The 112,163-nt window shown below is 42.1% G+C and overlaps 3 protein-coding genes and 2 long non-coding RNA genes across 11 annotated transcripts in view; 4 read left to right on the forward strand and 1 right to left on the reverse strand.

Moving 5' to 3' along the window:
• The window catches only part of LOC308397763 (uncharacterized protein), a 53,951-nt gene extending 19,391 nt beyond the window's left edge, over positions 1-34,560 (forward strand). For 2 of the 4 annotated variants that reach the window (XM_080883855.1, XM_080883856.1), the window contains exon 4: positions 33,425-34,560. In XM_080883855.1, the coding sequence (XP_080739981.1) occupies positions 33,425-34,117 (693 nt within the window). In that variant the 3' untranslated portion in view covers positions 34,118-34,560. Of the gene's footprint in view, positions 1,116-33,424 lie in introns of those variants that run through there. The other 2 variants (XM_080883857.1, XM_080883858.1) reach the window with 1 other exon arrangement.
• Positions 34,561-37,892: 3,332 nt separating this feature from the next.
• On the forward strand, positions 37,893-39,663 carry LOC308399268. Its single transcript, XR_013972098.1, has 3 exons — positions 37,893-38,272; positions 38,362-38,455; positions 38,794-39,663. It is a non-coding gene; the product is annotated as an uncharacterized lncRNA (long non-coding RNA).
• Positions 39,664-44,622: 4,959 nt separating this feature from the next.
• Positions 44,623-46,786, forward strand: LOC308399407. Of its 2 annotated transcripts, XR_013972159.1 has the most exons (5): positions 44,623-44,908; positions 45,872-46,001; positions 46,093-46,153; positions 46,264-46,376; positions 46,637-46,786. It is a non-coding gene; the product is annotated as an uncharacterized lncRNA (long non-coding RNA). The 2 variants fall into 2 exon arrangements; XR_013972158.1 differs by having other exon boundaries at positions 46,264-46,786.
• Positions 46,787-60,962: 14,176 nt separating this feature from the next.
• On the forward strand, positions 60,963-86,174 carry LOC308397279 (protein NLRC3-like). 2 transcript variants are annotated; one of them, XM_080883115.1, is made up of 10 exons: positions 60,963-61,050; positions 65,812-65,937; positions 66,022-66,123; positions 68,477-68,555; positions 76,132-76,327; positions 78,690-80,484; positions 81,402-81,575; positions 81,853-82,026; positions 84,304-84,350; positions 84,499-86,174. In XM_080883115.1, the coding sequence occupies exons 2-10, from the start codon at positions 65,849-65,851 to the stop codon at positions 85,038-85,040; spliced, it is 3,198 nt and encodes a 1,065-aa protein (XP_080739241.1). In that variant the 5' UTR covers positions 60,963-61,050; positions 65,812-65,848; the 3' UTR covers positions 85,041-86,174. The 2 variants fall into 2 exon arrangements, 1 of the variants encoding a protein (XP_080739241.1); XR_013971711.1 differs by lacking the exon at positions 60,963-61,050 and adding an exon at positions 63,706-63,816 and having other exon boundaries at positions 81,853-84,350; positions 84,499-84,606.
• A 3,189-nt stretch (positions 86,175-89,363) lies between these two features.
• On the reverse strand, positions 89,364-104,216 carry LOC308398808 (phospholipase D1-like). 2 transcript variants are annotated; one of them, XM_080885626.1, is made up of 6 exons: positions 103,806-103,838; positions 99,759-99,863; positions 91,628-91,744; positions 91,089-91,337; positions 90,572-90,665; positions 89,364-90,233 (listed from the first exon to the last, which is right to left on the reverse strand). In XM_080885626.1, exons 1-5 carry the CDS (start codon positions 103,821-103,823, stop codon positions 90,612-90,614), a joined length of 543 nt encoding a protein of 180 aa, XP_080741752.1. In that variant the 5' UTR covers positions 103,824-103,838; the 3' UTR covers positions 89,364-90,233; positions 90,572-90,611. The 2 variants fall into 2 exon arrangements, with proteins under 2 accessions (XP_080741752.1, XP_080741753.1); XM_080885627.1 differs by lacking the exon at positions 99,759-99,863 and having other exon boundaries at positions 103,806-104,216.
• Between the last annotated feature and the right edge of the window lie 7,947 nt (positions 104,217-112,163).

Raw genomic sequence — 112,163 nt, forward strand, 5'->3', positions numbered from 1 at the left:
TCAAATAGTTCATTGTTCTCCAGCTTTACGTTTTGGAAACTCATGTTTAACCTTTAAAACTCTGACATGTTTTAGCACACAAGGCTTCATCGGGAGTTCACTCATGATTGGACCATGAGAACAAAGGTTTTTAGTTCTTTCAAAGAGAGTCTTGGAGATGTTTGATGTTTCTGTTTTTCTGAAACCACCTGAAAGAAAAACTATTTTTCTTGCTTTATGTAGTGTGGAAGTTTTTAATGTTTCTTCATCTGTGATGTTCTTGAATGTGTTCACGTGAAGATGGTACAAATAAACTGTCCTTTCAGCTTTAGCTCCTAATTTATTCATTATTTATGGATGTAGCACAGCAGCCGTCTCTTGATTAACACATGGAGGGCTCGGGATCTGATGGTGTCGTCTCCCTAATTTGCCCACTCAGTAAATCTCACTCATGGCCAAGAAATTGAAATAAACCTTGTTTCCCTGCTGGATAGTGATCCACTGTAACTCTGCTCCTCCTTCCTGTTTAGGATTTCTGTGGCTGAAGTAAAATTCCCGCCATCCATCACTTATCCCAGCTAACCCAAAGTGAAATAAAGTTTTGCTGGTCTTAAAAAAGCATTACAATAATGGGCATTACCAATGCAAACTGAATGATACAGAAGATGAAAGAAGAGACTTTGATCAGTTAATAAAGCTCATGATCTGGATTCATTGTGGCTGCTACACAGATACTTCTGGGTCACTTCTCTCAGTTAGGAACCTTCCTCACCAAACTGACTGTTGGACCACACCCCTGGTTTCATGAGAAATTGTTTCAGCCATGATTTCTCTTCCTGTATTTCAGAGTAAAGACTGAAGTGACAAATGGAAGCATGTTTAAAAAACACAATGTGAGAGAGACGTTGAGGTCCTTAGAAGTTACCCTGGGTTTTTCTGTCACCCTGCTAGATGTTACACACCTTGTTATTGTACTGATTTCTACTGCTGGACTACTCCTGCGGAGAGTAACAATACTCTTACTAATTAGCTCCCTTTCACACCTTTGGGGATATTTATTTTTGTGTTTGCAGCGCTGTGAGCCAGAACAGCGAGAGAAAAATCTGCAACAGCGACGAGCCGAATGCTTACGTGAATCGCAGCAGCTGCACATGTGCTACGCTGAATTAGAGGATATCTTTGCTCTGGATTTCTATTTCTACTTTTTCATTTCTATATGATTCTTCTTGCATCTAAACAAAGATGATTCAATTTGCTAAATGTTGATGGCTCTTCGTGCTCAGGTGTAAATGAGACGTAATATTTGCTCTTGGTTTGGTTCTCCTGTACAGAACCTTGCAGTACAACAGAAACCTAAAAACATTATTTGTAGTTGTTATTCTTAGTTGTTCTGCTGCCTAAATACCACAGGGTCTGATTATGAAGTTATTGAGCTGCACATACTTTACGACCTGCTTAAGTTCGAGGTCACAGCGTCTGTAGAGCAGCTGGAACATAATGAAGTCTACAAGGTTAAAGTTTTCTCTTCAGTTATTGTTCTTTCTGCTGCTTGGTTTGATGGATCTGAGAGCTTTTGTTTTTATTATTGTTATTATAATTATCATTAATATTTTACTCTCTAGAAGCTTTAAAATAGTGTTTGTGTTTGAAAACATTGATTTAAGAATTGAACAGAAACATCTGTCCTTCTGAAAATCGCCCAAAGGCACGGAGACAAAGTCAAAGGATGCAACCTGTAACTTTCTCTTCCTTCATGTCAGGACCACCATCCATGATTTCATGTGGGAGTGACCCCCCACAGAGGGACAAAAGGACCCCCTGATGATCCTCTAATCGCCTGAGCCAAGGTGTGAAACTGGGTGTGGGCTCCAATCAGCCAGAGTTTCGGGTGTGTTCATTGTGAAATCTGGCCGCACCTTATCATGCGAATTCCTGAGGTCAGATGGCCCAGGATGTGAGTGGGCGTTAAGGCGTCTGGGAAGGGATCTCAAAACTGGATTATAGATGGCAGAGAGTTGGTGTCGTAAACCCCGCCTCTGTTCAAAGATGGTCGCTCACAGTGGACATAGATGCTTCTTTCACTCCTCTTTCAAACCATCTGTCCTCTCTGTCCAAAATGTGAACATTGGCATTCTCGAAAGAGTGTCCTTTATCCTTAAGATGCAGATGGACTGCTGAGTCTTGTCCTGTGGAGGTGGCTCTTCTATGTTGTGCCATGCGCTTGTGAAGTGGCTGTTTGGTCTCTCCGATGTAGAGGTCTGGGCATTCCTCACTGCACTGTACAGCATACACCACGTTGTTAAGTTTGTGTTTTGGCGTTTTGTCTTTCGGGTGAACCAGTTTGTGTCTGAGTGTGTTGCTGGGTCTGAAATGCACTGGGATGTCATGCTTGGAGAAAACTCTCCTGAGTTTTTCTGATACACCGGCTACATAGGGGATGACAATGTTGTTGCGTCTGTCTTTCTTATCCTCCCTCGCTGGTGTCTGATCTTCTTTTCTGTGCCTCTTTGCTGACTTTAAGTCAGCAAAGAGGCTCCTTTGACTACGATGACCTGGATGACTGAGAACCTTCACAGACACTTGTGGTCAAATAATGTGTCAATCACCTGTGAATCAAACTGTGTGTGGCTCAGTTCATGTCACAGTGTTGTTTAGTATATCTTCACTTGTCTCACTCTCCTTCTGTTCTGTCCATCAGGACGATCCTCAGCGCTTACACAGATCCTCCATCGATGTTGTAACTGTTGGCATGATGACATTGTATATAATTTGGATTATTTCTTTATCTTGTCAAGATCTATGTCATGATTGTAAATTGTTTAAGCTGTACATTACTGTTTGTTTTTTGTAGTCAACGTTTTGGTGCTTTGTGCTTTTATTTTGAAAGTCAAGTTCGCTTACAAGTTGCGCTAGAATAAAGGTTTTTAGTGGTTTTATTATAAAGGTTTTATTATTATATAATAATGATAATAATAATATCAATAACATTGAGGCACATTGTGTGGAGGAGGTTCAGTCATATCCTGATCATCCAGACAGATTTGATGTTTATCCTCAGCTGCTGTGTAGAAATGGTCTGACTGGTCGCTGTTACTGGGAGGTCGAGTGGAGAGGAAGCGTTTATATATCAGTGAGTTACAGAAGCATCAGAAGGAAAAGGAGGCAGTGATGACTGTGTGTTTGGAAACAATGATCAGTCCTGGAGTCTGTTCTGCTCTGATGATGGTCCTGATTCTGTCAGGCACAATAACAGATCAACATCCATCTCCTCCTCCTCCTCCTCCTCCTCCTCTGTCTCTAACAGAGCAGCAGTGTATGTGGACTGTCCTGCTGGCACTCTGTCCTTCTACAGAGTCTCCTCTGACACTCTGATCCACCTCCACACCTTCAACACCACATTCACTCAAACTCTTTATCCTGGGTTTATGTTTCCCTGGTCTCCTGGTTCCTCAGTGTCCCTGTGCTGAGTGGAGTGTAAAGAGTGTCTCCTGTTACAGAAACACTCTGACTGTTGAACAGATAGTTCAGTCTGTACATGTCTGTCTCTTTCACTCACAAACACGTTTTCAGATTCATGGATTCAATCAGTTGATGTTTGAAACTCTTCTAAATGATTCCTTGTAAACTTCTTCAGTCACAAACAAACAGGAAGTGATGTCACATGTGTTCCTGTCCACACAGCAGAATGAGTCTATTGCTGACAGTGATGTACAAACAGAGTGAGCATTTCTGAGGCCCAAAATAAACTAAGTAGTTCACTGAATGAACAATGGACTGTGAGCTCAGTTCCTTCATCATTAGTATGGATTATATATGTATATGTATTATATTAGTATCATATATATCAGGTGCTGCTGCTTTCAGTCATTGTGCAAATGTGCTGTTTGTAAGGTTGTAAAGCTGCAGTCAGCTGAGACTGAAGAAGTCACCTGATCAGTGAGCAAACGTTTCTGAAAAGGTCCAGATGAACAGAATCAACCTTTTGGGATCAGCCAGCAATGCAGCATCATTGTTGTTCAGCTTCAGAGGTTTGCAGGAATGAACTGATGACCAGAAACAGCTGCAAAGTCCAAGAAAATACCAGCTGGAGTTCAGCTGCATTTGAAGAAGTCAAAGAAAAGTAAGGATGGCAAAGGGCGACGTTTTCTTCCAAAGAGCTGCAAACATGGTCGACGCCTCATTAGAAGAATCATCTGGACATTTGTGAGGAACTCTAACCAAGAAAGCAACGTCACACAGATCCAACAGACAGTTTCCATGACTGCAAGTGTTGAGTGAAAAAATGCTACATTGCATTATTGCATCCTCTCACCACAGGAGGCGCTGTTGGCACCACTGATTGCTGATCAGCTGTTCTCTGATGATCTGATTGATACTGTGAATAACGGGACTCACTGAACTCTGTGACACAGTGAAGATTACAGAGTTTAACTTCAACATCTGACTGACGTCACACAGACAGAAGGATGAACCAGTGAGGCACAGAACACAGTTACTGGAGATACTGGATCAGCTCCATGTGAACCTCTGATGGAGAAGCTGCTGAGCCAGAGAAACATCAGGACATGACAGCAGCTGCACTTATCTAACAACATGTATCAGAGCTGATCTATGTTAGAGGATCTATCACAGCAGCTGAAGCCAAAGTCCAACACTGGATACCAGCTGAGCCTGTGCTGAGTGTAGTGTTACAGGAAAAGGGCAGAAACACTGGTAGCTCCCAGTGATGCTGACTGGGGCACAGAGCTGAATGATGCAGCATCAGGACACTGTTTCAGTCTGACTGACAGAGAAACCTGTAGCTGTATCTACATGTGAGGCAGAGGCCACACAAGCAGCTTTCTATGTTTCACAGTGACTGAGATCTTCAGTGGAGGTGGACATTGTGACCAGGAGATATTTTATTTTGTATTCTTATGATCACAGTTAGAATCAGAAGTATCAATCATTAATCATTTACCATTGTTGAATCTGTTGACAGTATAATCTTTTAATTATATCTGTGTTACTCTGAGCAAATATTAATGCACACTGACTGTTTATATAAAGTTGTTGCACTTTAGTGCAGTCACACCAGTCAGACCCACCAGTCCTGTTGGGCCCGGCCCGCCTGCGTGTAGTTCTGCACGTACGCCGGCCTGTAATCACATGCACGCACTTATGTAACACACACGCACGTTCACCTACACACTTAGTAATAATAGGAGGGTCGTCTGAGGACAGTTTTCTGATAGATACACTTTCACAAAATGCACAATGTACTACACACTTGTTTTTCTCTAACAACTGGCAGTTGATGTCCACATTAGGTAAACTCTCTGAACAGGCCCAAACTGTTATCATTTCCAGTAAGGTCTGACTGTGTGACGTCATCATGGCTTATATAAGGAGGGGGAGCTGTCCACTCTTTGGAGATCTGTGGCTGTACGCTTGTCTTCCCATGCTTCTGTCTTAGAAGTGTGTAATAAAATCACTATGTTTGTCACCTACACGGACTCGGCTGTTTTTCCTTCTTACCCAAACTGAACCAGACGCAACAACTTGGTGCCGAAACTCCGGTTGGGGAGGAAGGGAGCTTGCAGCTATCGTGTGGGTGACAAACAGGGGCGGAGGCCAGCAGCCTATCTGAGTGACGCCAGGCGACATAAGAAAAGGTGAGTGCCACCTGTTGATTTTTATCCAAAGGCGCTATATTGGAAGTTAAAACTAAATTTAATTAAATAATATTCACTCGGTCTGGGTTTCTGGCGTTGGTCCATAGTGATCTTGACTAATTAGTTTTAAAATAGGGCATAGTAGTCTGACTAAATTCATTGCTGTTCATTTTGGGGGTGAATTTTGAGTTAAGAAGTTATGTGTTTAAGTTAATACGGTTTAAGGTGTGTGGAAACAAATAAATACGGTTTAAGAGGTTTAAATGTGGGTTGACTGGGAATGCCAGCCAGTCAATCGGTAGTGTAGGGATAATTTGGTTTTAATTGGGTAGCAGAGACGGTCTCGGGCTTCAGATAAATGAAACTGGATGGCAGGGGTCCAACAGTGAGGCGTTTAAAACAAGTAAATTCGTTTAGGACTGAGAAGCTAGGCTCTCTAAGAATGCAGTTGTTCAGCAGGTGGCGCTGACACCTGACCGCGGACGCGTGGTTAGGCTTTTGCCCGGTTTTGGCCTCCCGCTGGGGACTTGGGACTCCCGGTTAATTGGCCAGGTAATCTATGAGTGATTGCCTTCTACTGCATTGATTGATTAAGAAGGTTAGACCTGGCTGCATCCTATCTAAACGTTGGGCACACTGAGCTTTAAGTAAAGCCAAAAGCGTGAACTGTGATGTGTCACGTGGCCGGTGGAGCTCCGTGTTTTCCTGGCGGGGAAGTAGTTTTAAAAGTAATTAGAATTTAGTAATTTGACCGTTCTTCAAGGCGGCGTACTTGAAACGGTAATTGATCAGCAAGAGCCGGGCTCTGGGCTGAAAGATGCTTTTAAATTAGTCAAAGATTTAGGAACACCAGCAGAGAAATAGAGAAGTGAGATAAAGTTGTTCTGGCATATGGTGTTTTCTTAGGAATTCGAGCGCTATCGGGAGGGCGTTCCCGAGGCGTGTATTGACCAGCAAGGCTAGGCCTGGGCTATAGGTGCTTTTAAATTAGTCAAAAAGTTAGGTGTAACCTCTTGTGGCATATGACGTCTATGCGGGCCCGTGTGTATATAGATTATAAATTACCGGTGTGTGTAAATAAGTTGTATAAATCTGTTAGATCTGAAACTCCGGCTAAAGACTTCATCTCTAGTAAAAATCTTTTCTCTTCTCTCCCTCTTTCTCTCAGTTGGGATTCTGTGTGTGTATGTGTGCTGGAGAAAAATAAAAAAGGAAAAGGGTCTCTCTCTGTCTCTGTGAGAGAAAAAAGGTGGGGGCCGAGTGAGCCCGCGGGGCCGAGTGGGTCCGCGGGAGCGAGCGTGTATGCTGTATGAGGAAGAAGGGAGTGAGAGGGAGCGAGTGAAAAGAGTAACCGAGTATTTGGTGATTTTTTATTATTTCAGAGGCACTGGGTAAGAGTTTTGACTATATTGATTTAATTCTGTGGTTTTGGAGTTGGCGACTTTAGCTGTGAGAGTTGTGAAAAGAGCAGGTTTTTCTTTTGTTGTGATGTTAAGTATAAATTCAATAGACTGTGAGTAATTGGTGTTTTTCTGCCTATTGTGCTGCGTGGAAGACACAGAAGTGTAGAAATGTTTGTGGTTTATCTTTGTTTGACGTTTTATATAGAGTTGGTTGATTCAGGGTGATTTCTCCCGTTTAAGGGAGGAGTTGCATTGTGGTTATGTTAAAGCTTTGCTGTAGGGGTATGAGTGTGAATTTGTGCTGCCTTCGCATGTTTAAATGGATGCATAGAAGTTTGTGAGTGAGAAATTGTTATGGTGGGGTTTAAAGTAGTAAAGAGTCAAACAACGCCCACTGTTTTAAAAAGGCCCAAAACATCATGAAAGACACCTCACATCCTGGCCACTCCCTGTTCGAACTGTTGCCCTAAGACAGACGGTACAGGGCAATCAGAGCAAGGACTAATAGACTCAAACACAGCTGTTATCCAACTGCAATAACACATCTGAATACTACAAAATGTCCACCATGCCACTCTTGTGTTAATCTATGCATGGTCTGAAGCATGACTGTGGGAATACTTAGTATGTTAAGTATTCTATCTATTTTATTTATTGAATTTTATTGTTTTGTTTATATTTTGATATTGCTAGGGATGATGCAATGATCGGGGACCATTCTTAATTTCGTTGGTCTCATGACAATGACAATAAAGTTTTTGATTTTGATTCTGATTCTGAAATCAACCCTCCTCAAGAGTTCAATAATTTAGGCAGTTATGTTTATACAAATACTAAATGTATGTTTAGTGTCTTCATACAGGTGTTTTTTCTTAACCTGGAAACCTGAGTACGGCAGCAGAAGACGGGCCAAGCTTTGGCTAAAAATTCACGGCTGGACACCAGAGTTGTCCCCACCCCTCCCGGAAAAAAAAAAAAAAAAAAAAAAAAGAGGGAATGTAGTTTTAGGCAGGTTTTTCTCGCTGAACTGCTCTGGGTGCTGTGTCCCTGAATCTCACCAGTGTTAACCTCTGGCGGAAGACATGGAGAAAAGGAAAAGATGTTCCTGGTAAATGACCGAAACAAATAAAACCACACACAACCAGAGAAAGGTATGAGAAGTGTGAGGAATAGACACATGTGCGTGTTAGAGAAATGCCTCATTTGAGAAAAAGTTAAATTAACCCATACACTGCATTTCGTTGCCCTGTACCTGTGCATGTGCAATGACAATAAAGTGGAATTCTATTCCATTCTATATACAGACGTACCCATACATGCAATGAAGAAACAGCTTACATACATGTGCACGTACATGGAAGATTAAAGTAGCGACACTTAACATACACCTGTTTTTAAATGATATAGTTTATCCACTACTGACAAATAGACTCTCTGGGTTGCAGGACGACAACTTAACGTGAAAAGACAAAGACACTGGTCTGATGATTAAGTGAGGATACGACAAATTTAGTGGTTAAATTGGGATATGTTTTTGTTGATTGTTTGAGACAAATGACTACTGAATGGGAGAAAATTCCTTTTTAGGTTTCTAAACAGGATCTAAGAATTTTAACACGTACCTGTGTTGTCCTGTCAACTTGGGGGGTTATGAGTTGATTATGTGGTGAGAAAAAACAAAAAGGGGGGAAAGGAGACCTCGTTGTTTCTCGCCTCTCTGGATAACACAGCCAACACAACACAGCCAACACAACATCATTTTCCTGTTCGCCTGTTTTGTTTGTTTTTGTTTTTTCTGAAAGCCGAAGCTGACCTGGACTCCTACCCTCCCCTCTACCATCGTTGCCCTCTCCGCGACCATCTTTGACCCTTTGACCCCTGAAGGCCACAGCAGCTGGACTCACAACAACAACTTGAGGATGTCAATAGTGCTGCAAAAAAGCGATCTCATGCAGTAGAGACGGAGAGCACTAAACCTAAAGCCCGTTTCACTACACGGGGGAAATTCCCAGGCTGCGTCAGCTGACAGAGCTGTGACGAGACGCGCATTAAGCCCGGAGGAAAAGGGAGGGTGAGCAAAAGAATGCTGACCTCTGAGAAGAGCCGAACAGCAGAGCTTCAGAAGGCCGTGGAGCAAAGGAAAGACAACATAAATAGACTCTGATCTGACGTGGAAGGAAAAGACTCTGAGGTTTTTGCCCTCAGTAAGAGCTTAAGGCATCAGAGCAGAAACTGAGCATGGCTCCGGAGGAGCTGGCTGCTAATGGAACTCATCAGTCAGATGTGGAGTTTCACGTACAGGACTTGAAATCAGGCGGAAGCTTGCTGGAGCAGGAGGTCGTCAGTAAACCCTGAAAGAGCTACAGAAGCAAAAGGGTCAAGTTACAAGGAGAAGATGCAGGCAGCTGCAACAACGGATGAAAACAGACCCTAAGAGGAGGGGAGGACCCTAGGCCATGCTTCAGGCCGCTGGTTTACCTAAACTACAGAACAGGAAGGTGATGAACACAAACATACACCAACACACGAACACACACTTCGGCATGCGCCGACTTAGAATGAAGAGAAACACACACATGAACACTTATGCACTCGTTGAGGGAGTGAAAACTGATACATACCCATGCACTAAAATCAAAATGTTGATTTAATTTACTAAGAAGTGACACACAATGCTCCAGCTGCTGCAATGAAGAATGCTTTACTGACAAAGGCTCAATGCTGCACACAACAAAGTCAAATATAGAATATGCTATAATAATAAGCCCAGAGGGCATTTGTGTGGTCTGGGGAGCAGAGTCCAGAGCGGTTTGGTTATGAAAACGATGCCTGTGCGAGATATCTGGGGCTTAAGGCCTCGACTTAATTGTTTACTGTACACTAAAAAGAAAAGAAAACACTCTGAGCAGTGGTGCAGAGTGAAAACGAGGAATTAACAGTGTGAGTCTTATTTCAGAGCGCCACGTCATTGTGATGGAGATTTAATAAAGGAGGAACACACGGACAAAGAAGAAGAGAAGGGGGGACAGCCCTTGAGCACGATTGCCTGAGGCATTAAAGTTCTGTACTAAATTCTGGTTTCCAGTGTGAGAAAAGTCACGCAGTGCCAGTAGTAGAGCTAGGTTGAGTGATGATTCTAAATTACTGTAAGTAAATCATCGTACACCGTTCAAGTTTCATGATAACGGGGATCTAGACTGTGTTGAACCCTAGGCAATTTGAACAGGTAAAATTCGAGTGACCAAGTAGCAGTTGAATAAAAGTCATTGAATAAGTGTGGAAATAAACTGGCAGAATTAAGAGAATTAAAACATTTCAAGAGCTCAAATTACTTAATGGTTCAATGTTGTTTCACGAACGCAAAACATATAGGTTTAGGAATATGAAAAGGTTGAGGTGGTGTTGATTTGACTCTGTGTAGGTTTAGGTGGGTATTTTTATTGATGGGAAGAATATTCAGTGACAAGTCTCAAGACCCGGGCGTCTGCATTTTGTTTTTGTTATTTTTCATTTTATTTTGTTTTATATTTTGAACAGTGCACTGATTTTTGTTTGTGAATCTTTTCTTTAAGCAGATCTGCACATCGGAAATTACAAGCATTACACGTCGGCGAGAAAATTGTTGTAAGTGAGTTTCTCCGCATTGAAATGGGTTCTGGAGGAAACACTTGTGGGGACAATTAGAAACGAGAGTCCCTGTTTAAAAAAGGATTCAGCGAGGTAATCCAAATTCAAGTTCTTGTTTTCTTTTTGAGATGACGTCATTTTGCTGAGTGTGGAAACTAAATGCGACGACAGGTTTCACTATCAGCAAAGAATGGATGAATGGATGAAAGACTGGGAATAAAAACAAACGGACTGACTGGTAAAAGATGACAAGACTTGACCATGACTCAAGGTTAACCACCTCCACCTAGATAGGATAAAAGGGTGGATGAATTTATGTGTGTTTCTTTTTACAGGAGTAGAAGGATGACAAAATATTCGAGGATGAGTGAACCTGTAAATGCCATTTTTGTGTCTTGTGTTGCTTACAGAGGTAACTGCGCAGCGTTACCATTTACATTTTCTTCCCTACAGGGTTACAGTTTTTAATGTTTTTCTATTACAGGATTTCTGGGCGGATGTGTGAAGAAACGGTGTTTATGGGTTAGGAGTTGGGGATGCTATTACACTGTATTCTGGTGAGAGTGTTGGGGGAGACACACCCTGTCTTGAAAACTGTGATTCTTTTACAGGAAATGTTTTTATAGCACCTATGGAATGAGGATGGCTGACTACGGTCAATGTGCTGCTAATGTTTGCTTTGCTTTGGTGAGAGGGGTGCAGTAGAAAACAGACAAGTGACATGAAAACAAGTAATAATAACAAATAACAAATTTGGGGACAGTTTGACCTAGAGCCCACTAACTGGCCATTAGGGGCTCTCTCTCTCTTGGAATAACATTGCCCAAAGGGTGAATAAAGCAAATTGTGGCAATAATAGTGATTTAATGATTGGAGAAATCCTGAACATGATACTTGTCTGTTGTGCTGAATCGTTTATTACTCTTATGATTTGCAGGTGGTTGTAAATAAGCTGTTTACTTTAACAGGTTTGCTTTCTAGCTGAATTGCAAAATACAACTAGAACGATTAATTGAGACTAATCGCAACTAACCGGAAACTGAGGAGGTTCTATATAAGGAAGAATTAAAACAGGTATAAAGTGCATTTGATCTTTAATTGCAGGTGGGACCATGAAGATTTTTTGGTACAGATTGCAGGTTGTTGCTCATTATTGAAGTGTGCTCATAAAGGTAAAAGCTATATAGGGGGTCTATCATTTGGTCTGTGTTTTAATAATTTAGGTATGGCAAAATTAAAGGTTTCTAGACAATTTAGGGAACGAGTGAGAAGCATAATTAGATGATCAGAAACTGAGTACTACACTCAAGTTAGAATTAAGAATGCCCAATTTGTTTGAGGTCTGTTGTTCATTTTTATACACACATTGCAAATGTGCTTATAAGGAGCTGGCACTTAGTCTGTGAAGGTCAAAAGCTTCATCCGACAACGGATCGGATTGATATATTGGAGCTATTGACTTCACGTGCAGAGTGTTAAGTGCATGCACGCTTACACACATAAGCATGGCATAGGATTGGAATAAACAAAGTCAACGACCTTAGGTTAGGAGAGCCAGCGCAGGAGAGGTGTTGGCTTTCTGTCTCTTGCAGAGAAGGGAACAGACACCAGACGGGGACACGGAGATATGGGGACCCTTCACAGCAACTGGGGTCAAGTGTCATGGCCTTGGGGCTCCTTGATAAGATGGATCCCATAACCACAGCGATAACCAGGAAGGGGTTGGCGAAACCTAGGAACACCAGAGACCAACGTGGTTCGAGAGGCTTTTGGCAAAAAGGGGGACACGGCGGTGACAACGGACAACAAACACACAGATTTGTGTAGCGACTGAAGGGTGGTCTAACCCCGGAAGTCGAAGAAAGAAGAATCCGAGGGCGTTTCTTCACTCCAAGAGGAGGTGGTAAAGGGGCCTGAAGCGTGTCAGGCTGAAACTCGAGTCCGAAGCTAAAAGAACAGCTGGGTTGTGGGAAAATTGGAAAACAACGGAGGCGTTGGGATTGATAAGTGTCATAACGTGTTTGTTTGGTTTGGAAATACATCCTGGTGTGAGTTGGGCTGGCAAGCCAGCCCAAAGAGGAGGAATGTGACCAGGAGATATTTTATTTTGTATTCTTATGATCACAGTTATAATCAGAAGTATCAATCATTAATCATTTACCATTGTTGAACCAGTTGACAGAATAATCTTTGAACCATATCTATGTTAACATTAATCTACACAGATTATCAGTACTTTAATCAGTCTATTGTTGTTCGGTACTATTCATGTTATTTGCTTAAAGCTGTTTCACAGTTCTGTAATCACTCAGAAGCCTGTGGGTCTTGCTGGACCCTGCCTTGGTTCTATGTTCAGTTCTGCACGTACACAGGCCTTGAAAGTACATGCACGCTCTTATATAACACATGCATGTGTACACACACACTTAGTAAGAATAGGAGGGTTGTCTGAGGACAGTTTTCTGATAGATATACTTTCACAATAGACACGAATAGATATACACACCACACACTGGTTTTCTCTGAGTGCTGGGCTGAGTGGAAACATCTGGAGGCCTTATAAGGAGAACTTGTGGAGTGAGGGGAACTTCCTGAGATCTGAGAACTGACTGATACTTATCATGGGACTTGACGTCATCATTGTAATAAAAGCCTTGTGAGATGCTTGTTCGGGGGAGATCGGCTCTAAAAGGCTTGTGATGCTCATCTTCCCCATATGTACATATGTATAATAAAATCACTATTCTGACATCTACTGAGACCATGCAGTCGTTTGTCTCTTCCTCAAATTCGAACCCTGACACTTCTTATTGATAATTGGAGACCCATCTGTCTGCTCAATGATGACTATGAGATTAAGGCTTTAGTACTTGCTAACAGAATGAAAGAGTTCTTGGACACAATTATCGATGAGACACAATCAGGCTTTATGAGAAACAGACACCTTTCTAAGAACATGAGACTGGTTTTAGATCTACTTGATTACTCTGATTTGGTATCTGACTATAGCTTCATTCTCTTCCTGGATTTTTAAAAGGCTTTTGATACAATTGAACATCAATTTATTTTCCACTCTTTGGAAAAATTTGGCATTTTTCTGTAAAGCTATCAAAACCTTGTACACGAATGGCAATAGCTCAATTAAAATGATTAAGACTCCACCCCGAGATTTGACCTGTTATACAAGGAATCAGCACAGCTGATAAGGAGCTCATCATCAGCCAGCTAGCTGATGACACCACACTCTTCTTGAAGAATGCAAATCAAATCCGTCCAGCCCTTAGTGTTATTAGTGATTTCTCTGAGGCATGTTAATACTTTTAGCTATTTTATATCCATAAATCAATGGCGTGTCCAGCGGGGTGGCCAGTCTGGTTGGGGGGGTGGCCTGGGGGGGCACAGGCCACCCCCCCAACCAGACTGGCCACCCCAGGTGCCACCCCAAAGGTAAAACAATAAAATTCAATCAAATATCAAATGTCCGATTATGTTTTCACGGTGAAGCTCAGATATCCGAGTGTAAGTGAATGCAGCATCGGCTTCTGCGCTATGCGCATCACGTTAGCAAAGGTAGGCGAGCCAAGCACGAAGGACAACACTGCAGGAAACAATTTTTCGGTGAAAGAAAATGAGGACAGAATAAATGTCCCGGTAAGTAATATTAAGTTTGTTGAGTTTAGTAAACTTCGGTGAAATTAGAATCCCAAGGAAAAAATAACACTTAAAGAATTTTTGCAGCCGTCGAATATTTCAGACAGTATGCTACTGAGGGCAGCTAACATAAGAGTTATGAGTTATAAGATGCAGGTCGATGTGTAAAAATAACTCCGTTGTTTGGTGGTGGCTATGGCGGGGCTTCCACAGAGGCCAGCAGGTGGATGAGGGAAGGAGAGGCAGGAGGAGAGACTCGAGGCAGCCGCCAGTCCGAGTGTCAGGTGAACTGAACTTCAGGTAAGAAGTTATGACCTGCAGTCTATCTGGGTCAGATATAAACTAAGTTTAGGTGGAGTTTATTTTCGTTGTGCTGACTTTACCCTCAGTTGCAATAACTCGTACTGCGTTCTAGCCAGCTTGATGGAGTTTTTATACAGCTGGGTGGGTGCTATGATGTTATTGATAGTGAACTTTATTTTATTCATGCCAACGGCTCCTTAAAAAAATGGAATGGTCCCTCATTCAGAGAAAATATTACACGTTTCGTATTGAGCTGAGAAGAGGCGCAGTTTGTCCCGGACTTTAGCTAGAATGGAAAAAGACACAAAGCTGGAGTTATTCTGTCTTTACGCTGCACAGCTGCCTCTTCTTCTCCCATTCTCTCTCCTCTCTCTCCTGCTGCTACTTCAATCATGAAACTGATCAATGATCAGCTGATCGGCTTTTCTCTCTCATTTATTTATCGCCCACTTTGCTGGGTGATGTCGGTTTGTATATGTGGTGAGAGGGAAACATGCAGATGAAACCAGGAGATGTCCTTACTGAATCATCAGAGCTGAACAGGTGATGGAGAAACAGGTTTACCTTTTAGGTCACATGAATGAGTTGAAGGGAAGTTATGAACTGTTTCTGAGAGACAAACAACACCAGGATCCTTTTTTATGTAGCTGACAGCTGGTAACTGTGCAGGGGCGGGTCTAGCAAAGTGTTGCCAGGGGGCCAGGTAGGGCATTAACAGGGAGAGGGGCGCACAAAGAAATACTTTTCTTTCTTATTCTCATTTAAAATATCTAGCTTTTATTAAATAATTATCTAAATCTTACAACCAAAGTTTTTATCTGACGTAAAATGTATAGAAATCATACATATACCAACAAGACTGTACATCACTGTCACCACAGCGTTTGTTTTCATTCAAAGGCTTTATGGCTCTAATACCTGGTGGGCCGGTCTCTAGTCAAAATGCCCGATTTTCTGTACCGGTCCAGTCCTGCAGGTTAATACTGGCAGTGTCACCGTGCCAGCTGACTGTATTTCATCATCAGCCAGTGTTGTTCTTTATCAATATTACCAAAGTTTACCATAAGGCAGCATAGAAAGTATTTACTTGCTTTCAGGTTTCATTCAAATGTTAGTCTTTTCATTTGTTTCCCCACTTTTTCCCTGTTTCAAAATCAAACACCAGTTTGTGAGAAGATTATCTTCTTTTTTTAATAGGCAGATAAAGTTTTGCATTGGCATTGGCTAATTTGTCAATTGTTTGCTACAAATGTTCGTATTTTAATATTAAAAAATGTTTTTGCCCAAAACATATGTGCAGTATATGTCAGTAAAAACACTATGCAACTATTGCTGTCCTTGAATGCTGAGTAAACACTGACAAAGCACTGATTGTATCTCTTGTACTTTATCAACGCACTATCTAAAAACTTTGCACCGGAGTGGTTAAAATCTCATTCTAATAAGAGTTAAAAGCGCATTCGGTTATTAGGTTTATAGGATTATTGAATTATGGTTAATGGTTGGTAGAATTTTTTTTAAACATTATCTGCCAATTACATCTGCCACCCTTCTCCAAATCTGTGCCCCTACCTGGCCCCCCCAACAAAAATTTTCTAGACACGCCACTGCCATAAATGTAAGTTTATTAATAAAACACCATATTTCTGCCGTTTTATAAGGATATGAATTGTACATACAATCAATTTCAGACTCAACCAACAAAAAGCCTCTCAGAACAATATTTATATTGTAACAGTTGCTATTGTAATGCAGTGTATCACCACATGGCGGCGCCTCCTGTCTCACGACTGGTGTCACCCCCTTTTTGTTCTTCTTCGAACTCCTCCTGTAATGGATGCTCCCGTGTGTACGCGGACTAGTGTGCTCTTTAGTAATGTGTGGTAGAGGTAGCACTTTTATTTTTGATATTGTAAATAAATGAGTACTTTTTGGAAAGTCAGAAGCTGTTGCTCATTCGCTATCCACCTGCACACCTCCGCGGCTGGCTTCATCTCCACTGCACGTTACAACTGGCGCCCGAACTTTTTCCCCTTGGACTTCAGACGATTTTTGCATCCCGCCGAGGATTCTTCTCTTCTAGCACGTGAACTGTCTCGGAAATCCCCCCAGTTTTGCGGACACTCGGACGTTTTCTCCAGCCATGGCCGCAGCCTCAGCTCAGGTGGGACCCGACTAATTTCTGGATACCGTGGTGTGCCGCTGCTCCGCTTGGGAGAAAGAGAGAAGCTGACTCCGCGACGCGAATGGACTCCGTGGATTTGTTATTTGTTGTTGGTTTCGTCTTCTAAGGATTAATTCTTCTGTGGAGAGCCTGGACATGAACATTTCTGCTGGCTTTTCATTCCCCTTTCCCTCTGCTGAGACTGACTGTAGCACATGTAAGTGATAGCTTGGCCGACTACAACCGTTGGTGCTGGTCTTCGGCTCAGTATAACGAAACGACTTAAAACTAATCTTGCATTGAGCTCTAGTGTTGCAGACATGCTATTGTAATAACATGGTTCTGATCACTCCAGTCTAATTTCAGTTGTTGGGCGAAATTTTATTTGTGGTTTTTCTAAATTTAATCTTGAACGCATTTTTGCAGTTTTGTCTTTCTAGTCTGACCTAACTGACTCTTTTACTGCTATATCAATAACTGCGCTGTGCCCTGGAGCGGCTTAATTTTTTTGAAATCGCAATGGCACACTGCCCAGACGACTCTGACTCAGACATGGAACTTACCTCGTTACCTATGATAGGTTTGTAGCTTGAACCCATCCGCTGGAACGTTGGAGACAATATAATTACACTGCAAAGCAAGACACAAGTAGGCAAGCTTCTTCATGTTTCTCGTGCACGGGAGAAAACCGGACAAAGCGCCGTCCCTTCGCTTGACCCCAGTTGCTCTCGTCCGTTCTCCCGTACCACTGTTCTTTTATTGAGGTTACATGAATATGCATAAGTTCATTAACATATGACTTCTACATACAAACAAAGAGTACCGTGTGTGTGTGTGTGTGTGTGTGTGTGTGTGTGTGTGTGTGTGTGTGTGTGTGTGTGTGTGTGTGGGGTCAAGATGTGACCCTGTGAAGACTCTGGTGCTAGCTGGTGCCAGGACGTCTGGGTCCATCTAACAAAAGGCTCTTATACTTAAACAGATATACGTGTGCTTGCTATACCATAAATCAAAGATAAACTCTCCTAGGGAGTATGTGATTTATACCAAGGATACTGAATAGAGGAATGTATGCACCCCCCTCTACACAGAGTTAATACAGACCTCTTTTAGGATGAGATATCCTTTCAATCTACCAATGATTATATACTTCTAAGCATATATGAGTAAATGTTTCTAAGCATAAATGACAATCAACAATACAAAATCTAACATTCCCCCCTTATTGACGTTTATGCTTGAAAAGTCCCCAGTTACGAATACCTCATGTCTGACAGTTTCAATGCAAACATTGTTATATTCAGCATATGTCAAATCACCCTAAATTACTGAAAAAATACACAGTTTAACAAATGTATTAGCGGTTATCCCATTCCTCATTGAGCTCATCTCATGGCAAACTGCATCCTACAAACAAACAAAGAAATTGTTAATTTAATAGTGAAAATAAGAAAGTAACATTTTCAAAACCATCTCAGCTTGGTGGTGTTTTCTCCAGGTGTGCAAATCACATGTCTCTCTGCAGAGTGGTTTGAGTTCTGCAGGGCGTCATGAATGTCTCTTCCAGTTGTTTCCATCACTTTCCATAGGACCAGAGTCCAAATGTATGTAGAATAAACATTCAAACATACTAGTTAGTTTTGTTGTTTGTCAACATGGGTCTCAGCTATTTCCAAAGCTGCAGACCTCTCAGCACTCTAGTTTTATGGCCTCTACCAACCCCCATCACCTCATTCAAGCCTTCGTCCTGTGAGGGGGATATTTATGACTCCTTCATTGTCCACGCTCTGCAGAGAAACACCTCTGTGGAAAGGGTGCAGGTGTCCATTATCTTACTGCTGTTGTGATCCCAGCAGTCTTCAGGGTATCATCGTATTCACAGTACAGTGGCACAGCATTAGGTGATGTTCATAGGAAACTGCTGTCATCACCACCATAGCTTCTGGTTCCTGTGCTTTTCACAGAATCATGATGTCATCCTCGAACTCCTTCTGCGCTGTCGATGGAGCCTGGCACGCTCCCGTCATCCCTCGAGTTTTCCTGTCCCTACGCTGCTGAAGATGATCTCTGATCCTCCTGAAGTCTCTCTCCTGGCCTCAGCTCCCATCCTGTGGACGATCCTCTCAGGCACTCCTTCTCGTCATGGATAGTCCTGATTTTGGGCCTGCTGGATCTGTCTCAAAACACTCAGCTTCTCTGCCTTCCTCCTGGTTCAGCTGATTCAGCCATCACGCCTCGCACTTGGTTGCCCTAGAGTTGATCAGAGGCTGGAGGTTGAAGTGCGAGCTTACCCTACGGGGGCTCAATCAGCACTCCCCCCTCACCACCGAAACAACCAAGTGTGAGATTTCTCTATTGTGCTGTCTTGAGGGTGCTGGGGTTTCCTGGGACCTCGACCTCTTTGCAGTGGCTCTGATAAATCCAGGAGGGTCTCTCCGCTATTTTGCAGGCAGTTTCATGGTCCTTGCTGTGGCTCCAAGGTCTGATCTCATGATGGGCCCCAACCAGCTTGACCTTTGACCTCAACCACTGCCTGGGCTATGCCTGGAATGTTTCTCGCTTCTCACTGCTGCACCTGTATTTCAGAAAGACTTCTATTTGGAGAGCATGTCAACAATCATCAAACCACATTCTTTAGTTCAGTGAACTTCACTAATAGGCCATCAAAGCCTCATCTTAACATGGATGCACCACTTGCATAGATTTAATACTTGTAAATAAACAGCTAATCACACAAATCACTGCAACAATAATAGTAAACATTGTTTAATGTTAATTCTGGACCCCACCTCTTGACGCATGGACAACCATGCGTCAACTCACCAAACCAGGATCCCTGTCTTAAAAACTGGCTCCACCAGGAGCCTGCATACAATAAAATCAACTTCACTCTTATAAACAATATATCAGAAGAGTAATAAGCATTCAACATCAGCAAGACAAGTGTCATGTGCAGGTTTTCTCAAATCGGGAAACTACAATTATTTCCCTAATTTGCCTCAGACATGGATCATCCCATGTGCTCAGTTAACATTAATGTAATCGGTGACTTCTCTTAAGCAAATTCACTCCACTCATATATTACTATGGGCTCAAAGTGGCCAGCTAAGAGCCCATATTCAACTTTCCCAGAAACACCGTAACCTCATATTTGTTTTACTCATGTCACTTGTCCGCTTCTGCCGAATCCTCCACAGCATTCTCAAAGAAACAAACATTAGCAATACACATTGACTGTGGTCAGACGGAGGTCAGACACAGGTCAACAGGTTCCAGAGGTGCCATAAAAACACCATAAAGGTAGCCAACCCTAGCTGTGGAAAGAATGACAGTCACATATAAACCCAGAAATCCTGTAGTAGGAAAACATTAACTAATCCTCTTATAAATCACATGATCAAACACATGATTAATCATCTGCTGTAAAAAGAAATGTAAATGTTAGCGCTGCGCAGGTGTGTACACTTTCTCACAGTAATGTCTGTGAGCAACACAAGTTAGTGGATGACACACACATAGTAAATTCACAGACAGAAAAGATGGCATTTAAAAGATTAAATCGTCATGCAACTGCGAATGTTGCTGTCATCTTTCTGCTCCTGTAACAAAAAACACATAAATTCATCCACCCTTTTGTCCTGTCTAGGTGGAGGTTAACCTTGAGTCGTGGTCATGTCCTGTCGGCTTTTACCAGTCAGTCAGTTTGTTCTTTATTTCCATTCATTCATTCATTCTTTGCTGATAGTGGAACCTGTCGTCGCATTTAGTTTCCACTTCCAGCAAAATGACGTCATTTCAAAAAGAAAAAGAACTTCTAGATCGGATTACCTTGCTGAATCCGGTTTAGGCTGGGACATTCATTTAATAATTGTCCCAAATAAGTGGCTTTCTCCTGAGCCCATTTTAATGTGGAGAAAACTCACTTGTAAGGCTTTCTCGACAGGTCGTATAGCACTTTTAATTTCTGACGTGCAGATCTGCTTAAAGAAAAGAAATAGACAAACAAAATCAGTGCCTGTTCAAAAGATAAAAATGAAAAATAACAGAGATTATCAAACAAAACTTTCAGTGCACTGTGAAAGTATCAAAATAAAAAGGCCTTGTTAAGTCATGACACAAACTCCTCATCTCAGGAGGGTAAATCATACCATTAGCATGGTTCATCATACCATCATACTAATCGGCAGGCTCGACTTCACAACAGAAGAAAAATCATCAGCTAGATTCACTCCAAGCCAACCATCAGCTGCACAACACACACATAAGCCTAATGTGTCTTATTAGCTATGAGTTTAATCACCAGGTCTGTGCTCTTCACTCATTTAGGCCACAGATCTATTTTATTCAATTTTCCTTTTCCCTTCATCATAAAACATGTGACATGCTGTCATGCACTTCATAAAAAAAGTTTGTTCTGACGTATTCAGAGTTGTATATCTAGATACAGAATTCACTCGCACATCAAAGCAGGAAACTCAGTGTTTTAGAGTCTCCACTCAACACAACAACTCCAACACATCTCATTCACTCGTGCTAGAATTCAGTCACCTTTCATTAATCTAAGAACCGATCAACTAATTTGCATATCAGCTATTAACCCACTAAGTTGACAGGACAACAGGAAAGCATGTTCAAAATAGTATCACAAAAGACAATTCCCCTCATACAGTAAATCACTTATGCTGCATTAATCAAGCAGGAAGCTTCTCCCAATTTACCATTTTAACACTAAATTTATTGTCTGATCACTGGTTAGTCAAACCAGGATCTTTTTCCCCCCACAAAGGTTAAATTGTTGTCCTGCAACCTAGAGAGTCAATTTTTTTTTCTTTAGGATAAATTCAGTATTTGATAACAAGTGTCTGCTAAATTGACACTATTTTAACACTGATGAAAGATAACAAGCTAATTTTCATTGGATGGGTGTTTGTGTTATTAGGCAGGTCTAATGCATGTCTGTGGAGCTGCATCTCCAGCAGAGCATGTTCTTAAAGCTGCCTTTCCTACACACTTCTCTGCTATTATTTAATCATTTCTTAATTAATGTGCTATGAGTCTTCATGAGTCATTTTGTGTTTGGAATTGTTAGTAGGGTTAATGCATGTTCTGCTTGTTTGTGTGATTTTGTATGTTTCTATTTGTTTCAGACTCTGTCTCAATTTTCCAACTTAAACAGTCAGTTTTCTTTTCCCCAGGTTTGCTAACCCAAATTTTGATTTCCCACATTTAATAACAGCATTCCTCTGTGTTTCCACTTACTCTCACTCTGTTGTCATCTCACTCTTTCAACAGTCCACAGCCGGCAGTTCTCCTTCAGCTTTGTCCTGTGTTCCACTGTCTCTTCTTGCCATTTTACTCCACAGGTGGCAAATGTCAAACTCCAACAGTCTCCTCAGTTCTCCTCAAAAGTTTTCTTCACATGCATAGTGAAGTTGCAGCTTGTTGGAAACACAGTGCCATTCATCCGATCAGTCAGGATGATGGGTTTGCTCTTCTTCTCTGGTGCTGTTTGTCCACATTGCTGCTGCTCGCTGGGACTTTTTGTTCAGGACTTTGCTGCTGTCTCTTTATCTGCCATGTTATTGCTTTGGAGCTGCATTCCTTGTCTTCAGGGAGGTGTGAGCTTGCTTGTGAGGTTGAGAAACACATGGTGCTGTAAATAAGTCAGCCAGAAACTTGGCCTGAACGTTTCCAATGATGTTAAACTATAACTTTCTTCCGACCGCTGCATGTGGAAAATTGATTCAGGTCTGCTTTTCACCTGAAAGTGACAAACTAAGACATTTTCATTATCATCATCACTGCTTAATCAACACATCTCTCTCTCTCTCTCTGTGTTTGTGTGAACAATCCTTTCTTAAAAGCAGAAAATGACATTGTAGTTGTTTTTCGGCTGATCAACACAAAACCTTTTTCCTATGATTATTTTTCTTCGTCTACAATGTAATTTGTCTCTTTTTCACTCTTTTTTTCCCCTTTACAATAGCTTGTGATCCGCAAAATCACTGTTCTCACTCACAATCAGAGGCAATTACTTTTGCACAGTGCACAAAAACACTGTGATGTCAGACACATTCACACTCACTTTGTCATCTGCATAAATAAATCATATGGCTGGAGATATGTGCCATGGTGATCCATAGGCATGATCACACGTTTATTTAATTATTTTCAACCCAACAAAACAAATAAACAAAAACATGATGCTGATGCTATGAACACTCCACACACATGAGTCAAGATGCAGGAAAACTGCTCATGGAAACGCTGCACACTCCAGTTATCATATGTCTGTGAAGGTTCTCAGTCATCCAGGTCATCGTAGTCAAAGGAGCTTGCAAAGAAAAGCGTCTGGACTTCTTTAAGTTGCTTGAAGACGTTTCACCTCTCATCCGAGAAGCTTCTTCAGTTCTAAGGTCAAATGGTGGAGAGTCCCAGATATAAACCTAGTGGGAGTGACCCCGTGACCCCCACAGAGGGACAAAAGGACCCCCTGATGATCCTCTAATCACCTGAGCCAAGGTGTGAAATTGGGTGTGGGACCCAATCAGCCAGAGTTTCGTGTGTGTTAACACACACCCAGGAGTTGTTTGCTCAAACACTCTAAGAAATATCTGTGCTGTTAACACAGTTTCATGGTTCAAGAGACACTCTTTAAAGCCTCGTGCTTTGGCACAAACAGCTGGCTTTTCTTTCTCCCTCTTTTCAATGGCTTCCATCGTCAGCACTACATCAACGAAGAGGCCATCATCTGGTTTTCCAAAATGTCCAAAGATTTTCTGGAGGGCATCATGCTTGGCCCACCACCGTGTCTCACCTATTGGACTAAGGCGTCTGTGTCTTGTGTTTTTGGTTTGTTTCTCCCACAGATTAACCCTGTGATAGGACTCCTTGATGAACACAGCTATGTCATTAAGTAAATTAAAGAGTGATCCACTTTCAATGACACTTTGTGTTGTGTCAGCAATCACAAGATTAAGTATGTGTGCATAGCACCACACATGCACATGAGTTGGAGACTGGGCAGTCATAAGTGCTGAAAAGCCTTTGTACTGGCCCTGCATATTTGAAGCACCATCTGTTGCATTCCCAGTGCACATGGCCTTGTCTAGATTCAGATGCTCTAAAACTCCAGAAAGCAAGTTTACAAAGTACTGCCCCGTGGATGCTTCGCACCTCACTATGGAGACAAGCCTCTCCTGCACAGACTCAGTAACATACCTGATGATTACTGAACACTGATCATAACCTGTGATGTCTTGGGTTGTGTCTAGCTGAACAGAAAACATCCCAGCTTTCTGGACATCACTGGCGATGCTCTCTTGAAGGAGATGGCCAAGTGCATCAATCACTGAGTTGACAGTTGTTTTGGAGAGTAGGGTGATGAGAGATCCTCTACCTCTTGATCCACTGGTCTGATGCAACTTCTTGCTTTTTTTCAATGCAGTCATTCAAATGTTCTCCAAGGCACATATCATACTTGCCTAATAACACAATTAGTTCCAGAAAGTTACCATGATCGATGGTGTTATCACCTAAGGTGTATGCAGCCTCATTCTCCACATGCCTATAGCTGAGTCCCCTCTTCCCAAGTACTTTGATCACATCCACTATACGCTCTAAAACTTGCCGTCTCTTTTTCACTTGTGCTCTGTGAGCTGACAACTGACTGCCAGCAAACGAGCTCCTGATGTTGCCTTTTGAGCACCTTAAGAAAAAAGCTTCAGCACAGGTCTGGTGTGTATTTCTCTTTTCATGCTCCTCTGTGCGCAGATGTATATGTCGCCAGTCACTCATGCCTGTTATAAATGTGCTGGTGTCAGTCAGCCTTGCAAATGCCAGACACACAAAGCAGAACAATAAATGGCGTTCTTTGCAATAAGTAAGCCACTTCCTGTTGGTGCCATCTTTACAGCTGAACACCCTCATCACAACTGCACTGCTACTGTTCTGCTGTGGGTGGTAATCTAAGAAGGCCTGTAATATGGCAGGTTCAGGGCGAGCAAAGTCATCGATGCCCTGGCTCTCTCTCTCTTGCTCTTCCATCTCTCTCTCCTGCTCTTTTATTTCTCTCTCTTGCTTGCTCTCTCTCTCTTCCTTTTCCTAAATCCCTCGTTTTGCACAGTCCCTGACGTGCTCTCCGTTGTTGTTTCCCTGCTAATTTTAGCATCACACGGCACAGCTTCTGTATCACGTGGTATAAGGCTCCGCCCTTGTCATTTGTTGAGCAGGAAGAGTGAGCACTTGTTTTCATGCAGAGTACGTCCCGGATCAAAATGTGAAGTTTTACAAATCACCACTTCTTTAGTGAATATCATTTCAGTCTCAGACAATCTCGTTTCTCTTACAGAGGTTGAATGCACCTTCTGCGGATGGCGGTACCACACAGTGTGCGTGGACTTCCCCTGCACAGAAGGCAACTACAAATGCTGTGAATGCTAAATAAACAGAAACAAATGATCCCTGTTGTCTTTGCTTGATGATTGGTTTGAGTCTTGACAATCCACATTGCTGGCGTTGCATCTTTCAATGCCAGCAATGGCAGGTATCAGTGCTCAAACCTTTTGTGTTTGTTTCCAACAAGTTGCCCACCTCGGGAAACAAAAATGTGTTCTTTTACTTGTCAGATGAACATATGAGACACTTTGACTCTTCAGTGCAGTGTGGAGCCTAACAAAGATCTGTTTTGTGTCCCAGCTGATCAGCAGGAGGAGGAGAGTCTGACGGAGCAGCAGAGGAACATTTTCAGCTACTTGGACTCAGCTCAGCCACTACAGAGGAAACAATGAGCTCAACACAGAAGGTGACAGACAGAGCAGGACCATATGACCAAAGATATTTATCACCATATACATTTGAACATTTGCCATAACGATGTAGCTGACGATAGAATTGACAGCAGACAAAATACTTTCCAGCTGCACAACTTTATTAAAAAGCCATCAATGTATTTTCACTGAAACAAGCAGCTGTTGTTTATGTGGATTAAAGTTATATAAAAATGTAACAGTGCAAATGCAAATTCCTCGCTGACAGTTTAACCAAAAGGCGTTTCCAGTGGAAACTGGCCGACACATCCTGAGCATAACCATGTATAATATCCACTAAACTTCAGAAGAGGTTATACAGTCGTGGCCAAAAGGTTTGAGAATTGCATAAATATTGGAACCTGGAGAAGTTGCTGCTTAAGTTTTTATAATAGCATTTTGCCTGCACTCCAGAATGTTATGAGGAGTGATCAGATGAACTGCATCGTCCTTCTTTGCCATGAAAACGAACTTAATCCCCAAAAAGCCTTACCACTGCATTTCATTGCTGTCATCAAAGGACCTGCTGAGACCATTTCAGTGATCGTCTTCTTAACTCAGGTGAGAATGTTGGCGAGCACGAGGCTGGAGATCATCATGGCTGTATCCCGATTCAGGTTCTGCAGCTTTAAAGTCCTCAAGGGCCGCGGACTCAAAGACCGCTAAGGCCGAAGTGCGAGGCTCGTAGGCTCGTGAAATGGGACGTCTAGCCTCCGTCGCGCTGCCCAGGTTGCCTAGCAACCATGATACTAACAGCTGGAAACGTTTCATACAGCTTTGTTTGACAGAAATGAAGGAGAACATATTTAGTTCATTTGTTTCTACATGAGCTCTGTGTGATTTGATGAGTATCTGAGGCTGAGACCACAGGACTGTGAAACATGATTGTTGGGCTTCATTTCTGTGCTGAACAGTCGTTTAAGATTAGCTGTAAATAACAATTAGCTGATGTTGTTCATGAGACTAAAGTCATCTCACTGTGGTAATGTAAATATAATATGGCCAATATTATAGTTATTATATTAATCACTTCACTCACAGACAAGTATCTGTGACAGTGTGTATACAGATGTATCATATATAAGAGACAAATATTGTTCATTTAATATGTTGGTACTAAATGTGGCTCAGTGCTTACATATATGTGTAAAAAGCAAGTGTACGAGCTGTGATAACTGTGTCTGATAGAATGAAGAGTAGACTGATATATGAAATATTCCTTTATTGGGTGAGAAAATCAGACCATGTCATAACTGCTTTAAGTCACACAGAATAGATAAATTCAAATTCAAATTTTATTTGTCACATACACAGTCATACACAGTATGATATGTAGTGAAATGCTTGGACAACTGCTCGTGACCTAAAGAAAACAAAAAAGGAAAAGGCTATGAATAAGATAGGAAATAAATATGAAAAATTAAAAAGGGTAAATTTAACTAGGAAGGAATAAAATATAAATTAAGGTTAAAAATGAAATAACTGTACAACACACTGGGAAAGAATAAGATAAAATATATAAATTAAATTGAAAATAAAATAACTGTACAACAAAATACACAATATAGAACTATATAAGAATGTATGAACAAAATACACAAGAAGTATAAATAAATATATACACAATAACAGCAGCAGTGATTTAAGTGATGAAGTGAAAACAAAGTCCAGTGTGTGTGTAAGAACCATATGTGTGGGTCAGTACTGTGTGGTGGTGTGATTGAGAGACCGTATCGCCTGCGGGAAGAAGCTCCTCCTCAGTCTCTCTGTGTTGGTCTTCAGGGAGCGGAATCGCTTTCCTGACCTCAGCAGAGAGAACAGTCTGTTGTTGGGATGGTTGAGGTCCTTCACGATCTTCCTGGCCTTGGTCCAGCACCGCCTGCTGTAGATTGAGTGCAGGTCAGGGAGCTCGGAGCAGATGGTGCGCTCAGCTGACCGCACAACCCTCTGTAGAGCTCGTCTGTCCTGCATGGTGCTGTTCCCGAACCAGGTTAAGATGTTTCCCGTCAGGATGCTCTCTATGGTGCACGAGTAAAAGTTCCTGAGCACCTTGGAGGGCAGTTGGAAGTCTCTCAAGCGTCTGAGGTGGTAGAGACGCTGACGGGCCTTTTTCACCACGGTGTTGATGTGACAGGACCATGACAGGTCCTGCGTGATGTGAACTCCGAGGTATTTGAAGCTGTCCACTCTCTCCACTGGGCACTCGTTGATGACGGGGGTCTGGTAGTTCCTCTCCTGCTTAGTGCTGAAGTCCACTATCAGCTCCTTTGTCTTACTGACGTTTAGAAGGAGGTTGTTCCTCTGGCACCAGTTCTCCAGATTCCTAATCTCCTTCAGGTAGGCCGTCTCGTTGTTATCAGAGATCAGGCCCACCACGACGGTGTCGTCAGCAAACTTGATGATGGTGGTGGAGCTGGTAGTGGCCACGCAGTCATATGTGTACAAAGAGTACAGCAGGGGGCTCAGAACACACCCCTGGGGGGCTCCAGTGCTGAGAGTGGTGGAGGCTGAGACATGTCTGCCCATCCTTACTGCCTGTGGTCTGCCAGTTAGGAAGTTGGAGATCCACTGACACATAGATGAGCTGAGTCCCAGATGCTCCAGCTTGGTGGTGAGTGTGGAGGGAATTATGGTGTTAAATGCAGAGCTGTAGTCTATGAAGAGCATTTGAACATAATTCCCCCTTCTAGTGTCCAAGTGAGTGAGTGATGTGTGGAGGAGATGAGAGATGGCATCGTCTGTGGAACGATTTGGACGGTAAGCGAACTGTAGTGGGTCCAGTGTGTCTGGCAGTGAAGAAATGATGAAGTCTCTGACCAGGCGTTCAAAGCACTTCATCACTACTGAGGTGAGGGCTACAGGGCGATAGTCATTGAGAGAAGCAGGGTGGGGTTTCTTCGGGACAGGAACAATGATGGACTCCTTGAAGCATGTGGGGATCACCGACTGAGATAAAGAGATATTATAGTTATTATATTAATCACTTCACTCACAGACAAGTATCTGTAACAGTGTGTATATAGATGTGTCATATATAAGAGACAAATATTGTTCATTTAATATGTTGGTACTAAATGTGGCTCAATGCTTACATATATGTGTAAAAAGCAAATGTAGGAGCTGTGATAACTGTGTCTGATAGAATGAAGAGCAGACTGATATATGAAATATTCCTTTATTGGGTGAGAAAATCAGACCATGTCATAACTGCTTTAAGTCACACAGAATAGATATCAGAGCCTTAAACAGGCTGACTTCTGCTAAATGGGTCAAACTGGGCAGAAAGTCTACAAACACATAACATCCTTATAGAATATGATGTAACACTTGTTAAGGTTCAAAATTGAGGAAGGAGAGTACAAACCACCCATGGTCCAGAAGCTCTTGGTCAAACAATGATTTTTAATGAATACACACGTGTGGGAAGACAACTCTGTACGCAGACAGCAATTAGTCTTCAACTTAATCAAAGCATGAACAGATATTTTATAGCATCAGGGTTTGATTTACTGACGCCCCTTCATGCGTCACAGATACATTTTATACATAGATCAGATCAACACCACAATGACTTTTAACCCAGAAGATCATCTTCTATTTTCATGGATGGTACTTTCCGTTCTTGTCTTAAAGTGAATTGTTCCTCTTTCTTGCCGAGACATGACTAATCTCTCCTCTAAATAAATCTAACTCATGTGTGTGTGTGTGTTGACCTCACATGCTCTTTGTGTCACCTCTTCACCTACTAACTGTCTGTGTCTCGTCCTCAAATGCTCTTTCTCAATTCACCTGTTGCACTTCTGACCTTTCACGAGACCAGAGGCTCACTGAGACTATATGTATGTCTTCTACTAAATAAATGTTTTAACCAAGAACCTCTACTTAAAACCTTAATATGAAATGACCTGATATATAAGTGTTTTGTAAGCATGTATTGCAATTCCTTCTATGTTCTAGTTTTCCCTCAGCATGTATCACCTGAACAGTCACGTCAGTGAAGCTTAAGACCTTTAAAGAACCTGAACATCAACTCAAATAAGCACAGATATGCATTGTGTACACAATAGTTATAACGGCATCTGAAATACAAAATTAACATCATCATAAACATCTTAAGGCCATCTTAAAGCTATCTGTTACATTGTCAAAGCAATGATCATACTGCAGATTATATTATTAATGCAATGGTAATAATGATGATTATTTAACAATAGCAGTAAAATAATTTCCCTGCTCCACACACTATAGATCAACTTAGCTCAGAATATATAAAGCATATAAACAGTTACAGCAATATGATGCAACAAACACAGCAGATACTGATCCAAAATACTCAAAGCTTCATAGAACTGAAACCAACATTTATTTTTAGCTCCATTCTGCTGCTGATACAGACTTTAGGTTTCTGAACATTAAACTTGTTGCTGCCTTTCATAGTGTGTAACTTGAAGGCCCTGAGTACTTTCTCCCACACTGAAAACACTGGGAGGATCACATTATGTGAACATTACCTAATAAGACTGATTCAGCACAGACAGTTATGTTAAACTTTCCTAGCAGTCCTTCACAAACAGGGAACAGTCTGTCTATTCTCTCCATCTGTCAGCTGCTGCTGGCTCTTCCTCCTCCTCTTCCTCACACACTGCTGAGTTTGTCCTGGTGGATCATCAGGGCTGCAAAGCCTCACAGATGATGTGCAGCAGTGGCTCCCTCAGTCTGTCCTCACTCTGGACACTTGCAGTCGTCACACATGGAAATCAAATGTGTGATAAGCTGCAGGATTCAAACACAAGTGTAACTTATAAACACATGTTCATACTTTTATTCCACAATCAGAGAGAAAGAAACAGAGAGAGAGTGCAGGACAGACAGACAGGTGACAGTCTCAGGTGTACACACTGCTACACAACAGCACCAGAGAAGCAGGATTTAGTGTTTGTGTTATTACGAGTGTAAACAAGAAGAGTTCCAGATGGTGCAGTGGACACATGTGTGACTGCTGTGATTAAAGCATCTTTCTTTCAGCTTAACGAGTGAACCGTCAGCTCGTTCAAACACACGTTAAAGTGCGTTTGGCTCGACACCAGCGAACAGAGGCAGCAATATAACACAGCTAACATTAACAGTGCAGTGAATCCTGCTTGTGCCGTGATGTTCAGGACTGCAAACCGAGCAGCATCACTGACTTTCAGCTTGTTGTGTTTGTGGATATATGACTGACTTTAATTATCCACAAAATCATCACATTCTCTGTCAGATTAAGGTCGACTATTGAACGGCGTATATTTTAAAGGCTTTAAAACCAAGTTAACGCTGAAAGTACAAACATCACTAATGTCACATAACTCTGCCGACAAGGCATAGCTATGGCTATGAAATGCTCTTTGTGTATCACTTCTTCATTATGAAAGATGTCATTAATGCACTAGTAATGTCTCATCTGGAGTATTGTTCAATCATTTGGTCAGCAGCTAATGAGACAGATCTTAACAGACTTCAGTTAGTCCAGAATAAGGCGTCCAGATTAGTGTGAAGATGTTCATACTATACTAATATTGATCAAATGCATAATAACCTTTCTTGGCTTCCTGTACAGGCTAAAATATTCTATGGCTTACTTGTAGTTCTAAAGAAAGCAATTCTGTTAAACACACCACATTTATTCTGCTCAGCTGCAGTATCCAGATGAAATACATCATCATATTACACAGTTTTCAACAAACTGCAATTTAGTAAATGCTCGAGTTAAAAGTAACGTTTTGTAAAACTGTTACATTTAGAGCAACTTTTAAGTGGAATAAGTTGCCTTAAAAAATTAGAGCATTATTCAAAACTTCAATGAAGACTTAAAAGCCGATTTACAGAGCTTTTAGTTGTTGTAAATATTGTAAGACATGATTTGTTTTTGAAATTTGTGTAATGTGCCTCAATGTTATTGATATTATTATTATTATTATTGATTGCTTATATTTGAACAATTGTGAAACCTCACTGTGGATGTAAGAGTGAAATTATGTGGATATCTTGAATCCACTTTATTGTGTAATATTTTATGTGAGTATTTGACGGAAGACGAGCAACATCTGTTGTGGAAGCTAACGGGGTTCCTTTAGAATAAACAAACATAGGATTTATTATCACTGAATAATTCTGTATAAATCTATACAAATTATAGAAATATGTAATAGGAAACAACAAAATAATCTAAATTATAAAATAATGTGTGTGTGTGTGTGTGTGTGTGTGTGTGTGTGTGTGTGTGTGTGTGTGTGTGTGTGTGTGTGTGTGCATGATTTTAGTGTTTGAACAGTCATGAATTATCTTTAACAGCAGGTTGGATGTAATGTGTTAGAACTACCAGCAGGTGGGGATAAGAGACCTTTAAGGTGTTTGGTGCCACGCTCCACCTTCAGGTTTAAAACTAGTGTTAATGGAGTTTGAAGGTTGAGTTTGTTCCACGACTGCATTTCACTCACTGCCTCTGTTTGTATCTCTGTCACTGCAGGACCAACATGGAGCCAGAAGTCAGCGCTCTCAGGAGGCCGACAAACCTCACAGAAGAAAGGGAGAGAAAAAACACAGCTGTGACGAGTGTGGGAAGGGTTTTACTCTGAGGGCTAAACTAAAACAGCATCAGGTCATCCACACTGGAGAGAGACCGTTCAGCTGTGACTTGTGTGGAAAGTCTTTTTCCTTCAAGGTTTCCCTAAAACAACACCAACTCATCCACAGTGGAGTTAAAGCGTACAGCTGTGATCAGTGTGGCAGAGCTTTTACTCAAAGTAGCCACTTACAGAGGCATCTAGTTACCCACTCTGGAATTAAGGCATACAGCTGTGATCAGTGTGGCAGAGCTTTTACTCAAAGTAGCCACTTACAGAGGCATCTAGTTACCCACTCTGGAATTAAGCCATACAGCTGTGATCAGTGTGGCAGAGCTTTTACTCAAAGTAGCCACTTACAGAGGCATCTAGTTACCCACTCTGGAATTAAGCCATACAGCTGTGACGAGTGTGGGATGGAGTTTACTGTGAAGGCTTCACTAAAACAGCATCAGGTCATCCACACTGGAGAGAGACCGTTCAGCTGTGACTTGTGTGGAAAGTCTTTTTCCTGGATGCGTTCCCTAAAACAACACCAACTCATCCACAGTGGAGTTAAAGCGTACAGCTGTGATCAGTGTGGCAGAGCTTTTACTCACAGTAGCCACTTACAGAGGCATCTAGTTACCCACTCTGGAATTAAGGCATACAGCTGTGACGAGTGTGGAAAAACTTTCGGCCAGAGAGGGAGCCGAAATACACACCTACGCATTCACACCAGACATGATGTGTACTGCTGTGAACAGTGTGGCAAACAGTTTACAACAGACGCACAGTTACAACAACACATGTTTACCCACACTGAGGAGAGACCTTATCGATGTGACCTGTGTGAGAAGACTTTTAAATCTCCACATCACCTGAGACGACACCAACAGATCCACACCAGAAAGAGACTCTACAAGTGCAGCTACTGTGAGGTATGTATTTATATTGTTATCTTGTCATTTTAGCCTGACTGTTTGGAACAACTCTGCTCATTAAACTGTGTTAGCATGTTAGCAATTCTACTGCATGGAAAAGCAGCTCTGAGTGATTATTCAGATTTTCCTTTCAGTTATGATTTTAGTATCACTGTAGTATTATGGTGGTAGTATTGTAGTTATTGCAGCCCAGTAAACTGAGTGTGTTAACTGAAACAGTCAAATGTAGTTGGACGTCTGCAGAGATGCTCTTTATTTCAGGCGACGTTCAGGATACAAGGACTGACTTACACTGTCTTTGTGTCTTTGTTTAGAAGCAGAGCGACACAGATGGATCCAGTTCTCAACCCTGTCATCACTGTGGTGGTGGGAAAGACTTTCATTGTGACCTCTGTGGAAAAACTTTCAGTCGGCAAGCTGCCCTTAAAACACATCAACGTAGACACACTGGAGACAAACTGAAATACTGCAAAGAATGTGGGAGAAGCTTCACCACATCACATCACTTAAAACAACATGAACTGATTCACAGTGGGGTTAAAAAGCACCTCTGTGATCAGTGTGGGTCATCCTTCACCACTGCATGGAAGCTTAAATCACACAAACGAGTCCACACAGGAGAGAAACCACACAAGTGCAGACACTGTGAGAGAAGCTTCTCACGGTCAGGTAGTCGTAACATTCATGAACGTGCACACATGGAAGGAAACTACAGCTGTGACCAGTGTGACAAGAGCTTCAGGAATCTCAGTTCATACTCTGAACACAAACGATCCCACGTTACTAATAAACTGTTTCACTGTTACCAATGTGCCCAAACATTCACCTCATTGTCTGCTCTGTGCAAACATCAGCGCGATCACTCAGGGCTGAAATCACTCTCATCACTGGATAACAGTGAATCTGAAGACACAGAAAGATCCTCTGGTTTCTGTGTCGGACTCAAAAAGCTTGAGATCAGGCTCCACAGAGTTCAGATAGAATCATTTAAACTTGTGTTGAACTGAACTGGTTGCTGGGCTGAACTTCTACATAATACAGATCTACATGGGATCTTCTTTTCTGTTGTTTTACTGAGTCAGTTTTGTCCTTTTTTCTCTGTCCTGGTTTTGCTCGTCTGTAAATGATTGAAACTCAGTCAAATAGTTCATTGTTCTCCAGCAAAACGTTTTGGAAACTCATGTTTAACCTTTAAAACTCTGACATGTTTTAGCACACAAGGCTTCATCGGGGAGTTCACTCATGATTGGACCATGAGAACAAAGGTTTTTAGTTCTTTCAAAGAGAGTCTTGGAGATGTTTGATGTTTCTGTTTTTCTGAAACCACCTGAAAGAAAAACTATTTTTCTTGCTTTATGTAGTGTGGAAGTTTTTAATGTTTCTTCATCTGTGATGTTCTTGAATGTGTTCACGTGAAGATGGTACAAATAAACTGTCCTTTCAGCTTTAGCTCCTAATTTATTCATTATTTATGGTTGTAGCACAGCAGCCGTCTCTTGATTAACACATGGAGGGCTCGGGATCTGATGGTGTCGTCTCCCTAATTTGCCCACTCAGTAAATCTCACTCATGGCCAAGAAATTGAAATAAACCTTGTTTCCCTGCTGGATAGTGATCCACTGTAACTCTGCTCCTCCTTCCTGTTTAGGATTTCTGTGGCTGAAGTAAAATTCCCTCCATCCATCACTTATCCCAGCTAACCCAAAGTGAAATAAAGTTTTGCTGGTCTTAAAAAAGCATTACAATAATGGGCATTACCAATGCAAACTGAATGATACAGAAGATGAAAGAAGAGACTTTGATCAGTTAATAAAGCTCATGATCTGGATTCATTGTGGCTGCTACACAGATACTTCTGGGTCACTTCTCTCAGTTAGGAACCTTCCTCACCAAACTGACTGTTGGACCACACCCCTGGTTTCATGAGAAATTGTTTCAGCCATGATTTCTCTTCCTGTATTTCAGAGTAAAGACTGAAGTGACAAATGGAAGCATGTTTAAAAAACACAATGTGAGAGAGACGTTGAGGTCCTTAGAAGTTACCCTGGGTTTTTCTGTCACCCTGCTAGATGTTACACACCTTGTTATTGGACTGATTTCTACTGCTGGACTACTCCTGCGGAGAGTAACAATACTCTTACTAATTAGCTCCCTTTCACACCTTTGGGGATATTTATTTTTGTGTTTGCAGCGCTGTGAGCCAGAACAGCGAGAGAAAAATCTGCAACAGCGACGAGCCGAATGCTTACGTGAATCGCAGCAGCTGCACATGTGCTACGCTGAATTAGAGGATATCTTTGCTCTGGATTTCTATTTCTACTTTTTCATTTCTATATGATTCTTCTTGCATCTAAACAAAGATGATTCAATTTGCTAAATGTTGATGGCTCTTCGTGCTCAGGTGTAAATGAGACGTAATATTTGCTCTTGGTTTGGTTCTCCTGTACAGAACCTTGCAGTACAACAGAAACCTAAAAACATTATTTGTAGTTGTTATTCTTAGTTGTTCTGCTGCCTAAATACCACAGGGTCTGATTATGAAGTTATTGAGCTGCACATACGTTACGACCTGCTTAAGTTCGAGGTCACAGCGTCTGTAGAGCAGCTGGAACATAATGAAGTCTACAAGGTTAAAGTTTTCTCTTCAGTTATTGTTCTTTCTGCTGCTTGGTTTGATGGATCTGAGAGCTTTTGTTTTTATTATTGTTATTATAATTATCATTAATATTTTACTCTCTAGAAGCTTTAAAATAGTGTTTGTGTTTGAAAACATTGATTTAAGAATTGAACAGAAACATCTGTCCTTCTGAAAATCGCCCAAAGGCACGGAGACAAAGTCAAAGGATGCAACCTGTAACTTTCTCTTCCTTCATGTCAGGACCACCATCCATGATTTATATAAAATGCATATAGCAACAGTAGCACTTTAGTTTGGACTTTATGATTTCTGTAACTGGAAAATATTATTTTGTTTAAAGACAGAAGTGACCGCATAGTTGCAACATCAAAGGGAAATATGAATTAATTAGCATCAAGTATATTTGTTGCTTAAGCGTTTGCACTATAACTTAAGTAGGATTATAACTTTTAAGGAAGGAAAGATTTCAGATATTTAGTTCACTGTTTCAGTTATTTTATATGAAATTAAAACATTTACGTTGGTCAAATATGATGCTCTAAATCAAATAAAAGTTTGAAAATAAATGATGTATTTTTAAATGCTGCAACAAATGTTCACAAAAAGTAACTATAATTAAAACCAGTTAAACAAAATCAAATGTTTGAATCATGCTTAACCAAATGCCAGGCTGGAGAGCTGAACCTAAAGTATACGTAGAAAGATTTCAACATCTGAGCAGTTTTTAATGTTTTTATCACATATAAATGTCACAGCAGTGGGTCCTGGCCCAATGCTTTGTGTTTTTGGTTTTCTTTGACTCTTGTTTTTCTTGGTTTTTGTTCTTCTTATTTATCAGGCTCACAGTAATCTTAGTTCTCCCTCCCTCAGTGTTCATTTCAGCCTGTGTTTAGTTTCTGTTCCCGTGTCCCACGTTTCATCGTTTCATGTCGAGTCAGCCCTGTCTCTCTGTTTCCTGTGTCTCCCCAGTCAGCCCCGCCTCCCTCGGGCACTCATGTGTGATACAGAGTAAGAAACCTGACTACATTTGCTACACTCTCTTTATTACCTGTTACTTTAAAATTCATACACTAATTATGTCTGCCCATCTCTCTAATGTGAAGGTCAAAGGTCAACATCCCAGTGACATAAGAATAATCCCAAAGGGGCAAAGGCAGCGGTTAATTTAGCACATTTAGCATCAAGGGTACAGCAAGGATATACTTTTACTTATTGTGGCAGGGGTGTGGTCTCTGGCCTGCTGCAGTGGAGGCTGGTGGCGGGACGTTGGACGGCACAGGTGAGGGTGATGGAGCTCATGACTCTCCCCTTTATAGTGACGGAGGAGACTGGCGTGGGGGAAGCGTGTAGTGGAGGAAGCCGAGGAGAGAGCTGGTTTCTGGCTACAAAGACGGCGTCAAACCAGAAAAGATTGCTCGTGGTCAAATAATGTGTCAATCACCTGTGAATCAAACTGTGTGTGGCTCAGTTCATGTCACAGTGTTATTTAGTATATCTTCACTTGTCTCACTCTCCTTCTGTTCTGTCCATCAGGACGATCCTCAGCGCTTACACAGATCCTCCATCGATGTTTTGGATCCAATCAGTGATCAGTTCTACGAGGAGGCCTGGATGTTCACCAGCGCTCGCTACACCTCCATCTACCAGAAGGTGAGTGTACTCCTTTGTACTCAGATTAACATTTTACTTCTTAAAATACATTTTCATATATGAGCTTTCTATTATTTCATGGGCCATTTAATCAATATTAAAATTACAAGCATATCAACAAAGGTGAAGCTGGTTTTTTTCCACTTGCTGTCACACAGTCATGGAGGAATACAATAAATACATAATCAGTCATAGATCCTGAACAATGACATTAAAAGAAAGTCTGTGGCTCTAAAAACTAAACAGTATAAAGACATGCTCCAAGCTGCTGTTTCTCTCCTACTCCTCTAGGTTTTCCACTGTCGGCCATCCAGCGATGCTGGAGGGCTACCTGGCCAATGCTGGCCTACACAAAGAGGTCCTGGCTCGGAGGAGCTGAAGAAGATCCTTGCCTTCCTCGTCAGTTTCCTCTTCAGTTCCTATCCCAACAAAACCTTCTTGCACCTATTAGCTCCAAAGAGGCTATGGTGCCCGTGGAGGTCTGGACGTGAGGCCTGTGCTCATCACGTGGATAGAAAACACTCTGACACCATTCTGGAGGTCTGATGGGACTCTGACCAAAACACAGATGAAATAAAACTTGTGGCTGGAGCTTTTAAAATTACTTTTTCACCTCATAGATTAATGCTCATGATTGCATGTTAGCAAGACAGCATCTCCCCAAGGTGAAACTCTCAGGAGACATTTACTCTTAAACTGTAATCTGGTTGAGACTACTTGAGGAGATCTTAGTAGCGAGTATGTGGATTTAGTCTCTTCACCAACAGCAGACAGACCCATGCCAAGAAAGCAGACATGTTCTCAAAGAAAGCCGAGAGCAGAGATTGGAAAAAGCTAAAAAGAAAAAGCTGCAGCTTCAGACGACTATCTGCCTGTAAGGCTGAAAAAGTCCAGTTACGCTCTATTTTGGAAAAGCTCCCAGTTTTGGTAACCTGGACTTTTATTTGCCCTCTTCTGCTACAGATGTTGACTGTGACCTCAGAGGCCAACTGGACCACACAGCTGCAGCAGGAGTGAGGGAGAGGAGTCTTCATCCAGCTTCAAAGAAAACATCCAGGTAAAGTGACGTGGATCAGCGGATAAAGCCGTCTCCACTTTCAAAGGAGATCCTCTGAGAGAGAGACTCTCTGAGCCATTTTAGCCTCAAATTATAGGACTTTATAGTACAGCAACACTTTTAAAGGACAAAAATAACATAAACTGTGACTGTAATACAAACAAAGTATTGCATGTGTTTTTAAAAGTGTTCCTCCGATGGGCAGGATATCACTATTAGACTGTCCCACCAGCCAACTTCAACAAGAGAGCACAGCAGCATTCAGTGATCAGCACAGATGTTCCTCTAACACTCAGCATCTGATCCCTGTTGGTCTGTGTGCTTCTGCTTTTGCTCAGTTAGAAACCCTGCAGCAACCCGACCCAAAACTGTGTCTTCTTGTTGGCCTCAACGTTGAAGTGTCAAACGTCCAACATCTGGAAAGGAAACCACGCCAGTGTACTGTGATGTTTCACCAACATGTGGCAGACGCTGGTCCTGCCTTTCATGCTGACATCAGCAGAGAGCCCCGCCTACCTCAAAGCCTCCCCTGTCATGTATTGATCAGGATGATTATGAAGATGAGCGAGTGCAAATAAGACTGTAAAAGTCCACGAGCAGAATGTTTGGATGCTTTCTAATGATTCATGAATATCATGAGAGTGTTTGTGTGTTTTGTCTTTTCTTTGCTGACGTTTGTTACTAACAAAGACAATTTACGCTCTGTGTGTGTTTTCATCCTTACCAGCCGCACTCTAACTGCAATGAAGGAAACAAACTGTAGAAATGGTCGACTCAGTGACTTCATAAAATATTGAAGTGGTTCAGGTAGAGCCAGTTTTTAAATGACCATGAACACTGAGCGTATTGTATCTGTACAGCATGTTTTTCTATTAGACAGATTTGTAACAGAGGCCTTGCTCTCAGTAAGTTTGAAATCCTTTTCTGATTTCTTTTGTAATCTCTGATCTTTGTGTATCCTGCTCAGTTTGCATGCTGCCTGTAGGAGTTTCTGTCTTTGTATTTGAAGATAATTCATTGAATATACTCAGCTGCTTCCCTTTGGTGCCTCACACATCACTGAAGTTTTTCAGTGTCCAGTTATTTGTTTTTAATAGCTGTTTGAATTCTCTGTATGTTTGACCCTGTAGACTGTTTAATGGACTGCTCGTCTTCCTGTTTGTAACCACTGCCTGTTTAGGACTAAAGATTTGGATTTTTGACTTTAACACAGCCTCTGCGTGTCGTCCCTTTGTGTCCTCGTCCTCTGTGAATGTGTCACAGATGTTTCCATGATAATAACACAGCTTTCCCACAGTGGCTTGCAGCAGCATTTATTCACAGCACATTTGAGAAAGGTTCAGATTAACTCGATGAGTTTATATTCAGAATGATTCTGACAGTGGGCCACTGTGAATTGTGATCTTTCATCAGGTCAATGTTTAAGTTCAGTATTTCAAAGCAGGAGCTATGAACAGTCATCATGTTGGCATTAGAATTATTATTATTAATCATTATTAATAATGTCGTTACTCATGTATAACTTTGATTAGTATACATGAATTTTATCAATAGTAAAAATAATGAATAATTCATGTATAACTTTTATTGTGTTTTGTATATTAATTATATTTAAATAGAGATGTTGACCCTGTCTCTACAGTAGCATCAGTGTAACATACATTATTGGTCCAAGCTGTCATAAATGGGGAGCCTGATCCTTTATTATGAAAACATGACGAGTATTTTTCTTGTCAGTTGGGAAGAAGTTGGTCTTTTTTTCCTTCTTTTTGCTCAGTTTGTCTTTTCTTTGATAATTGAAACTCTGATCAAACCTACTCATGTTCACAGCATGTAAAAGCAGCTGACAGTCCGTGGCATTGTTGTTTGTAGAGGTGCAGTGTAGTGGGAGCATAAATCAAAAGAAAACAGTAAAATTTATGTAATAAAACATCTGAATGAAAATGAACAGGCCCTTTATGAACTTCAAAGGGATCTGAAAACAACACTTTTTAAAAGAGTATCTTGGGGTGTAGGTGGTCAAAATAGAAAACTGAGCTGAGACTCTAAGTTCAATCCATCCATTGGTTTTTACTTAGGAGGAAGAAATGTCAGGCTGGTGCAGGCTGGTTAGGTGCATGTGGTTATCTTTACCTAAATGAGTTCACTTTGTGGCTGCCAGGTTGGGCAGAAGTACCTGTCCCCTGTTAGGCTTAGTTAGGCTGTTCTCTTCTAATCAGACAAATAAGGCGATGACTTTCTGCGAACAGTATTTCTTATAACTCAGCAGTATAATGCATCATAAAACAATATCATTCATTCACAATAAATCAGCAGTCTAATGCAAATCAGTTTAATAAATGCAATAGTTATTACCTTTAGGTTATTACCTTTAAACCTTTAGGAGAGCCGTCTCTGTGCTGTGGTTCACCCTAAAACCAGACTGGAATATCTCCAGGATCTGTCTATCATTGAGAAAATCAGTAATCTGAGTAAAAACAAGTTTTTCTAAGATTTTACTTAAAAATGGTGAGTTGGATACAGGTCTGTAGTTATTAAAATCATTACAATCCAAATTGCTCTTCTTCAGAAGGGGCCTCACCACCGCCGTTTTAAAGGCAGCAGGGAAGACACCCAACTGAAGAGAGCAATTCATCATGTATAAAAGCTCAGCCTCAAAAAATCCATAAAGTGTTTTAAAGAGTGAAGAAGGGATTGGATCTAAAAGACATGTGGTGGGTCTCACTGTGGAGAAAACTTTCTGCAGGTTCTCAGCATTAACCAGGACAAAGCTGTCCAGTGTCTCCTCAGGTACAATCGAGCCCTCAGATGTGTTTAAAATCATATCACGATTAGATAAAATATCAGATCTGATGGCGCTGATTTTTCCCCTGAAGTGGTCTGCAAACTGCTCACAGAGCGAGTCTGTTCTTTGGGAGCTGTTAAAATCAGGGTTAAATAAATGATCTATGGTGGAAAAGAGGACCTTGGGATTATTTTTGTTATTACTGATTATTTTGGCAAAGTATGAATTTCTTGACTTCCTTAATGTATTATTGTACATTTTAAGTTGCTCGCAAAATATTTGATGGTTGATAGTGTTTTTATTTTTCCTCCACCTCCTTTCTGCTGCCCTGCAATTTCTTTTGAGTTTTTTGACTTCTTCGTTTCTCCAGGGTGATGCATGTTTTACGTTAATCTTTTTGGTGGTGAGTGGAGCAACGGAGTCAAGGCTTTTCTTCAGTTTGCTGTTAAAATAACTAAAAATCAAATCGCAGGATGCAGGTAAAATCACAGGGGGGCATTCGTCTAAAACCCTGGTGAAATTTGCAGCCACTTCAGAGGTTAGATAGCGCCTCCTCACAGTTCGCACTGAGGTCTTCCGCTGAATAAAACCGGTGATGTTAAAAAACACACAGTAGTGGTCAGAGACAGCCAAGTCAACAACAGAGGACACGCTGGTGGACAGCCCATGGGTGATGACCAGGTCCAGAGTGTGTCCTCTGTTGTGAGTCGACTGCGTGACGTGCTGGTAAAATCCAAACAGTGAAGAATGTTTAAGAATTCTTTTGCTGCAGGGTCAGAAGGATTATCTATGTGCAGGTTAAAATCACCGGTTAAAATTATCATGTTATATTTTGAGTGTATGTTTGTTAAAAATTCAGAGAATTCCTTGATAAAAGCAGCGCTGTCTTTAGGTGGTCTATAAACTGTGACAGATAAAACTGGAGGGCTGCTGAAAACAATAGCACGGAATTCAAAAGTGGTAAAATGATCAAGTAAAATTTGTTTGGTGGTGAGTGTGTTGTTGGTTAAAGATGCAGTCCCACCACCTCTCTCACCACTTCTAATAGAAAAAGAGAAATTAAAATTTGGTGGGGAGGCCTCAGTGAGAACAACTGGTGCATCCGAACCCAGCCATGTTTCAGTTAAAAATAAACAGTCAAGTTTATTATCTAAAATTAAATCATTAATAATAAAAGACTTGTTCCACAGAGAGCGGACATTTAAAAGTGCCATACTGATTGAGACTGGTGGATTTTTGACAATAGAGTTGAATGGATGTTGATATTTTTGAAGAGGCCGGAGGTTATTAATGTTTTTGGAGTTACTGGATTTATGATAATTCTGTTGCTCTGTTTGTGATTATGACGGGTATTGTGTTGACTGTGGGAGAGAAAGGTCCGAGTCCAGAGTTTTGTGTATTACTGTTAAAAGTGGAACAAATATAGGAGCTGGGACCAAGGGGACATCAGTCAGTAGCAGACGGATCAGCAGGTAATGTCAGTTTGGGGTAGTGACAGGGCGGTGTGCGGCAGTGCTGTACGCCAAATGCCAAATTGGCGGACAGCAAACGGCGTCCCCAGGCGTTGAGGTGGAGCCCGTCTGCCCCAAAAAGATGCCTCCTCTCCCAGAAGGCATCAAAGTTGTTAATAAAACCCAAGCCGTGGGAGACACAGGCGGAGGAAAGCCAGGTGTTAAGGCTGAGCAGCCGGCTGAAACGGCCTATCCCTCTGCCACAGGTGGGGGTGGGCCCAGAGATAAAAGCACTCACCTGCAACTGACCAAGGAGGCTGAAGAGTTGGAGGAAGTCCAACTTCAGCAGCTCAGATTGCTGTTTGGGGATGTCATTGGTGCCGATGTGGATGATGAGCCGGTTAACCTGTGGGTGGGATGCCAGAATGTTGGGAATTCTGTCCACTATGTCAACAACAGTGGCTCCCGGGAACGACAGCGTGAGCGCCCCCCTCATCCGCACGTTCCTGATGATGGAATCCCCGAGGACCAGCGTGGAGAGAGGAGGTGCCACCGGGGGCTGTTGGCCATCTGAGACGCCCGCGCCGCGACACCGGAGGTGTTCAGATGGAGATGCGCCAGCCGGACTGCGTGAGTGACTCCCAGGTTTAGCTCTGACTCTACGCTCTGCTGAATCCTTTGAACCTGCTGATCAGTAAAGCTCTACGTGCTGCAGCAGATTGACCTCATCTGTGTTCACAGGTGTGGACCTCAGCGCTGAGGTGCAGGAGACTTTCATTCAGTTCTCCCTGCAAACAGCATCCAGCCTGGAAATACTGTCATCTTTCCCACAAATGCTGCTCTTATCTCAGAGAAGAAGTCTGATGTAAATAACTGCAATCAACAGTGATGTTCTGCACAGATCACTTTTCCATTTTGCTCTCTAGATGAGTCCCAGCTGCCTGACCTTGTGTCCAGGTGATCGTCTCACTGAGGAGCTTTTGTTCTGAAAATCTCACGTCCATCACCTGTTTCCTTTTTACTATCTCTGCTCTTTCTTTATTCACAATGCTCATAATATCACACAATTATATTCATCACCTGCATGTTTTTATCCAGCTGCTGTTAGAACCAAACAAATAAAAAGGATGAAAAGCCTGAAATCCTTTGATTTATTACATTTGAAACAAATATGAGAGCATCCCTAACAGCACAGCTGAGACCTTTGTTTTAATCAAGCCTTTGTATCGACACACTTGTAAAGATTCATATACAAAACATAATAGAATAAATCAATATAAAATACACATAATCACAAAAATGCAGCCATGTTGTGAGTTTGCATGTAAAACATGCATGTTTCCCTTTGTACAGGCAGATTTACAGCAGACAAAGCAACACGCTGATCGACTTTGACCGCTGCAAAAACAAAATACCCACCAAGTCTGAAGTCGATCAGAGGAACTGTTGACAGACTGACAGACAAACAGATGCTTGATTCATTAGTGCGATTAAATGTTCTTCTTTAGCAGCATCACTTCATGTGTTTGTGTTCCAGGAATAAAGGTCTGTTTAAACTGGACGTCTCCTCAGCATCACTCGTGCTGTCATGGTTTCAAAGCTGTGCAGAAAGAATCTGAGGGATGATACAGAGGTGACCAAAGTTACAAACATCCAGCTGTGCTGCAAATGTTTGCAGAGCTCCAAACTCTTTGGCTTTCTGCAGAGCAAGTATGGAAGAAGCACCTGAGCTAACTTCAGTTTAGACGATATGAGGAAAAATGCTGCTTCCCAAAGTTTCCTACAAGTATCCAGTTTATATTTAGAGAAGCGAAGGCTCTTTATCCTGACAACTACTCCCTGGTGGATCCCTGTCCTGTGACAGCAGCAAAGACTGTGTATCAGTGTCATCAAAGCCACTTCAATAACCAGTGTTTAAAGCTCTCTAGCAGATGGACTTCAGTGGCAGCAGCCTCTGTCTGCTGTGTACAGAAGGTTCTCTGATGAAGCACACAGCAGATGCTGCACTACAACAGCAGCAGCAGCTCAGCTTCAGTTTGCTTCGACGCCCTTTTTGACCTGTGAAACAGCAGAAAATGAAACATTTCAACACCCGTTTGTTAGCGTGAGCTATTCTGCTGTTTTTCATCATTTCACAGGTGAAATAAAATCACATTTACTTCCTGTAGGAGTGATCGTGTCCAGCCTGACTGAGACCATGTGCTCCATCCTGCACAGGTAATAAACCTCTGACATGAAGGGCTGTCAAGTAGTTTTAGACAAATGGGGGTAAAAGAGACGTTAAAAGCTTAAAGAGAAACTACATTTTCTAAGAACTGTCTGACGTTCACCTCTCACACAGTGGATACGATTCTGCCGCTGCAGGAATAATCTTTGTGCTTATGAAACTGTCCATGTGTTTGCAGAAAATGTCACATGTTCAAAGCCATCCCAGCACCTGGAGTTTGTATAAGTGCAGCTGTTGGTGGGGAGATAGTCTCACTCTTCTATATAAAGAGTCAGCAGGCAGCAGATCTTCATCTGTGATCTCCTCCATCATCACGTCTTCACTCTTCAGCAGCTATGGCTTCACTTCGTGCCCTTGTGGGAGTGGTGCTGTGCTCCTCATGGTTTCTGCTTCTGCCTCAGGCCGACTTTGATTTACAGAGTCATCCATAATATTTTTTATTTTTTATTTTACTGCCCATCTATTTTCATACAAATGTCTCCGTCTTATGGAAAAGGGGTGGAGCTTATCCAACGAGGACAGGCAGGGCCCCCCCAGACAGTTTAGCAGTCTATACAGGAGGCTGACCTTTGCAACATGTACTTCTATAATGACTTCACCATTTAGGTTATTTGGTTATGTTTCACCCTGGATTTTGTGTGATAATATTTATTTTGTCCACTGATTTAAAAACAACAAACTATATGAATATAAAACAGAGTGAACAACAAAACATCAGCTTTGGAAACTTTGATGTAAAATTCTGCAGTTGTTTTCTCAGATATAGCATAAATCAAACTAACATACATCAGTGTGTTATTAATGTGCACACACACACACACACACACACACACACACACACACACACACACACACACACACACACACACACACACACACACACACACGTGTTACAATAAACAGCTCTTATGCTTCTGTATGATTCTCAGTGCTTTCCATTTGCGTGTCCACAGGTTGCTGTAAGTGGTGCTTGACTGCAGTTTGCTCTCATTTCAAGTGGTTTGCTGTCACAAAGCCAACAGGAAGTCCGGCCATGGTTGAGCCAACTGAAGATGGGTTGAAGGTGGCGTCCTCGTTTCCTCTGTGAGCGCGAGAGGACAGACAAAGCAAACACCGTTTGGACAGCATTAAAATATTTACACTGATGATTAATGTTGTGTCTTTGCACCTGTAGCGATACATGTTGGAAAATGGAGACTTTAGCCACCAAGACTGACGTGCCTGGAAACTTCCCTGTGAGTACGCCCACAAAGACAGGAAACAGTTTAGCCACCGCGGTTAATCCTCCATCATCATCATCCAGTATTTTTCACATCTTTTCTTCTGCTGTTTCCCTTGTTGTCAGTCACGGGTTTGTGACTGAAATGCGTGTGGTCGACGGGAAGCCTGACGAGTACGGCCTGAATCATTCCATCAACACCGGACGGAGTGAAACCTTTGTTGAAAACAGATTATATGGTAACGTTGCATTTAGCTTCAGTAAACTGTGAAGTTACAGCAGCAGATTTACATCACGTGGCTTCACAGGAAGTAGTCTGGACCTCAGCGCTGAGGTTCAAGCAGCTCTGCTTGCAGACGGCATCCTTCCTGAAAATGTTCTTCATCTTCCTAAAACCAGAACTTTTACATTGGTGCTGAAGTTCTATATAAAAACAGCCTGAAATACAAAGTGATGTTGTGCACTGATTACCTCACACTTTCCATGTTTCCTTCTACAGAGGAGTGTCCGCCTGAGTGTTTTGTCTGATCTGTTGTTGATCGTCTCATTGACACTGCATGCAGATCTGACACCAGGGCTGGACTGGGACAAAAAATGGTCCCGGGCATTTTGACTGGAGACCGGCCCCCCAGGTATTAAAGGAAAAACCATGAAGCCTTTGAATGAAAACAAACGCTGTTGTCACAGTGATGGACGCTGTCTTGTTGGTATATGTTAAGAGATTTTCTACATTATACACTATAACCAAATCTCTATAATACAATATAATCAAGTAGGCCTTATATTCTAACCAAGTGTGCCTTATATTTAGTGTGTTCATATATTTTCACATAACCAAGCCTATTGTTGAAGAATCAGCTAACCAAGTTTATTGTTAAAGGAAAACTGATACATTCCTTACTTAAGTGTTTGAGATGTTTTGACAGCATGATATAATGATGCATTCTTTCCTATAATGTCTGTGATGTCAGATAAAGCATGATATACTTCTGTATTTTTAATCCCAGTGTGTGAAAGATCAGATAAGTTGATTTAATGCTTAACCTCTCGTCAACATCTGTTAAAAGAGGAAGTACTATGTAACCCATTTTTGCCTTATAAATAAAGCAGCGAGCCTGTGCTCGGGGTGGTGTCTTCTCAGAGAGACATTCACCCGTGCGCACGTTTTCTAATTACTCTCTGAGTTGGTCTGCAGTTGTCTCATTTCTCTTACTTGTGTTTTGAACAAATGTCTAAACCCCTGACATTTAATTGGTCCTTCGTAGCCGGAGAACTGACTGTTATTTTTAACGTCTAGTTTTCCACAGCGGTCTTCATCGGATCCTGACGTCGTGACGCCTGCGCTGGAAAAGAGTCTGTGCACAGCAAAAGAAAATCCGGGAACGTGAATTCGATCTCCGGTCAGCGTTCGGCCTTCACGGCTGCAGGAACCGATGAGCACCGGATCCAAAAACGCAGCGCCACAGTAAGGTGAATATGAAACACTGCATTCCATCAAGCGTTAAAATACGTTGATATTGAGATTTTCCTTTAAAATAGTGTAAGCCTGGTGAGCGCCGACAGATCTCATAGTCCAGAGAGGGACTTAAGGAGACAACAGGCAAGAGCGATAATCTAGAAATCGCTATTAAAAGTTCCGGTTGCTCTGGGTAGCAGCTGTAACGGAACGAGTTCCGGTCACTCGAGGAGTGGCTGCAACGGAACAGGTTGAAGGTTACATGAAATAGGCCTATGGAAAATCTCAATAAAAATTACAAAAACGCGCTTTGTTTGTGTTGAAATAGAGGAGTGAGTTGTTTTTACGACCCAATAAGCGGTCGAACCACTTCTCAAACTGTTTTCCTGTGTACACTCACGTATTGGTTAAAGTGGAAAAAGGGTTGTGCGTCATCACGTAAAATCAATAACCGCTCACTCGAATAGCGAGTGAGTAGAAGGCTGTTATTGAAAACCCATTCTCACTTTTGCATGCCAAAGAAGGTGTCACAGTTCTGACGTAATTAGTTCAAAATGGGTAATTCTAAAACTAAAGTAAAATTAACAGCAGATGAAGAAAAGCTTGAAAGAAACTGTCAAAATGCAGGAAAAGTCAGTGCAAATAGGTGGAGAAATCCACATAAAATTTATTGTCCAGCCTGGCAAGGCAAATGCAATCAAGAGTCAATAACTGCTTTAAAAGCTGCTTTGCAAAAAGAACTATTTGAGGAAAAAAGTCAAAAGAAAAAAGCAAAACGTGTAGCAGAATGGCGACTTTTCAAAGCATGGGAGGCAGAAAATGATAAACGCAGTGCTAAACGTGCCCAAAAACAAGAAAATAAAGATAAACAGAGAACTGCAGGAGAGGAAAAAAACCCCCCTCCTTATGCACCCTCCTCTCAGCCCACACACACAGCAGCAGCAGCAGCAGCTGCACCAACTCCTGCGTCACCGCTTCCTGTAATCTCTCCTCACAACCCTTTTGCTCCAGATCCCTATGCTGAGGCAAAACATCAGCTTAATCTTATGACTAAATATAATCACTACAAAAAAGAGGGAACTGTAGGTCAGTTTCCAATGGTTGCCTTATCAAATCCTAGGTATGGGCAACCCAGTGGGCCTGTAGACGCCCAAGGAATCATACCAATAGATGGAGAACCTCTGATATACGCATTCAGACCCTGGTCCCATAAGGACAGAGAGAATGTGCTAAAAGATGTCCCACCCCTTAATGAAGGTTTTCAACAGTGGCGACATGCGGTAGAATTGATTCGTCGTGGGTGGGGTTTGAATGGTCATGAGATGCTCCAAGTTCTTCAAGATTTATTAGGTTTACGTTTTCCTAGAGTCAGAGGAGCCTACACAGGAAACGACCAAAACGGTGATGTCCTAGGACCAGACACTCCTCAGTTAGATCAACAAATGAATGACTTGTACGGCAGAATAGAAATCAATTTAGCCCCAAGGCCAGATTATGGAAAAATAGGAGAGTGCAAACAAAAGGAAGGAGAGACAGCATCAGACTATCTGGATCGCTTACGTCCTGTTTTCGGGCAAAATTCAGGACTGAATTACGATCCAAATCCACAGTCTGCTTTTCAACAACAATTAAAAAATGCCTTCCTGAATGGCCTAATGCCCAAAATAAAAACACACGTAGACAAACACTGGGTGACACAAAACACAGGCACTCTGCCTGACGCCCTGCAATATGCTGAGCATGCAGTTAAAGTGCATAAACAGAAAGAAAAAACAGAAGGAGTTTTCATGATTGACCCAGAGACAGGCTTCATAGCTTTCTCAGGACAACAAAAACACACAGCAGGTTTTAAGCCACGTAAGGGAAAGCAGAAAGTAGGACAAAGAAGAGACAAAAGAGATATACAATGTTATAACTGTGGTAAATACGGGCACTTTGCTCGAGACTGTAGAAGTGTAAGCCAGGAACAAGAAAGTGATGATGACAGGCGCAGACGCCGTGATGAATGACTAGCACGAGAGGAAGGAAGTGAAACAAGTGAAGGGGAAGTTTACAATATTGAACAACTACTGCTAGGATCAGAAGCAAAGCCAACGGTTATAGTACACGTGAATGGTGTCCCAGTAAAATTCCTTTGTGACACAGGAGCGTGTAGATCTGTCTTAACAGTAGAAGTCCCAAATGTAACTTTCTCAAAAGACACTTTAATTGTGAAATCAGCTTCAGGACATGTGACATTGCAACAGCTAACCGTTCCCCTCTTTATGTCACATAGAGAAAGTGGTCGTGGCTGCAAAAACCAGTGCATCTATGACCCATCTTGTCCACTAAATTTGTTAGGAAGAGATGCTTTAACAAAATTAAAAATAGGAGTTATCCCTGAAGAAAGTGGCATGCAAGCCAGACTCCTACTCTCTGAAAGTCAGAGCCAAACTGAAGACATTTTTGTTTGTGAAGGTTCAGGTGAGCCAAATTATTACTGGACCTTAGATTTACCAAAACTTGAACCTCTGGAAGCCAAGGCTAATGTGTACTTACCTGAACACTCACAGAGGCAGGACCCAGCAGCATACCACAACACCCTGTGGTATAAACATGTCCCAGGCCCAGACAAAATTTATGATCAGCAAGTGCACAGACTAGGACCACAAAAACTAGTCCTACAACACCTGTATGTAACACAGAGTGGCAACGCAGTATGCTCAGTGTTACAGACAGATGCAGTGCAACGCATAAATAAAATGTTGAACCCTCATGTATCTGTTGCATGCAACGACCAAACACCTTGGTCTGAGTTAGGCACAGTGCTGAGAAATGTAGAAATGGACAGATATGACAAAACAGAGTGTGAGGGCTGGCAAAAAGGCCGTAGAACAGGGTGCATGAGACTCACGTTGTGTTGGCCGGTGACAGCCACACCGGCTACACATTTAGCCACAACAGAGCAAGACGAATGACAAGTGTTAACAGTTGAAACACATCCTGAACTAGAAAAGCTACCACAAACATTATGGTCTCAAGGACCCACAGATGTAGGCCTAATAAAAGAAGCAGATCCAGTAGTGGTGAAAACTACAACCACATATAGGCCTGTGAAACCACAATATCCTTTGAGTGCAGAGGCGAGAGAAGGAATTGGACCAGTCATAGCAGATATGCAAAAAGCAGGTATTCTCGTGAAAACTAATGAAGCCACGTGTAATACACCAATTTTTCCAGTAAAAAAGGCTAATACAGGAAAATATCGCCTAGTTCATGATCTAAGAGCAATAAACGAGGTAACAGAGCAAATACCTCCGGTGGTTGCAAATCCACACACAATTTTAAATCAGGTAACACCGAAAGAACAGTGGTTCTCTGTAATAGACTTGTCCAATGCTTTCTTCTCTGTGCCTCTACACCCTGACTCACAGAAGCTATTCGGATTCACCTTCAACAATCAAAAGTATACTTATACAAGGTTGCCTCAAGGATTCCAGAATAGCCCCACTCTTTATGCAGAGGCTTTGAGAAAATCAATGTCATCTTGCTCCCTCCCTGCTCCAGGGCAATTCTTGCTGTATGTAGATGATATATTGATTACAGGCCATACACAGGATGAGTGCAAAACAAACACACTGACAGTTTTGCAACATCTCGCAGAGCAAGGCCATAAGGTATCACAGCATAAATTGCAGTTGTGGAGCCAGGAAGTGACATACCTTGGCCACAAACTAACAGGACAAGGCAGACAGCTGTTAGACAGCAGAAAAGTAGCTGTACAAAATGCTCCAAAGCCAATTACTAAACAACAAATGATGAGTTATCTAGGTCTGTGCAATTTCTGTAGATGCTGGATTCCAGAGTATGCACTGCTGGCCCAGCCACTACAGAACCTCATTTATGGTAAAGACCTAGCATTAAAAGACAAAATACAATGGACCCCAGAAGCAGAAAAAGCTTTTGTTGATTTAAAAATAGCATTGCAGACATGTACCGTCTTAGCGTTACCAGATTATGAAAGACAGTTTGTTCTCCATGTTGATGGTGCAGGAGGGTACATGAAAGCAGTGTTAACTCAAGCTTTTGGAGAAAAACAACGCCCATTAGCTTTCTACTCATGCAAACTTGACTCTGTAGCTGCTGGATTACCTACCTGTGTTCAGGCGTGCGCAGCAGCAGCAGAGGCAGTTAAAAAATGTGCAGACATTGTTTTGGGACATAAGTTGATCATTAAAGTCCCACATGCTGTGACCTCTATTTTACTCCAAGCAAATCTCTCTTTCCTCACACATGCCAGACAACTTTCTTATGTGGGGATTTTACTTTCACAATCACATATCACAATAGAGAAGTGTGGCCAGCTAAACCCAAGCACACTTTTGCCGACCCCTCTGGATGGAGAACAACATTGTTGCATTAAAAAATTAGAGGAAGACACAAAGCCTCGCAATGATATACACAGTTCCCCCCAGAGCAGTTTCAGTAATGTTTTTGTGGACGGCTCAGCGTCAAAAGATATTTACGGTAGAAATTGTGTGGGTTACGCGGTCACAACTGTTGATACAGTGGTAGAGGCGAAAGCTCTCAGTTCCTCAAACTCTGCTCAAAGCGCAGAATTGACCGCAGTCATCAGAGCATGTACACTGTACAAAGGTCAAAGTGTCAATATACACACAGACAGCCAATATGTCTATTCAGCAGTTCATCATTTTGCAAAAATATGGCATAACAGAGGAATGACAACATCCTCAGGCAACCCAGTTCAACATGCAAACCTTCTAAAAAAGCTATTAGAAGTAATAACGTTGCCAAAAGAATTAGCACTATGCAAATGTGCAGCTCATCAAAAGGATGACACAGAAATAACAAGAGGAAATAACTTTGCTGACAAAGCAGCCAAAGCAGCTGCAGAAAAACACATTGATGTTTTAACAACAGAAACCATAGATTTAATACCATTAGAAATACTAGCAGATGCACAGAAAACAGCATCGCTGAGTGAACAAAAATCTTGGTTGAAAGATGGAGCAGAATTAAAAGACAATCTCATGATGTGTAATGGCAAACCAGTCCTTCCAAAAAAATTTGCATAAAACTGCTGCATTAGTGACACATGGCAGAACGCATGTGTCAACGGGTGGAATGGTTTCTATACTCAATAAACAGTTCTATACAAAAAATTTTGAAAGTTCAGCAAAAGAGTTTATTAGAACATGCATGATTTGCCAAAAACACAATGCTCAAGGTAATTTACGACCAAAGCGAGGCCGGTTCCCTAAACCGCCACACCCATTCCATACTATCCACATGGATTTTATAGAACTAAATGAATCTCAATCCTCCAAGTATGCACTTGTGATAATAGATGTATTTTCCAAGTGGCCAGAAATATACCCAGTGAAAAAAGCAGATGCAATTTCAGTAGCAAAATGTTTGTGCAACCATTTCATTCCAACATATGGCATTCCGTCTCTGATAAGATCAGACAATGGCACACATTTTGTAAATGAAGTGATAAGTAAAGTTTCTGAAGCTCTAGGCTTCAGCATAAAACATCATTGTTCTTATCATCCACAAAGTGCAGGATTAGTCGAGAGAACTAACGGCACAATTAAACAAAGATTGAGAAAATGTATGGAAGAAACTAAAAAACCATGGCCTGAATGTCTAAGCTTAGTTAAGTTATGGATGAGAATAACTCAAGGAGCAGGTGGTCTAACGCCATTTGAAGTTGTACATGGCAGACACTTCCCTCTTCCCATAACGAGCGAGCCAATTAATAAATCCATTGCAGAAACAACAATGGCAGAATGGATGACAAAACTGTTTGAAAATAAAGAAGTGATTTTAAACAATCAACTGCCGAGTGATCTATCTCCAGTCTCTTGCAGGTTGAACCCCGGTGATTGGATTCTGATTAAAGTCCTCCAGCGGAAAAACTGGAGTGCTCCGAGGTGGGAGGGTCCCCATCAGGTGTTGCTTACTACACCAACAGCTTGTAAAATCGCTGAAAGACCTTCTTGGATCCATCAAAGTCACGTGAAGAAAGTGTTTGCACCACAATAAGACGCCGGTTCCCCCGACTCTCAAGTGATCCCCTGGTGAAGGAAAGGGCTGATTGGGTATACCCCGCCCTTTACCTTCTCGCCAGTGGTCTCCTCACTTGGAGCTCAGGTGTGCCTGGTCGCCCTGAAGAACAAACACATAATAAAGAGTGACCCATCCCACCAAAGAGAGGAACCAATGACAACACCGGGGACGCCTAGAATGCAGAGAGCCAGCATGATGAATCTAGAAGAAGAAGAGCCACCAGCCCCAGCCCCAAAGCTGCTATGCTTAAGTGCTTGTCACTTTCAACGGAAACGGTTCATGTGCCGCCTGATCTGTCTGGTGGCCGGTGTCATCTTAGGGGTGATGCTCCTCTGGCTGATACCTGGAAGAGCCCGCAGAATAATACCAACTATTCCCCGTCTCAAAAGGTGGACCCATGACAACTCCCATCTAACTGAGATGACCCAAGATCACATTCACCCTTGGATGAACAATGCCTGGTACCGATACCTACACAACACCATAGATGAAAAAGAATGTTATGTCTGTTCTCACATGCCTTCAACTTCAGTCTACCCCACCATATATGGTCGCAAAATGGACAGTCACTTGCAAAGTGAATGTGCAGCAAGTTTCGCCAGCATTGGAAGACAATACTTTACAATCGGCATGAAAGCTTCACTCCCAGGTGCAAAAGGCCTGAAGAAGGATGGAATCTGTGACGACAAATTCTGGGTAGATATGACAGTAAAAAACAGAAATGCTTCTGTCCCTTTCCCTGTTTTTATGACCCATACAGAGACGTGGCATCCTCTGTGCTTCTACCAAGCGTCAGTGCAAGGACGCCACCCTCTGGGCCATACCGACAACTGCAACACAACCTATGGAGGAGTAGGGTATGGGACAGTCAACCTAAATCAACAGGTAAATGGCACCTATTGGGTACAAGGTATGGCATGGCTGTGCGGACAGCGTGCGTACTTTATGTTGCCACCCAACTGGTCAGGATGCTGTGCACCTATCTTCATTTCAGATCACACTTTTAAGATATCTGTGTACAACAAGACCAGAGTTAGGCGTCATATAGAAATCAAGCCTCATGATTCAATCCTTGGAACAGATGTGCCAGAGGAATTCAAACTCTGGAGTACCGCCGACAAGGTAATGCACTCTCTGTTTCCCTGGACAGGAGTAGGAAAAAACGCACTACGAATTGAGACTTTAGACTATCGCTTTGGACTGTTTTTGAACGCTTCCACCCGCATTGACAAATCACAGAATGAAGAAATTGATGCAATCCGCATCACTGTCATGCAACACCGAGTAGCTTTGGACCTTATTCTTGCAGAGAAAGGAGGTCTTTGCGTACTGTTCAACAAGACATGTTGTACTTACATACCTGACAACATACACTCATTAAACATGACAAATGCTTTGAATGTTCTGAGACAACTAAGAGACGCTCAGCAACAGGACTACGTAACCGATGAGCATGGCTGATGGGACTGGTTGCTGAGCGGCTCCTGGAAATCTTTGCTGATTAAAGGCCTGTTGGCCCTATGTACTGTGATGTTTCTATTTTGCATTTTTGCTGCTTGTATTATCCCTTGTCTGAGACGCATGGTGATGAGTATGTTTAATCGTACTTTAGGAAATTTTGTTTTGATCCAGAGAGATATGGAGGATCCCTTTCGCCAGTATGATATGCTAACTAGAGAAACCAGAGAAGAGAATGTCTATGATAATCTTAATCTTAACAGAGCTGATGTTTAGATACTTCACTGAATGATATGCAAGTTGAAAATGTGATTTAACAAGTGACTATGCATTGATATTAAACATGTGAAATATATTAACAACAGGAGGGAAACTGTTAAGAGATTTTCTACATTATACACTATAACCAAATCTCTATAATACAATATAATCAAGTAGGCCTTATATTCTAACCAAGTGTGCCTTATATTTAGTGTGTTCATATATTTTCACATAACCAAGCCTATTGTTGAAGAATCAGCTAACCAAGTTTATTGTTAAAGGAAAACTGATACATTCCTTACTTAAGTGTTTGAGATGTTTTGACAGCATGATATAATGATGCATTCTTTCCTATAATGTCTGTGATGTCAGATAAAGCATGATATACTTCTGTATTTTTAATCCCAGTGTGTGAAAGATCAGATAAGTTGATTTAATGCTTAACCTCTCGTCAACATCTGTTAAAAGAGGAAGTACTATGTAACCCATTTTTGCCTTATAAATAAAGCAGCGAGCCTGTGCTCGGGGTGGTGTCTTCTCAGAGAGACATTCACCCGTGCGCACGTTTTCTAATTACTCTCTGAGTTGGTCTGCAGTTGTCTCATTTCTCTTACTTGTGTTTTGAACAAATGTCTAAACCCCTGACAGTATACATGCATCAGTCTAATAAACTTAAACCTGCACCATCCTCCCTGTCCTGGTATTCTAAACAGGAAGTAGACTGTTGGTCGAGTTAACCTCCTGAACATCTACAACACACGGTGGAAACCTGACATTAAGACAGAGACTAGAGGTGAGACATGATCATTGCTGATTACTGATGACAGATTTAGATATATTTTCATAAACCTTTCATTTGCCACATCAATAAACAGCACGGCAGGGCAAAATATGTTTTCTAACATGGCAACCTTTAAAAAGTGAAAGGAGACAGAAAGACAGGTGAGAAAGAATCAAACTGACTTTTTGATGCATTTTACACACAGTACTGGTGCAGAATCTAGAAAATGTGGGAAACACTGGCATCATATGCAGTACTTACTTCTGAAGAAATTATGATGGGACCCTAAAAAATGACTATGTACAATAATGGATTTCTATACATTTTACATCAGATGAAAACGTTTGTTGTAAGATTCAGATAATTATTTATTAAAAGTGAGACATTTTAAATGAGAACAAGAAAGAAAAGTATGTCTTTGTGCCCCCCTCTCCCTGTTAATGCCCTACCTGCCCCCCTGGCAACACTTTGCTAGACCCGCCCCTGCACAGTTACCAGCTGTCAGCTACACAAAAAGGATCCTGGTGTTATTTGTCTCTCAGAAACAGTTCATAACTTCAACTCATTTTTGTTTTGTCAGGTTTTGTTCTTTACATTGTCTTTCTTCTATATAATTGTTAAACATTTAATAAATATGTCTACAAAAAGATTTTAAAAATCAGACATTTCACACAGACACCCAAATGATTTCTGACTGATGAAGGGGGCTGAAGGTGCCCTGCTCTTGCCCAGCTTCTGCTGCTCTCTCCCTGCTCACTGTCAGCAGCTGGCAGCCTCGGTCCTGCCTGAGACTCTTCATCTATCAGTGCCAAAGAATATGGGAAATAGCAACGCACAACATGCACATTACAAAACAAGCACATGAATCAGCATTACATTCATTAGTGAAGTGCTGACGTTCGTTCCTAAACTTTGGGCCTTAATTAACATCACTGTGAACTAATGTTTGCTTTGCTTCTTAACCAGTGAAGCAGCGAGGGGCTTTCTGAGGTTCCTGCTCGTAAATGCCCAAAATGAGTCGAGTATTTCTCTGCAACTACAAACTCTGTTTTCATCAGAGGTGTAAATATTACAGCACTGTGTCAGAGTCACTGAGGCTGGAACACAGAAAAAGGAAGTAGATGTATTTATTTTTAGACTTTATTGCCTGGAACCACTTTAAAAATATGCTTTGGGTCACAATTAACTGCAGAAACCAGGAATCCACATATGAACATTATCTGTGCAGAGATTTATGCTTCTGAAGGTAAACAGTGAAAACTTGCAGCACTAAATGCACAGATAGCCAGGCGTTTCACATTTTGGGACCATCTGCCAGTTTTCATTTCTTAGGTATTGAAGAGCAGAAATGATTGAATTTTATTTACATGCTTCAAAATGTTTGCTTTTGAATATTATTTGAAGAATTACCCACACACTCAGGCACTGTGGGCCTGTTTCCCTTTGCACAACCGAGTGTTGGAAACGGGCCTTTTCTCTTTAAACTCTGAGGGGCTGTAACTTTGGCTTCTATTGGCAGATTTGCATGATTGACCCTCTTTTTAAAATAGTTTTAGCCAAGAGAATCAAGCTAACATCACTGTTTTTACGTCAGCTCACGTCACACGAGCTGTTTCAAGAAAAGTCCTCCTGTCACACAGCAATGCCTACATGAATCACACCACTCTGCTTAAATAATAATAATAATGTTTAGTGAAGCAGGTGAAGCAAAGGGCTGCTTTTAATAGGCTGGGAGACCCAGGTGTGCTGCTTTAGCTGCTGAGCCTCTCATGCTAGCCTCCATCTATAAGCTGGGATCACAGGAGCACTGCAGTCCTGACTAGATCAAGGATTGTTATTCATGCAGGTGACAAAAGTTTACATTCACAGAGTCATAGGATTGAGCCTGGTTTGAAAAGCAGCTGTTTAATGCAGCTGCTTAGAGTTCACACACAGTAGAAGAATCAGACTTGAGTCACATTTCAAACACTGGAAAAATACTCAGCAAGTAACAATGAAAACAGCACAGACTCAGTATATCCTGTTCAGTCCTGTGTTTGATATGAATGTGCTGTTCAGAGAGGATCTCATGTCCTCTTTTACAAAGCCTTTGTTTCATGATGTTTGTGTATAAATGAATGTAGGTGTGTTTCTAAGTGTGAAGGAGCCCTGGGAGAAAAGACTGAAGCTTGTGCCAAAGAACAAACAGGAAAGAAAGATCAGCATTAATGAAGACGAGCACAGAAGGAGCCCAAGCACGTGTTGCTTTTTCAGATTTCTCTAAAAGTGTGTGTTCATTTGTTCCATCCTTCACAACAAACAACAGCTGACAGACACACATGCACTCTGTGTCACTTCACAGGGGCTGATGAAAGTGGACACAGTAAAGACCTGCTCTACACATCCTGCACTCTGTTAACAGACTTTATTCTGCAGCATCAACAGATAAAAATATATGAAGATATAGAAACGTTTAACATTGTGACTGTTCACATTAGTGAAGCTGTTACTTTGCTGCCAGGTGGGAAAAGAAGCCTAAAGCTGAGTCTGATTAAACATCTGCTGCACCAGAGAGTTTCATGGCCCTGCTTTATCCTGTGCTTGCTGACCACCTCGTCCTGAAACCTCTTCATCATCCTCACAGTTGTGTGAAGAAAGAGGGAAGCAGGTGGAAACCATCTGTGCTGCTGTGTTCACTTGTGTGTGTGCGTCTATGGTCATATCTAATGTGTACCTACAGACAAACACAAACACCTGGCATTGCACAAGAGTCTCTATGGAGCAACCTGCAGATGTCAGAGATGTGATTAGAGGGTAAAGTGGACTAGTGAGAGCATCTATGTTGTTGTTGTCTGCTGGGGGACAGCATCAGCTCCAGAGATGCATCAGGATCAGCAAACTAATCTGCAAGGCTGCAAGTGTCACTGAAGGAGTTTGAGTCAGTGAGGGACTCAAACTCACACAGCTGGTCAAGAAGGCTCAGCAGCTGCTGTATTTCCTGAGGAGGCTGAGGAAATTTGGTATGTTGGCCAAGATCCTCAGCAGGTTCTACAGCTGCACTGTGGAGAGCAGCCTGACAGCTGCATCACTGCATGGTACGGCAGCACTACTGCAAACCGCAAACGCCTGCAGAGAGTGATAACAACTGTGGAGAAGATCATCAGGACCCCGCTGCCCTCTCTGCAGAGCAGCTACCATCACAGAGTCCAGAGGAGAGACACACCTCTGCCCTCGAGACGAAGGTTCAGAAGTGTGAAATGTAGAACATCCAGACTCAACAACTCCATCTTCCCCACTGCTATCAGACTCCTGAACAGCTGACCGACCTCAAACTGCAGTTTGCACATCAGGTCACTTTGCACACTAAGTTCATTTTGCACATTAAACTCCATGTACATCCATGTACATCGACATCTGCAGACCACACGTGTCTTCAGTTACTTATTTGTACTTATTTGCAGTTATTTATCTTTTTATTTTATTTTTTTAAGTTATTTTTTATCCTTATTTTATCTTTTTATTTATTCTTATCTTGTTCTTTTAACCATTATCTAACTTGGCATTGTGCACGGTGTGTTTAGATTCAGTTTAAATTCAGGGACACGGAGCCCCTGTTGATCCTCTACCTAATCACACGAGCCACGGTGTGAGAACGGGTGTGGGTCACAATCAGCCAAGGTTTTGGGTGAACCCATTGTGAGATCTAGCCCCACGCTATCATGTGATTTCCTGTGATCAAATGTCCCAGGATGTGAGTGGGTGTTAAGACGTCCATGTCCCTCTTCAAGCAACTTAAAGAAGTCCAGACGCTTTTCTTTCCAAGCTCCTTCAACAACATCATTCATAGAACAGCTTCCAGCTTCTTTTGCTCGGCTACAGTTTGGATGGATTTGCAGATGCAACAAGACTAAAATGGTTAGGGTCAGGAGGTCAAAGGTCAGAGCTCCTGTGGGTCTGAGGGCGGCCTCACGCTGGAGAAGGATGAAGGAGTCTGACCTGAGCCAGTGTTTGACATGAACACATCAGCACTGCTGTCAGTGAGCCTAACGACAGCCGTTAGCATCATTTCAGTGTTTCAGTCATAAAAACACTTCCTGTCACTGTGGTGGTTACAGTGACATCATGCAGTTTGTGCTTTGACCTCCAGAGGGCGACAAATCAGCACAGACAGAGAGCTCCATTCAAACTTTGCTGCCATCAGGAATAATGCTTCAAATATAATCATCAGTGTTTGAGCAGTTATGATATCAGGGACAATCTAGACATGTGTGACAATACTGAACATGTCACATGACACACCTCAAACATCATGTGATCCACTCTCAGTCTGCACTTTCATTCATGACTTCAACAGGTTGAAATGAGCTTTGAAGAAACATTCAGTGAAATAAATCTTTCATGGATTCATGTGAGCAGCAGATGAACTTTGTACCAACAACATCTTCAATAACAGAGTCTGAATGAAGCTCAGGTGTTGATGCTGCTCACTGATTGGACGCTTGCTTTCAGCTCTGCTCTCAGTCTTTACTGCACAGGTGAAGGTAGAAAGTGTGACTGGATCTATAGACTGGAAACAGAGAAACATGCTGAACATTTGAAGCTTTGCAGCAGAAATGTTCATGTTACAAACACAGCAGAGCTGATCTGGGATCAGTGTGTTCACACCTGCAGCTACAACAAGGTTTCATGTCTCCACACGTCAGCATGTGAACTTTACTCTGACTCAGTCTGAGCAGTCAGACGGCATATTTTTAAAGTTAACACATCAGCACACACAGAGCTGAGCCCCTCCCACCTGTGCTGAGTTTCAGGTGGAGTCCCGCCTCCTTCCAGGAAGCAGCTCACCTGTGTGTCCGTGTTTAGTGTCCAGGTGTGGAGTGGAGCTTGTTGTTGGTGTGAAGAAACTGTAAGTTTGCTTTGTTTCCTCCTTTAACAGTTTGTCTTTAGGAACTTTACTGTTTGTTCAGCTCGTGTTTGATTTCTTCACACAACAAACTGTCTGTTTGTATTTCCGGTCTCTCCATTAAAGTCAGTGTGTAATATTTTCCAACAAGGCCGAGTGTCTCCGCCATTTTCTGAGCTTTTGTGATCAGAGTCCGGGAATCAGACTAAACACACTGAATGTGGCCTGAGCTCAACCGGAGAGCCGCTGAGCTCCAGATGTTTTTATTTACACGCACAGCAGGAGACAGAGAGCGCACTTTGTAAATGAATACTTCGTATAGATGTGTGTTAGATACAGGTTCAACATGTCGGTCTTAAAAATACTGCGTCACAAACTGTTGGCTCCTCTCCAACAGGAAGAAGTGTTACAAAACACACAAAACTGAAACTCAACTTAGAACTACAGCTAGATCTGAAAAAAGTTAAAGTAGAAATAAAAACACAAACTAAAACTAAATTATTGAGAATGATCAATGAAATGATTTTGGAAAACTGATTAACATTTTACAGGAAATGGCCTGTTAGTGTTGTTAGTTTGGCTAAAAAAAAAAGACTGAGTCACTGCTTTCAAAAAGTTCCGTTTTTATCATAAAATCTACATTAATCTACGTCAGTCCAGCCTCTGACCCCGTAAATATATAATAAATAAAACATCAAATATAAACTGAAACAAGCAAACTCACCGTGGAAACTAACTGAAACTAAACAGAATTAAAAACACAAAGTGAAAAAGAAATGCAAATAAAAACTAATTAAAAATTACAAAACTACAACAACCTTGCTGTCTGTGGATATGTTTTGGGTGGAGGTTTCAGCCACCACAGATGTCTTCCTTCATTTGTCTGTAAGTCAGTGAGATCATTTAAAGATGGTTACATATCTGCCACAGTGTTAATTTAAAGTTCTCACCCTTTGTGTTCAGAGGCAGCAGGTGGAGGGACAGCAGAGGACTTTGTTTTTTAAAACAAATTTGATTCAGCAGGTCGGCCTCTGTTAAAAACATCACGAACTGTCCGCTCAGACTGTTCACACTGAAACAAAGATGGAGGATAAAACATGTTTTACATTTCTCAGACTGAACAAAAGTTACTGTATTAAGTTTAAAACACTGTTAATAAATCGGAACATTTAAAGATGCTTCAGTCACGGTTTTTATATTAATAGTAAGTCAGATGTTGAGCTTTGACGTGAAAAAAGTTTTTCTTTTTTCCTGGTGAGGAAAAAAGTTTGAAAAAAATCAGTTTAAAGTTTTATATACATATTTGATTTGTACGGGACTCATATTTTAATACTAAAGTAAACCTTTTGTCTTCTGTCTGTACAAAATACCAGATATTAAAGTGCAGATGTTACAGATGTTTATATCTATATTTTATTATGAAACGGAACAAATGAACAGTTTAGCACAAACAAACGTTAACATGTAGATATTGTACAAGACTGCAGTGAATATGAACTCAAACTCTGACTTTTAGAAGATTAAACTTTATAGTGACGTGTAGGAGAGGAACAGATGAACACGAACTTTGACATTTGAATACAAACGAGTGATTCTGAGGATTTTTTTTTCTCACCTCTCATCATCTTATAGTATATTTGCTTATTCTTCATAAACAGTAAAAAAATCAGATCAGTGGATCTATTTTACCGTTTTAATGGCAGAATGGACAGAAGTTTCATATCTCTGTGTTTATTTTTGAGGGGATCACTGTATATCAGTACTGTTATAGTTTAATATTATTTCTGTACAACTGCTTGAGCAAAAAAGCTTAAAGTGTGAAACCAGGAGTTTCCATAGTGAGTTAAAAATATTTGCACAGCAGCTCCGAGAACTTTTATCAATATTTCTTTGAATCCTCTAAATTTCATTCATAGGTGTTGGACTGTTCATAGGTCTCAATAAAGTTTGTTTCAAAAGAAAAAGACTGACACAGACACGTCATCCGTCTGTGTTCATGTCACATGAAACTTAGTGGAAAATTCCTTCTTATGCTGCATTCAGGAGCACCAGTAAAACCTCGGTTCTCCAGAGATTAGAAACACTTTGGGTCACGTGAATGGCGGCCATGAAAACGACATTCTTGTATCAGAACCAAGAAATGTTGATTTCTCAGGGAACATTACTGATAATTAAGAATTTAGAGAAAGACACAAACATATTTATTTTAATAAAAGCTGAACCTGCTCAGTGGAAAAACAGAAATGTGTTACGGCCCTAGCAGGGCCTCCTCCTGAAGGTGCCTGTGTGGGAGTGTCCTTCAATGGCTTCTGCCTGAGGTGCCAGCTCTCCCTTTTACACAGCTGACTCTCGTCAGTAATCAAAAGTATTTAATCCCAGGGAAAGGTGAGCTCTGGGCCAGAGTGCCATGTGAGTGGTTACAGCTAGTGAGCTGCTCGCTTTCTTTTTGGTTTACATTTTACTTTATTGACCAACGCCTGAGTTTTGTTTGTTTTCTTAAATGGTGATAGCGGCTTGTCCGTCTCTTAGTTGAGCTAGTTTAATAAAACTCTTTAATTTAACCCCTTTGCCTTCTTGTCTCCTTTTTCTGACCCGGACACTTTTTGTTACTTCCCCCTCACCGCCTAGACCCCTCAGGGGAACGTAACAAATGAGACCAGATTAAATCTGACATCACCAAGTTAAACAGTCAGAAACTCTTCTGAAAATCTGCCTCCTCCCCCCCTGTGCTAAGCTTCAGGTGGAGTCCTGCCTCCTTCCAGGACGGCTGTAAGTTTGCTTTGTTTCCTCCTATAACAGTTTGTCTTTAGGAACTTTAGGGGCTTTTTCTCTCCTCATGAACATGATGTGAGACAGAGGACAGAGCTGCTTGTGTTCTGCTTTTTTGGGTTTCCCTCAATAAGCTGCTCCCTTTATGTTCTCAGTTCTTCTGTATCTAATGTCAGCATGTGAGTCATCTTCAAACACAAGCTGAGCATGTTTTCATGGTAGCATCGGTAGGATTCATGGAAAAAGCACTGATTCAGGTCACTAACCAGGTTCAGGGGGATGACTGGAGTATTTCCCAAACAGAGACATCCTGCGGGGATCTTTGTTCTCTTGTAGACTCTGATATTGTTTCCAATGTTTCCAATAACAAAAGAGAAAATCTGTTTGATTCACTTTTCTTTCTTTCTTTTGTAGATATAGAGATATACCTCTAGGTTAGATTTATTTCTCTGAACCTCCACAGCTGCAGGTGGAGGAGATGGTGTCTCCATCAGCAGATTCAGTGGAAAGGCCGGACTTAAAGGAGGCTTCAAAAGGCTTCCAGACAGGATGAACTGGGCTAAGTGAAAGAGAGGATAGAAAGGATTGTTTTGAACTTTGAATCATATAAAATCATTCCTGTAGTGTATAAATGTATGTATAAAAACATTGTAACATTTGAATGTCACAGCATATCTGAGTGAAGAATAAGTCAGTGTCTTTAGCTTGTATAAAACAGCCTCAATTCACCAAAGACATCTTGCTTAACTATAGCTGAGAGCCAATAAGCAGATTTTTAGAGCCCAGATCTAAAAATGTCTAAGAACAGTTGGTTCATAGACTCTTGGTCTGAGGAACAGAATATAGCAACACACTACTTAATCTAGTGAGTAACTAAGTAATGTACTGCATTACTTTTAAGAAAAAGCAAGAAGAAGAACCCGAACAGAGCAAATCAGCATGTGAACTTTACCCTGACTCAGTCTGAGCAGTCAGACGGCTTTTTTTTTTTTTTTGGAGTAACACATAAAGGTGTGACACACACACACACTTAAATCCAATCTGAAGTGAGACTCAAAGTTCAGTTTGTACATAAACAGTAAAAGAAACTGCATTTACAGTATTTCACAGAACTGAGTACACTGATTTTCCTGCCTCCATCAGTCTGTGGAGGAGGTGGAGAGGAGCTGCTGCTCTCACTGACACACTGACTGCAGAATGAGCTCAGCTGCTGTTCCACAGTAACTGCTGCGAGGTGGACACATCTGTTTGACCATAACCAGTTACTGTGTCAACAGCTGTTGGAGGTCAGGGGTGTTTATAATTACAGTGCAGGTGGATGCATATCCACCTGCATGAAGCGCCTTGAGGTGACTTTTGTTGTAATTTGGCGCTATATAAATAAAATTGAATTGAATTGAATGTAGTGTAGAACTGAATTAAACATGCTGACGTTATCTGTTTAAAAATCCTTCATTACAAATATTGGATCTGCTTCAACAGGAAGTAATTATGACAACAATACAAAGGTTTTTGGGTTTGATATTTAGACTGACTTAATTAGATAATGGTAAATGGCCTGTATTTGTACAGTGCTTTACTAGTCCCAAAGGACCCCAAAGCACTTTACACATCCAGTCATCCACACATTCACACACTGGTGATGGCAGCTACAGTGTAGCCACAGCTGCCCTGGGGCGCACTGACAGAGGAAACATTCCACAACGGCAACACAACATCAACACAAGTACAGAAACAAACTGTCACTTCTAATTTTTCTTATTAATAGTGAATCAGTGTGTGTCAGTGAATGCATCGTGTGTGCTTCAGGCTCCATCTAGTGGACTGATAGCAGAGCAGCTGATGGCAGCTTCCTCTGCCTCACACTGCTGTCTGACTGCATCCAGCTGACACTGAGATGAAGCAGGAAAGAAGCAGCTGATATTTGGACAGCACACATGATGAAAGGAGGATTTCAGTTGATGTGCACATGAATGATTTGTGTTTCCTCTGCAGGTAGAAAGTGTGTGTGAGCTGATGTGAATTGAGCAGCATGGATCAGTGTGAGGACAGAGAGGAGGGAGTCCCTCCCTCTAAAAGCACTCTGTGTGGGGAACATGAGAGCCAGACCAAAGCTCAGAGGTGAGATGACCATCTCTAACTGTCCATGACTCTTCTCCATGTCACAGCTCAGCACTCACATCACTGCTCCATCATTATTCACAGGAACCAGCCTGGACCTCCACCCAGCTCTGTGTCCTTACAGAGTGACCGGTCTGCTGGTCGCATCATTGATTTTAAAGTCCAGCCTGTGTCTGCTGCAGAGAGGTGAGCTGTTAGCAACATGAACTCTTTGATTAAACTGCTTGATGTTGTTGGATATAAACTACAAACACGTCGTTCCCTCAGTCCCATTTAAACTGTCTTTTAAAACAAGCCTTTGGTTTCTAAACAACTGAAAACCCACTTCAGCAAACAGGAAGTGATCAGAGCGTCCGTCCACTTCCTGTCAGGCCCTGCAAACATTTCATATTGAAGAAAAGTAGCTGATATCTCACATTTTTACTCCACCACATTCAACCATTTTGACATTTTACAGCATGAAACTCTTGTCACATGACTCCTGTTATGTTATAGAGTCATGTGACCACCAGGGAGGGATTTGTATGGATGAAACACATTCAAATCAATCTGATTCATCAATGGAAACATTTTTGGTGTAAATGCAGCAACACTGAAAACGCTGAAGATAAAAACACAACAGATGAAATATGAACAAATCGAGGCTTTGAATACACGTGTGTGTGTGTTTGAGACACAGAGATAAATGGATTGTGTGTCTGTCCTATTGCTGCGTGAGGGTTTTATTGTAGATTTTGTGCGTGTACACTTTTGACCACGAAGGTGTTGAAAGGGCGTAAAACAGTTGGAGGCACCAGAGTGAACACTAGTGCTGTCAGTAGATTAAAACATGACTAATTAATGACACAATCTTCTGTCATTAATCCTGATTAATCACAATTACTTGATCAATAGCTGCAGTTACATTTTTCCAACTTTATATTTAAGCCTGTAACAGACGTTTACACCATATAATGAAGTCAATGCAGAATAAACACAAAGAATGTTAAACGCTTCAATTCAAAGAGACTTTGAATAGTTTTCAGTCTTTAACTCAGCTTCTCTCCTGTAAATACAACTTTGTAACAAACATATATACTAAAAGGTAAGTGTGCACTAATATATAATAATATATAATCTATATTACTGCTGTTAATGAAAATGTTTAATCAGACTCATCACAGGGTTACTGTGGATTAATTTGGATTAATCACCATTAAACATCATTTTTAATGTAAACGAATCAAAGTTCATTTCATGAGCAAACAGACTCGAGAGAAAAGGGCAAATTTACACACTTAACATGTTTATTGAACATGTAAACATTGATTAACCTCCTGAATGAGCCGACCCCCCCAGGGACAGTCCTGCATGCTAATGATGGGCTCTGCTCTGCACCTGCAGGATTCTGTCAGCCACAAACTCCTCAGCTGATCCTGAATCTGAGCCCATCTGTCAAACAATCATTTTCTTCACAGGTCTGTGGAGGTGGCACTGATCCTGCAGCAGTCTAACACTCTCTGTCACTCTTCTTCAAGTCTTTGACACGAGGAACCAAAACTATGTTATTAACAACACTAACAGGTCTGCAGTTTGTCCACTTGGCAGTTGTGTCATCAGTGCTTTGCATCGTTGTGATATTTTAAGCTGGAAGTGCTTCGGTGAAAAGAAAATTCCTTCTGTCACGATGTGCAGAATCCTTCATGTTGGTCGGCTGGTCCGTCTTGTTATTTTTTTAATGCTCAAACTTTCTATCGAGAGGTCAGTGTGTGTTTGTCATCTTCTATATTGAGCTGATTGGTTCAGCTGCCCGTCACTAACAGATGTGCTGCACATCTGCACGTGTGCAAAGGTAACTCTACTCGGACAAACTGCTCGAAGTGCGTTGATAGAAACATTTCAGGGATTTTGAGTCGTTCTGCTCTCCAGATGTGTCGTGTTAAAGGTTTTTATCATGTTAATCATGATTGAATTGAATTGAATTGAATTGAATGAATGCTTTGTTGGCCATATGCAGTTTGCCCCACAGAGGAATAGGACCCCCCGCCCCCCCCGACTTACACATGATGTAACACATGATAACAGATGAACCCCTAACCCTAACCCTACATGTTAATTTTGACAGCACTGGTAAATCCTTTTTAATGTTCTTCTGTCAGATCATTGATTAGACTCGACTCCAAATACGAGACTCAGAAAACTCAAATGAAAACTCAAATCAAAGCCATGAGAAAAGGACTTCTTGTGTTAGAATGAAAACATATGGAAGTGGTCAGGTTTCAAACACTCGATGAATCTGCTGCACAGTTACATTCAGTGACCTTTGGCCTCCTGAGAGCATTAGTTGATGGTTCATCACAGTTTTCTCAAAGTTTCCTCTGAGCTTCTGCAACATCATCACTTCCATCACTGATGAAAGAAAGTTCATAGAAAACAGAAAATATATCTTCACAATCTGAGAGTCTAAAACTTGACAGACTTGATTCAGATGAAGTTATTTGAGCAGAAACTCCTGGAACTTTATCCTGTTTTGATCTGATCCTTCATGGTTCCTCCACAGAGTGGACCAGCAGAACTCAGAGGTTACCAGTGGTCAGTCTGCCCAGCAGCATCAAACACAGCTGGACTCCATATTTATGGTCTGTACATGTACAACAACTACTGTTACATCTGTTCTGTTCACAGTCATCTCCATGCTGCTCTTTGGAGACCAGTGGATTGTCTGTAGGGCTGAGAACAAAGTACAAATACTTCATTTGTTCTGTCCTCACTAAGCGTTGTCCTCGTGAACGTAGACTCAGCTATACAGACAGCTAAACACTCTCCTAATCAAAATCCAGGGAACAGGCCAATGTGTTGAGTTGGATGATTTAATAAGGAAAAAGTGTGAAACTGTTGACAAAACCAGAAATAAACCAATAAAAATGTTGCATCAACATACAGTATAACAAACACATATTCAAAAATATGAACACAATATTTATCTGCTTAGTGAGTGCCCGAATAAAACATCAAATGAAATCACACTCATGATCAAAACGTTAAAGAAACCACATGGCATATGAGCTAGCTTAACCTTACTAGCTTAGGTTATACACGCATTCAAATTAAATTCTAACTACAAACTATATCACGCCTTCACAACAAGAAAGAAAGAAAGTGTGTACATTATTGTACTTTATTGAGCCCCGTGGAGAAATTGCTCTCTGCATTTAACCCATTCACTCAGTGAAGCAGTGGGCAGCCATTGGGCGCCCGGGGAGCAGTGTGTAGGGACGGTACCTTGCTCAGGGGTACCTCAGGGTAGCTGTTAAGGGGAATCGAACCCCCGACCTTCCGATCATGGGGCAACCACTCTACCTACTGAGCTATCCCTGCCCTATAATAATGCACACAAGTTGTCTCAGTGATAACAAACAATATTACTCACAGATGATGCCGTTTATCAACTTGTGAAGGCATGGATGGCAACAGATTAACGGAGGTGAAACTGCCTCTGGCTAGATCTTACAGAGTAAAAAAAAAAAATACACAAAAACAACCACTAGAGGGCAAACTGCTGCAGAACAGAAAATGCCTAATGCCAGCACACTCCCCACCTGACATCCCTAGGATGTCAAACTGCACATCACCTGACAGAGTTTCTCTGCAACAGGAGTATAACCTCAGACACTGGCCTTAAGTAAAGTTTTGGAACACTGTCTCTGAAAACTTTCACCTCGACCTTCCTGACCTTTCCATCGTCACTTGGAAAAGTCCTTGTGATCAGTCCTGTGGGCCAGTCATGTCTCTTCAGTGAATCGTCTTTCATTAGAACAACGTCTCCGTCCATGAGATTAGGTCTCTCCGTTCTCCATTTCTTTCGACCTTGTAGACTACTGAGGTACTCCCTTTTCCACCTCTCCCAGAATGTGTTGGCCATGCTTTGAACCTGATGCCACTGACGTCTGAAGATATTACTATCATCAAAGTTACCAGGAGGAACAGGGAGTACAGCAATCTTCTGAGTTAGCAGCATAGCAGGAGTGAGGATGAGAGATTCGTCTGGATCTGTGGACACTGAAGTAAGTGGTCTGGAAGTGACAATTGCAGTTACCTCTGCCATAAATGTTGTCAGGACCTCATGTGTGAGCTGAACAGACCCAAGCTTGAGGAACATTGCGTCAAGGATCCGACGTGTGACACCGATCATCCTCTCCCAGCTTCCCCCCATGTGTGAAGAGTGGGGAGGGTTAAACAGCCATACACAGCCCTGATCAGACAGGTAGTTGGACACTTCCTTGTTGTTACAGCCTTTGGGAGTGATCCCAAGCTCTCGACAGGCTCCAACAAAATTAGTACCACAGTCTGACCTTAGCTGTTTGACAGGCCCTCTAACTGCAAAGAAGCGTCTTAGAGCGTTAATGAAACTGGATGAATCCATTGATTCGATGACCTCGATGTGTATGGCACGCACGCTCATACATGTGAAGATGATTGCCCAACGCTTACTGTTGGCTAGCCCTCCACGTGTCCTCCTTGAGGTGACACACCATGGTCCGAACACATCCAATCCAACAAAGGTGAACGGAGGATCTGTACTCAAGCGATCAGCAGGCAGGTCTGCCATTATCTCCTCCTCCTCTCTCCCACGCAATCTTCGACATGTCACACAGTTGTAGACCAAACTGCTGACAGACCGTCTTCCTCCAACAATCCAGAAACCAGCACTCCTCAAAGCGCCTTCCGTCAAGTGTCGTCCTTGATGGCTGACTTGCTCATGGCAGTGTCTGATAAGCAAGGAGGTAACATGATGTTTACCAGGCATGATAACTGGCTGACCCTCTTCTGCTGTGAGCTGTGACTTTTTCAGTCGTCCTCCGACGCGGAGAAGACCTTCAGAATCAATGAAAGGACAAAGCTTGCTGAGAGAACACTGTTTAGGGACCTGACCTTCCTTTTGTAAGCAGTGTATATCTTCTGAATAGACCTGCCTTTGGACAGCAAGCAAAATTCTGATCCTTGCATGATGCAGCTGGTCTGGACTGAAAAGCAGCTTGCAGTTGTGCCAACCGTGGCAAGGACCTTCTTTTGCTGCCCTTGTAAAGGAATAAGCAATGTGGCAGAGCCTGGCAATAGCTCTGGTGAGTGACCTCCAACTTGAAAACCGCTCAAAGCGTTTACTGCCCAACTGAAATGACAAATTTGTGGCACAAGTCACTACTTCTGGACGTAGTTCCACATCTGTTGCGGGTTCAACTAGGCTGAAAGCTTCCTGTTTTAAGTGACAATGTTGCTTGTCTACAAGAAAGGCTGGTCCAGACAACCAGGAGGAAGCTGCAAGCTGGTTAGCTGGAATCGCTCTAGTTGCATGGTCAGCTGGGTTGACATCAGAAGGAACATAGTTCCATTGGCTTTTGTTGGTTGAACGTCTTATCCTTTGTACCCTGTTATGAACATAGACGTAGAACCGTCTAGAGTCATTAAATATATACCCAAGTACTACTTTACTGTCTGAGAAAAGCTTGATGTCGTCTACCTGAATGTCCAACTCTGCAGACATAACCTCTGCTAGTTCCACTGCAAGAACGGCTGCACAGAGCTCAAGCCTTGGGATGGTGATGTCAGGCTTAGGTGCCAACTTTGTTTTCCCAAACAGGAATCCAACTTCGCTATGTCCTGCAGCATCTGTGACTCTCAGATAAGCAACAGCAGCAATAGCTTTGGTAGATGCATCACAAAAGATACAGATCTCCTTGCTCTGAGCTGTGGAGAGTGGGACCGTTGTGTAGGCCCTTGGGATCTTCAACTCTCTTAGGTCTTGAAGAGATGTACACCACCTCTGCCACTGTTCAAGCTTTTCTCGGGGCAGTGGTGCATCCCAGTCACAAGTCTCAGTGGTGAGTTCTCTCAAAATAAGGCGGCCCTGAACACTGAAGGGAGCAGCGAACCCCAACGGGTCAAATAAGCTGTTGATAGTATACAACACACCCCGACGTGTAAAGGGTTTTTCTGCGCTGTCCACATGGAAAGTTAGAGTATCTGTAGCAAGGTCCCAACCAAGACCCAGGCTGCGCTGCATGGGAGGGGAGTCCTGACCCACGTCCAGGTCTTGCAGGTTGCTAGCTAGATCTTCAGCTGGAAATGCCCTCATGACCTCAACACTGTTAGACACAATCTTGTGTAGTCTGAGGTTGGATTGCGCTAGCATGTCTTGTGCACCTTTCAGCACTTTGATGGCATCTTCTGCACTGAGGAAAGATTTCAGGCCATCATCAACATAGAAATGTCTGTGCACAAAGCTCCTCACTTCGGGTCCATAGTCCTCTTCACCCTCCATAGCCGTCCTCTTCAGGCCATAAATGGCCACAGCTGGCGAGGGACAGTTACCAAACACATGAACCCTCATGCGGTACTCCAGCACTTTGTCATCAAGTTGGTGGTTACGAAACCACAAGAATCGGAGGTGGTCCCGATGATCCTCCCTCACTAGGAAACTGTGGAACATCTGTTGAATGTCTGTCATCACAGCAACTGGGTCCGTTCTGAAACGCATGAGAACCCCAATTAGGGTGTTGTTGAGGTCCGGGCCTTGTAAGAGCACATTATTCAATGAGATGCCTTTGAACTGTGCGCTTGAATCAAAGACGATCCTTATTTTTCCCAGTTTCTGGGTGTGATAGACACCAAAGGAAGGTAAATACCAATACTCTCTGTCAGGCTCTAGTGGAGGAGCTGGCTCAGCGTGTCCATTTTTGAAAATATCCTCCATGAAATCTATGAAATGATGTTTCATCTCCGGTTTCCTATTCAAGGTACGGCGAAGTGACATCAGTCGGCTGAGGGCTTGCTCTCGATTATTCGGTAAACGTGGTCTTGGACTACGAAATGGCAGGGGAGCCACCCAGCTGTTGGAGTCATCTTTCTTGAACTCCTTGTTCATGATGTGGAGGAAGATTTCATCTTCGATGGAGGGTGCCAGCTAATCATCCTCTTTTGAATGGCTGAAGACCAGCTCACCTAAGCTTGGCTGACTGGAAGTCAGTGTGTCGGAGGATATTAGCTGTTCCTCTATGAACTTTTCTTTGCAGATGATCCTGTTCTCACAAGGCTTGAAGTAGCTTGGTCGCCCATTCTCAAGGACATTGGTCTTGAATGTGTTGACAGTCGGCCGGTGAGCCCCACCGAGACAGACGTCACCGACTATTACCCAACCCAGGTCCACTTGTTGGGCATAAGGTTCGTTGTGACGGCCGTTACGCTGACTGCGCACTTTGTGAACTCGGATGATGTCCCTCCCAAGTAACAAAAGTATCTCAGCTGACGCATCAAGAGGAGGGATCCTTTCAGCAATAGACTTGAGATGCTTGTGGCTTTGGGCAGCTTCTGGAGTAGGGATTTCGTCCCTATTATTGGGAATCAGGTTGCACTCAATAAGAGTCGGCAATGATAAGTGCAACTGTCCATCAGCTGACTCCACCATAAATCCAGAGGCCCTTCTTCCAGCAGTCTCTGTGATTCCTGAGCATGTTTTGAGGGTATAGGGGGAAGCCTCACCCTGGATGTCAAACATGTCAAAGAATGCTGATCTGGCTAGCGACACATTGCTTTGGTCATCTAGCATCACGTATGCCCTCACCTTTTGGTCTGGGCGACCCTTCGGATACACACTGACCAGACAGATTTTGGAACATGATTTACCTTTAAGACCGTCACCACACACGGCTGTGCATGAAGAGGCTGCTATGTCAGTGACACACCCGATAGCCTCCCCACCATGCTCTGCAGAGGGTGGTCTGGAACTTGGAGCCCAAGGTGCCGGTCCAGGATGGAGTGCTGCGATGTGCCGGTCGCTGTCACACTCAGAGCAGTGGGTGTCAGCTTTACACTCTTTAGCTTGATGAGTTGCTGAAGCACAACATTTAAAACATATGGAGTGCTCCACCAGGAAGCGTCTTCGCTCTGCAAGTGATCTTTCTCGAAAGCCTCGGCATTTCCTGAGGGAGTGAGGTTTCTTGTGGAGAGGACACTCTCTGTCCAGATCAATGGTGAGTCCTTTGGAGGACTGAGAGGTGGGGGGGTTTCCTACCTCAGTTTTACTTACGGATAAAGGAGGTTTGGATTTCCATTGTTTGGAGAAGGATCCGTCACCTTTGAATGCAGCTGAACTAAAGTTAGCAAAAGCAAAGCTAGGATCATTTCTCATCTCTGCATGGTTATACACAAAGTCCACAAAAAATGAGAAAGGGGGATATGGAACTTGGTGCTCCCTCTTATAGCGAGACCCCTGAGTTATCCACTGTTCTTGGACGTTGTGGGGCAGTTTCTCCGCTATAGGGTTTATTCCCCTTGCAGTGTCTAGGAAGCTGAGCCCTGGCAAATATCCCTCTTGCTTAGCAGCTTCGATCTCTAGGAGCAGGTCTCCGAGTTCTTGAAGCTTCTGGTGATCTCTATTTGAAATCTTTGGGAAGTGGTTCAATCTATCGAAGAGAGAAGCTTCAATGGCCTCTGGAGAGCCATAGCACTTGTCCAGCCTTCGCCAAAGCATGTTCAAACCCATGAATGGATTGTTGACATAAACTGCCCTTATTCTCTTGGCGTGGTGTAGCGACTCCCCACCAAGCCACTTAATGAGCAGGTCCAGTTCTTCACTAGGTTTGAGGCTAAGTCCCTCCACAGCGTTAACAAAGCTAGATTTCCATGACAGATAACTAGCAGGCTGGTTATCAAACACTTTTAGTCCAGCGGTGACAAGGTCTCGACGCGCCAGATATACAGCTAACTCAGATACACCTTGAGCCTCCAGTGGTGAGCCGGGTGGAAGTTGGTTTGTTGAGTCTGTGCAGCGATGTGTGTGCATGGAGGGGACATCTCTATCTGTGTTAAAAGACAGAGGGTCAGGGCGATTCTTTCTCTGGTTGCCTGGGTGCAGGCCTTCAGCCGAGCAAGCAGAAGGATACGGCTGTTGTGTGTCACGTCTGACGCGATGAACTTCGGTATCTGGGAGGTGTCTGTGTTGTGGTACAGAAGCAGCAGCCTCTGTTTCTTTCTCATTTTGAGCTAAAGCATAACTCTGCCCTGAAGAGAAATGTGCTTGGATGAACTCACCAGTTCGCTGTAATGACTGCTTCATTGCTTGAGCATGACTGGCTTTACTCCCAAGGTCACGTGTCTAAATCTGCAGCAGCCTCAAACACTTGAGCCTCTGCTGAGGCAGCCTCAGCTTCACACTCTTCTTTTAGTGCATTCAATGTAGCCTCTATGCGTGCTTTCTCCACTTGCATGTCTATTTGACGTTTTGCATAGGCTGCTCGCGTGCGTGCAGCTTCCGCCTTGGCACGAGCTTTAGCAGCAGCGGCACTAGCTGAAGATTTATTTGAACTTTGCTTGGAAAATGCAGCTGAGGCAGCACACTCTGACCTAACCTCCAGGCTCTGAATATCAGCATCAATAGGGTTTGAGCTGGACATCGTCTTCAAATCCCGTAAAAAGATACAGAAGAAGCGAACGTAGCCTCTTTGATGTTTTTCTTCTACTTACTGGTTACTGGTGGCGAAGAAATAGGCTGCCGAGATTCCTTCAAAGCTTGATGTGATGGTGCATCTTTTCACTGTTCTGTCTGTATAGCTGAGTCTACGTTCACGAGGACAACGCTTAGTGAGGACAGAACATCATTACATAACCTAATAACTGTTTTCAGGTATCTGTAGTTTACTTGAGTAGTAACTATTTTTTACTTCGTACATTTTTAAACAAATATCTGAACTTTCTACTTCTTAAAAGTAGAAACGTCCTCCAAAGACCTGCTTTCTTTTTTACTATCACTTTTAAGTTAAATGAGTACTTCAACTTTTACTGGAGTAGTTTTTAATAGTAGTAGTTTTCCTTAAACACAAGTACAGACTTGGTGTACTTTGCTGATTCTTACAATGATTCAGTTCTGATTCACAAATTCAGTTTTGACTCAGTCAGAAATATTATAATCATGATTATTTATCTTGGATTTCACTGTTGAAAGAACCTGTAAACCTTGTAAAGTAAAAACATTTAATTCCAAATGATTTGAGTCTTTCTCTGCAACTACAAATTCCATGTAAACTACTGTGGTATAAAAACAAAGCTGAGACTTCATCAGAGGTGGAAACATCAGGTTAAGGATCCACACTTTGTGTTTACATGTTTTCATGATTACATGATTTCACTCTGATTGGCTCATTCATAATTATTCTGTTCCAGCTGCTGGAGGACAACATCATCACTTTTTTGAACGAGCTGAAGAAGATCCAGAAGGTTCTGAGTCCAGATTACCCAGAATGCTTAGAGAGTCAGAGGGAGGATGAGGAGGAGAGGAGCAGAAAGGCACTTGTGACAATCACAGTGAACTTCCTGAGGAGACTGAAGCAGGAGAAGCTGGCTGAGCGTCTCTATTGCAGTAAGAGCATTTCTGTAAGCGTTTAAGCTGATTGATGACTACAACAGTCATTAAACAACCACTGCTGTCCTACCGAGAGACTTCAAAGCTCATGTGGGCAATGACAGTGAGTCCTGGAGGGGCGTGATTGGGAGGAACGGCCTCCTGGATCTGAATCCGAGTGGTGTTTTGTTTTTGGACTTCTGTGCAAATCACAGTTTGTCCTTAATGAACAGCATGTTTGAACATAAGGGTCCATAAGTGCATGTGGCACCAGGACGCCGCAGGATGCTGGACAGACCTGGCACAACTAAACGTGCGTGTGAACGCCTCACAGAGGCCCTGGTCTGCAAGACCTTGAACATACACCTCTGGCAGAGCTTCAGCTGCAGTCTGAGGCAGACTGGTGCTCTACTTGCACTGTGTATAGTGCGGGTGGAGCACTGCTGACGTCGACAGAGAATATTGTCGGGCGGTGGAAGGAATACTTTGAGGACTTCCTTAATCCCATTGGCTTCCTCCTCCTGTAGAAGAAGCAGAGGCTGTGGATGAGGGGATGACTCGCCTGTCTCCGGGGGCGAGGTCCCTAAGAGAGATAAACGACTCCTTGTTGGGTACACTGGAAACCCGAATAAGTCCAGTGAACTCAACATTTATGAGGAAACTGATTATATAATAGTTTTAAAGTTAACTTACAGTGAACTTGTAGTTTTTAAGTAAGTTAAAAAATATGACCTGAATAAGATCAAGGAATTGAACTACCTCCAACCTGTAACTTAGTATTTAAGTAACTTACAAAGTTTAATTTCACTAAACTTGTATATTTTACTTTATTTGAACTTTATTTCATTACTTTACTAACTTAAATATTATAACTTATATAAACTCTAATTACCTATTAAAGCGCATGCTAAGTCTAACCCTTCATAGACAGGGTCTTTCTGTAAAGAAAGAAAGCTGAGACAGATTTGCAATTGCAAGTTTATTTCTACAAAACTTTACATACTTCTGCATTTGGACATGTTTTTAGTGCTTATTGTACAACGTGTACAGTGAAAATGTTAAACAATATAGTGCTTCAGCCTTTTCTTTGGCTCTCTTTTAAAAATAATTCTGGAAACAACATAAAAAAAAAGTATCAGCCTGATGCTGTTATAATTTAATAAAAAACATTTTTATAAACATTTAAACCAAATAAATAGTCTCAGTCTACTCTTTAGCTTTTCCCTTAAACTTCAACATAAATAGTTTTTTTTATAACAAATAATCTTTTTTCTCCAGTTGTTCCCTTTTAAAACTTTTAAAAATAGAAACATTTAAAACAAAAAATATGTATGAGCATTTTCTTCCACGTTTTCATTATAAGACTAAGTTAAATAGAACACCCACCATATAAAAAAAGCTATCTAGAGGCATGTTTGTCTCAGTCTGTCTCAGGCTGTGGGGAACAGATAGCAGCAGATGTCCTAAACCTACAGATCTTTGTATGAAACTTTACTACAGTTTAGTGCAACTAGTCATGCGAGCCATCAACTTCAGTGGAAGAGTTTGAATTTTGCCAGCAGTATAGTGCCAGCACCTGTACGTGCTACTCTGGCAGTAAAAGATTGTTTTTGAGGCGAAGAAGACATGGTTTCAACTGTTTACCATCCTCAAGGCCCATCATGAATTTCTGGATGAATGTGTTAACCAGGCTTTTTGGATAGTCCAGATGTAAGACATAAAACAATCGGAACAACAAGACAAATGCATCAGCCCACTTGGGAATGTCGCCAACCACAAGCTCATCTTCCACTACAGCTGCTGCACTGACTACAACATTATTAAAACACAATAAAAAAAAAAAAAACTTACCTCGGAGCTTAGCGATAACTGTGTTTAATGCTCAAATCCCACTTCAAGCTGTTCGAACGAAAAGAAAAACCACAACTGAGACAGCTAGCTTAGCCCACATTTACACCGCAGCGGTTATTAGGTTAATATGTAAAACATATTTCGCCAAAACGTAACCATTACCATATCACAACGCTTATGGTGAAAATAAGTAAACCACTGGCAATAATAATTCCCAACAACTGGTACGTGGCTGCCACTGGCATTTTAGGCAGACCCAGGACACAATGGAAACATTATATCTCTTGGCTTGCCTGGGAACACCTTGATGTTCCCCCAGACAAGCTGGAGGAAGTGGTCATGAAGAGGGTTGTCTGGGCTAATCTGCCTAAGCTGCTGCCTCCTTGACCGGCCCTGGATAAGCGGAAAAATATAAATGGATGGATGGATGACTAGAACATTTGTTATTGTCTTAAGAGATTGACCAACATGTAGCCAAATATCCATGCTTTAAAGAAATGAGACGTAATGTTTTGCATTCTTTTTCCAGAACATTTTCCTACGGTATGTCAACGTAACCTTAAATCCACCCTGAAGAAGAAGTTCCAGTGTGTGTTTGAGGGCATCGCTAAAGCAGGAAACCCAACCCTCCTGAATCAGATCTACACAGAGCTCTACATCACAGAGGGAGGGACTGCAGAGGTCAATGATGAACATGAGGTCAGACAGATTGAAACAGCATCCAGGAAACCAGACAGACCAGAAACAACCATCAGACAAGAAGACATCTTTAAAGCCTCACCTGGAAGAGATGAACCAATCAGAACAGTGCTGACAAAGGGAGTGGCTGGCATTGGGAAAACAGTCTTAACACAGAAATACAGCCTGGACTGGGCTGAAGACAAAGCCAACCAGGACATCCAGTTCATATTTCCATTCACTTTCAGAGAGCTGAATGTGCTGAAAGAGGAAAAGTTCAGCTTGGTGGGACTTGTTCATCACTTCTTTACTGAAACCAAAGAAGCAGGAATCTGCAGCTTTGAAGACTTCCAGGTTGTGTTCATCTTTGATGGTCTGGATGAGTGTCGACCTCCTCTGGACTTCCACAAAACTACAATCCTAACTGACCCTAGAAAGTCCACCTCAGTGGATGTGCTGCTGATAAACCTCATCAGGGGGAAACTGCTTCCCTCTGCTCGCCTCTGGATAACCACACGACCTGCAGCAGCCAATCAGATCCCTCCTGACTGTGTCTGCATGGTGACAGAGGTCAGAGGGTTCATTGACCCACAGAAGGAGGAGTACTTCAGGAAGAGATTCAGAGATGAGGAGCAGGCCAGCAGGATCATCTCCCACATCAAGACATCACGAAGCCTCCACATCATGTGTCACATCCCAGTCTTCTGCTGGATCACTGCTACAGTTCTGGAGGATGTGCTGGAAACCAGAGAGGGAGGACAGCTGCCCAAGACCCTGACTGAGATGTACATCCATTTCCTGGTGGTTCAGGCCAAAGTGAAGAAGGTCAAGTATGATGGAGGAGCTGAGACAGATCCACACTGGAGTCCAGAGAGCAGGAAGATGATGGAGTCTCTGGGAAAACTGGCTTTTGATCAGCTGCAGAAAGGAAACCTGATCTTCTATGAATCAGACCTGACAGAGTGTGGCATCGATATCAGAGCAGCCTCAGTGTACTCAGGAGTGTTCACACAGATCTTTAAAGAGGAGAGAGGACTGTACCAGGACAAGGTGTTCTGCTTCATCCATCTGACTGTTCAGGAGTTTCTGGCTGCTCTTCATGTCCATCTGACCTTCAGCAACTCTGGAAAAAATCTGCTTGAACAGAAACAAATAACCTCCAAGAGTTTTAGCTTTTTAAACCAAAAAGAATCTTTTCACCAGAGTGCTGTGAACAAGGCCTTACAGAGTCCAAATGCACACCTGGACTTGTTCCTCCGCTTCCTCCTGGGTCTTTCACTGCAGACCAATCAGACTCTCCTACGAGGTCTGCTGACACAAACAGGAAGTAGCTGGCAGACCAATCAGGAAACAGTTCAGTACATCAAGGAGAAGCTCAGTAAGAATCTGTCTGCAGAGAAAAGCATCAATCTGTTCCACTGTCTGAATGAACTGAATGACCGTTCTCTAGTGGAGGAGATCCAACAGTCCCTGAGATCAGGACGTCTCTCCACAGATAAACTGTCTCCTGCTCAGTGGTCAGCTCTGGTCTTCATCTTACTGTCATCAGAAGAAGATCTGGATGTGTTTGACCTGAAGAAATACTCTGCTTCAGAGGAGGCTCTTCTGAGGCTGCTGCCAGTGCTCAAAGCCTCCAACAAAGCCCTGTGAGTAAATCTGTGATCATGTTTATTTTTAAAATGTTGATTAAAAGTGGTCATAGATTTCTTCCATGACAGATCCATGTCCTAAAACCATGAGCCAGAGTAGTTGTATAGTATAAAAGAAAAAAGGAGAACTTTTGACCACAATATTGTAACTTGAATACTTTTGATACAGCCTTTAAAAATAAAATTTATGAACAGAATCGGTGACAATGGGCAGCCCTGGTGGAGCCCATCACCCACTGGACTTATTGCTATCAAACGTATTGCCGGCTATGCCAACCAAGCTCTTGCAGTGGTTGTAAAAGGATCGAATGGCCCGTAGCAATGGCCATAAAATGTTTCTCAGTTTTATTATTTTCAGTCACATCTGTTTTTGATTATTAACTGAATATTTTAAAATTCAGGCTTTTTATGTTATACAAAATATATTTTCTTATGTCTTGTATTGATTCTGAAGGAATAGTTTTCATCAGTATCGCAGATACCAGCCTGAATTTTACTTTGTATTGGATCAGAAAGGAAATCAGTGGCATCACACATCACTTACAGCAACTTCAGTACCTCTTCATTTTAATAAACTGGGGGAGGTGCACCAAGATTCAGTATGAGATAAAGAATTATTTTTAACTGTAAGGTTGGAGAAATCTGTTGTTGGAAATTGGAAGAACAGGTCATCTTAAAAATCACTGCATTGTAGTTTTATTCAGGCCCCTTCAATCTGTGATCGCTGTTGCTTTGCATTGTAAATGCTACTATTACAAAAGTCACAAATATTAGTGTATGTGTGTGCTATTGGGTAAGAAACCAAAAGAACAGAATCTACCAGCACCTCACTGATTTCTGCTTAAAAACAACAAAAAAGCAATAAAGCTCTGATTTGTTTGGTTGATCTTCTCTCCCTTCCCGCTTGATTTCAGACTGAGTGGTTGTAACCTGTCAGACAGAAGCTGTGAAGCTCTGTCCTCAGTCCTGAGCTCCCAGTCCTCCCATCTGACAGAGCTGGACCTGGGTAACAACAACCTGCAGGATTCAGGACTGAACCTTCTGTCTGCTGGGATAAAGAGTCAATACTGCAAACTGGAAACGCTGAGGTCAGATCAAGCAATATCGATTTTTCTTTTCATCAATTAACATCATTTAATCAATTTCATTTGGAAAAAATTAACATTGAGCCAGTGTATTTTTTTTTTTTAATGAATCCATGCAAGTCACAGTAAACTGCCACATTTGTCTTTTGTAACATGAGGCATAAGGATTCCAGCATGTCCTGAAACAGTGTTGAAATATTGTAAATGTAGTAGCTCCTCATGGCACCATGAATATACTTGAACACAAGTGTTTCATGTCTTCTTGTCATCCTTTCTTCAGACTGAGTGGCTGTAACCTGTCAGACAGAAGCTGTGAAGCTCTGTCCTCAGTCCTGAGCTCCCAGTCCTCCCGTCTGACAGAGCTGGATCTGGGTAACAACAACCTGCAGGATTCAGGACTGAAGCTTCTATTTTCTGCAGTGGAGAGTCCAAAGTGTACGCTTGGGATTCTCAGGTCAGGATTCAGTCTTTTCTGATGATGATTTAAAACCTGAGTCAGGTCGATAAATGGCTTACTCATTTACAACAGACATGATTTGTTAAATCACCTTATATATGTGTGCTTAAGTTTTGTGGTGCTCTGATTTATTGCCCGTGCTGTCTTTCAGTTCAGCTTTGTCGAGTCTCTGGTAGGATTTCTTTTACATGACCTGTGTAAAAACAAAACAGGAAACACATTAAGCTGAAGTAAGATGCACAATTTGACAAATGAGGCACAAATAATGTTGCTGCTTTCTGGAAAGTGCGTCTAAGAAGACCCAATGGAGAAAGTGAAGAGAAAAATCAAAGATTAAGAAGAAGAAAATGGCAGAGGCAGTTTCTCTTGGACTGCCTGCAGATGGGGCGAGACTCTAGAAACAGGGATGATTGGAGAAAATGTAAAGAGGCCATATGATAAACAAGGAGATGAATACTCTGGTGTTCTGGGGATAGTGGGAGTGAGAGGGAGAGATGCCAGTAAATGATTTCAGAGAATCAGAGCTAAGAAACCAAAGCAAGTGGGAAACTACAAACATGTGGACAGACTCATAATTAGGCCAAAGACACATTAAAACAATTATTACAGGTTTAGAAACGGATGGATATGAAGGAGCTTAGCATGAATTTGCATTGAGGAAAGAATAGCAACGAGCATCAGAGGAAACAGTTAGGAAAACTAAAAGGATGTACTGGCAGGAATACTGCAGTACTTTAGGAAGAACTACACCAGTTAAGAACATGAATGCAGACAGGAAACAACAGCAGCTGTTGTAAAGTAAATTCAAACTCCTTCATTAAATGCAGCTGGTTGAGTTGAAAACAATGGAGACTGATTGTGTTACGTTGTTTATTCTCTATAGAAATGGAGCAGAAGGAGTGCATGCAGAGCTGGACGTGGGCTGAATATACATGCGTGTATCTGTGTTGTCTGTGAGCAGAGAAAACAAAGCGCTGGAAATGTCCAGTGTATCATAAGCCAGCCAGTCCTGTTACTGCAATTCACTTCTTCACCAGAAAGTGTCACCATCAGGCTTCAACAGCAGTTTCCAGTATTAATAGTGTTAATGAGCTCCAGGTAGTATGGATGGGAAAATGTAGAGATGCTGGGCAAACAATATGATCAAATCCACAGTGGGAATAATTGAAGTGATGACGGCAGGTGTAGAGAACAAAAATGAATCATATTGAAATGTTAAATCAGGAAAATCCTGGAGAAGAGGATAGTTCTAATGTTCAGTTTGTAATGTTTGAATTCAAAGCAGCTCTTAAGTGCATAAAAATGACTTCACCTGGGAAGGATCAGGTGTGTTACATCATGATGAAGCAGTTAGAGGAGGCTCTGCTGCTCTTCTATAATAGAATATATCAGGAAGCTGGAAAGAACTGTGAAAGCAGGGAAAGACCCCACTAAGACCACAGGTTATAGGCCTACAGCTCTAACATCTCATCCAGGGAAAGTCATGGAAAGACTGTCAGTGGACAGACTGATGTATGTGACTGAAAGAAGGCAGCTGTTTGCACCTTCTCAGCAGGGGGAGGAACACCATGGACCCAGCAGTCAGTTACAGTCAGAGATGAGGAAAGCTCAGTGCATTAGGAGATGAGGTGTGGTTTGTATCAGCCAACTTAAATGATGGAAATGAAGGAGCTGTTCCTGGTTAATATTCTGTGTTTGCTAACAGTACCACAGACCCAGGCCTAATCTGTCATCTGTTAACACGTCCAACATCTCCTCATTTATTGGTGGATAATCCACTAACTTGTTTTAATGCACAAGTTCATGTGATGTGTGTGGCTCGCTGCTGCTGATACAAAGTTGGAGGTAAACAGGTCGGCTAAAAAAGCTGAAGGGAGATGGCTCATAACAAATGACCGCCACTTTATTAGGTCACGGGTGAACTGTACCTGAGACAGTGGGCACTGTGTACCGAATAAAGTGTCAGCCATGGTAAATGTGTTTCCAAGAGGAGAAAACCAGCTGGCAGCAAAGGCAGGGAGGTGTCCTTTCCACCTAAACAGGAGAGGAATATAAAGATAATGAAGGTCACGGTTTGTATTTCATTCAGTACAGTGATGTACTGATCTAGGATCAGTCCAATCATCAGCAGTTTGATCCACGTATGGATTGAAGTGTGTTTGTGAAAATGTTGGACTGTTCCTTTATCAGTGTGTAACAGTGTGTGTGTGAGAGCCATGTAATGTCCATGTGTGCATGCTGACTGTGCTGCTCTGACCCCCCTCCTCCTTTCAGGGTGGAGCCTGCTGGAGTCCGATGGTTGAGACCAGGTCTGAGGAAGTGTAAGTGTGTTTTTAATGGGATTCATGAAAACAAAGCAGCACACATTCAACCATCTTCATCATGTCAGGAGTCATCATCAAAGTGTCAATCAATGAACAGATGATGGATCAATAACTGCAGCTGGATTGTGTTTGTTCTCTCCATCAGATTCCTGTCAACTCACAATCGACACAAACACAGTGAACACAAACCTCCAACTGTCTGACAACAACAGGAAGGTGACACGTGTGAAGGAGGTTCAGTCATATCCTGATCATCCAGACAGATTTGATGGTTTTTATCAGCTGCTGTGTAGAAATGGTCTGACTGGTCGCTGTTACTGGGAGGTCGAGTGGAGAGGAGACGTTTGTATATCAGTGAGTTACAGAAGCATCAGAAGGAAAGGAGGCAGTGACTGTTTGTTTGGACACAATAATCAGTCCTGGAGTCTGTACTGTGATTATAATGGTCCTCGTTATGTCAGGCACAATAACAGAGACACACCCATCTCCTCCTCCTCCTCCTCCTCCTCTGTCTCTAACAGAGCAGCAGTGTATGTGGACTGTCCTGCTGGCACTCTGTCCTTCTACAGAGTCTCCTCTGACACTCTGATCCACCTCCACACCTTCAACACCACATTCACTCAAACTCTTTATCCTGGGTTTAGACTCGGTTCCTTGTCTCGTGGTTCCTCAGTGTCCCTGTGCTGAGTGGAGTGTAAAGAGTGTCTCCTGTTACAGAAACACTCTGACTGTTGAACAGATAGTTCAGTCTGTACATGTCTGTCTCTTTCACTCACAAACACGTTTTCAGATTCATGGATTCAATCAGTTGATGTTTGAAACTCTTCTAAATGATTCCTTGTAAACTTCTTCCTCTTCAGTCACAAACAAACAGGAAGTGATGTCACATGTGTTCCTGTCCACACAGCAGAATAAGTCTATTGCTGACAGTGATGTACAAACAGAGTGAGCATTTCTGAGGCCCAAAATAAACTGAGTAGTTCACTGAATGAACAATGGACTGTGAGCTCAGTTCCTTCATCATTAGTATGGATTATATATGTATATGTATTATATTAGTATCATATATATCAGGTGCTGCTGCTTTCAGTCATTGTGCAAATGTGCTGTTTGTAAGCTTGTAAAGCTGCAGTCAGCTGAGACTGAAGAAGTCACCTGATCAGTGAGCAAACGTTTCTGAAAACGTCCAGATGAACAGAATCAACCTTTTGGGATCAGCCAGCAATGCAGCATCATTGTTGTTCAGCTTCAGAGGTTTGCAGGAATGAACTGATGACCAGAAACAGCTGCAAAGTCCAAGAAAATACCAGCTGGAGTTCAGCTGCATTTGAAGAAGTCAAAGAAAAGTAAGGATGGCAAAGGGCGACGTTTTCTTCCAAAGAGCTGCAAACATGGTCGACGCCTCATTAGAAGAATCATCTGGACATTTGTGAGGAACTCTAACCAAGAAAGCAACGTCACACAGATCCAACAGACAGTTTCCATGACTGCAAGTGTTGAGTGGAAAAATGCTACATTGCATTATTGCATCCTCTCACCACAGGAGGCGCTGTTGGCACCACTGATTGCTGATCAGCTGTTCTCTGATGATCTGATTGATACTGTGAATAACGGGACTCACTGAACTCTGTGACACAGTGAAGATTACAGAGTTGAACTTCACCCTTTAAGACTGACCACAGAACCAAGTCCGCCAGAGCTTTTGTTATATTTTTACATGCTGTGGAGCCATTTGTGGGAGCATTTCAAGTTGCTATACATCAATACAACTGTTATAGCCCTAATTTTAATAATATGTATGCATTAAGTCCATAGTAACTACATAAATTGCAAAAAAAACCTCTGCTCATCCATCTCTGTGAGTATCAGGATACATTTGGTTCATAATACACAGAAAAATCAGAGTTATTACCTGTAATAAATGTGAAAGATTCCTGCAGTGATAACCAGGCAGGACTGAAACACATCCAAGCTGTCACCACGGTAACAGCACCGCCCATCCACAGGTGAGGGGAGGAGCAAAAAGAGGGACTTTGACCATTTTATACTAAAAACACTCAACTAATGTTTCTAATATGAAACAAATAAGCCCACATTAATGTGAGCGTTTATTAAATAATAATAATGATGATTTCCTCCTGATCTCATTTCCACAGCAGAGAAAACTGTGGTGTATATTGAGGTGGAGGGTGTGGTCTGTGGCTCAGGTGTAGAGTGAGGGTGGGGTGCACCACAGCAGCATGCTGGGACTGCTGAGGGTGGAGGAGGGAGTGATGATGACATCAGAGCTGCAGCACAGAGACCAGTGAACACACAGTCTGTTCATCTTTGCATAGATACAATATACAGCACAATATTGAATGACAGACACGCTGTGGGAGCTTCCACAGATACACTGACGTCAGCATCCAGAGTCCTCCTGCTGCTCCCCCCTCAGAGCCCCGTGATCAGCACCAACACATTCAGTTAGATGACAGAGTCCAGCTGCAGCTAGAATCAGCTCCCCTCTGTGAACAACAGCACAGCGTCAGTGTTTCACACTCAGTGAAAGGAGGAAACAGCAGAAGAACACCATGTGTGCTACGTTTCCCAGGACACACTACAAACTGCACAAATACAGAGCAGCACGTGGAAGGACCTGGAGCTGCATTTACAGAGCTGCAGACAGCGTGATGTCCTGTATGGACAGGTGGAAGGAACCAAGTCCTCAGCTGGAACACTCGTGTTTGTCCACAGACAGGAAACACAGCAGGAAACTTCCTCACAGAAGTGCAGCTCATGGATAACACACTTCCTGTCAGTCAGAATGAGGCTGCAGCCAAACACAGAAAGGTGTTTTTGTCCAGATGAGCCCAGAGAAGAAACACGAGTGTTCACAGACATCAGAAGCTCAGAGAGGTGAAACATGAGGTTGGAGTCCTCGTCAGCATCCAGAAGAGCTGCTGTGAAACCCTGAGTACTCATGACAGACTCTGATGGCACAAACACATCATGATTCAAACAGAAAGACAAACATGGAGCTCCTGATCCTCCTGCATGAGAACAAGCTGACATGAGCGCTGTGTCTGAGAGTGTCTCCCTGTCACAGTGACAATAACACAGCTGCTGCTCACAGTCATTAAACTGACCTGAGGTCAGCTGTGCTCCTTACATATGAACCATGTGACCTCACATCAGTGCTGTGGATGACTGTAGTCATAGAAGAGTAGAGCTGTAGCAGGTGGTGTGAGGAGGAGGTGGTGTATTCTAGTTAACGCAGTACTGAAACACTCCAGCAGAGGGCGCTGTTAAGTCCTTATTGTAACACAGTTACTGTGTGCAGTTAGACTTCATACATAATCTGCACTTATTTCCATCAGACATGCTGTCAGTAAATCATTGGTTTCTATACATTTCTAAACACAAAACCTCTTCACACTTCTAACATGCACATTTACACAACTAAATGGCAGTATTGATGAAAAGAAACACATTCAACAAATCCATTTAAACCTTAAAACAAACAAAAGGAAGCATCTCTATGGACAAACAAACCCCTCCACTTGGTTTGACCTGCTGATGTCATGTGTGGCATCAGCAGGACTTTAAAATGAGGAAATGACGGGCGGGCGTTTCCCCACACCTGACCCTCATGAAGACTGAAAAGACAAACAAAGTAAGAACAAATGACTTAATCTGTAACATAATAAAATGTAAAGAAACATGTAACTGAGTATTCAGCTTCATTTGCAGAATGTTTGATTTGCCAGCAACTGAATGCTTCCACACACAAACCCGGCATAGTGAGTGAAGCAATGTTACTTAACAAATAGCAAATCATAGCAAATACATAGAAACAGAATAATGTGTTTAATATGCAAAAGAAGAAGAAGAAGTAAACACATATGGGACAAATGGAGACCATTGCAGCTCATCCACCAGTGGGGTAAAAAGAGCAACCAAGAAAGTGGCAGCCTGCACGGCCACAGATGTGCTGCAGGAGCTAGAAGCTCTACCCATGGAGAAACTCCTGGAGAACCTTGCTAAGCCTAACAGGGGACAGGTACTTCTGCCCAACCTGGCAGCCACAAAGTGAACTCATTTAGGTAAAGATAACCACATGCACCTAACCAGCCTGCACCAGCCTGACATTTCTTCCTCCTAAGTAAAAACCAATGGATGGATTGAACTTAGAGTCTCAGCTCAGTTTTCTATTTTGACCACCTACACCCCAAGATACTCTTTTAAAAAGTGTTGTTTTCAGATCCCTTTGAAGTTCATAAAGGGCCTGTTCATTTTCATTCAGATGTTTTATTACATAAATGTTACTGTTTTCTTTTGATTTATGCTCCCACTACACTGCACCTCTACAAACAACAATGCCACGGACTGTCAGCTGCTTTTACATGCTGTGAACATGAGTAGGTTTGATCAGAGTTTCAATTATCAAAGAAAAGACAAACTGAGCAAAAAGAAGGAAAAAAAGACCAACTTCTTCCCAACTGACAAGAAAAATACTCGTCATGTTTTCATAATAAAGGATCAGGCTCCCCATTTATGACAGCTTGGACCAATAATGTATGTTACACTGATGCTACTGTAGAGACAGGGTCAACATCTCTATTTAAATATAATTAATATACAAAACACAATAAAAGTTATACATGAATTATTCATTATTTTTACTATTGATAAAATTCATGTATACTAATCAAAGTTATACATGAGTAACGACATTATTAATAATGATTAATAATAATAATTCTAATGCCAACATGATGACTGTTCATAGCTCCTGCTTTGAAATACTGAACTTAAACATTGACCTGATGAAAGATCACAATTCACAGTGGCCCACTGTCAGAATCATTCTGAATATAAACTCATCGAGTTAATCTGAACCTTTCTCAAATGTGCTGTGAATAAATGCTGCTGCAAGCCACTGTGGGAAAGCTGTGTTATTATCATGGAAACATCTGTGACACATTCACAGAGGACGAGGACACAAAGGGACGACACGCAGAGGCTGTGTTAAAGTCAAAAATCCAAATCTTTAGTCCTAAACAGGCAGTGGTTACAAACAGGAAGACGAGCAGTCCATTAAACAGTCTACAGGGTCAAACATACAGAGAATTCAAACAGCTATTAAAAACAAATAACTGGACACTGAAAAACTTCAGTGATGTGTGAGGCACCAAAGGGAAGCAGCTGAGTATATTCAATGAATTCTCTTCAAATACAAAGACAGAAACTCCTACAGGCAGCATGCAAACTGAGCAGGATACACAAAGATCAGAGATTACAAAAGAAATCAGAAAAGGATTTCAAACTTACTGAGAGCAAGGCCTCTGTTACAAATCTGTCTAATAGAAAAACATGCTGTACAGATACAATACGCTCAGTGTTCATGGTCATTTAAAAACTGGCTCTACCTGAACCACTTCAATATTTTATGAAGTCACTGAGTCGACCATTTCTACAGTTTGTTTCCTTCATTGCAGTTAGAGTGCGGCTGGTAAGGATGAAAACACACACAGAGCGTAAATTGTCTTTGTTAGTAACAAACGTCAGCAAAGAAAAGACAAAACACACAAACACTCTCATGATATTCATGAATCATTAGAAAGCATCCAAACATTCTGCTCGTGGACTTTTACAGTCTTATTTGCACTCGCTCATCTTCATAATCATCCTGATCAATACATGACAGGGGAGGCTTTGAGGTAGGCGGGGCTCTCTGCTGATGTCAGCATGAAAGGCAGGACCAGCGTCTGCCACATGTTGGTGAAACATCACAGTACACTGGCGTGGTTTCCTTTCCAGATGTTGGACGTTTGACACTTCAACGTTGAGGCCAACAAGAAGACACAGTTTTGGGTCGGGTTGCTGCAGGGTTTCTAACTGAGCAAAAGCAGAAGCACACAGACCAACAGGGATCAGATGCTGAGTGTTAGAGGAACATCTGTGCTGATCACTGAATGCTGCTGTGGTCTCTTGTTGAAGTTGGCTGGTGGGACAGTCTAATAGTGATATCCTGCCCATCGGAGGAACACTTTTAAAAACACATGCAATACTTTGTTTGTGTTACAGTCACAGTTTATCTTATTTTTGTCCTTTAAAAGTGTTGCTGTACTATAAAGTCCTATAATTTGAGGCTAAAATGGCTCAGAGAGTCTCTCTCTCAGAGGATCTCCTTTGAAAGTGGAGACGGCTTTATCCGCTGATCCACGTCACTTTACCTGGATGTTTTCTTTGAAGCTGGATGAAGACTCCTCTCCCTCACTCCTGCTGCAGCTGTGTGGTCCAGTTGGCCTCTGAGGTCACAGTCAACATCTGTAGCAGAAGAGGGGAAATAAAAGTCCAGGTTACCAAAACTGGGAGCTTTTCCAAAATAGAGCGTAACTGGACTTTTTCAGCCTTACAGGCAGATAGTCGTCTGAAGCTGCAGCTTTTTCTTTTTAGCTTTTTCCAATCTCTGCTCTCGGCTTTCTTTGAGAACATGTCTGCTTTCTTGGCATGGGTCTGTCTGCTGTTGGTGAAGAGACTAAATCCACATACTCGCTACTAAGATCTCCTCAAGTAGTCTCAACCAGATTACAGTTTAAGAGTAAATGTCTCCTGAGAGTTTCACCTTGGGGAGATGCTGTCTTGCTAACATGCAATCATGAGCATTAATCTATGAGGTGAAAAAGTAATTTTAAAAGCTCCAGCCACAAGTTTTATTTCATCTGTGTTTTGGTCAGAGTCCCATCAGACCTCCAGAATGGTGTCAGAGTGTTTTCTATCCACGTGATGAGCACAGGCCTCAGGTCCAGACCTCCACGGGCACCATAGCCTCTTTGGAGCTAATAGGTGCAAGAAGGTTTTGTTGGGATAGGAACTGAAGAGGAAACTGACGAGGAAGGCAAGGATCTTCTTCAGCTCCTCCGAGCCGGGACCTCTTTGTGTAGGCCAGCATTGGCCAGGTAGCCCTCCAGCATCGCTGGATGGCCGACAGTGGAAAACCTAGAGGAGTAGGAGAGAAACAGCAGCTTGGAGCATGTCTTTATACTGTTTAGTTTTTAGAGCCACAGACTTTCTTTTAATGTCATTGTTCAGGATCTATGACTGATTATGTATTTATTGTATTCCTCCATGACTGTGTGACAGCAAGTGGAAAAAACCAGCTTCACCTTTGTTGATATGCTTGTAATTTTAATATTGATTAAATGGCCCATGAAATAATAGAAAGCTCATATATGAAAATGTATTTTAAGAAGTAAAATGTTAATCTGAGTACAAAGGAGTACACTCACCTTCTGGTAGATGGAGGTGTAGCGAGCGCTGGTGAACATCCAGGCCTCCTCGTAGAACTGATCACTGATTGGATCCAAAACATCGATGGAGGATCTGTGTAAGCGCTGAGGATCGTCCTGATGGACAGAACAGAAGGAGAGTGAGACAAGTGAAGATATACTAAACAACACTGTGACATGAACTGAGCCACACACAGTTTGATTCACAGGTGATTGACACATTATTTGACCACGAGCAATCTTTTCTGGTTTGACGCCGTCTTTGTAGCCAGAAACCAGCTCTCTCCTCGGCTTCCTCCACTACACGCTTCCCCCACGCCAGTCTCCTCCGTCACTATAAAGGGGAGAGTCATGAGCTCCATCACCCTCACCTGTGCCGTCCAACGTCCCGCCACCAGCCTCCACTGCAGCAGGCCAGAGACCACACCCCTGCCACAATAAGTAAAAGTATATCCTTGCTGTACCCTTAATGCTAAATGTGCTAAATTAACCGCTGCCTTTGCCCCTTTGGGATTATTCTTATGTCACTGGGATGTTGACCTTTGACCTTCACATTAGAGAGATGGGCAGACATAATGAGTAAAATATTAATGATAATTAAAATAACAATAATAAAAACAAAAGCTCTCAGATCCATCAAACCAAGCAGCAGAAAGAACAATAACTGAAGAGAAAACTTTAACCTTGTAGACTTCATTATGTTCCAGCTGCTCTACAGACGCTGTGACCTCGAACTTAAGCAGGTCGTAAAGTATGTGCAGCTCAATAACTTCATAATCAATTCAATTAAATCTTTATTGGCAGACTTCATGTCCATAAAAACAAGACAAGAAACACACACACAACTCCCACACACACACACACACACACACACACACACAACACAAGGTATAAACCATTAAATATATGTATATAAATAAGTATATAAAGCATTTGTAAAAATATAAAACCATAATATACATAAAACACAATTACTTAAAATAAATCAACAAATACACAAACACTTTAACCAGTGCTTTCTGAGACTGGATGAGTAACGGGAACCACTCACTGTCGGATCTGTAAGTGCTAAAATTATACTGTTACTCGAACCATCCAGTCGTTCTCTAAAATTGAACATTAACTTTCTTAAAAGTGCTTTAAAAGTCCAGACACCCACAGCTACAAACACCTGGCTGGCACTACCACTTCTAGGTATCCTGCAAAGGATTCTCATCGCATCATTATATGCAACATGCAGCTTCTGCATGCTACATTGTTTGTAGGATGACCACAAGGGGGCAGTATATAGCGGTGTGCAATACGCTTTAAACAAAGCCACTTTAACTGGAAGTGAACAAAAGCTGAATTTGCGTGCAATAGTATTTGCCTGCACATAGAGCTTACATCGGTGTCTGTATATGTCATCATCATCATTCATTTGCTCAGTAATAAAGTGACCGAGGTATTTCACCTTTTTATGAACTTCAAGAGTTTTTTGTGCCAGTTTAAACAAAGGGAAATTTAGCTGTTTATCCTGCTTGGTTCTACATATCAGAACAGCACTTTTAGCAGCATTGTACTCAGTGTCATATTGCACACCATATTCAGTACAGACATTAAGAAGATCCTGTAACCCAGCACTGCTTGGACTAAAAACAACCAGGTCATCTGCATACATGAGATGATTTATCAGTGCTTTACCTAATATACACCCAGTGTTACAGGCTCTCAGCTGTATGGACAGATCATCAACATATATATTAAATAAAATTGGAGACAAAATCCCACCCTGTCTGACACCATTGCTGACACCAAAGGGGGCAGAAATACTGCTTCCCCATTTAACCTGCATGTTCTGATGAGCGTACCAGTAAGAGAGAATCCTCACCATGTATTGAGGAACTCCCCGTGTCTTCAGTTTATCAAAAAGTTTTCTGTGGTTCACTCGATCAGAAGCCTTAGAGGCATCAATGAAACACATGAGGACAGATGAATTTTTTATACAACCTGACTATTTCCTTGAGTGCATATATGCACATGTCAGTGCCGTGCTTTGGTTTGAAGCCAAACTGATTATCCAGAGAAGAGATGAACACACTAACTCTGTCAAACAAGATTCTTTCTAACACCTTAGATAAAATACTGGCTAGTGCAATCGGCCTGTAATTATCCAAACAGCTCACTTTTGCAGCTTTGTCTTTCATAACTGGTACCAGTAAAATACACAGCATTGAGTCTGGTAATATGCCATGAATCATAAACCCAGTGAAACAGAGTGCTAAAAGAGGAGCTAGCCTTAAACTAGCATGTTTTAAATGTTCTGCAGTGATGTGATCCAAACCAGAGGATTTATTATCAGACAACCTATGAATGGCTTCATATACTTCATGTGTCCTTACACTTATTGTGTCATTACTCATGTCAAGATTGTCCTCATATGGATCACTTTTTATACAGTTAAACAACGCACTGTAATGCTGTCTCCATGACGCTGCAATGCTATCTGCCCCAGAAACACCTTCAACAGTTGATGGTAGAGATGGTTTACAGTTATTAAGAGCTTTCACCTCTTTCCAAAAATCTGCCGTATTATTACACAGCATTTTCCTGGCCAAAGAATCTGCTCTCAGCATTTGCTCATTTTTAGTTATAAAGCAAACAGCGTACTTCTATCTGGCATTCGCACATTTTTTCTGTTCAAATTCTGGGCCTTGTTTAGGTCTTCCAGCCATGGCCCAACATTTATAAGCTATGCGAGCTTCATCATGGTACATGGATACATGTTCTTTCCAGCCAGGTCTGATGTTAGGTTTCTTATGCTTATATTGTTTATCAAGCAGTGTACCACTTTCATGCAGAGCAGTCACTATATCATCATACATGGAGCAGAGTAAATGTTTATGCACAGCATTCTTACAGTTGACATCCTTGCACAAAATAGCTTCTTTGGGCAAAGAAATGTTGTTCAGATGTATATCGGTGTTACTATGATAAGCTAAGAAATCATCTTCACTACAAGCTGACCAGTCTAATTTTACACTGGTAGCAATATTGTTTCCAGTTGTTGCTGGCATTTGTTCCACATTCACAGTAAAACCAAAAGGTATATGATCTGACACAGTTACCTCATACCTGATAGTCATGTTTGCTAAAGCTGCATGTCCATCAGCTGTACAGATACAGTGGTCCAGCCATGATGTACTATGCCAGGCTTCACTTATATATGTATAGCTGTCTGCAGGCAGCAACACTTTGGTAGACAGGATAAGATTATTAACTTGACAGAAGTGAGTTAAGTGGTCAGCAAACTGAGAACTGCTGTCTGTGAGATCAGCATTAAAATCACCCAAAACATATATGCTGTAAGTATCGTTGTCTTGAATAAATGCATTAATAAAAGCCAGCCTACTGAGGTATTCTTGCTCATTTTGACAAGATTCATAGGGAGAATAAATATTAAGAATGATAAAACTACTATTGTTCTGTGTATATTGTATACCAATACACCAGTCTACATCCAGTCTAATGGGCTTTATCACAGGGTCTATTTTTTTGTCCCAAAGCACAGAAACCCCTCCAGGTATTCTGCCTCTGACTATAGCTGTGCTGAGATCAGTTGTTGATTCCCCCACTCCCAAAAAACTTGCATTTAGACAGTTAAGTTTTCCCAGGTCCTGTTTGGACAACCATGTCTCCTGCAAGCATAAATGTCACATTCTGCAAGCAGACTGTCCACAACAATCCGTCGAGCTTTGTCCCCTGCACTCTGTCCCAAACGTAGACCATGACAGTTGTAAGATAATATCCTAATAGACATCTTCATGTTGATACGTTGGTACCAGAAGGCGCAGTTATCTCCCCTGCTGGATCCACTGAGCTTGGCACCACCGTACCGGGCTTACGAGGTTCATAAAAATGCCGGACCAGAGCCCCTTCAGGCCAGAGTTCAGGATTGTACATTTCACCCACATCATTACATTCAGCAGTAACCTTGAAAGAGCTGAACCTGCTACGTTTACTAGCAATTTTTTGACAGGTCACATCTCTTTTAAGTTTCTCTCTCAAATACAGAGCAAGAGTTTCTGCATCTACATCCAGGGCAAATATAGTGGCAAACACGCTCACCAATTTAGACCCTGTGGTATTTAGGCAGCAGAACAACTAAGAATAACAACTACAAATAATGTTTTTAGGTTTCTGTTGTACTGCAAGGTTCTGTACAGGAGAACCAAACCAAGAGCAAATATTACGTCTCATTTACACCTGAGCACGAAGAGCCATCAACATTTAGCAAATTGAATCATCTTTGTTTAGATGCAAGAAGAATCATATAGAAATGAAAAAGTAGAAATAGAAATCCAGAGCAAAGATATCCTCTAATTCAGCGTAGCACATGTGCAGCTGCTGCGATTCACGTAAGCATTCGGCTCGTCGCTGTTGCAGATTTTTCTCTCGCTGTTGCAGATTTTTCTCTCGCTGTTCTGGCTCACAGCGCTGCAAACACAAAAATAAATATCCCCAAAGCTGTGAAAGGGAGCTAATTAGTAAGAGTATTGTTACTCTCCGCAGGAGTAGTCCAGCAGTAGAAATCAGTCCAATAACAAGGTGTGTAATGTAGGAATGTTTAGCTTATTTTAGAGTTTAGAAATATGTTATCATAGAATGTAGAATTATTGTAGGGACACTGTTTGTAAAGTAATAAAGGCCTCACTCTCTTGTGAAGTTAGGAGTAGATTTTAGAAGGCTTCTCCCCCACTGAGTGGAAATTCCCCAGAGGATGCAAGGTAGGGGTTTATGACCTCTAGGGAGTCATCTACCCCCACAGTGTTTTAACTGTTACACACACACATCCACACGCACACTCACTCATGTGCACTCACACATACACACAGGTATGCGCACACACTCACTCACGAGCACTCACATAGACACGTGGGAACGTGCACATGTAGGCATTCACGTGCTCGTGCACATACACACAGACAGAGTTTGCAGCACACCGTAGAGGGGGTTTTATGATGGGGTCACTTCTATAAAGCTGACTGTAACCAACAAAGGAGTGAAGATTTTTGTAGAGGGACACCGGCCTCATCTTCCCTTCTAGAAGTGCATGCTTAAAGATGAATGAAGATGAATGTAGATGAATAAAGATTTTGTGAAAATGACTACTGAGTCCGGTGCCATCTCTGGATGCTCGAGGAATAAGAAGAACCGGGGTAAAACTGATTTCTCAACAGTAACATCTAGCAGGGTGACAGAAAAACCCAGGGTAACTTCTAAGGACCTCAACGTCTCTCTCACATTGTGTTTTTTAAACATGCTTCCATTTGTCACTTCAGTCTTTACTCTGAAATACAGGAAGAGAAATCATGGCTGAAACAATTTCTCATGAAACCAGGGGTGTGGTCCAACAGTCAGTTTGGTGAGGAAGGTTCCTAACTGAGAGAAGTGACCCAGAAGTATCTGTGTAGCAGCCACAATGAATCCAGATCATGAGCTTTATTAACTGATCAAAGTCTCTTCTTTCATCTTCTGTATCATTCAGTTTGCATTGGTAATGCCCATTATTGTAATGCTTTTTTAAGACCAGCAAAACTTTATTTCACTTTGGGTTAGCTGGGATAAGTGATGGATGGAGGGAATTTTACTTCAGCCACAGAAATCCTAAACAGGAAGGAGGAGCAGAGTTACAGTGGATCACTATCCAGCAGGGAAACAAGGTTTATTTCAATTTCTTGGCCATGAGTGAGATTTACTGAGTGGGCAAATTAGGGAGACGACACCATCAGATCCCGAGCCCTCCATGTGTTAATCAAGAGACGGCTGCTGTGCTACATCCATAAATAATGAATAAATTAGGAGCTAAAGCTGAAAGGACAGTTTATTTGTACCATCTTCACGTGAACACATTCAAGAACATCACAGATGAAGAAACATTAAAAACTTCCACACTACATAAAGCAAGAAAAATAGTTTTTCTTTCAGGTGGTTTCAGAAAAACAGAAACATCAAACATCTCCAAGACTCTCTTTGAAAGAACTAAAAACCTTTGTTCTCATGGTCCAATCATGAGTGAACTCCCCGATGAAGCCTTGTGTGCTAAAACATGTCAGAGTTTTAAAGGTTAAACATGAGTTTCCAAAACGTTTTGCTGGAGAACAATGAACTATTTGACTGAGTTTCAATCATTTACAGATGAGCAAAACCAGGACAGAGAAAAAAGGACAAAACTGACTCAGTAAAACAACAGAAAAGAAGATCCCATGTAGATCTGTATTATGTAGAAGTTCAGCCCAGCAACCAGTTCAGTTCAACACAAGTTTAAATGATTCTATCTGAACTCTGTGGAGCCTGATCTCAAGCTTTTTGAGTCTGACACAGAAACCAGAGGATCTTTCTGTGTCTTCAGATTCACTGTGATCCAGTGATGGGAGTGATTTCAGCCCTGAGTGATCGCGCTGATGTTTGCACAGAGCAGACAATGAGGTGAATGTTTGGGCACATTGGTAACAGTGAAACAGTTTATTAGTAACGTGGGATCGTTTGTGTGCAGAGTATGATCTGAGATTCCTGAAGCTCTTGTCACACTGGTCACAGCTGTAGTTTCCTTCCATGTGTGCACGTTCATGCCTGTTACAAGTACTTGAATGTGAGAAGCTTCTGTCACAGTGTCTGCACTTGTGTGGTTTCTCTCCTGTGTGGACTCGTTTGTGTGATTTAAGCTGACCTGCAGTGGTGAAGGATGACCCACACTGATCACAGAGGTGCTTTTTAACCCCACTGTGAATCAGTTCATGTTGTTTTAAATCACTTGGTGTGGTGAAGCTTCTCCCACATTCTTTGCAGTATTTCAGTTTGTCTCCAGTGTGTCTACGTTGATGTACTTTTAGGGTCTTTTGCCGACTGAAAGTTTTTCCACAGAGGTCACAATGAAAGTCTTTCCCACCACCACAGTGATGACAGGGTTGAGAACTGGATCCATCTGTGTCGCTCTGCTTCTAAACAAAGACACAAAGACAGTGTAAGTCAGTCCTTCAACATTTGTATCCTGAACGTCGCCTGAAATAAAGAGCATCTCTGCAGACGTCCAACTACATTTGACTGTTTCAGTTAACACACTCAGTTTACTGGGCTGCAATAACTACAATACTACCACCATAATACTACAGTAATACTAAAATCATAACTGAAAGGAAAATCTGAATAATCACTCAGAGCTGCTTTTCCATGCAGTAGAATTGCTAACATGCTAACAGTTTAATGAGCAGAGTTGTTCCAAACAGTCAGGCTAAAATGACAAGATAACAATATAAATACATACCTCACAGTAGCTGCACTTGTAGAGTCTCTTTCTGGTGTGGATCTGTTTGTGTTCTCTCAGGTGATGTGGAGCTTTAAAAGTCTTCTCACACAGGTCACATTGATAAGGTCTCTCCTCAGTGTGGGTAAACATGTGTCGTTGTAACTGTGCGTCTGTTGTAAAGTATTTGCCACACTGTTCACAGCAGTACACATCATGTCTGGTGTGAATGCGTAGGTGTTCATTTCGGTGCCCTCTTTGGCTGAAAGTTTTTCCACAGATGTCACAGCTGTATGCCTTAATTCCAGAGTGGGTAACTAGATGCTTCTGTAAGTGGCTACTGTGAGTAAAAGCTCTGCCACACTGATCACAGCTGTACGCTTTAACTCCACTGTGGATGAGCTGGTGTTTTATTAGGGAACCCTTCAAGGAAAAAGACTTTCCACACAAGTCACAGCTCAACGGTCTCTCTCCAGTGTGGATGACCTGATGCTGTTTTAGTGAAGCTTTCAGAGTAAAACCCTTCCCACACAAGTCACAGCTGTATGGCTTAATTCCAGAGTGGGTAACTAGATGCCTCTGTAAGTGGCTACTTTGAGTAAAAGCTCTGCCACACTGATCACAGCTGTACGCTTTAACTCCACTGTGGATGAGTTGGTGTTGTTTTAGGTAACCCTTCAAGGAAAAAGACTTTCCACACAAGTCACAGCTGAACGGTCTCTCTCCAGTGTGGATGACCTGATGCTGTTTTAGTGAAGCCCTCACAGTAAAATCCTTCCCACACAAGTCACAGCTGAACGGTCTCTCTCCAGTGTGGATGACCTGATGCCGTTTTAGTGAAGCCCTCACAGTAAAACCCTTCCCACACTCGTCACAGGTGTGTTTTTTCTCTCCCTTTCTTCTGTGAGGTTTGTCGGCCTCCTGAGAGCGCTGACTTCTGGCTCTATGTTGGTCCTGCAGTGACAGAGATACAAACAGAGGCAGTGAGTGAAATGCAGTCGTGGAACAAACTCAACCTTCAAACTCCATTAACACTAGTTTTAAACCTGAAGGTGGAGCGTGGCACCAAACACCTTAAAGGTCTCTTATCCCCACCTGCTGGTAGTTCTAACACATTACATCCAACCTGCTGTTAAAGATAATTCATGACTGTTCAAACACTAAAATCATGCACACACACACACACACACACACACACACACACACACACACACACACACACACACACACATTATTTTATAATTTAGATTATTTTGTTGTTTCCTATTACATATTTCTATAATTTGTATAGATTTATACAGAATTATTCAGTGATAATAAATCCTATGTTTGTTTATTCTAAAGGAACCCCGTTAGCTTCCACAACAGATGTTGCTCGTCTTCCGTCAAATACTCACATAAAATATTACACAATAAAGTGGATTCAAGATATCCACATAATTTCACTCTTACATCCACAGTGAGGTTTCACAATTGTTCAAATATAAGCAATCAATAATAATAATAATAATAATATTTCTCTGTCAGCCTTCTCGGTTACGAATCGTCTTCTGCTCCTCTGTCATGCGGCGTCCCACAGGGCTCAATTTTAGGGCCACTGGGTTCTATCCTTAGAAGGCATGGGATCTCATTTCATTGTTATGCCGATGACTGCCAACTTTATTTGACACTAAAACACATGGATGGCATCTCCATAAAACCTCTCTTGACTTGTCTAGATGACATTAAAGCTTGGTTGGCTCTAAACTTTTTAAATTTTAATGAAAAGAAAACAGAGCTGTTGGTGTTTGGACCCAGTGGTCCCTGTGAGTCCTCCCCTGTTGTTTTAGGATCCCTGGAAGTCTATTTTAAATCTGTGGTTACTGACCTTGGTTTTAAGTTGGACAGTGATTTTAAATTGGACAACCAAATCAGAGCAGTGGTGAAGTCCGGTTTTTATCATTTAAGGCGACTGGCAAGAGTAAAATCTTTTCTTTCGAGGCAGCACCTTGAAACAGTGATCCATGCTTTTATTTCTTCCCGCCTGGACGACTGTAACTCACTTTATGTGGGGGTCAGTGAGTCGTTGCTCTCACGTCTGCAGCTGGTTCAAAATGCGGCTGCACGACTCCTAACAGGGACTCAAAAAAGAGAGCATATAACCCCCGTGCTAGCCTCTCTGCACTGGCTGCCTGTGTCTTTTAGAGTTCATTTTAAAATTCTTATGTTTGTTTTTAAATGCCTTCACAGTCTTGCCCCGCCTTACCTCTCTGAGCTTCTTCATCCCCACACACCCTGTCGGTCTCTCAGGTCAGCTGACCAGCTGCTCCTGGAGGTACCGAGATCCAGAAGGAAGCTCAGAGGGGCGGGGCCTTCTCTATTGTGGCTCCAAAGTTATGGAATGATTTGCCCATGCACGTTAGAGAGGCCCCTTCACTGTCCACTTTTAAATCACGTCTTAAAACCCACTTTTATTCCTTGGCTTTTAACCTCAGTGAGACTTAGTTTCTTTTTTAATTGAAGTAGTTATTTAATTAATGATTTCACTCTTCTTTTATTTGTGTTTTATTTATATCTCATGTAATTTTATTTTACAGTTCCAGTGTACAGCACTTTCTGTCAGCTGTGGTTGTTTTAAAGTGCTTTATAAATAAAGTTCATAATGTTGATGATAAATATCAATAACATTGAGGCACATTACACAAATTTCAAAAACAAATCATGTCTTACAATATTTACAACAACTAAAAGCTCTGTAAATCGGCTTTTAAGTGTTCATTGAAGTTTTGAATAATTCTCTAATTTTTTAAGGCAACTTATTCCACTTAAAAGTTGCTCTAAATGTAACAGTTTTACAAAACGTTACTTTTAACTCGAGCATTTACTAAATTGCAGCTTGTTGAAAACTGTGTAATATGATGATGTATTTCATCTGGATACTGCAGCTGAGCAGAATAAATGTGGTGTGTTTAACAGAATTGCTTTCTGTAGAACTACAAGTAAGCCATAGAATATTTTAGCCTGTACAGGAAGCCAAGAAAGGTTATTATGCATTTTATCAATATTAGTATAGTATGAACATCTTCACACTAATCTGGACGCCTTATTCTGGACTAACTGAAGTCTGTTAAGATCTGTCTTATTAGCTGCTGACCAAATGATTGAACAATACTCCAGATGAGACATTACTAGTGCATTAATGACATCTTTCATAATGAAGAAGTGATACACAAAGAGCATTTCATAGCCATAGCTATGCCTTGTCGGCAGAGTTATGTGACATTAGTGATGTTTGTACTTTCAGCGTTAACTTGGTTTTAAAGCCTTTAAAATATACGCCGTTCAATAGTCGACCTTCATCTGACAGAGAATGTGATGATTTTGTGGATAATTAAAGTCAGTCATATATCCACAAACACAACAAGCTGAAAGTCAGTGATGCTGCTCGGTTTGCAGTCCTGAACATCACGGCACAAGCAGGATTCACTGCACTGTTAATGTTAGCTGTGTTATATTGCTGCCTCTGTTCGGTGGTGTCGAGCCAAACGCACTTTAACGTGTGTTTGAACGAGCTGACGGTTCACTCGTTAAGCTGAAAGAAAGATGCTTTAATCACAGCAGTCACACATGTGTCCACTGCACCATCTGGAACTCTTCTTGTTTACACTCGTAATAACACAAACACTAAATCCTGCTTCTCTGGTGCTGTTGTGTAGCAGTGTGTACACCTGAGACTGTCACCTGTCTGTCTGTCCTGCACTCTCTCTCTGTTTCTTTCTCTCTGATTGTGGAATAAAAGTATGAACATGTGTTTATAAGTTACACTTGTGTTTGAATCCTGCAGCTTATCACACATTTGATTTCCATGTGTGACGACTGCAAGTGTCCAGAGTGAGGACAGACTGAGGGAGCCACTGCTGCACATCATCTGTGACGCTTTGCAGCCCTGATGATCCACCAGGACAAACTCAGTAGTGTGTGAGGAAGAGGAGGAGGAAGAGCCAGCAGCACAGAAATGAAGCCCAACAATCATGTTTCACAGTCCTGTGGTCTCAGCCTCAGATACTCATCAAATCACACAGAGCTCATGTAGAAACAAATGAACTAAATATGTTCTCCTTCATTTCTGTCAAACAAAGCTGTATGAAACGTTTCCAGCTGTTAGTATCATGGTTGCTAGGCAACCTGGGCAGCGCGACGGAGGCTAGACGTCCCATTTCACGAGCCTAAGAGCCTCGCACTTCGGCCTTAGCGGTCTTTGAGTACGCGGCCCTTGAGGACTTTAAAGCTGCAGAACCTGAATCGGGATACAGCCATGATGATCTCCAGCCTCGTGCTCGCCAACATTCTCACCTGAGTTAAGAAGACGATCACTGAAATGGTCTCAGCAGGTCCTTTGATGACAGCAATGAAATGCAGTGGTAAGGCTTTTTGGGGATTAAGTTCGTTTTCATGGCAAAGAAGGACGATGCAGTTCATCTGATCACTCCTCATAACATTCTGGAGTGCAGGCAAAATGCTATTATAAAAACTTAAGCAGCAACTTCTCCAGGTTCCAATATTTATGCAATTCTCAAACCTTTTGGCCACGACTGCATAACCTCTTCTGAAGTTTAGTGGATATTATACATGGTTATGCTCAGGATGTGTCGGCCAGTTTCCACTGGAAACGCCTTTTGGTTAAACTGTCAGCGAGGAATTTGCATTTGCACTGTTACATTTTTATATAACTTTAATGCACATAAACAACAGCTGCTTGTTTCAGTGAAAATACATTGATGGGTTTTTAAAAAGTTGTGCAGCTGTAAAGTATTTTGTCTGGTGTCAATTCTATCGTCAGCTACATCGTTATGGCAAATGTTCAAATGTATATGGTGATAAATATCTTTGGTCATATGGTCCTGCTCTGTCTGTCACCTTCTGTGTTGAGCTCATTGTTTCCTCTGTAGTGGCTGAGCTGAGTCCAAGTAGCTGAAAATGTTCCTCTGCTGCTCCGTCAGACTCTCCTCCTCCTGCTGATCAGCTGGGACACAAAACAGATCTTTGTTAGGCTCCACACTGCACTGAAGAGTCAAAGTGTCTCATATGTTCATCTGACAAGTAAAAGAACACATTTTTGTTTCCCGAGGTGGGCAACTTGTTGGAAACAAACACAAAAGGTTTGAGCACTGATACCTGCCATTGCTGGCATTGAAAGATGCAACGCCAGCAATGTGGATTGTCAAGACTCAAACCAATCATCAAGCAAAGACAACAGGGATCAAATGTACCGCATTTTGATCCGGGACGTACTCTGCATGAAAACAAGCGCTCACTCTTCCTGCTCAACAAATGACAAGGGCGGAGCCTTATACCACGTGATACAGAAGCTGTGCCGTGTGATGCTAAAATTAGCAGGGAAACAACAACGGAGAGCACGTCAGGGATGACGAGAAAGTGACAGGAGAAAATCCGTCCCGGTCAACCACCCAAACATCAATAACGGGAACCTTATACAGCGCTTCCCTATACACGTCGAACTCCCGCAGGCACAAAGACATTACGGAGGCTATCACTTATCACCTGACCAAAGATATGGCTCCATCAGCACTGTGCAAAACGAGGGATTTAGGAAAACGATCAACACCCTAGACAAACGCTACACAGTGCCGTCCCGCAACTATTTTTCTATTGTTGCACTACCTGCTCTGTACACGCAGCGTCGAGCAACGGTGGAGACGGAATTTCAAGCAGGACAACATTTTGCTGCAACAACAAAACGTGAGACATTTGTTGTTTTATGTTTATTTATTGTTATGAGAGAATCATGATCTCAATTCTAAGCCAAAAAATCGTGATTCTCATTTTATGCAAAATCGTGCAGCCCTAACATTAACACAAAACTGTTGTTTCACCAGAGAAACACACATGAAGAGAGAGAGAGACAATAACAGCTACCAAACAGTCGTCATAATTCGTCACACAATGAGAAAAGGACAAATCAACAAGTAACAATGACTAATTAATATTAAAATCTGTAACATAATGTATTGTTTGGAGTTTAGTCTGACTGGTTCAGGATGAGCTGCCATTATCCAATCACACGTCTGCTTACCTGCATCTTTTCTCTTTTTTCTAACCTGAGCACCTGATGGCTTTGAACTTTTGTTGTCCATCTTCCATTGGTTTGAATTTTGCGCTCCAGTACAAACACAAATCCCCCAACCCGAGGATCAGCACAATTAACCTAACAGACCTACACCTTAGTTCACAGATTCACTTTGTCTAAGGTTGATTTCTGGGATTTCACACAACCCAGGATTCAGATCGTGAATCCATGATGGGCTTGGATTTACATCATTATAAATGAAATGTGCTCTACTTGGAAGCAGCCGGCCCCGCCCCTTTTGACGGGTTGTGTGAGACTTTAAATCATCAAACTGTAAATTATAAATTTAAATTGTTATTGATCCTTTACCCCGAGTCCTAAAGTGTAGATTTATTTTCTTACTCTTCTTATATTTATTGTTTGTTTACTTGCACCGCTGTAACTGCAGCCTCGTCATCTCGTCTCTCTATATGCTGGACTGTCTGTAGCGGAGATGACAATAAAGTTTACTTTGACTTCAGCAGCGCGCAGGCGCTTTATAGAATGTAGAAAAAACATGGGTGCAGATTATAAGTCTGTATCATAATATCTGTTTGTTGTTTTTATTTTGTTTTGCGAGTTGGTTATTAGATGCCGCTCCAGCCAGCCAGAGACTCCCCGCCGCCCCGCCCTCTCCTCCCTGTGCCGCCAGCAGCAGGCGCACCTCGCAAACGGAGGGCGCCCTTACTCCCAGCAAATGGCTGATAGAAAACCGATCGGTGCCTACGAATTTCCCAATATGCGCTGGCATGACGTCGGGGAAGCATGGGTACGACCGATTATTTTATTTTTTTCTTGCCCGTGATGCCCCCCCCACCACGATGCATTCTATTGGTTTGCACACTTACACACACCCAGCTGTGGTTTCCTGTTTTGCTGGACTCTGGAGAGCCCCGCCTTTAACGCTCTTCTCTCACAGAGAGCAACAGAAAACTTGGAAAAACTCCAGATTGACTGAACTCAGTTCAAAGTTACCTTGACACCTTTAGATGTGAGACGTAGTGATGGTCCGCTTGAAGCTGACGCTCCGGTGCGTGTGTCAGAAAGATCAACGCGCTGCTTCAGAAGCACCGTGTCGAGGCTTGATTCGTTTGGCCAGAGTCACGTGATCAGTGACGTCTGAAGCTTCGTTTAGAACGTACCTTTTTTAAATCGAACTTTATTGAAACACAATGAGTATACAACATACAAACAGATGAAGTTTACAAAAGAACAGAACATGAACATACAGAACCAGGAGTAAAAAAATGATGATATGAGTAGGCGAAAAAATTCAACATATAAATATTGTTCTGAGAGGCTTTTTGTTGGTTGAGTCTGAAATTGATTGTATGTACAATTCATATCCTTATAAAAAGGCAGAAATATGGTGTTTTATTAATAAACTTACATTTATGGATATAAAATAGCTAAAAGTATTAACAAATATTTTATAAAAAACATTTATCATTCTTCCTGGGGAACTTAAAGAAACAGAATAAAACATTTTCCATCGTAAAGAAAACTCCCTTAAAATATGGACAATAACAAAACTGCTAAATTCTTCCAGAATCTCTGTGTAGAGGAACCAAAAGAGATGTGCCACAGTTTCTGGATGATCCCCACAGAAAGTTCAATTAGTATTTATGTCTCTTTTAAATGTTACCATATAGTGACTGGCTGGGTCACATTTATGAAGAATTTTATATGAGATTTCCTTCACCTTGTTCACAATTAGATATTTATGGGATCATCCAGACTGTCTTCCAGGTGATATCTGGAACATGTCGGTTCCAGTAAGATATTCTATATATGGGAGAGACATGATATCTTCTTGGAATAAACTACGTATTCTCTTATTGCTGTTACTAAGTTCCTGTGAAAAGCAGATTTTTCCCACTGCTGACTCAGCTGGATCAGGGAGAGTGACTGAGGCAGATATTGAGCTGTCAGTGTTTTTATATAACATTAAAGTCCCTGAGGGTATGGCACCAAGCACCATTGAGAATTCCCCAACACTGACGGGAAAATTATATAGTGTAAGGAATTCATTGTAAGTAAGTAGTACTCCCTCGTTAAATTTTAAAACTTAGTAGCGGCCGCCATTGTTGGCAGCTGAAATTTGGCTGGGCCGCGCTATGAATTCTGGGATATGGTGGGCCACGAAGGACACACCCGACCCATCCTTCAAACTCGGGGGAATGAAGGACGCATTTGAAGGAGTCGAGGAATCGGGACAGCCTTCGTCGCCTGGCTGTGACGTCATCGGCCTTCAGATGCGGCCTCCGGAGGATGCAGCCGACGTTTTGGGACACAGCTTGTGTGTCTTTGTTGGTCATGTGACCTCCCAGGGACTACACATGGAAACGAGCAGTTTAGCTCAAATCTGGCAGGTTTCCATCGTCTGTTTTTGTCCTGATGTCCATGAACATGAACACTGTCCCTGTCAAACACGTCCAGATAATCTGATCCAGTGTTGTTCTTCTTCTGTGGTGTTTGTGATGGAGCAGCAGCTGCTGATCCTGATGTCCTCCACCAAGGGGGCAGCAAATTCAGCTGACTGTCATCATTTATTAAAAAGATGTAACAATGTGACATAATGCAATATAATAGTGTCAGTTACACATTGTGGGTTGCACTGTGGCCAGAATGGACATTACCTCCTGCCTAATGGAAGCTGTCAGCCATCCTGCAACCATGAATTAGATAAGCAGAAGTGAAGGGATTGTTAACAACAATTTAATAATAAAATGTAATGTGATAGTTGCACTTTATTGGCTACCCACAATCGTATGAATAATAACCATGAATGCACTGCATGCTCATAGCAAGTTCTTTAGGTTTAAAGTGAGATCCTGCTTTAAAGGGCGCTTCATCTGCTGGGAATGACATGTTTCTTCTAGTATGTAAGGCTCAGCCCATCTTACTGGGACTTACTTTTGTAGATCCACATGCTCTAAACCTGGTGCTCCATGATTGGTGCAGAAGCTTTAAGCTACTATTAACAAATAATGACCATGGACTTAGTTGTTACTACAATAACTTATCATTGAGCAACTTTTAATTTTACTTGTAAAACTATGCAAGTAGAATTGAATGGGGCACAGTGAGCTGAGCACAGGCCCACTCTGTGACACTCAGAGGTTTGTGGATATCATACTGAGAGTATTGGACACAGTGCAGCCAGCTTGCAGCCACTTTCCCACCACTTTAGCACAATGTTTACATGAGACTCAGCCACACTAATGTTCCTGGGCAGACATGTGGTGCAGCATGGCTGATGGCACTGTACCTGCAGCTGTCATGGACAAGAACCACTCAATACCTCACCCAAGCCAAGCCTGTGCTGATGTTGTGATGTGAGACCGAGACACTAACCCAGGATCAGGATATGATGTTGTGAGAGTTTCACTAAGAATTAGCTCTGATTACAAGATTTCAATCTATCGTAACTCTAATTTGTATTTACTTCAGTTTGTTCATCTTGGAGCTGTGTGCAGCTGAGGACAGTCTTATTATTACCAGGTGAGGATATGTAACAGCCACAGTCTGTAGATATGATGTCACCATGGAGTGGTGATGTCACTGGAGCTGCCAATATGTGCTCCAGCCAAAGCTACACCAGAGGGTTGTGCTGTGTAATAGGTTGGTGCAGGTGGTGTTATCTACATTTGAACATTAGGCAACAGTCTCATGAAGACACTTTCTATTGTTCACTAAAGACCAACAATAACAGAGACAAAGGAAGAGCAGCAGAACTAGTGCTAACAATTAGCACTGCTAGCCTGCCCACCAACACCAGCTAATGTTCTAAAAACGATGATCAATGATTTTGCTGTAACGGCTCCAGCTGTCTGTGTCAGGGACACGTTGGAGATGAAGTGAGTGATCCAGTGACAAAGGTTTGGAAACCTGCAGTCAGCTGAGACTAAAGGAGTCACCTGACCGAGAGACCAAATGTTTCACTGAGAACGTCCAGATGAACAGAATCAACCTTTGGGATAATCTGTTCCACACATCCATGTTTCACTTACTGCATTATATTTCCTCATTGCTGTGCACACAGGCCTGTGGCTTATAACCAACTCCAAGTTCAGACTCAGAGGCTGCTGAAGCTGTTTTCTGGAACAGAGACGTGTTGGATATAAAACCAACTCTTCTTTATGTGTCAGCACTGAGGAAAGGAGCAGCTTCGTTTCTAAGTGTATGAAGGACTGTAGCAGTGTGTGTGTGAGCTTTATTTCACAGACAGAACCATGTCAAAAACACAACTTCAGGTAAAAACAATACAAAATCAAAGAGTCTGATCAGAAGGATTAAACAGAGGAGTGTGGGACTGTTTTTAACAGACAGCAGGTTAAGCCAGGCTGGAGGAGTAAACTGAGCCTCGGTGTGAGCAGCAGTGTGTTTGACAGGAAGCTGAGATAAACAGTCTGGAGCCCATTTAGTGCTTCATATGAAAGTGTGAGGATTTGAAAGCAAATCTAAAATCAAGCAGGAGTCAGTGTGAGAATGATTTGTGCTTTTCCTCAGTCAGATGCTGGGAGTTTCAGTTCATCCATGTTCAGCGTGCTGTGCTTTGTGTAACAGGAGAATATGACAGTATAAATCAAGTCTTCATGTCACTGAAAGCCTCCACAGTCTGCTATGGAGGTGCATCAGTTTGGATTTACAAGAAGAACATTTCTTAAACCTGCCACAAGATGGCGCTCCAACAGAAGGGATGTCCACAGTGTAACACAGACACACACATACTGTGTGAATGTGTGAGTGAATGGGCTTTCAACACAAGGCTTCTGCTGCTACCTTTAATGACATAATTAGCTAACAAGAACAAACTGTTAATTACCACCAAAGAACGGCTCCAGATTTTAGCTGCTGACCATTTTGTGAAACGTTGATTACATCAGCTTATTGTTGATTTTTCAACCTTAATATCAGCTGCTTTAAAGGAGCCTCGTTCTCTCGCAGTAACACTTTTCTTCACTAGATGCAGTGCAGGCACAGTCTGTGTTTCTAAACTACACACTAATGTTCATTGTTGTGCAGCTAAATCCTCCCTCTGGATGGGAAGAATCCCTGTCAGGCTTCAAACACCTGGCTTGGTGTTCTGGAGCTAATGTGTCACCTGTGAGGACTCTGAGATGAACACACAGCAGACACTTCAGTTCTCCGTCTGTGTGTCCTCAGTTTCCCAGCATGCCTTGGCTGTGGTGGTGGAGGTGAATGAGGGGGAACATGCTGCTCTGTCAGCACTCAGGTTTCATACCTGGTGATCTCAGAGGACAAAGCGGCGTTACAGCAGCGCACGTTGATGAGACCTGATGCTCTGAACAGTTCAGACTTCAGCCTCACTCTGAGAAAACAAACGACTGACTGTCAGCAGCAACTACACCTGCTCCATCAGTGACGGAGAGAAGAACTGAGACTGAGAGACATACAGCTGCAGGTCAAAGGTCAGAAACGCCCGCTCTTTGTACGGGTCAGGAGTTAGTACTGCAGAGGTCAGAGGTCAGCTTGCTGACAAACCATTTGAAACAGTTTGGAGCTAAAAGCACAACAGCAGAGGAAAGAAGAGACACTGCAGAGATGATGCAAAATATTGTGTTTTGTTCTCAGCTGTCAAAAAGTGTAACACACGTGTTCCAGCACAGCCTTTGTGTACTTTCACTTCTCCATACTGTCCATTGGAAATCCTGTTTGTTACTTTTTGATTTCAGTCCATGTGTCCAAAGCAAACTTCTGTCCCACACTTTCTCTGCTGACTCTTCACCGATGCTCAGATGATCTCAGATGATTTCACCAGAACTCATCAAAATTCGGGCTCCACAGAAACCCAGACGTCACTAAACAAGCGTAACAAGCAAAGTGAAAACTGGTCGTTCAGCTTTATTGACCAAAGATAAGCTCACATGTCACCTCATGACACAGACACTTATTTCCACAGCATGCACGAGGACTGACAATAAGTGTCTATAAAGCCACTTCTATCTGCCACACCTGTGCTTCTGTCATGGTTGCTCTCCTCTCACTCTGTCATTTATCCACAGTCTGCCTCCCTCTGCTCCGTCAGCTGACGTCCTCTCTACACCACCTGCTGTGTTTTATCCTGCAAAAACACATTTAAGAAGCGTTGCACCGAGTAACGGGAGGAACTGCTATAAAATCCATTTAAAGGAGGTGGTGCTGAGTGCTGTGACTGGGGTCCCACCACTGACATCACGGGTGGAGGACATGTTGGAAAACTGCTACAAAGTGCTGTGCAGCCAGCAGAGCTTACAGTCTGTCCTGTGTGTCATACAGGCTCTCACACTTAGTGTTTCTGTGACACATTGAAGAGAAGTTTGTGTTGTTCACAGTTGTGCTTGTACTGAGTGACAGCTGACATGACCTAACAGGAATAATGTGTCTGTGCTGAATGAGAAGTAACACACAATGAAGTCTTGATGCATCTCAATCATCCAGGAAAGTGAGTCTGTTGCTTCTGTTCATCTGGACGCAGCGTTTTGTGGGAGAAACGTGTCGTCATCATCAGGTGACGTCTTCAGTCTCAGCTGCAGGTTTCAGTCTTACAAACAGGACATTTGCATAAAGACTGAAAGCAGCTGCAGGAACGATGGGCTGGGAGCTCCGTTCCTTCATCTTAATTATGCAGATTCTCAGGACCATTGATCAACAACCACTGATCCATGTCCATGAGTCCCATTCACAGAGATGTGGGAATGGCTGCAGTCACAGCATGTAAGATGGAAATAAATGAGAAGTATTTAGCTGAAGTGGATTTGATTTATGTTACTTCTTTTTTAACTTGTAGTTCTACATTGGAAGATTATTGTGATATTGGAATATAAAAATACATTTATATTCTATTATTTTCTCAAAATAAGCGTCACACTCGTGGAAGCCGGTGTAGCCGCCGAAACGCCTGCATTTATGGAGACTTTCAGCCCCAGGTAGGCCAGTTATGGATCTTGGGATCCACATTATGTCAGCAGCTGTTCTCCACCGTGAACTGTGTTCAAACAAACACGCTCACGCCTCACAGACGACAGCTTACAGTCCTGTAGAGATAAAGTGACTTCGTACAGCCCCGTCTTCAGTCTTGTGGAGATGATCTCGACGCTTTGGTGGATGTTACTAGCTCCTGTGCAGTATTTTGTAAAGACATG

The sequence above is a fragment of the Rhamphochromis sp. 'chilingali' genome, assembly GCF_963969265.1.
Source record: "Rhamphochromis sp. 'chilingali' genome assembly, chromosome: 1".
Classification (NCBI taxonomy): Eukaryota; Metazoa; Chordata; class Actinopteri; order Cichliformes; family Cichlidae; genus Rhamphochromis; species Rhamphochromis sp. 'chilingali'.

What these genes read in the sequence shown, in the direction of transcription:
- LOC308397279 (XM_080883115.1), top strand. Translation starts at nt 65,849, where the DNA reads ATGGATCAGTGTGAGGACAGAGAGGAGGGAGTCCCTCCCTCTAAAAGC. An exon ending in CCTGTGTCTGCTGCAGAGAG is followed by an intron (nt 66,124 to 68,476) that starts GTGAGCTGTTAG and finishes GTTCCTCCACAG; the next exon opens with AGTGGACCAGCAGAACTCAG. An exon ending in AAAGCCTCCAACAAAGCCCT is followed by an intron (nt 80,485 to 81,401) that starts GTGAGTAAATCT and finishes GCTTGATTTCAG; the next exon opens with ACTGAGTGGTTGTAACCTGT.
- LOC308398808 (XM_080885626.1), bottom strand. An exon ending in ACACCTCCATCTACCAGAAG is followed by an intron (nt 91,338 to 91,627) that starts GTGAGTGTACTC and finishes CTACTCCTCTAG; the next exon opens with GTTTTCCACTGTCGGCCATC. An exon ending in ACTCTGACACCATTCTGGAG is followed by an intron (nt 90,666 to 91,088) that starts GTCTGATGGGAC and finishes CTTCTGCTACAG; the next exon opens with ATGTTGACTGTGACCTCAGA.